The sequence below is a fragment of the Acanthopagrus latus genome, chromosome 1 (genome assembly GCF_904848185.1).
Source record: "Acanthopagrus latus isolate v.2019 chromosome 1, fAcaLat1.1, whole genome shotgun sequence".
Taxonomy (NCBI): domain Eukaryota; kingdom Metazoa; phylum Chordata; class Actinopteri; order Spariformes; family Sparidae; genus Acanthopagrus; species Acanthopagrus latus.
In genome coordinates this window covers 23,716,748-23,860,549 of record NC_051039.1, presented here as the reverse complement: position 1 = coordinate 23,860,549, position 143,802 = coordinate 23,716,748, and the positions used below count along the sequence as shown (strand labels likewise).

Genomic DNA, 143,802 nt, shown 5'->3' with positions numbered 1-143,802 from the left:
CAGCTAATCTAATTCATCATAATCGGGTTAAATAGCCCCAAAACCAGCCTCACACAAGCTCAGACTGAGGTTAAGAAAAGGGCTACGACCTTCCTCTTTGTTCCGGGAGAAACATTTTCCTTCAGTCTGTCTGTCTGCATGTCTGGCTCTGCCGGCTCTGTCTCTGCTATTATTAGCACCAAGGAGAAAAAAAGAAAAAAAAAGCTGTGATGGCTTGGTTAACAGGGACGCAACGTCACGCACAGGGCCTGCCTCAAAATGATTCAGCACTTTCTCCACCAGGCCAGGAACCAGACTGAACATATAATTGAATACTAAATAATCTCTTAAAATCATTCGCGCCTCAAATGAGTCAAATCTGACAAATCTGCTCTCCCTCATGTCTGCTGTCTGTTGTTACTTCATTTGCTGAAGGGGCTTCTGTATCCGTTTATAAGCCTCAGACCTCTTAGTCTGCCTGTCTGGACGACAGCTCAGAGAGGCTCCACTCTCTCCGAGTGGTGATTCCCCGAGGCTGCTGAGGCACAGCAGGATGCTAGCAACAGACTCCAAGGCAACAGCAGCAGCAACTCACAAATCAACGCTTTGTTTACAGCCGCAAAGAGTAAAATATTCACAACCACTAGCCACTGAGTCATACGGTAGAAGGATCCATACTCATGATGGATGCATTGAAAAATTGTTTGCTTGTCTGTGTAATGAAAGGAGTGGGCTGACATATTGGGAAATTAGTCTAAAATCAATATGTTTGTTTATTTCATTTGTGAAAATATATGTGCAGCCTAGCTTAGCATTGCACAGTCTAAGCCTAAGCTGAAGGAAACAGCAGCTAGTTGGTCCTCATGACACAATAATACTTTTGTAATGAGTAGAATAAAAAACAAATGAATTGATCATTTTGTAGAAGTTGTTGTCAGAGATCGATGGGCTTTTTTCACTGTCTCAGTTGATTTTATCTTTCGACAAGCGCCAGCCAAATGCTGCTGAGTATGTTAAAACAATATAGTAGGTAGGTGGACTGCATGCTATCTACGTACTGGTACTGGTACCAGTTCTCAGGTGCCGGTACTGGTACACAAGACAAATACACTTCAGCATGTCCCTTTAAGGAAGGTGCAATTTTCTCCTCACATTATTTCTGTGTAGTCTGTGTTTATTCACCCATTACTATGCATGAGCCAGGGACGGGTGCCAATTTTCTACTGACTTTTCGTGTATTCAGGCTGCATCCAAAGTGTACCACCTCTTCTTCTGTCTGAACACAGCTCAAACCTGAAGTTTACATGAAGATTTAAAAAAGAAGGTAACAGTCTCCCTTATTCAAGCAGTAGCATCTTTCTGCTTCTTCTGATTTCTGATTTTTGGTCTTTGTGTGTGTGTGTGTGTGTGTGTGTGTGTGTAAGTGTAAGGTCACACACACAGTCGCAGTTTAATATGTCTGCAGTGCCAAAACCTCGGTCCAGTGAAGCGTAATGGCTTTGATCCGTGGACGGTGACAAACAGGTTAAATTTACGGCCACCGTGGCCCCCTCGCTCCACCACCTGACTCTCATTCCCACCACCATCACAGCCCCACACAGAAAATTATTACCAGACAGAACATAAAACATGCATCTCCCTCAGCACAGTCCCCCTTTTATCCCAAAGGGGACGACATGAAAAGGAAAGACCGCAGCAGTCAGCAAGGGGTGGGCATGTACAGATGATATTTATTAACCTTTCGGACCTCTCCTGCTCATACTGCGGATCAAAACATTTTTCTGAAATTTGAACGGGGGATCCTAAAATGTTGAAACATGTCCACATCGTATCAGGCTGGATATATTCACCCTTTAGGCTTCTTGAGGGGAAATAAAAAGGGGAAAACCGATATGAATACAGCTGAACCAATTCACACGGCAGCCATTTTCCTATGACATAGTGCTCGGGAGGCAAAGCTTGAGTACTGAATAATGTTATGCTGCTATGCTGAGGATTGTATGAACACAAGGAATCTGACAAATTATTGTCATTTCATCTCTCACAGCTTCATTGGCAACTGAAAAGTTACTGATTAATTACCATTTGTATACATCCAATTCAGAGCTAAAATTGATGCTTCCAAGATATGTGTTGATAATTTAGAACTAATTTATGCATTTGCTATCATATAGCATAATACTGTTAAACAGCGATGTTAGCTAGGAAGGGGTTGACTGCTATCGTTAGCTGATGGGACACTGAATACGCTGTTTAACCCTGAAATATGGCTCCAGGTTTTCATTACCTATTGTCTTTCCTGTTGCTGGCTTCCCATGCTGAGCATGATGTCAACAAAAAATGGCCGCATGTTCAATGAGATGTGAGAAATCAATAGATAAAAGGTGTTAAGTTTCTGTGAACTCGTAGGCTCAGTTTGTTCACGGCTCTTTCTATTACAGCTTAAAAGACTGAGCTTTTACACAACACTGCAAGTATTTTAAGGCAAGCATGTGTGCAATAATCACAGAGTGGCACACTTGAGAAATCAGCCGGCTGCTACATATGCTGATCGGGACTGAAAGCTAAACGCCCACTGATAGCGTTCAACAGCAATAAATTTGAAATTAATCCCAGAGTTTCCTATAGGAGGCAACATGTTTTATGCGTTGGTGCAGTCAGTATAAATTTTCACATGTTTTTATAGCCTCGTAATATTCTCATGTGTTTTTTATGGTTATGGAGAAGGGGCACAGTGGCTGAGGTGAAACTCAGAATAGAAAGTTTAAGCACTCTTCAAGTTTGCGGCGAATGGAGGGAGGGCTGTTTCATAACAGGGCTTTTTACAGTGGCGTATCAGTGGACAGCTCTCACCACACCTTCTACTCAGCAGCATTGCAGGGGTATAAATCTTTGAAGAACTGCAACCTACGTCACAGACGTGCACGCCCGTTCGCTGAGGTTGTCCCACCCGGTTGGTGAGCGAGGAGAGACGGGCTTAACGGAGACAATCTACGAGGCCCAAGGTCCCGAGGTCTAGGTGTGTGTAACAGTGTGGGGCAGCGGACAAAGATCAACGTACAGTACAGCAGCAGGTAATCCATCATATCTCTGTCATGCACATCTGCACTGTGACCCTGAGAAGAAACACATATCTCCAAGGAAGAGGTCAAGGTGACATTGCTCTGCGGCCTGTGTGGGTCAAAAGCAATATTTACTTGCTGATGCTGAGGGAATATTTATGTTACAATTTCTCACACGGTGAATTGAATTTTCTACAGCAACAGAATTTTTCCTGCATTTGCTGCATCATTTCAAGTGTGTAAAAGAAATCAAACTCAGAAATCACTCAGAAATGTACTAAACCAAAGTTAATGTAGTTATGATGGATGTCGTGCTCTTATACCGCTTTATTATTTAGAATTTGAATATTCTCCCATCCATCCTCTTATATATCACAGTGACTCATCACCGGTTACTCGGTTACAAGTTCAAGTACCAACAATAAAAGTTTTGATAAAGCACAATAGCCGATTTCAGAGTAATGTAGGTAATATTATTGAGTTATGCTAACTGATGCATTATAGGTGCTACATGTAAGAAATGGCCAGCTCTTGACGTCATATTGAAAATAGGGGTGAAGCATATAATAGTTTTGAATTCAGTAATCAATGTATGGTAGAGAACATATCAGGATGTGAGGGGAGGGGAGATTCCCCTTCACCTAAGGTGTGGTGGTTTGTTAGTATTAGAACTGGTCAGACGGTCATATAAGAGGCAACTCTATTGGCCGGGGTGTTTGCAGGAGGGTAGATGGGAGGACATTTACATGCCAATGAATCACCAAATGGTGACTGCCCTGGGAGAGGCATGATCAACACAAACATCAGGGGGGTTATCGTTTTGGGAAGAAATGATTAATGACTGTTGTGAAAGTACGCAACCACTGTTCTGTTGTATTTGATTTGAAAAAACATTTGGAAGACTACAGAGAACACTGCGGGTCTTCTCTCCATGCTGCATCTATCAAAGCGATCTGATACTTCACACTGAGCCTGAAATTATTCGGAGGATTAGCAACTCTCTAACTCGACAAGGAGAATTTATATCAAGCGTATCAGCTAACTGCAGCAAACTGTCGCTGCCATGAGCCAGTTAGCACAAATGAACAAACTCTTTGTTTTCACAACTGAATAAACTGAATAAACAAAGTGACCTTAAAAGACAACACGGTTTCATACTGTTTTACTTTGCCTATATGTGGCGGACCCTGCCACCTTTCTAGTTTCACACAGTGTTCTGGGACCTTATTTTCCTCTTAGAACAGCTTGTTCATTTGCTTATGGAAAAATAAATATTTCTGAGTTTGTAATATTACCTCGTTAATATTGTAAATAATACTGAGTTTGAATTCTACAGAAATACACTGTGCCCCTTTGAGTCTTATCTAATCTCCTCTTAACCTGTAAATCATACAGTACGTTTATTTGTTGATTGTATTTTGTATCATAAATCTGAATCTGCAAAGTAAATGATATTTATAGATATTGAATAAATGTAGTAGTGTACATTATTTCCCTCTGTAAAATAATGCAGTCTAAGAATAGAAAACAAACGTTCAAGTGCATATATTTTAAAGCTATATTTAAGTGCAGTATTGACTAAATCTACTACGTTAATTTTCACCGCTATCATTATTCTTCAGTTATCACCCATCAAACCAGTGCAGTAAATGTTGTGGTGAGTTATCAAAACACCATCAATATGATGCTAATGGGATTATGTGTGTTTCGATCGGTTACACAGATCATGTACCAGTGTGTGTGTGTGTGTGTGTGTGTGTGTGTGTGTGTGTGTGTGTGTGTGTGTGTGTGTGTGTGTGTGTGTGTGTGTGTGTGTGTGTGTGTGTGTGTGTGTGTGCGTTCACATGAACACAATGAAGTCATGTGCCTCTGTAATGTCAAGTCTTTATTGATATGGTGTCATACAGCAATACATGAGTAGTAACAAGAGTAAAGAGAATAGCATGTCAACTACATTCAATCCCTATGCTTCTGTAGTCATGGTAGCTCTAATAAACACTAACAAAGAGAGAATAATGATTAAACACCCCACTGAACAGAATCATACACATCACACACATGGCCAGAATAAAAGCTGCTGGTGTTTTAAGGCATTTCACATCCTACAGTATTTGTCCTATGGCTAAATCTTGATTGTTGTTGTTTGGTTTTCTTTTTTTTTTTTGGATTGGTGACGTACTGTATTTGCAGAAAATACTTGATGCTCTTTTTCATGAAGTGGCGTTCAAAAAAGTTTGGCAGTGCTGTAGAAGTTGAAGTAGTGACATTTTGTCCTCAGACACCAATGAAAACTCTTTTGGTTTACAGTGTAAAGATAAAGGCTTGACATTTGCACCCACGAACCATTCATCCATTGTTATAGCTGTATACTATAAATGCTGCTTATATTTATCGTACATCTGAGGTTCTTCCCTGCCCGCTTCACACTTGAATCCATTTATCCATAAAACAAATTGCCTGACATTCCAGATTTCGCTGCCCCTCAAATAATTCCAGATATGATAGGCCACTGTGTAGAGATATAAACACACTCACTACAGTACTGAGATACTTATCACGAGCCTCAAGCTAAACAACCGGAACCCAATCCAGAACAGTCTGCCCGTACAATCAATAGTTTGTTTTTTTTTTGTTTTCTCTGTGAGTGCAGTTTGTCAGGGCGTGCAAACGCCATGAGCAGCAGCAGCAGCAGAACAAGATAGCTGTGTCAAAGTTGGCAGTGCACAAGCAGAAAAACACGCTCATACAGAAGGATTGCTAGTGGTGAGGTTGTACTACAACAGCCATTTTATCCAGTCATGGCCACAGTTATAAAGACAAAGGTCAAGTAGTTTCAAACACATGATGGTCTGGCAGCTTCTGACTGAATCTGTGATGAATGTTGATGGCATTTTATTTTCTTCTGGCTGAGTATCATGGTGCGGATTCTGGGGCTCGAAAGCATCGTCGATGGCACATGGGGAATGGCGTTACATGGATGGACCATACAGAGTCTTTTCTGCTAAAGCGTAATTTACAATTCAGGAGAGGAATCCCCCCCCCCCCCCCACCCTTCCTCATCGTTTTGCCTCCTTTCAAGCATTTTTGCTTCCCTTTTGCCTGCATCTTTCCTAGCACATTGTGAAAACTGCTCATTATTACCAAATTAGGTAGCTTTGACAATCCTATATAAGCGCCTTAAAGAGGATCTTTCCATCTCATCCTCATAGCATCAGCAGCAGAGAAGCCTACCTAAGTCACATCCTACAGAAAGAGCTATAACAAGTAGTCTCCAGATCTAGCCTACAGGCTAACAAGCACATGTCTATTACATTTATCAGCGAGCACTGTGCGTGATGATGCTCAGCATGGCGTTTTAACTCCAAAGGATGAAACGGTGCCAAATGATGGGTTGATGGATTCCATGCATGACATCTACATACACCATGCAAATTATCCTCGATTAATACATTTGTTTTCTTGTTGGCTTCTCATTCTTATAGCTACAACAATCCACTTTTAAGAGTGAAACTTCGCCAGGGAGTTAAAAAAGGAGGACCGAGGACGTTCATCCTCCTCCATACTGCTGTCATGCAGAGCTGACTGGGGCACTGAAGCACCATCGGCTGTGATCAAAACGATTGTGCGAGAGGAGATTTAAGCAGACGTTTTGCTTACGAACTCCATTTTTAGTAAAGAGGCTTAAAATAATGGCTCAGCAAGACACTATCACATATTGGTACTTATTTTTGGCTGTTTTCTTGTAACTGTAGACTGTGTGCTTCTTTATTAAACTGTCCTTATTAGATCAAGAATAATTTTATTTGTATCGCATAAGTGGATGCAGAAAGAGTAACCGACACCAGCTGATGTGTTTGAGTCCTCAGATCGTTAAATGTAACACTTCATACACACACACACACACACGGCTTCCATTGGAATGTGTTCAGAGTATCTCACAGCTTGTGTTAGTGGTGAATGACCAGAGATATTATTATCTACTGTGGTGTTCCTGTATCACATATTGATGCAACATTAGGCCCGTGTGTGAACGACCAGTGGAACTTCTGTTAGAGATGCTACCTAAGTGTTGTCTGATGCTGACTGGGTGAAAGAGAGAGAACAGATGTTCCGTGGTTTGTATAGAGTGATGGTAACAGGAGAGTTATAATGGATTTCCCTTGGGGGACACATGTGGGGGACAAAGGGGGACGAGGAAGATTGAACCCACGTAAAACAAACAGCCAGACCCTGCACTCTGAACGCTTAGGGGCAGCCAACACAGAGACTGAAGCCACGGCATTCTTACCTTACTTAAAAGTTGCAATATGCCCGATTAGGCCACAAATAGGGGGCAGTATATCTCCAAAGTAGCTACTAACCGCAGCTGGCTAGCACTTAGCTCAGTTAACCAGAGCAGTTAGCGGTCAAATTAATTGACCCTGGCTGGACTGGCAGCTCAGAGCACAGGGGGAGTTTTGATGTTGTTAACTATAATTATAATTGTAGCTCATTTTGGGATGTTTGAAACAAAAACTCTTTCATATTGCCCCTTTTAAGGGGCTGAGCGTGGAGCAGCCCATGCCCAGATTGGAAGCTCAGAGGAACGGGGGAGTGATGGTTTTGTTTACTATCTGTGACTGTCACCAACTTCAATAAATGTCTCTGCGACACAGTACAAAGTTGTGTTTGACACAACGTCTGCAGTGTTATTTCCCAATTTTCTCAATTTTTGAATCTTATAGACTACAGTTCTTACATATTACCCCGTTAAAGATAAGAAGGCAAAAGCAGACCTATCTTTTCAGAACAAGTGTTTAAGTGTAAAGGCTCAGGGTTTGTTTTAGGATGGGAAATGAAGAAAGGATTGGGTTTGAAGGGTAAGAGGGAAGCTTCAGGGGTCAGAACCCAGCTTACAGTGGGCTCTTAGTTTTTCTGATTGGTGGGAATATCGCCTCCGTCTTGCTGCTTCTCCATCTTCTTGGTGGTGACCACCGTCTCCTCGTAAACTTCACGCTGGGTCACCTTGGCACCGGACTTGCTCTGCTGCTGCTGCTGCTGCTGCTGCTGGTCCTCGTCCTTGCCCTCCTTCTTGGAGCCCCTGCTGGAGCTGGTGTACATGCGGGACTGGTAGTTGTAGCCTTGCCCGGCACCTACGCCCATGGTGGGGCCAGGATAGGTGATCCCTGTCCCAATGCGGGTCTCCTCGCCTTCAAGGAGTTTCCTGCAGAGAGGAGGATGGTAGTAAGGGGTTAGAGAGGGCGAGGTGAGATCTGATTTGAGACTATGCTCTTTCACTTGAGTTGCTTTTGTGAGAGAGGCCAACCTGTAAGCCGCGATTTCAATATCCAGTGCCATCTTGACGTTCAGCAGATCCTGGTACTCCCTCAGGTGACGAGCCATCTCGCTCTTAGTGGTCCTCAGCTCATTCTCCAGCTCCACCATGCTGTCCTAAAGAACACACAGCAAGAAAACAACTCAGAAACGTTGACAAGGGTTCCATATTTTCAACACAGTAAAACAGGAATAATAATCTGGCCACATTGCTGGCAGAGGAATAATGTTGGTGCCCGAACAAAGACCTGTCAGTCCCTTTGTTAGCCTGCAGATTAAGGTCATTTATGAGCAGCATGCGTTGTAATTTTTTGTCCTGAAAACATATTCTCAATTGTTGAATCCAAAGCAGCGCTTGTGAGGAATCACTCATTCAGGGCTCATGTACGCGCAGTGGGCGTTGTCAGATGCAGCTGTGAGCGCGCTGTCCCAGGGGAGACGGTTTCAGCACCACGGACAGAGCCCGACGCACAGCGGCTGCTCCTGATAGTAATACTGCTCTGACATTCACTCCTCAGACAATTAAAAAAAAAATAAAAAACCCTACACAGCGAATTCGATTCAGTGTACATAAACCTGAGTGACACGATGAGCTTGTATTCACTCATCACCTCTTTGAGAAGCGCCCAACAAGTCATTAAAAAGCGATTACCTGGTAGTTTCCGATCTCCACATGGTGCCTGTCCTCCATCTCCCGCAGCTGCTTTTCCAGAGACTCGTTGGTTCCCCTCAGACTCTCGATCTCGATGGTCTTGGACTGCAGCTGCCTCCTGAACTCATTCATCTCCTCCCTGCTGGCGCGGATGGCCTCGTTGCTCCGGGTGGCCTGCTCGGACAAGTCGGCGAACTTGGTCTTGTACCACTCCTCGGCCGACTGCAGGTTCTTGGACGCCATGGACTCGTACTGGCTTCGAATCTCCTTGAGGGCGGAGGTGAGGTCCGGCTTGGACACCTCCATCTCCACGGACACCTGGGAAGCCTGGATCATGTCCATCAGCTCGGCCACCTCCTCCTCGTGCACCTTCCTGAGGAAGCTGATCTCGTCCAGCAGAGATTCCACCTTCTTCTCCAGGTCCAGGCGCACCATGGTGGCATCATCCACATCCTTCTTGAACACCTTGAGGGTGACCTCCGCCTCCTCCCGGGCACGGAACTCCTCTTCGTATTTGCCCCGGAGCTTCTGCAGCTCGTCTTCAATGCTATCCCTCTCCAGAAAGAGCTGGGACTTCTCTCCGTTCACCTCCTCGAGCTGGGAGCGCAGCTCGCGGATCTCTTGCTGGTAAAGCTCGGCCAGGCGGGACGGCTCGTTGTGCCGCTGACGCAGCGCCGTCAACTCCGTCTCCAGCACTTTGTTGTGCTGCTCCAAGTTGCGCACTTTCTCGATGAACATCGCAAAGCGGTCATTGAGACCCTGCATTTGCTCCTTCTCGTTGGTGCGGACGATTTTGAACTCATTGTTGAGGACGCTGCTCTGTGTCAGGTCGAAGGTCTCCAGCGGCATGGAGGAGAAGGAGCGGCCGGACTTTCTGCTGTACGAGGGCACGGATGAGACGTGGCTCCGGGACAGAGAGGAGGACCGGTACCCTCCCCGGGAGGTCACGCTCCCGGCAGACCGCGAGGGAGAGGACGCATAACGGGGAGAGTCCCCGAAAATCTTCCTGTAGGAGGAGGAGGAGAAGACTTCAGATCCGTAGCTCATCTTGGCTTGACTGGAGACAGAGCAGAGCAGTGGGTGCGTCTCCTTTATATAGGGGGGGCGACCCAATCACTAATTAATGCTCGACGGCAACATCAGGACTCGTTCGTTCCGCATGCGTCAGGTTGCACGATGGACACGAGAATCAGCGCTGAATATTTTGCTGCAGATGTTTGGGTTTTTTTTTTTGTTTTTTTTATTATTATTTTTTTTTATGTTCGCTCACAATTAGTCTGAAAAAAATCCTGACACCAGTCCAGATGTGCGCAGCTGACAGGGTTCTTTGTGTGGAGCAGATGGAACTGTCCGTTTTGGCGCAGTGCTGATGCGTCAGTGTTTCACAGCTTGTTGCACATTAAAAATAATAATAATTTTTTAAAAAAAGAATAAAAGACGAAGAAGAAGAATGTTGGCATGTTATTCCAGACGGAAATCTTTAGTTTTTTATTTTAAGTGACCTCCAGACAACTTTTAGTGTTTCTGTGTCTGTGAATGAAATATTGCCTCCAAGACACCAAGAGCAGGACTGGTAGACAGGATGATGATGGCGCACTTTACTTCAAAACTTTTTCCTGTCGTAAGTAGTCGCAGCTGGCAGCTGACAATTGAAAACCAACAGTATTGCTGTCAGCAACAGTAATAACCATGAACAATATGTCATGTAAGACATTTAGCCTACTGTACTTCCTCCAGTGTCCAGCAACGTTTTATACAAGTGATCATGAGTTACAATTATTAAAATGATGGGATTTTGATAACTCTTCGTCTCAAATATCAGAAGTGAGAACGGGGTTTAAATGGGTGAATGGAGACGTGCTGCAAAGGGAGAGGCTCCATTTTTCCTTTTACGTTCGGATTTGTGCGCCTGCTGTCCAACATCAACAAGGAGTACCTCCTTCACACAGCTGTAAGCCGCAAACTGCATCCTCTGTCCTGCTGTGTGACCATAAGGCTGCTCTTTTAATGGCTGAATCTCCAAGTAAAAAAACAGTCTGAGATCTTAATAAATGTTTGAAGTAACTCTGAAAAGATCTGTTAAGTATGTGTTTTGTTTGCTGTGTATTTGTAGTCTTTCAACATCCCTTGAAGGCAGCCTCCCACTGACAGGCCTGTGCTGCCCTCTGTTGTCAAACCGAAGCACACTGCAAGCAATCATGAACATTTCAAATGCACAGCACTGGAACTGCTTGGTACTAAGGTGTACACGCACTGTGATAGTGAATGCATCGTACTGGCTGCTGGATGCTCTGGTGTACTGATGGTGGATGAGCTGGTGAACTGACAGACACTGATTTTCATTAAAAGGAAGCCATAGATCGAGACAAACCATCAAACCTGAGCCACTCAGAGCGTCCTGGAGGTGCCTTTTTTTCATGAAATCTGTGCTGAGGTCAAATAATAAACTATGTGATACGTGTGGATAAAATGACACCTTGTAAGACATAGTTGATCAGAATCAGAAATCCTTTAATGTCCTGCAGACGGGGAAATTTGCTTGTTGCAGCAGCGTCAGAATGTTACAAGAGCAGAGCAGTAGCAAAATAGACAATATGATTAAAAAGGAAAGAAAATAGAATTGACATTTACACATATTTACATGATATAGTGCAAGAATAAACAGCAAATTTTTATGTATAGATTTTAGATATAGATACTAAATATGGGTGTTGAAATGAGTTTGTAGAGACTTATTGACTTATTGCTGGCCTTCTTGACAAGTTTATCAGTGGAGAAGAGCTCCTCTGATCTCGGGTGGGTCAAACACTATCCAAGCAGGAGGATCTGTTTTTTGCGTGTCCTTGAATTCATCATTGTTGATCGGATCCGATCTTAAGGTAAATGGATGGAAGTAACATACATTTTGTCCCGTTACTGTAACTGACTTTATACTTTGCTTGAAATTTGAGGATTTTTTTCAAAAAGCTTAATTTCTGTAAAAGTGCAGTCAATAAGATACTGGTCTGACACGTTCTCTGTGGTTTTGCATTTGTACTGCAGCAGAATGTATCTGAAATGAAACACACTCACATCCCACTGACACAGTGTTTACTAAATAGAGATGTGAACAGACATGAGTGAAAAAGTCACTTTAACCTCCAATTAATTGTTTCATTTTGGACGCACACCAAACAATGTCCCAGTGTTGACAAACTGATGTACTGTGATATACTTTCATATCATGTTTATATATATTACATAGTTAAAGATAAAACTAAACCTCTTAATAAAACTGCCTCTTGTCATGTTTCAGAAGTCATATGCTTCCAATTAAATCATTTTCTGAGACCCAAGGAGGAAAAAACAAGACACACGTTCTTCTTTTCTGTTATCTCATGTCCTGTCTGATTTATCCTGACGCTTAAATTGGAAACTGTTAAGATAAACCACCTATCTGTCTTTATAGTTGTTAAACTTGCTCCGATTCAGTCACCACCAAACAAACACTAAAAAAAAAATGCTGCTCACATATTTTTTCATCTGTATTAAGTATCTTATTAAGTCATATATGATAATATTAACGTTAAAGTGGATTTTTATTGCTAAATGAATACTTTTCCTTTTGATAAATTTAGGATATTTTGCTGATATCGCTTCAGGTCTGGAAAGTCTGAAGTTTTTTCATCCACAAAAGATTTCTGGATCTTCACAGCAAAACAGCATTGCAGTACTCCATCATACAACTGAAGTACAAGGGGACTTGTAGAAACAGCTAAAAACATTAAAAAAACAAACAAAAAAACCAAACAATGGCTCCATACAGCTCAGATCCAAGACTCTGGAAGCCCAAAGATCCTTGACTGATTTGAAAAAACTTCAGTTCCACCTCTATTTAAAATGAAATCCTCACATTAGCCGCTAAGCTTAAAGTGTTAATGTCCACCCTTTCTGAAGAGGTTGCACTGAAGGTGTAAATACTGACTCTAGAAATCATTTCAAATCAATTACGCTAAACAAGTCCCCATGTACTTTGATTGTTTAGGAGAATGCTGCAACGCTGTTTTTCTGTGAATCTCCATTAATGCTATCAACCCCCCTTTCCATCCACATGGAGGTGAGTAGATAATGAGTGAATATTTGAACTGCACCTATGTGTGAGATTTTAGATTGCGAGACTTTAACAGCGCTGGAGCAGCCTATCTTTACACTGCTGTATGTAAAATATTCTTTCGCAGAGTACAAGTCCTGCTAGATGTTAGATGTATCTGCAACTGAACAGCTGTGAATGCATGTCAGTGATCAGCAGACTTTACTCTGTTTGTGCTCTTAGCATGTTTGTTGTTTTAGTAAAGCTGAATAAATGTCAGTATTGTTAGAGCCTGTGTAGTTCACAGGAGTGTTCCCTCCGCTGCTGCACAGAGCAAATTCAATTATTGCAGCAAGACGAATTGATGCAACCTCCTGGAGTGTGAAGTGTGTCTTGATGCAGTCAGCTGATGACAGATGCAGGACTGCGGGGTCACGTGTCTGTGCCACGACACCATCGAGTCCCGCCTGCTCCTTGACGGACAGGATGAGGCTCCGCCCCCTGAATGTCTCATAATAGCAGCTGGGGGCTCACACAGAGATAGCAGAGAGCAGACTGAGCAGGGACACTCATCTGCTGCCTGGCTGTACAGTAGAGACATCACCGCTTTGCCTGCCGCTTTCTTGTCAGAAAATACACATTAGCGACTTCTCCGACTTTCGCACAGCCGCAGGCGCATGCTCAGACCCACTGACGGTGCAGTTGTTTTATTCAGGAACTCAGAGGTGAGTACAGTAACGACAGTCACAGCTAAACGCAGCCAAATCTGTTACACTTCGTGGCTTTTGTTTTGCGTCCAAGCCAGCTAACGCGTTAGCTCCGCCCGGACCTCTTTCCTGCTGCCCTTCTCCTGTATGTCAGAGTTAAAGCCAGAGGAGAGGAGGACAGGGGCTGCTGCAGCGAGCTGTTAGCTAGCTTTTACAGCAAATAGAAGGACGACTCCCCCCCCCGGGGCTCGGCTTCACTCTGATGTTAGCTTGTGGAGACACTTCAAGCTAACCTCTCGCCGTAGTTTTCGTGCATAGTCCTTTTTTTCCCAGCAGGTAAAGGTGATGGGTACACATAAATGACAGTTGACGTTACGTGTGTTATTATTGAGCTAAACGTCGAGCCAGTGTCTCAACGCTGACAAGAGGAAAGCAAGCCTGTTACAAGTTTCTGTTTAGCCTGGACTCAGTTGTTGTTTGCTGGGCAGTGGTGCAGGTTAGCTCAGGGCTTGTCAGTGAATCTTTTCAAACCAGAGCTCCCCTCAGACCCCAGTGGGCCACCGTATCACAAAGGCATTATCTTAATGATCAAACATGCACTAAAAGGACTGAAAACAGTTCTATAATGCGACAACAAAGGGTGTCTTATATTGTTGCAGGGTTATCAGGGTTTCCTGGTATGATGTCACTGTTTTACACAGTTATTACAGCTATTGAAAACAGAAAGCAGGTGTTTTTATTTGGTTGCTATGTTTTGATTTTAAAAAAATCAAGCACTTTAGTTGTTTTGTTGTTGTGATAACATTAATATGGTAGCATTCAAAGCATTAGAAGGGCTTTGGCTGAACTACTCACAGTGGTTGCACTGGTGCGCCTAACTTTTTCATGTAGGTGCACCAGAACATAGTCAAGGGGGACCCAATAACACATTTCAGCTTAACTCATTTTATGTAAATTGGTAACAGGAATAAAGGCCAGACATGTTTTTCATAATTTAAATTGCATTGCATGCAGCAAGAAAACGAATAACCTCAACCTTGTACTCAGTTTTAAAGCAAATACACATGTACGCCAAACATGCTGTAGGTTTCATTTAATCTCCAGTCCAGCCTCGAAGTCAAATAGGATGTGTTTTGATGTTAGTGGCCCTGTTGACAGTCGTCCTCTGCCTCCACATGCAAGTCTCATTTGCATTTGTGCTGGCACCGAGAACAAGAAAACTGACCTCCTCTGCCTTTTCCTTCCTGCAGCCAAGCCTCTCCAGTGACAGGAGGAGAATGATAGAGTGTCAGCATGAGAGGAAAGAAAACATGCAGCTCTCTGTAGTCATTAAAAAGACGAGGCTATCTGAGGCAGAAGTCCTAGAGGCGTTCCACAGATTGTTGCTTTCCTTTTTCTTGCGTCTCTGCTTTGGTTTGAGTGGTATAACCCATGTTGAATCCTATCTTAGGTCATAGATTCAGTCTCGATCCTTGCTTTATGTTTTGATCTTGCCTTGTGAGTGACGGTTGTTTGTGTGCAAAACTGTATGACATGGTACAATAGACAGACTAGGTTTGATCTTATTAATTTATACAGTGACCCAACTGGTCAGTCATCGTCTGCGTCCCTACCACAACCGCCCTGTGCATTTAGACAACACCGGGGGAAAATCTCACATTTATTGATGATGATTAAACTGTTAAGATCTATTGTGTTGTGATTGATTCAACAGCTCCTTACTGAGCACAGCACACACAATAGGCGTATTATCTTTAAAACGATAAAACAGTCATATCAACACTGTGATTTAAAGTGACCTTGAATGAAACTACATTATCCTTCCACATTAATTTAACCCCTTTTTTACTGTTGTAAATTTGTTTAATGAAGAACACAGGTTAAGTCAAGTCATTTGCTCGTATCCAGTAATACAATTCATCTAAAGGGATCACATTTGTGTTGGAATCAAATATATTTGGTGTCTTCTTGTCAGACACAGCAAAGCTTTCAAGATGACAACTTCATGGAGCGACCGACTGCAAAACTATGCAGACCTGCCTGCCAACATGGATGGTCTGACAATGAAGAAATACAGAAGAGAGCCATACCACAGGTAAGAAACGTGTGGAGTCACTAGGTGCATTTCTGATGATCTGAAACCATGTCCAGATGGGATACCTGAGAAGGTTCTCACATGAATTCAGCAGCAAGACAAAAGAAATTCCCCCTCTGTTATGCCATAAACATCAAATACAGTGAACGTGGTTAGAGGGGTAGGCAAAATAGAGGAAACACCTGGACTTTAACTTCGAAGGAATTTACACTTACAAAGTTACAAGCTTACACGAGGGGGGTTATCTGAAAAAGTGAATGTACAAATATAATTTTGCGGCAATCATAAATTTGAATGCCAGACATGGCTAAAGTGTACCAGCAGCAGGAATAGTTTTGGGAAGTAAAACTTACTTACATGGTCAGTCATGAGACCGCTGTAAGTGAGTGACCCCCTCGCACCACATAAAAAACATTATGATTTAGCATATGCAATGCCTATTCCCTGTAATAAGCATTAATGAATAGGTAATAAGTCCCTAATAACTCCTTCCAAGATACTTATTAACTTAACAAGCCAATAAAACCCATAACGATAGCATCATATACATGCTTACTCATTTGGTAGAAAGAACTGTTAACATTTTAAAGAGTGATTTAGATAGTTATTAACACATTGTGAGATCCTTATAATTCTCAGAACTGAACTGAGAATATATGATAAGGCGTTGTTTTTGCTTTAGAGCTGGTAGTTTACTGTAAGTAAATATATAAAAAAAAGTTTTTTAAACTGTTGGATTATATATAATATATAATATATATAATATATAATAAATCTGCATAGGCCATATTTTTTTTTCTAATTTTGGTCCAATGAATAAGCCAGAGTCTGATTGATCTATATTGTTTGGCCCATCTTATCATCCAATAACAATATTTGCTGATAAGAGATGATGATATAAAAAAAAAACATTTGAGAGATCCCCGTCAAAAAATGTGTGCACAATGGCAAATTAACAGAATTGTTTACTTACTAAGTAATGCCAATGGTCCAACAAAATCCAACACCGCTCAGGCTCTAAAATAATCAATTAACCATGTAAAAAGACAAAACAAGCCATTCTTTGCTTAAACAAAACAATAATGATTGTGGCCATTAATGCTTAAATGGAGTTAGGTCGACTGCTCTCTCAAGTACAAGTCATTGAGTAATAATAAGGACCAAAAGGACGTCACGTAGTTGTTCAATCAGTAGGTCAAATGCAATGCGACCATATTAAAGTGTAACCATCACTGCTTTCTAAGAATAGTTGATCAATACCAGATCTGGCTTGGATAAACGCTGGGTTGCCAAACCAAGCCATTCACTGTTCATTTCACTGAATAATCATCCCAGAAACTCTGAAACACATTGCTTGGCTGTAAAACTACCATGAAGAACTTTTTATTATCTCTACATCAAGGCTCCTCTTTATTGTCATTACAAGTGCAACACCACTGACAAAACAGACATCTTGGCTTTAAATGTAGTATTTACTTTTTCTGGCATTTGCTGGCTTTTACTTGAACAATCTCGATCCAACATCATACACCTTGTCTTTACTTAGACTGTTAAAAATAAGGCAAGGCAATTGCTAATGATGAACTGTGAAGGATTTTTATTACCGTGCAGTTATTGTAATCCATTTATTTGTTACATTGTCTGTCATAAGTGGAGCATAACTCTTACAAGATCATGTCACAGAGATTTCTCAGCATGAATTGGGAAATAAATCAGGTTTTGTAGGTTACAGTTTTCTCATATGCAATCATGTCTTGGGTGCGGTTTTCTCACTGCTATTAAAAATACCTCTCTGTCTCAAAATGTCACCATGCTGTTGAGAGCCTGGGAGTGTGTGCATGAATCCAAAACTTCTAGTTAACTCAAAGGCAAAACTATACCAGCCATGTTTAATTTTAACTGATTCGTGTAGATGTCATGTTAACACACGCACAGTTGGATTGTTGCCATAGAAGGACACTGTTGTGCCTTTACCTGTCAACTGGAAATGCCCTGTCATCACACTGGCAGAAAGGCTGATGTGAGGAGGAAGTTTGTCCTCATCAGAGTAATAAAGCACGTGTTGCTGTTCAATGTTTAACTAAGACATGCTTGTCCACTGGGCACTGCCGTTCTTTCACACCATTATGTAATATGCAGTGCTCACAGGGTTTATGAATCTGTCACTCATCTGTTAGCTCTGTGCTGACATACTGTAATTCACTCTTTCCATTACCCGCCCCCATCCCTTGTCATTCTCCAGGGACCCACACATACAAACAATCACACACATGGTAATAAAGATGATGTTGATCTCAATAGATCAGTAGTTCAGCAGCTCTGTTTGATACAGTTCTCACTGGCTTCTTAATCACTTTAATCATTTTGGTGACCATTTTAGGCAGCTTTTGTTTATCTCACAGACAGACAAAGACCACCACTTCAAAGTGAGAGCTCAGCTGAAACAATGCAGCCCGATAATGAGCAGTGTATCACATAGCAGAGGGCTGACACTGGCCAGCACAGATAAACCTTGTGTCGCAGGGAGTCGAAACGCTGTCTCCAAGAGATTATGGAGCAGTGGAATAAATCTGGCAGATTGTTGCACAGCTGCACTCAGATGGAGTGAAAGTTGTTGAAGAGATCCTGTTGTAGGTGTGGTATGGCCCATGTGGGCTGTTTGAGGTAATAGTTGTGTCAGCAGGAGCAAAGTCAAGCCGCCCGCGCCCATTGTCAGTATACTTTTAAGAGACTTCAATTACCATTGATGGCTATTTTATTGCACTCACAGGAAGAGGACTCTGTTTGCTCAATGCTGATAAAAAACTGACATTAAATTACAAAGTGATATGTATGCCATAGATAAACTGAATATCACAAGCAACTGAATGCATAGTTAATGAATCAGTACAGAATAGTGCATATGGAAATTTAAAGTAGAAATAACGAACATTTCATAAACTTACCCTTTGGGGTAACTTACCCTTTGGGGTAAGTTTAAAGGGGGGAAAAGCTTACCGTTGGCTCCGCTGTAGGTAAACTTAGCATTAGTAGCATGGTAGCATGGCAGAAGGCTACTTGAAAAACTACATTTTAGAAAATTCAAGTGTTGCCCTTCAAAGTTGAGGTTGACCAGTTATTGTTTTGGATGTTTTATAAACTATCAGTGTCTGATACTTGGCTCCAATAGTGGACACCTTCCAGCACTCACTTGTGGACACACTGTCCATCTCCGAATTATATATTTGTTTAAGTATTTATTACTTTGAGTTTTGTGCACAGTTCAACAGTTACCCAGTGTCTAATAAATTGATAAGGTGTTAAATGAGCTGAATATTGTTAGACTGTCTGCGATCGCTCCAAACTATCATCATTATCTCAGCCTTTAAATTCTAGATAACCTCTAGTAAACAGTCACACATCTGAATTTGTATTTCTTGGATCATACAGTCAACAGAACATGAGATTGTTGGAAATTTTGTGCAATTGACCTGACTTCTTGAATCTGAGTAACTGAAACATGTTTTTGTAAAATATAGGACACTTCCATTATAACTTCAGTCTCCCACATTTGTGAAACACCAGTAATAAAGAAAGGATTTACTGTTTCATAATCAGGCTCTGAGTTGCTTGATTTTGCTTCTGTTAAACACATCCATGTATGTCACAAAAGCTTAAGTTGCTCCCTGTGACATTCTTCTATAAAAAGAAGTCAGCTCAGTCTGTAAGTGTTTACATTGAATCAGATCTCAGTATGGTAAGCAGCTGTCGCTCGGGGCCGGGTGCTTGCTTGATTCTACCTGACTTGTGATTGTTCTGGATGTCTTTGAGGGCCCACAAACATCATGCTGTGACAACAACAACCCTGACTGACAGCACACAACAACAACAGAGAATGACGCGGAATAGCCACAATCATTTTTGCAACAAGTCAGAAAATTTCTGAATGGCAAGAAAGCAAAGAGAGAGAGAGGAGGGGAGGGTGGCATTGTTCGTGGACTAGAGCTGCCCTGTGTTGCCGGAGCAGGTCAGACCAACGGAGAGTCAAACTGAGGTTTAATTTCACGCAGAATGCATCGCCAGTCGTCTACTGGACTAAGATCTAAATGGGAACTTGTTCACTATGGATCTGCTGCCAGGTATTTCACTACTGATTCAGAAATTGTTGAGGAGGAGTCGGTCACTGCCACAGATTAATGACAAGATAAATTGCCTTGCAGACAGTTTTGAGCTTGTGTATCAGATTAATGTGCGAGCTAAGAAAGATGTAACCCAGTTTTTATTTCAGTGTTTGATTTTCCTTTAGCTGATTAACATCTTTATTTCTAGCATGACTAAATATTGACTTGGTGTGGAAATATTTGGGCACAGTTACACATTGAGTTCAGTCGCAGATGTTGAAGATAAGTGATGTAGGTCTGTGCCAATGTCGGAGTCAAGCTAGCAGTGTGTGTGACTGTCTTTTCTGTGGAGGCTGTGTCAGCCAGGCTATGTCAACACTGTCTATCGCTGTGGCCGCCGTGGACCCCCGGTATACGAATGATTTATGAGTCAGCACAGTGGACCTGTTTCCTGGAATATTGTCATGCTCAGAACTAAGTCCGTAGGGTTTTATAATCCCCATGTTTAGAGTTTTGTTAAATTCCTATTAAACACACACGTGGCATTTTATTACTAAAGTAGTGCTGCACAGTTGTTTAATTATACGGTGCAATTTTAGTTTGAATTTGTAGTTTCTAATACATCATTAATTTACATCTTACTTACAATGCAGTGATGTAAAATGCCAAAACATAGTTTTTCGGTCAAATATAGAACAGTTACTGTTAATTGTAGTTTTCTTGCAATATGGAGCTACTGCTTATTGAACAGAAACAAATGTTTTTTGTCTCGTAATTGTTCTAAAGAATGAATGTAAAAATAAGTAATGAAGTAATTTATTTGAGACATGGCACCTTGTTCATTTGAGTTCAACCTGTAACACAGTGTGCGGTCAAGCCAGACATTGAATGCCCTTGTTTCTTATTAGCAGAAAGGTGACTAGAAATCATTTTTGATTAAAGCATTTAATATGACCCAGGGCTAAATGCAGTCTTAGAACCTTCTTAGTACAGGCTAAAAAAACGTTCTAGTTGGCACAGTCTTGGCACATTCCAAAGTGTTTTAACCCTGACTTTAGCCCAGGGTCTGTTGGTCCTGCTCCAGAGCAGGGTAGGAAAATTGTTTAAACATGGTGCTAAACGGTGATAGTGTTAAATGGGCCTAAAGTACATATAGTAGTCATGCCTCACTTTGGATTGGAAAAAGTCTTGTGTTCCCTGGTCATTTGGACCGGGATGAGTAGAAATGCAGTGCAAATAGGTCCAAGGTTAACCGTGTGTTAACAATGTGTGTGTGTGTTTGTGTAAAGGTGATAAATTATGCCAGGGTCAACTCTTGGCCAAGAAAATGCAGTGTGAAAAGCCCTGATGATATTTTAACATCTCACAATGGCCACAGTGTGTCCACACGGGAAATAATTTATTTACAATCACAATATATAATGTAATATGTTTCTTTTCTTTTCTTTGTTTTAAACATGCGCACCACTCATTGTGTGTGTAGTTGCCTGACTGAGTAAGTAGTTACTTATTCCTACTGAATGGAGCCACTACAGCATGATCAGGGTTATAGTGGCTCTATTCAGTAAGTGAAACAGCTAAAATTAGTGATATCTCCAGAAAATAGTGTCTCCTTTGACTCTGCCAAAACAAATGCTGATTGTATTGTTGGATATTGCATCACAATTAAAACATTTACCTCATCTTGTCTCCTCTAGAGTGTTTGTCAACAGAAGTTTGGCCATGGAGAAGATTAAGTGCTTTGGCTTTGATATGGATTACACTTTAGCAGGTAAGCTGAACACACATTCACAGAACTGATCAAGACGTGCAATGAAAAAAAACTATATTGTTCATTTGATCTCTCTGTGAAAATTAGGATGGAGGAAAGATACTAATTATTTGATATTTACAATCTTAAAAGGTGACATATATTATTTTATTAACTTCTTATTTAGTAGTCAAAACTAATATTGTTTTAACCTGAAAGATCTTTTATACATTGATTGATAATGAAAGTAGGCATTAGCACTCTCACTATCACATAGTCCACGTTGTCCAGGAGGCTGAACAGCTGATTCTCAGTTTACATGGATTGTCCTTGCTTATTAATGACTGGTCCAAATGAGCATCAACTTAAACCATGTTGATTAAAAGGTTTAGAGTTACAGTAAATATATCCTTGATACTCAATCAAAAAAGATAGAATTGTCAGAAAAAGGGTAACTTTTGATTTTGAGTGAGTACAAAGAATAAAAAAGATGGTGAACGAATCCTGATGTTTGTGAAAATTAAAGTCTACAGTATCCCCTCGTTTCAGCTCTATATTTGGCTACCTTACGATCCCCTCCCAGAAACGCAGTTTGTTGCCCATGAAAGATTATTCAGGCCAATGCCGGTGACACATTGAGCACACTTTAACACCCGGATAACAAAATGTTAAGCATAGCTCCTCACAAAGCCGATTGGAGATGTTCTTTTTCCTACTGACCAGTAACTGGGCCAAAAATATCCTGATTTTTCATGCCACTTTGTTCTGTGACTCAGCTCCAGTTTTTGGTCTCTCCGTCTCTATAAATAAATCCTCTCTGACTTTGAAAAGCAGGTCACGTTTGTTTGTTGAGTTCACCAGCGATGGCTCCCTTGAGAACGGGGATCACACGTAGTCCCCCTCTGGCTCCGTACCCCTATCCCTGTTCAGAGTGCTGGAGATTTTACAGAAGCTCAGCTGTTGACATGACTCTCTTTATGGGAGCCCATAACCAAGTGTTAATGTTTGCTAGAAGCATGGCTATCATGTATCTTTGGAGGGTGTTCAGGCTTTGACCACAGACGTACCTCTGCTACAAAGAACTAGTGGTGTTGCAGAACACCTGCTGCTTGACCACATACAGTATACTTAAGCAGCCCCTATGTGTGTATGTGTGTGTGCCTTTAACAGCCTGTAAAAAAAACAAAAACAACTGTCTTTATTAAATGCTGACAGCTTCCTAAAAGCATGGTTAACTCTTTTGATGATATTATATGTCTGTTGAAGTTGTGTGAGAGAAAAATGATGAAAATGTACCATGGATTCTGAAGTCATGTAGTGGGACAGCTCAAGCATAGTTCCTGTCAACAGTTCAATAACTGCAGTCAGTCAATACTCATGGTATCCTGGCCTATATTAAGCTGCTATTCCACTGTAGTACTTTTGGTATAGTACCCTTTTGAACCTTGCGTAACCCGTGGTAACTGTACCTGAACACCAGATGTGCTGTGCATTTTCACTGCAGACAGTACCGGTCGGCTCTTTCCAGCAGCTGGTTAACAACAGAATTGACTGGTCTGAGCTCTTAATAAACTGCTGCATTTGTGAAGTTGAAATCCTTCTTCAGAGTACGTAGGAAGTGACGACTGTTCGGACTGACCAATCAGTGGTCTGCAGTGTTTTTATAAGTAGCCGGTCAGCCCACATATACTATCCACAACTTTTTTCAATGGAAACACTAAAATAACTGTTACAAGATGTAACAAACTGAGCTAAACCAGACTGTTTGGTGGACGCTTTAGATTATGGGATTAATAAATGGTCATGATAGAAGCATGCAGAGGCATAGGTCCTGAAACATTTTGAGTCACATTTTTTTAAACTCTGTCTAACTCACTACCACCTAGTTCAGATGCTATTGTACAGTCCTGATACACATTTCCTGCAGTTTCATATCACCGTCACACAGTTTTTGACATTTTGCACATCATACTGGTGTTAAAAACAAGCCCAATACACTGTTTAGTTTGCTCTAGCTGTTTCAATGTGCTATGAGGCTCTTTAAATGCTCTTTAACAGTACAAAATATTAGTAATATGGACATTTATAGATCGAACTTTAGTCCAAGTGTTGAATCATTTACAACTGTTGCAGTGCATGCAAAAGCGTCACATGTTTTGTAATATTCTGTATGAAATGACATTGCCTCATCTGTTCTTTTTGCTCCCTTCTGGAGCACGTAGTAGCCTGCAGAAATTGTTGCCCATACACACACATAGGCCCAGATTGCATTGAGAGATACACACAGTTTTGTCCTAGTTTTCCAACAGACTTTTGGCTGGAATGTAGGCCCCCGAGGCTGTACTTAAGTTTTCTAATTTTTCCACAGTATGTTCACTAGTGTCATGAATCTGTGACAAAGACCTACATGTACATATTATTGGCTACAGACAAATTAAGACAGGGTGTTGTAGGACATGGTTCTGATAAAGTGTCTGTGAGGGACACTGTATGATTTGGATTAAGTTGTCTCTTAGTGGAAGGGAGCAGGTTGTTTACCTTCTGTGTATCTGTGGTGTAGATTACATGTAGGCCTGAAGGGACCAGGCCAATAAACTGGGTCTATAAATTGTGAGAGAGAAACCACACACCTCAGTATTTGGAGCAGTAGGAGTATAATTAACTGGCAACAATCTCATCAGAGAGATACAATGTAGAAAACAGATCCCTGAAACTAGGGACACTTCCAGTCTCACTCTAAGTAGATGGGTGTGTGTGTGTGTGTGTGTGTGTGTGCGTGCGTGCACATACTGACAGAGTAAGAAATATGAGAAGAGGCTTGCAGCAGGGGAGAAAGGACCCCTATAAAGCAGAAATGCAAAAGAGTCAAAGACGCTGAAAGCAACAGTAACACAACTTCCGGTCTGGACACAAATGCTGTAAATATGGTTTTTCAGTAACATCTGTTGATTTTATTTTCTCTGCTGCCCCATTTACTGAATATGCAACTTTCCGATGTGGCTTTAATGGAAAAACAGACCTACAAATCACTCCACATGGTACTGCGCAGGCCTTTCAACATGTGAAATAGTGAACGGCGTCTAGGGTTACTTTTGAAAAGGATATTGCGCAGGCTTGTGGGTGTCATGTGTGGGTATGGAGTTACTTAAGGGGGCCTTGTTGTTTGAGTTGTTTAGAGGTGAAATGGTTTTGGTGTCACTAAAGTCAACCGAAGACAAAAGTAAGCACTAAAAACCTAAAGTCATATGCAGTGTTATTAAAGGCCTGTTATTAAAGACATTTGAGTTTGGCTGATTCACTTACATTTGGCATGTAACCCTTAATATTTCAGTAAAATAAATATAAACAAATATAAATAGAATATTAGTAAATGTAGAATAGAAGTTATAATGTTACATTTCCAGTTAAGATTTTTACTGTTTAACTCCTTTTATTCAGTTCTGTTCTGCTGAGTTGTAGCTGTTTTCACTACAATTATGGAGGACTTAGAGGCATGTATTTGGCTATTTCACCTAATTTTGGACCAATATTATGACCACATAAGCGTACAAAAAGCAAATAATATATAAACAAAACCCCTCCCCCAAATAAAAGATAAAGCTTTCTAAGAACTAGATCCTACAACCAGTAGATCTGCTGAAAGTAATTAGTTAATTTTATATTCATCCTACTTTTGTGGTGCACAAAATAGCCTGGGTGCTGTGCCTTAAATGTAGGTAAAACCTTGGTTGTTGTAGTACTTTAGTTAATGTCTATGGCCAATAAATCCTGACAGCAGTCTTGTCTAAGAATTATGTAACAAAACTTCCTCATCGTAAATGACTCGCATGTCTCACTTTTATATAACCTAGACTGAGATGTGATTTTGTTTATCCTAAGTGTCTGTGTAACACACCAGTGGCCCAAGGTCAACATGTGCGAAGTGCCTCTCAGTGAACTAAAGAAAGAGAGAGTGGTGATAGCAAAGGTGACAGAGGTTGACGAGTGAGAGAGAAGGAGGAGGAGAAGGAGGAGGAGGAAAGGCATTTTACTTGGTGTATGCTACTGCTCTGGGCAGAGAGCCCAAACCAAACCCTCTGTTTGTGGGAGACCACGGCGGGTGGTGAGAGGGGAGGGGTTGAACTGCAAGAGGTTACGTGATTATAATGCAGAAACAGGCTCCAGCTTACAGCGCAGGGCTGTCAACAAAAGCACAAAAGCTTTACTGAACCCAAGATTTTCCTGTAACTCAGTGCACGCTCATTATGCTCCTGTGTGTAACCCAGCATTAAAAACACTCACACACACTTTGTGGAGTAGGACACAGATGTTTTCCTGTTTGTCCCCCACTAACTGCCCTCTATCCAACCATCATCAGCCAATATTTCTTCCCCTCCAGAGGCCCCACAACACCCCACTGCGAGTGTCGGCAGCAACAAAAGCACATTCTCTGTTTCGTATTTATAACATCTGACATATTCTTTTCCCGGTGTCAGATAGCATTGTAATCCTCTGCCAGCCTTTACTTAGCCTAGCATCAATCCGTGTTTTTATTTTCGGATCCCTCCTCTGCCTGGGTTTAGGCTTGGCCCCGTGGTAAATATGTGACATGGTTGGTGGGGGAGGCTCTTCGATCTCAGCAGGGCTCATTAGCCGTTGAAAGTTAAGTGATTTTTCACCCTCGCGCCTGATCCTGTTTCTTTGTGGATTTGCGTGCAGAACACCAAGGCCCCTTGTTGATAACAAGGAGAAGGAAGGGCAGTGAGTGTGTGTGAGGGGAGGGGGCTTACTGTTGCGTGAGAACATGCTGTTATCAAAATACTGAGGCAACACCACAGACTTTCAGATGGGCGAGGTAGAAAAGTCACATGTATGTGTTGTGTGACATGAGTGACTTCATGTCACCTCTATTGAACTGTTGTTTGCTCTATAATCTCATCTTCACCCACAGGTCAAGCTCCTCAGCTGAATACATACCAGTGTTTTATGTAAATGTTACATGTGTGCGACACTCTTTACACACTCCCCTGTCAGACCGCAGGTTTATAGCTGATTACGCTGATTCTGCTATCTTCTACAGAGAAAGACAGTGTTACACTGAAGACTTGATTTTATGTCATACTCTCTGTACTAAATCTGGACACATGTTGTTTGTCACATTGCCATGTCTTGATTAGTTTTATTATTTTCATGCATAAAAAGATAATATGTTCTCAAGTTACCAGAGCCAAAAGTCAGACCTCAAAAGATGACCAATATTACAAAAAGTTAAAAGATATTCAGTTCAGTGTTTCAACTAACTCTTTTTTTTTTGATGTATTGTTTTGACCTGTTGGTTATTTTGGTTTTTATTTTTTTAGATTTATCAATTCGTAGTTTTGTCTTTAAAAACTAAAGCAAGAAATGCTCATCACATGTTCCCAGAGCAGAAGCTGAGGTTTACAATTTGATAGTTTTTTTCGACTAACAATCTAAAAGTAAAACATCAAATTACAATGGCCGCAAACAGAAACAGAAAGCAGAAACAAACAGAAACCTTAATTTTGAAAGGCTGAGATCACAGAATGTTTGGCAATTTATCTTAATGTCTTATATGCAAATTATTTGATTACCAAAATGTAGATTACTTGATTGTAGATCAATTGTTTGACAATCAACTAATTGATTTAAATAATGGCTGACATGACTAATGATAAAGCAGTGTCTCAGAATATGTTTTGCATATTCTGTCTATTAACTAATTGATTTGTTGTTTCATCACTTGATAATGAACAAAGATTAACATACCAGGCTCATTAAGACAGGACCTAATGATTGTTGTGGTAACACTGTATGTTTGTGTGTGTGTGTGTGTGTTTCTTTTCTAGTGTACAAGTCACCAGAGTACGAGTCATTAGGTTTTGAGCTCACAGTGGAGCGGCTGGTTTCCATCGGTTATCCTCAGGAGCTGCTCAGCTTTGTCTACGACCCATCCTTTCCCACCAGGTCAGACCAATCACAGCCTGCTGCACACACATGATGATGGTGCCTGTCAGTGTTAATGGCCAAGCGATGCTACTGCTGCCTCATCTCTAAATGTCTTATTGTGTTTTTTCACGCTGAAAACATAGCAAATTTTTAGAAAACAACACACACCATTATCATCTCTGTCCCACTCAATCAATCCTCATAACTTACTATCTAATTTACATCTTATTACAAATGATAGCAGTTAAAATGCCATATCAAGAGATAAGTAAAAAATGTTTTGTTCTCTGTTGTATTTATGTTTATCTCCTCTCATTTTTAGGGGCCTTGTGTTTGACACCATGTATGGAAACCTGTTGAAGGTTGACGCCTATGGTAATATCCTCGTCTGTGTCCATGGATTCAACTTCCTTCGAGGGTGAGTGGTTCCCACATGGATCTCTAAACTCTAACCCTGTTCCTCTGATTGTAAATTATACTGTACGTCAAATTTGTATTATTATATTACACACTGTTTATATATGTGTGAGAGCAAGACAGAAAAAAAGCAAAGATTTAGTCTTGTGTTTTCTCTTCTCTCAGCCCTGAGATCCGCGAACGGTACCCAAACAAGTTTATCCAGAGAGATGATACAGAGCGTTTTTATATCCTCAACACACTCTTCAACCTGCCAGGTAGTTTTTTAACACTTGAACATTGACTGAAGACAAGTTTGATAGCGCCTTCATTTTAATGTACTGACAAGTTCTCCCTATCATTATGTTTTCTTCAGAGACCTACCTCTTTGCCTGCCTTGTGGATTTCTTCTCCAACTGTGACACATACACAAGGTAAGGAAGTTCTAGTAACACTTTCTGTCATGCAACAAGTTTCTGTGCACCGCATGGTGACACAAAGACCGTTGCAAGCCAAACTGGGTCAAGAGCAAGCCCTACAGCATGGGAGGGTCCAGATGTCTCAACTGCTAATCTAAGCTAATTGTTGTACTATGGAAATCAAACAGGTGTTCAGTCAAAGAACCTTCTTTTTCTATGACAGTGACTTAATAATTCCTTAGACTAATTGTAGAGAAGCATGGATTCTTCTCAGAATCAACTAGGAATTAAAAACGTTCTCACTAACTATTTACACAGACTGAATCACGGTATAACAATAAGATAATCTTTTACATGCTACTGTAAGGAGATACAATGGCCTGTAAATTTGTTGAGAATGTAATCTGGAATGGCTGCATGTCCTTTGTCCTCTGAAACCTGGTTGTTGGTCTTTTAGGGGGAGAATGCTTTCCTGTTTGGCTGGGGACCCCTCCAACAAGGGAAGGCTATCCCATTTAAAAGCAAACAAAAAAACAAATGTCACGTTTTTAAAAACCTTCTGTAAAGATGTGGCCTGTCCGACGGCTGTGTACGTGTGTGTCTCTGCTCCTCTCCTCCAGCTGTGAAACTGGCTTCAAAAATGGTGACCTCTTCATGTCCTATAAGAGCATGTTCCAGGATGTCCGCGATGCTGTCGACTGGGTCCACTTCAAGGTAAGACGCCTTTGATTGGTGTGGTATGTCAGTTACTCAGTATGGCCCGAGAGTATCTCGTTCTTTTGTCTGTGCTGATGACAACCTGACCTTTAGACTTTGACATGTCTTAGACAAGCAACAGAGCTGCAACATTCAGTTCATTAATCTTTTGTGATAATCAAAAATATCAAACATTTACTAGTTGCATTTTCTTTAATGTTTGGGCTCTGCTAAATTCTGGTGAGAATATCTCACAATCTTTGACACTTTATAGACTAAACAATTAATTGTGAAAATAATCGTTAGTCTCGGCCCTAACAAGCAGCAAACATAAAGGTGGCTTTCACACCTGTAGTTTGGTTCATTTGGTCTGGGTCAAGGAAAAACGTACATGAGCCAACAGGTAACTCACTGATTGGACAGTTTTGATGATGTCATTCTTCATCATCAGGGCTCGATGGCAGAAATCAGATTCTGCTGTCTGTCAGCAGGTTATGCAGCAGCTAGCAGCAGTTTTTCCTCCCTGGTGTCACAAGGTGCTTCTTAAGAAATAATTGATTGTGAGCATTGTTAATTGAGACTACAGCTGACCTCATATGTCATTCTGTATTACGACACTGATAGTTAATAGCTCTGTTTCACTCATTCTTTACCCTTTTCTGAGATCACTGATAATATACAAACTTAACAGATTACAAACTCATCACACCTCTGGTTCATCTTCTTTTCACTTTCTGATGTGACAGGGAAAATTCCCAGACTCATGCTGATATGCATAAGTGTTACTACAGTTATTATGAAATTATATTGCCTAAATATAAGCTATATAGCTCTATACCACCTACATACTGCAGATCAAGAGACACCTTTTTTAACTGTTTGGTTGTGAAGTTTGCACTAGACTTGAACTTAAAACTTTCATATGACCATGAAACTACACAATTTCATGGAAAAACAAGTCAAGAGTTCAGTGGAACCAAACCACAGGGGTCAAATGTCAACGGACTGTAGGATTTATCTACTGGGACTAAGAAGCATCGTATCACATTCAGTTGCTAACCGGATGGTGGCAATATACCAAATGTCAGGGAGTCATCAAAACCATAAATAGTCTCCCTCCGGGACTCTGAACATCTATGATGCTCAAAACAGCACAGTTAAAAACAACATCTAAAACATCTGTTGTGAACATGCAGTAAGATGATGTTATCAGGCCCATAGAAACACCCCCAGTTTGATTCAGGTTTAAATTGAGGCTGCTTTAAAATCACAATGGAGTAAGTTGAAGACAGTAATATTAAAACGATCTAAAAATGTGAAATACTAAAGAAAGCATTACATAAGTTAAAGGAAAAACAATCTTGTTTTGCTACCAAATCTGTTATCGGTACAGCTCTCTCTCATCCTGTTCAACCCACAGCTAAAGGCCACAGGTCTTCATGTGTTGTGTGTGGGTTGTCTCCTGATGACATAAGGAAGTGATACTTGTGCAGACTGTGTCATTATTACATTGTGTATTTTGATTCTGTTTAGTCTGACTCCCATCTCTCACAATGCAGGGTACTCTGAAGGAGAAGACGGTTGAGAACCTGGAGAAGTATGTAGTGAAAGATGTAAGTAGTTTGTATTCATCAAGGGTGCTACGAGTTTTCTATGTTAGAGAACACATACACACACTGCACACACACAGTCTGTGGTTTGTAAAGATTCTGAGAGCTTCAGTCTTTTCCTTTCTTTGGTTCTTCTCTGTTCCCACCAGGGGAAGCTGCCTCTTCTCCTCAGCCGAATGAATGAAGTTGCCAAGGTTTTCTTGGCTACTAACAGTGACTACAAATACACTGATGTGAGTACAGGCATGTGAGTTATGGTGGAAAGTTCACTTCTTAGGGGGAAACAGTAACAAGGGCATTTAAACATTGCAGTGGTGAGACAGAGGTTCATTTCTTCTGTTGGCAGCAGTAGCGGCTGTATTAACTCGAAACACTGCTGCGTTTGGGTTGACTGTTATTCTGTGTTGTGTTCTCACAGAAAATCATGACCTACCTGTTTGACTTCCCCCATGGCCCGAAGGTAAAGTATAGATTTTCTTCACCTCCCTTTTGATCACTCAGAGCTGTATTAAATATGCAGTTGAAGGCTGAAGAAACATTTTTATATCTGTATGTGTGGTTTTTAACTTGTGCCTGGTTTGTATTGACCACAGGCTGGTACCTCCCACCGGCCCTGGCAGTCCTACTTTGATCTGATCCTGGTGGACGCCAGGAAGCCGCTGTTTTTCGGGGAGGGCACAGTGCTCAGACAAGTAGACACGGTGAGCACACACACACAGCACACAGCTGGCGCAGAGAAGACATTGCTAGCGGCTGCACCAACACTGACGTATCAGGACATGTTGCAGCCCAGTGGTATGTCAGCTTTGTAAGCTGTGGGCAGATACATGCATACATATTGATATAAAAGAACCAGTTGTTTCGTGACTGAAACATTCACGTGTCACACCACTCCACATTTTCTTGCCTCAGCTTTTTTTCTTATGTTGTGAGATTGTTTATCCTGGCTGCACACCTGACACTACTTCTTGAAAAGCCTGAATTCAAGACGGGATTTCACATTTGTTTGTCTTTATACATTGTTCAAATCACAGCTGCATAGAAAGACAAAAGAAGAGGGCTTATAGATTTACGCAAGTTTTTACTATGATTTATCGTCACTTGTGAGGCTGAATTGATGTAAAAAGACACAAATTGTTTGTCCCAAAATCCCTTGTGACTCATTATGGGCTCTATTTGTTTGCTGGCTCTGCACATATTTTTAGCTGAATGGTATTTTTCATATTCAATTCGCATTTAGTTTATTTTTGCTCATTTCATAATTAGTCACACATGCCTAATAACATTTTCAAATCGACTAAATCTTTGAATTTCAACACAAGACTTCATATTTGTTGTTCTCTTACATCTGACTTGTTTACAAATCATATTGCTCTTTTCTGTAACAAATGCAAAAGATGTGTATTAGTCATACACGTGCTGCCCACACGTTTACATACATTTACACACGTTTATCTTTTGCAGTAAGTTTGTCACCTATTAGGACTCCCAAGAATTCAGATTCAAACACTGTGAAGATATGATCTATAAACATTTTGATCTGATCATCCTTCTTTTGACAGGAAAATGTAAATTAAGTTTAATTCAGGGATAATTATTCATACATATACAATATTTCAGTTTGACTCCTACATTAGCAATTTGAAAAAGAGAAAAGTTCACATTGTTGACGCTGCTGACAAAGTTTTAACAGACATCTTTCATGTAAAAATGTGTTTTAACATATGGCTTCACACGGCTAACTCTGTTAGTAGTTTAAATGTGTGTTTGTGCCAAGGTTCCTCTCATTAGTCTGATGTGTTTTGTAATTTTTTGTTTTTTTAATTGCAGACAACAGGACGTTTAAAGATAGGAACATACACAGGACCTCTGCAGCATGGAATAGTTTATTCTGGAGGTGAGACTTGTTTCCTTCAGTGATTCATTCTTTGTCGTAGATTAGTTGTGTGTTGTAGTTGTGATTGATAGGATTTTAATGTCTTTCTCTTTTAGGTTCCTCAGACATTGTGTGTGACCTGCTGGGGGCCAAGGGGAAGGACATAGTGTACATTGGGGACCACATCTTTGGAGACATCCTCAAGTCCAAGAAGCGTCAAGGCTGGAGGACGTTCCTGGTTATACCTGAGTTGGCCCAGGAGCTGCACGTGTGGACCGACAAGAGCTGTGAGACAAACAAATAATCACAGGCCACACACTCAGTGACATGTATAATGTCCGTATTGTTTGAAGCTATGTTTCCAAGTACTGCACGAAGCGTCAGTGTCCATATAACGTTAAATTCAGAGAAGAGCTGGGTTGAAGTACCTGTGCTGTCAGTAGCTAACACTGTGGTAACACAGAGTTGACTGGCAGCTAACAACAAGCTTGCAATTATGATAAAAGCACAGCACTCACCAGCAGCATTCACTGTACAGACAATCTGCTCCATGTCTGTCAGGATGGACGGACAAGGTTCTTCTCCATTTTCAGGGTAACGGATTACAAATCCCACCCCATATAATATATAATTGGTTGCCTGAAAAAGACACCAAAACCTTTGTGAAAAGTTCAGATATCATCAACTATAAGCACTCGAAAGAGGGAAGAAATTAAGCTGGGTGCAGTACTTTTTCTCCAGGTGGAAGGAATAATGAAACAAACACAATGGCATTCAGAAAAAAAGCAATATGTGGTCACAGGTTTAAATGCTTGCATTAGAAAACAGTTAAACGGAGACCAGTCCTATGACAGCAGATCTGTGCTGTTTGTGCACATTAATTCTTGCAACAACGTACGCATTAGCAGCAAGGACTCACAATCTACTCCTGTCTTCCAGCATTATTCGAGGAGCTGCAGGGCCTGGACATCTTCTTAGCAGAACTCTACAAGTAAGACCTTAAGCCTCCCTCCTCCCTTCACCATATCCCACCTCCCTGTCCATCACTGTCTCCTGCAGCAGCTCTGCTGCTCTTTGCCCTCTGCAGTTGCAGTGTCTGTTTGCATGCATGTGAGCGTGTCAATGAGGGCGAACAAACAGGGTCAGCGGGGTAAAGTCTGAAGGGGTCAGCTCTCACAGGCCCTGATAACAGCGCATCCCTGACGTTATTTATAGCCCTGGCACGACTCGCTGCTGCAACCACCTCTTTGACACATTACCTTTCAGCAGACTGATATCAGTATCTTCCCCTCCCCCACCCGCTCTTGTCCTCATCGTCTTTCTCTCCCCGTCCTTCCTCAGACATCTGGACAGCAGCAGCAACGAGAGGCCAGACATCAGCACTATTCAGAGAAGAGTCAAGGTACAGCCTTAATCACCTCTGTTTCCATGACAGTACGAGACTGGTCCACAAGGAGCGCCTCGTTACCAAAGCCCATGTTTACTGTATGTTTGATACAGGATCTACGTTAGTGTAATTATTAACAAAAATACACTTCCTCATTGTTCGCTCAGTTCCTGAGGAGGTAATTGCTAATTCAGTTGTATCAATGAACAACTCGCCAACGCCCCTCATAAAGATACTATACTGGCCGTGTTAAGGGCAGTAAATCCTGTTGTAAGTGGATAAATCTTCACGTTCGACATGAATTTGCAGGCTCACCAGTGTCCTCTCTTCTCCCTTTTGCTCTCAGAAAGTGACACACGACATGGACATGTGCTACGGCATGATGGGTAGCCTTTTCCGCAGCGGCTCCAGACAGACCTTGTTCGCCTCGCAAGTGATGCGTTACGCTGACTTGTACGCAGCCTCCTTCATAAACCTGCTGTACTATCCCTTCAGCTACCTCTTCAGGGCTGCACACGTACTGGTGAGTGTCTGGATGTACACATGGGTTTCTACAAAGTCTTTGGAAAAGGATTCATTTTAGCTGTTGTGTTTTCAAGATTTGGAAGACACTCAAATTTGAGTATACTTGAAAAATGTTTTGATTTTGAACATCATCAAACCAAACACTTGTACAAAGCTCTTACGTGTGTGGAGGTGTGGGTTTATAGTGGGAAAAACTACTCTGAGGGATATGAAGGGGGGGTGCCCAATCTTTAAGAACTTTAAAAAAAGCTACAATTAATTATAATTAAGTGTTTTTAATGCATATTATTTTAAATTAAAATCGGAGATTGACTACTTTTCCCAGGAAAGATGGTTCCCCCTCTCCCCCCTATAATTTCTGCCTAGGACTTCTAGAACACAGCTGGACTCATTATGGGCCACTTAAAAACAGAGATATCACCTTTTTCATGCGTACTTCTTCCTTTTTAAAATCTGGCATCTACATTACCCACAATGTTAGTTTATAACACTACTTGCAGCGCCCTCTTGCCCTCTGGGGAGTACCCAAGTGTCTGCCCTTTAAATCGACAGCAGACTTCCAGTTAGTTAATTTGTTTTCTCACATTTTGTCCCTCCTCCTCCCCAGATGCCCCACGAGTCGACGGTCGAACACGCACACGTGGACATCGACATGGAGTCACCGCTGGCCACTCGCAACCGCACCCACTGCAGCGACTGCAAGGACCTGGAGTGCAAACGCAACCAACTGACCCGCTCCTTCAGCGAGATCAAACCACCCAACCTGTTCCCCCAGACTCCCCAGGAGATCACTCACTGCCACGATGAGGACGATGATGAAGAGGAGGAGGAAGAGGAGGAATAAGCTTGTATTGAGAAAAAATACGTTCCTGTTTTCCTGTTCCTGCCTTCTTTGTTTCCCAGTAGAGTCAGATAGTTCTCTCTCTCAAATTGCAGGAAGGAAAAGCATCTCCAGTATGTGTGTGTGTGTGTGTGTGTCTATATGCCAATACTGTATGCACACAAGCACACACACACACGCACACACACACTGGGGAGTTCTGAGGAAAGTAAAAAGGACCAGTAGCGAGACAGATCAAAAGACTGTATGCATGCTTGGTCCTCAGAAACCCAACTGTTCCTAGCTTCATTTAAAAAGGGAAAAAGAAAAAAACAAAACAAAAAAAAAAAGGTTAATGGTTAATGGTTTTAATCGATCTAATTTGATTTCTGTATAATTTTTCCCATCAGACAGACAGAACATCAGACTCTGTGAGTTTTATAAGCTGACTTCAGAGCAATCTATCAGATGTGGTTCGTAAACTGTAGTTTAATCCTGACTGCCACAGTTTGCATATTATAATCGAAAGTAACAGTTTGCAGTCACAGTGTCATAAAAAAGATCCACATACTGTATCACAACACTTTTTTTTATGCAACATGGGAACAACATGCAGTTTTTCGTCTGTTTAGTTGTGTCCATTTTCTTGTCATTATACAGGACTATTCTCTTGTAACGTGTGTGTAAGGGTGTGTGTGTTTCTGTGTGTCTGTCTGCCAAAGTAGACTCACTCAGATGGCAGCAGCATCCCGAGGGATGGTAAACTAAGCGTCCATTGTACTAAACTGAAGCACAGGAGCACTGAAGCACAAGCTGGCGTTAAAACCAATCCACAACCAGATGCATTTTATTTGAACGGCACTTGAACTGATGTTTTGTTACCAAGCAACAATGAGGACAGCTCTGTAAACGTATTTTCTGCCCATAGACTCTATGACAACCCTGGACTACAGTAGTGTTACTGTAAATAGCTATCAGGTGGATGGTTTGATGCCATGAGCAGCTAACATGCAGTATTTCTTCCACTTGGTTATTTAGAAAGATGAAACTTGAGAATTGCATTCAGCTATTTCAGAGAGATGCATGACGTGAGCTTTGTCAAAGTGTATATCAGTGGCCTCAGTATGCAGGGAAACGAGGCCTTTTAGGATGCACAGTATAGAGCTAAGTGCAGTAGGTTGACCTGCTTTGTTTATCTTCTTGGCTTTGGGGCGTTGTTGGGCGTTTTTTGTGTATCAGCTGACTTTAAATCGTTTACGTCATCATCTGGGAGATTCATGTCGACAGAGCGTGTGTGGTTGAGTGTGAACAGTATTCTTCTGTCAGGCCTCTAAACACTGTGAAGTGACCCTTTCATGATAGGGTTGGTTTGAGCTGTCATGACTAGTTCAGAACTGGATGAATATCTCTGAGTTTAAGCATTTGACTCTGCATTTGCTTTGAATGTGTCGGGTCAACAAAAGACACCATTGTTGGGTAACACTTTTTCTTTTATAACCATCATTAATAAATGGTACATTTACATTTAATTAAACTTAAGTTAATAGTTTTTTGGCTGTTAACAAACATGAAATGCTTTGTAAACTATTTATTAGGCAATTGTTTATTTTTATTTATTACGTTTGGAACTGATTTTTATAAAGATTTATAACGGCATAGTAAGTGGTTTATAAAGCACATCATCTTTGGTTAACAGTGGAATAACTATTAACGAAACACATGCAAAAAAAGAACCTGAGTAGGAATGCAAGAAATAAAAATGTTAAAAAAAAAATAAAAATAAAAAAAAAGTTTAAAAAAAAACCCTAACCTGCTTAAGAAAAAAAAGGATTTTAGAATTTGCCTAAGGCTGAAAGTTGTACAAACAGGTAGTGGGAATAAATCACATCGAATATGAAGCATGTGACTTAAAGGTGCAATATGTAAGAATTTTAGTTTGAAACATGCAAAAATTGACCAAAGTTACCAACAGTGTGAACAATTAAATACATGAATAACAGTGCTGACGTTATGTCAAAGACATCTATGTCTTGTGTCCCAGAAATATCTACTGAAGTTAGCATGCTAACCAGCTAGCCCAGGATCATTCTACCACTTTGTATCTCAAGAAAGGACAGTCTGTTTAGCCCAGGCCTCTGCAGGTTGGTGCTGACTCTTTCCTGCGAGTCAGAAGCCTAGCTGGAGCAGCTGTAAATCGCCTTTGTGCCAACAATTACGGGGTGCTGTGAGTTTCCAGTCCAGGCATATTCAGCTAATGAGACCTCTAGCTGCAAGGCTAATTGAGCCAAATAGTTAACTGCAGTCAGCGGTTACTTTGCTGACGTGCTGTTCCCTTTTCGTCTGAATTCCACAGGAAACCAATTCTTACATATTGCTCATTTAAAAATCCACTGAGGCTTCAACTGGAGAGATGAAAAATGTGTGAGACAAACATCAGATCTGAGGCATGAGGAGACCGTGTAGGTGAAACAAATGTAAATGTCAATTTTTTTGTGCTAGATTGGGATGGAGATTTGGCTAGTGACCAAATTACCCACCAACCGTCACCAGACTTTGATTCAATTGTTGCTAAAACCTGATTGGTTGATGGAAGTATGTGACATCCATCAGCTTTTTCCAGCAGAGCTCAAAAGTGTAACGCAGATCTGTTTAACATGTGTCCAAATGCAACATTGTTAGCATGTGCGACACCATGAAAGCTGCCTGAATGTCAAACATGGTCTTTCCTGTATGTTTTAACTTTCCTCGCCTTTATATTCAGTCTCGACATGTTGTGTGGGTCCTGTGTGTTGGATCGGCCTGTTGATTTAGGCCACAAAAGGGAAAAAACAAGCCGTCTACTTTTTGCATTTTTTTAGGTTTTGGCCTGATGTGGTGTGGAGAGAGGTGAATGTGTTAAGCTGTGTGATAATTCAATGGATGAAACCTTAGAACTATATTACAACTGTTTGTTATCCTTTATTCTTTTTTCTATCCTTTTTTTCCTTCATTTTTTTTTACAAATGAAATATTTGTATTCTCAAATTTGCATTGGTTTGTTGAACAGATAGTGACTGGATATGCTACATGAGGCAGCTGCGTTGCTAATAGTAAATAGCTGACTGTCTTTTCTTTGCATAATTTGCATATGCATGTGAAAATACTAAGCATATCCGTTGTGGCAGGGGGTTTATGGTAGCATTGGTTTGACTTCTACGTGGACTGCATCACTTTAGGATAAAAAGCTTTTTTGACTTTTGTCATTGTAGTTTACATGGGGACAGAAAAAATATATAAAAAAAACTGTAAACCTATAAAAAAGAAAAACGTTAGAATGAAGGGCATGTGAAGTACCGTAACAAAAAATGTTCCTTGTGTTCAACACCATGGGGTTGTTTTTATTTTTCTAAGCTAGTGTTTTAAAATTGTCTTGGTTTACAGAAGTGTAAATAGACATTTCCTTTTCTTCTTCTTACCATTTTCCCCCAACTATTATTATTCTTTTTTTGGTTAACTTTTATACAGTACAGTTTAAAATAACTACAGCCTGGCGAACAGGTTTGAAGTGCTTTAGATAATTTTTATCTGTTGTTGTGATGCAGCCACATTAACCGCAGGTGCCAAACAGTCACCTTTCATTTTCTAAACTATCTTTTGTTTTTATGCATATCATTTCCTGTTCTCCCAAGCAGTGTTTTGTTTGTTTGTTTCCAGAAATTACCATACAGACTGTAATTACATAAAAATGTAGAATAAAGATAGTTTTTCATAATTTTCGTGCTGTTTTCTTGCTACTATTCAAGGCTGGAATATCAGCTGAGCTCCTGGTCTACTTCACTGAAATTAGTTTGTGGCAACATAAAGGTCCAGTGTGTGGGATTCAGTGGCATCTAGCTGTTAGGTTGCAAATTGCAGCCAACTGAACCCCCCTTTGTCCCTCCCTCCACAGTGGCCTCTAAAAATGTGAACAACGCTAAAAGCCCTCTCTCGGGTCAGTGTTTGGTTTGTCCATTCTTCATAATTACATAATTCTACTCATGAATGTGTGCTTAATTAATCAAGAGATCACAAACAAAAATTGCTACGTTCTAACACACAACTCGTGGACATTTCGAGAAACTGGTGGTCAACGGGGGCACACGGCTCATTTCTGCCCCGAGGTTTAGCCGATCCTGCGGCCATGGATCAAGAAATATGTGTAGCGGGGTAAAGCGGTTGCACAAAATGTGAAGACAAGGGGGGGCAGAGGCTGTTGATGGTGGTAGAAGCTTCTGTTTTCAATGTCCCTAAGAATTACGTAATGACAGTAATGATGGTAGACATGCATCTCATGGTGGTCACGCAAGCTAAGTTCAAGGACAGTAGTAACACGCTGCTCAGACCGAGAGACCTTCTTCTTTATTTTCTGTCCAGTAGTATGGAATGAGATGATGAATGCAGCTGTAAAGTTTCTGCATTTCAGTGGAAACTGTCTGCAGATGCTGAAGAGGAACTAAGTAACTTGTTGTTGAACTGACTCACTTCAGTAGAAATTCTCAGGAAAGCTGAAATGCTAAAATGGGGCTTTAAAGTAAGACGAGCAGCTAAAAGTCTGTCATATCGCCTGTTGTGGCATAATGTGAGTTTTATATCTATTTGCATACAGTGTTAATATTTAAAGTTTCTGTTAGCCACTGCAAGCTACTGGTGTGTTGAACACCTTGTTTTCCCTACTGACAGAATTAACTTGCACCTTTCCAATCATATCGTGTCACACCACCAAACAACAACGTTTGCTCGGGAGTGGATGGATGGATGCTATCACTAGCTGCTGTGTAGCTCAAGGTTATCAGATAAGCGGACCAACATCTCTCCAGATTTTCGCCATCCACTGTCTATACACTTGCTGATCAATCAGAAGGCAGTGAAATGAAATGAAAGGTTTATAAGACTCGCGACCTGGAACACAGAAGTGCAACATTTGAGTTCACCACCCCAAACATGACTGCAGAGGAAAATGGCTGCCGTGTCACTGTGGTCCATTTCTTAAAACTTGTGAAGGAGAATGTGTTTGCCCTTCTTTTGTAAAAAGTTACACATTGTCACTGTAGGGTCTAAGTGCTACGTCAGTGCTGATCCGAGCGCTGGGAGCAAGCAAGCAAAGTAAACAGTCTGCCCGGGTCGACGTTTTGGGCCTGTGAACTTCAGCGGGGTTCATTAACTCGCTGCCATCAGAGTCACAGGCAGAAGGTGTAGTGGTCTGTCACGCTTTACACCCGGGGTCATGTTTACACATCACATCTGCAGCCTTTCCTGACTCAGCAATTTTCGCCGTCTTTTGCAGCTTCATGTTGCACAGGCCCACACGTTTGTCGGAGTAAATGTTACTGCGCAGTGTTCTAAGGAAATTACTTTCCTTTGACAGCAGCTTGTTTATGGGAAAAATACATATTTATGAGTCTGTATTATTGCCTCATTAATATTCTGAGTTTTAATTTCTTTTCCAAAACTACATTGCACAGTGCACATTTAAGAACACAACTTTCAATGAATAGGATAATGTTAAATTATTAAAGAAATTGCATAGTCTCAATTCTACTGCTCTGGTGTGAGCGTCAATAAAAAGCCTGAATATATTATTCAGTAGAATCTCATACGCAGCAACTGGCTGTTGTTACTGCTGAAGTGTTCCATACGCCTCCTGAGAAAACATTCAGAAGCAGCACATTGAGCACATTGAGCCACCAACTGTCTGTCTGTTAATCATTCACTTTTTTATTAAACCACCAGCTGGTGGAGGCAATGGGAATGTTCATCTTCAGGTAGAAGAAGCAGTATGGACAGCATGTGGGTACAGTAGCAGCATTGGGATGGACAGAAGACCGGCTAAACACAGGCCTGCAAAGCATTCACATAATGGAAGGATGTATAATCTGTGTTCAGCGGAGGATGGAGTGTGTGAGAAAGAAAAAAAAAAACGATAGCATGTGTGCGGCGTGTGACCGAACATTGAAATAAACCCAGTCCCAGCTGACGCTTCCCACCAGTGTTTCCTGTTCTGCTGCTCGTTCTCCTGTCAGGCACTGAGATCCGCCGGCTTTGTGAGAAAGCAAAGCGGAGCATGAATGTCACAAGCACAGTCTTACAATCTGATCATCATTCATTGCTTTATGCATGGAGTGATTGTCCCTGCAGTGCAGAGCGGGCCTGCTGCATAGGAGCACTTTCAAGTAAACAATAAAACAACAGCGAGCACAGCTGCAAACAACGCAGACGTCCTCTGTGTCCGGTTATACAACCGAGACGCCCCTCCTGGCTGAACAGATGGAGGAGCTGTTTGTGCATGTGTGCTGTTTTTTTCAGAGGCTGTTAACATGTGGAAACAGTGACCACCAGTGGGTACAAATGGCAACTGAACACCAAAAAAAGACAGGCACTCAGCTGTGGGACGCTGACGCTGCCTGCAAGGTGGCACACGGTACATATAAAGTTAATGAACAGGCCTGGAAGTAAAATTAAAGTCATTGCGTAAAGAGTTAAAACCTACGCCCCTACAGATGAAGTAAACAGAATTATTCTACACTTAGGAAGTGAAACATTTCAAGCACATGTACAGTAACTTAAAACTCATTCCTGTCTTCATGAGGTAAAACAATAAGGGCAAGAGACTACTAAAGCAAAGAAGCAAAACAATAAAATGATTCAAGGAATAGTTCGACATTTACACCCATTTGCTTTCTTGCCAAGAGAAGATTGATAGGCCCAAAGTGTGTATGCTTAGGATAAAGCTGGAGTCAGGAGGCGTTGGCTTAGCTTAGCTTAGCATAAGGGCTGACTGACTAGCATAAAAACAGCACGTGACAGCTGGCAAAAGTTGAAAAAAATAAAATTAAGTTTGCTAAATGCCCATGAAATGGTCACATCTGTGGACATTTAACCTTTAACATTTAATCTTTTCAGTATGAATTTAACATAGAAGTAACAACATGCTAATAAGTGTAATGTTAAGTGTAAAAATGTCAAATTGTGGTTGTGTGTAGGACTGTTTCTTGGTCATGAATCTTCCAGGATTAATTCATGAGCTTTAGAGGTGGTGGCAGATTTTTTTTTATTTTTTTTTTTTAATTTTGCCAGTGTGAACACAATGAGGCTAGCTAGCCATTTTCCCATTGTTTTTATGCTAGGCTAAGCTAACCAGCTGCTGGCTCTTACCTCACAATGAGCACAGAGGTATGTTAGTGGTATCAATGTCTGTTGTCTAACTTTCAGCAAGAATACTAATTATTTTAGCCAGTGTGAACAGAGCCAGTCTAGTTAGTTTTCCAGTTACTATGCTAGGCTAAGCTAACCAGCTGCTGACCGTAGCTTCATATTTAGCACTGACAGAGGTATCAATCTTCTTGTCTAACCTTTGGCGAGAACACAGATCAGTGTATTTCCCAAAATGTCGAACTACTCTTTAATTGTGTGTCCTTGAAATTGTGAGAGAAACAAACAAACACGGCTACAGTGCTTCTAAGATAAAATAAAAATCAATATAAATATCTCTCTTTAATAGCAGCCAACATTTTGTGAAGAGTAGTTTAGATTTTGATCTGAATTAACACAAGGATGATAAAAACATGGTTTATACTCTAACATCGTGTGGGAAGTCTAGTCTCTCTCACATTCACCGCTGTCAAGACAATAGCCTTCATGAACTCGACTGCCGGGCTGAGCTTTTTGGAGACACAAACATGCAGGTACAACACGTGCACAAAAAAAAGGAAGAAAAGAAAAATGAAAACATTCATGCGCACACACATAAACAGTGGGAAAGCATAGGTGTGTATCATTCATGGACACGTTTAATGTCGAGGTTACTTTTTGACGTTGATGATGCTCAACATGTTAGATGAGGTCATTAATACTGTGCAATTATCAAGTTTGATTATGCATAAAATTGGCCAAAAAAAAAAAAACTAAACATATATATATATATATATATATATATATATATATATATATATATATATATATATATATATATATATAGACACAGCCTCCACAGGCTGAGCTGTTTTGGCACTTTTCATACAGCCAGCTACCCATTTAACCCCCATCCACCCCCCAAACTGTGGTGGTGGTAATAGTTTAGGCATCATGACTGAAAGTATAGTCGATGTGTTTGAGGTCAAAGGACGTGAAAAACATGAACGAGACAAAGCGAAAGAGAGAGTGACTAAAGGACCAATTTTGCTTATGGATGGCTGCAGTTGAGCTTTTTTCCAAAAAGAAAAACAAATATACATATACATACAGTACATACATACAAATATATCTGTCAATTTATAATACAGTGATTTCTTTTTTAAATTCATAATCATCTCTTAAATAAATTGCAGTTCATTGCACTTTGTTAAAATAATTAATTATATGATTTCTCTTAAAGGCAATAGTGTGATTTTTTTTTAAAGGTGAAAAAGATAGTGTACCATAAGCCTGATTTAGGATAATAGTAAAAATAACAAGATCTGTAATATACATACTGTATCTGTAAAAGACCCTCACCTCCTCATATACATGAATGGATGTTCGTCTCCATATATGTAGCATGTCCTTGTTGATATGACACGTGTGCCCCATGCACACCTCTGTGTACATGCTTGTGCATGCTCGTATGCCCGTTTATGTCATATCATGTCTCCACGCATACATATATACATACAATATTATAAAATAAATAAATACAGGAAAACATTCTTGGTTCGTGGTTTAACGGTTTCTTTCAAAGCGGTTTTTGGTGCAGTCTTTGACCAACCGTTGCTCTCTGCTTGTTTGGGTTTTTGAGTCCTCGCTGATGGGATCAACAGTCGACTGAGCCTCCCTGAAAGATGCACGAGTGGGGGAGTTGCATTTGTGTGTGTGTGTGTGTGTGTGTGTGTGTGCGTGTGTGGGAGTGTGGCTGCGTTTGAGTGTGTGTTTGTGTGTGTGTGTGTGTGTGTGTGTGTGTGTGTGTGTGTGGGTGTGCAAAAATAGTCTGTGTCCAGTGTAAGAAGTGGGGACCAAAGTCTTTGGCCTGAGAACAAAATACAGTGGGTGTTGTAAGTGTGTGTGTTTACGTGTGTGTGTGTGTATGTGTGTGTAGGGGAAAGGAGGACAGGGTTTGCATGCACTCTGTCTTCCTCTGGTCCAGGTCACCGCTATGAAAGTGTCAGATTGTCCCGAAAAAGAAGCTCAGTCACAGGTACTGTCCGAGTGCACCCTCTGTCAGAGGGTGTAGTACAGCAGGGATTCTGACAGCGTTCAGGTGGGGGTGTTCAGGGTGACGCAGCACCCATCTTCCCCACTGCCCCTCCATGAAAGGGTCACACTGACTGACTGACTGACTGACTGACTGGGGGCTACTGGTTGGAGCAGAACCCTCACTCCACCCGCCTCCGCTTCCCCAATTTCCCTCATCTCCATCTACGCCACCGCTCCGTGTGTGTCCGCTAGACAGGGTGGAGGGTCCGGGTCTCCACCGGGCTCGGCGGGGGCTAGATGGGTCCCTCGTTGTGGGTGCTGTGGTTGCTCCTGCTGAGGCCCACACAGTTCTGCTGCTGGTTGAGCAGGTGGGACGTCTCGTTGGCCACGACTACGGACACGGCAGGGGTGGTGCTCGTGGTGCTGGCTGTGGAGGTGACGACAGTGGGTGTCTCCACCACGTCATGGAGCTCCGTCAACGTGAGCTCGATCTTCGTGAACTCACTGTCCGTCGACTGGGGCGTTTTGTCCATGCGCGACGCCATCACGGCATTCTGGTACTGTTGCCGCGTTACCTAGGAAACAGAGAGGATGGAGCCACGATGAGGTCGAGACGACACAGCTCTGCCCACACATTCAGTGTGCATCAGACACATCGTGCTGAACCTTAATATCTTAGTTGGTTAGTTTCAAAATTGACTTTGCTCTCTCTGGTTTCTCCAATCTTTCAAGCCCCCCACTTTAATAGAGTCAGCGGCGTAGCCCTGTGTGTGTTCTCACCTTTATAAACTGCAGGTCTGAGCGCGCTCTGACTGAGTAGTCAGGTACGTAGATCTGCAGGAAGGAGTTGAGCTGGTTGTTGCTGCTGCCCAGAGTCGGGGTGATGGCGTCTATACGATCACTCCTGTTCAGGGAGTCTGAGTGGTTGAGTCCAAACGGCCGCGGAGGAGATTTATTTTCTGTAAGGAGGTATGGGGAGAAAACATTTAATTCATCAGGTGGTCAGTTTGACACAATATCTTTACTTTTACTCAAGTCTGAATTTTTAGCTACTTTTTACAACACTGGATGTTAGCAGAGTCTGAGCACAGCCTAACAGATGTGCTTGTGTCCTCTTAAACAGAGGTGACAGATTTCAGTCACTTAACAATCTCTCACATCCCTCCAGCTCTAATACACCTGTAAATGTATCTGACAGCGGCAGTTTATCCATATTGTTGTTTACCTGGTTATGGGCTCTCGTAGCCTAAACCTGTTAATCATCAGTTAAAAGTACAAGACGTTTTTTTTAGTTAAATGTGAGAGTTGCCACAACTCTTAAATGTGCCTCCTCTAACTAATAATGTTCTCTGAAACTACTTAAGCTGCTTCATAACTCTATCAGCGCTCAAGATCCTGCGTACAGGTGACTTTTTTCCAGGTCAAGTGTCGGATATCAGCAGGGATGCTTGCTGCGATGTATGGAAATCTAATTTCTACATAAGTCTTTAGGTGAGGGGAGCAGGTATTGAGTCGGTGGTCCCCAGTGTTGCTGCTTCCTACTATGTGCTACCGCATAGACTACTTGTTCTGGTTTTCTTTTCTGTTTTTTTCTTTTTTTTTTTCTTTTTTAATTTTTAATTAAAGCCAGATTATGTTTTCCACTTCTTAAAGAAGCCTAGTGAAAATCACACACAACAAAGTGGAAACGGCTTGGCCAACGCTAATGCTACTACGCTGACTGGAATGTATGTAATCCCATGTAGGAATATGTGTGTGTGAGTGTGTGTGTGCAGACCGAGCACAGTGGGCCAAAGACCTGGCATGTGAACTCTTGCGGATTAGTACTCCACTTTCTAGGGGCTGCAAGGGCCGGGTCAACACAGAAAAGAATACACACTTAATGCATTTAAGTACGCGCAGACACACACTCAAACGTGTGCGCGGCGGGGCGTCAGACTGCGTCTGCTAAAGAGGGAAAGAGGGTGTATTTTTTCAACTGCATTTCCGGGTACATGTGGGTGTGTTTGCGCTTCATGGCAGCGTGTAGTTGTATGTGTGGAGCGCGCGCACTCTCTGTACGTGTGCCCGTGCATGTGCATGTGAACATGTGTGTGCGTGCGTGTCCTTGTATGTGGGCTCAGTGGTGTCCGGCAGGGGGTTGTAGCTGTAGGTCTTGTTTATGTAGTCGGAGGGTTAAAGGTTAGGGGAGAGCGGGGCGGAGCCTGGGTCCGCTCTGGGGCCTCCAGTCTCCAACACCATTCAGCCACTTGACTAATGGCTCAGGGGACGAGGGTGTTAACTCTCAATCCGAATCTGTTTTCCTCTCTCGCTCTTTGTCTTTCACTTCCACACGCATGAATGTACAGTACATGTTGCATTCAGGTACAAACAGACTTTCAAAGATCAGTCAGTAAAGTCATACAAAACCAAAAAGAGAGTCTCGATGAGCATTTAAGTTTACACAAAGACTGCAGGCATGAAACATTATATCACGTTTTACTCTTAATTAGGCGATGGGATGACATTAGCGTGGTGAAGATGGGTCTATGTATCGACGGGAAAGGCCACTGTACCTGGAGATCCTGCGAGGGATTCAGCCCGACTGACCACAAATGTACGAGACAGGGACAGAGGCACTTGGAGGAGAGAGGGAGGACCAAAGTAAAAGAAAAGACAGAGTCTGTTAAATGCATAAAAAAGGAAACATGGATCAATTCTGATCGAGAAGCATCGGCAACACTTCTTTTTTGCCATTCTTCTTGGCACAACAGGAGCAAATTAGCTTCACTGCTAACATGCAGCTTAAGATGAATTCAAAGAAAATACAATTCAGGGCTAATCATCAAGTATCTGCTCAGTGTCAAACATCCCAGAAAGGTCATTCTGCTTTTCCACCAGTAGGTGTCTCTCAGATCCTACCACCCATGTGCATCAGCATAATTGACTAAAGCTGAGAATAGTGCTGTAGTTTATGAATGAACTGAGGGATCAGTAGGTGACCAGCTCTCATGATGTCACTCACAATCACTGTGCAAAACATTCATCAAAGACAGTGCCGGCCTCTAATCACAGTAGATCCTACGCTGATCTGCACTTTGCTGGCTTGGTGACACAACCTGGTTACTTGACACAGGTCATGGAGAGGACACTGACTTCAGATTATTTTACACCAAAACATTGCCAGTGAGTTTAATTCACAAGGCAGATTTTATGTTAATTGCTGCTAAAGTCTTGTTTTTTAACATCAAGCAATGTGTAATGCTCTGGATGATAAAACAAACAAGTATGTCACAAATATACAGCTCTCTACGTGTTTGTGACTGCAGCTGGATATCAATTTTTAGATTTTTTGTTTTTATACTAGTGTTACTGCAAAACCAAAACAACACTTTTTATGATAAACATGTTTTACTATAAAAGCCTTTGAACACAAAGAGCCACAGCTCTCAATGGTAGATGTTCTGAGCACAAACACAAGCAACAAAATACAGTCGGACATTGTGATTTAGTAAAAAGTTCTCTTTATGAATCTCAGCAAGCGTTCAAAGGAAGCTCTGAGAATTTGCTTTTATGGACACATTTCACTCTGTAAAGTTTAGTGCCTAGACCAGTTGGTCACTTACAGTATTTTCATTAGACATAAGATACAGCAGATCTTACAGTAGTTTACTCAAAAATAAGTAACAATGTCTCAATGAAACAGTAGCTCAGCGGGTAGAGCAGGTTGACTAGTGATCAGAAGGTCATTGGTTCAAATCCCAGCTCTGAGCAAGATACTCAACCCCACATTGCTCACTAGTGAGGGCCCTGCGATGAGCTGGCGACTTATCCAGGGAGTACCCTGCCCTCGCCCTGGGACAAGGCTGGGATTGGCTCCAGCAGCAACACCCCGCAACCCCATGGAAAGGGATAAGCGGTTCGGACAATGACATGACATGACATGTCTCAATGAAACAGAGATTTTCTGAATGTTAAACCTGACAAAAATGTATGGCCAAACACTTGACAGAGACCAGGTGTGTCACTCAGAGATCTTACCTGGCGAGGCTGTCAGAGCCATCATGCCGTAGAAGGAGAATGGTCCTGCTTCAAACTTCATCCCCTCCTTTCCAGCCTCCACCTCCACTTTCCCCTGTGATTGGAAGATTCAGGGGCGACAAGGAACAAAGTGTTCATAAACAAACTATGTTCTGTACAACACATTCACTTCCCAATACAACTGTGTCCACATATCAAAGGTCACACACGCTCATTTTTAGGTTTGTACTTGTATTATGGGAGTCTACTAGAAAATGTTTCACATTCTTTTTCTCATACTGTCTATTTCTGCAGCACCACTATTCACCCTCTGATGGAATGCTCCATTTTAGTGCCAATTATCCTAGCCTACTCTGATTGGTCAGGTTTCGCAGGCCTGAGCAGGCATCCTCCACTGAGCCTCCGCAGCAGCTCTGCCAGTGCCTTCGCAGTCACAGACAGGAGGTGTGAACAACGCAGCGTGAATGTTGTAAATATGCAAAATTGGCAACGTTAGTTTATTTGTGTGAGTTGAAAATATCCAACTTTCAGCAAAAAAATGCTCAGAGCTGGTGAGCTCTGGGGGAGAGAGTCAGGTGCAGAGCCAATTCTTCTGGAGGAACAAACACCTGGAGTGACATCGAATTCTGCTCGGATCCAAAGCAGTTGACCAGCAGGAGGAGACCTTAGGTATTACTGTTTACCTTTTGTTATCTAAAACTGGATTTACTTTCCCTCCCATCAATCAACCAGACTGCAGCAGCTAACCACATAAAAATAGCCATTGTTGACTGTTGACTGGAGCTGGAGGGAGAATGCACTTTATTTTAGTCTCTGATGAGTACTGAGTTCATTGAGAACAGAACAGACACGCCCTCCATGTGTGCCAGGGCTCACCAGCTAATGGATAATGCACAGTCAAGTATTGGTTAAGTAACAATCATAGTAAACAAATCATTTTAAACAAACTCACATGAGCAACATTAGCCAAAAATTTTGCTTTGGATTTGTTGTGAACGCACCATCAGGAGGTGTCAGTATAGCTGGAACATCACCGAAGACCTGATGGGTTGTTTGAAAGGCACAGTTTCTGAATAAAGGCCGTGTGCGTTTCTCTGTGGATTAAGTGTTTTGATACATTCACAGTATATACAGAACACCCCGTAATGCTTTCTAACAGAAAAAAAGACATGATTATCTAACTTTCTACATTGTGGGACCTAAAGCAACAATAACAAGTCAATCTGCTGATATTACAGACTGTTTGAATTTTCTGTATCTTAATCAAACCTTTCAGACTGGACACTGTTAATACTCTTATTTCATTTCTAATTTGCTCTGAATTGCACATTTTCTACATGAAACATTACTGCAGTCCTGATTCCCCCTGTTCAAAATCTGCCACTTTCCTACTCAAATATATTTATTCACGCTCCCTGTGAGTTTGGAACAAATCCACCCTCCTCCCTCCCTTTCACTTCTTTTTTCTGCTTTACTACTTCTAAAATCTCTTTAATAGCTCCCAATCGGCTCCTAAAACCCGGTCTCAGGGCAGTGACCCCAGACTTGTCCTACCTGGACCTCATTTGATTCTGGACTATTACACATATTGACTATGTGGATGTTTATATATATATATATATATATATATATATATATATATATATATATATATATATATAAATTTTTTGCAGGCGGCTGTAAGCTCAGCGGGTAGAGCAAGTCGACTATTGAAGGTCGCTGGTTCAAATCCCAGCTCTGGGCAGGGCTGGGCTGCATGTCGAAGTGTCTTTGAGTGAGATACTGATTCCCACATTGCTCATCAGTGAGGGCCCTGCGATGAGCTGGCGACTTGTCCAGCGAGTACCCTGCCCTCGCCATGTGACAACGCTGGGACTGGCTCCAGCAGCAACAACCCGCGACCCCATGGAAAGGGATATGCGGTTACGGACAATGACATGACATGACATATACATTTTTTTAAAAGATGTGTAGTTTCAACTGCTTTTGGGTGGTACTTCCCTTGATCCTGAGCCTTTTGAAAGACCTCCCTAACACCAAAGAGGAGGACTTTGTGTTGACACCAGCAACATATTCAGGGACAGAGCAGACATTCAGACCAGTTTTCAAATGGTTAGGCAACGTGAAGGTCAGCTGCTTGTTTTGAGCTGCTTTTGAATAAATAATTGTAACTCTATAGGAGGATTTCTTTTAGGTGTTTGCAGAGAGGAGGGATGGGGACACTGAGGTGATTAAAAAACTGAAATACATACAGAATATTGTCTCTATCTGTGCTGGTAAAAAAAACTGGCCATAGTGTTCAATCAGTGCAGTATATTGTCTTCTTTATACTGACCACATTCCTTAGTATATATTTGTGGAAATCTGTATGTCCTGGACCAGACATTTTTACTACTAATGAGCTTTTTATCTGTGGTATTGTTGCTTACTTTAATCCACACCGCCTTGCAGTACAATCATACCATGCATACCTTTCTAGGATGCTAGCCCCTGTGGGAACAAACCTGCAGCACAGCTCCGTTAGATGGATGACTATACTGTGAAAAACTGCAGGATCAAGGAAAACAATAGCTCGACATACTAACAGCACCATGTTCCTTCTCTAATATTTCCAGTGAAATGTAAAGCGTACTTCGGTTGGGGCATAAATACTTGTATTCTTCAGTGAGTGACATAAACCTTGTGCCTTGTTTTAAATGTCAGGAGTAGAATCAGTAGTTGCTTGGCTGTTGAACATTAGACTTGTGATATGTTCTTCACTTTGTACCTGACTGTGTCCACACACCTGCAGTATGAGGATGAAATAATCCACAGGCTTGTTCCTGTGGAAGAGGTAGTGCTCCGCCGCCCGCTTGTTCTTCTCGTCGTATTTAAGCTCCTGGATGACGTTGGGGTGCTTCAACAAGCGCAGCAGAATCTTTTCTGACATTTGCACCGGTGCAAACGGCTCGACCTCTGAAAAACAAAACACAGAGGGACAGAGAGGGAGACGTGAATGGTAGCCCAACAGACACTGGTCTTTGGAGCTGATTAATGCGGAAATATACTTAAATTATCATTTCTATGACCACGTTATGATTTTAATCTTTCTGGGTTTTAGTAATTAGGTGATGTACGACATTGTATAGACTCAACATCTAATCAACAAAACAGATCTCATGCATTCTTAGAAACACTCTGTTTTGTGGCATTCATACATTTTCTGGTACTTGAGGTACTGGTACTGTCGAACGAGGCATGTACACAAAGCAAAGGATCAAGTGACCTCAGAATGATAGTGCCACAATCTGAATGCCTGTGGAGTTTAAATATGAAAATAAATCACCTAAAATACAAGTTAGTTCAAAATACAAAGTACCTCTAACGCCTCATATTCTGCTCATCATGTCATCATCATAGTTTACTGGGGTGTCTGACAACAATACAATGTTCAGCCTTTTTCATTTTCTGATTTTACTTCAGTATTTTGGACTGACAAGTTACTACAGTGCTACAGGTCAGTAGTCGTTCTTATCCAGGTGAACGTCTTCTGTTGCACTTGACAGCTTAACAGTGTCCACTTGAGTTTCTCCCATCCAAGTCATGAACTACTTTAATTTCCTTTACATGTTTAACAGCATCTAACTTTGTTAGTGCTGATGATAGAATTCTGGCAGATGTAGCCGTCTATTAATGTTTTGTGATTCAGTTCCCCTCTGCAGACCAGCAGGACTTTAATTTTGAATTTCAATGTAAGACAGCCGTAAACAGGCAACACACTGAAAGCTGAACAGTTGCAGAGTTAAAATGTTTCCAGGAAGGATACGACGACGGCTCACTAAAGTTTACACCACAACAAGTCACAAAGTACTGACTCTAATAGGTCAAATTGTCAGGGGAATCTGTGTAGAGCACCTGCATGTTTTAATTAAAATACAGATATTTTGCGGCAGTGTATCAATGATTGTATCGCTGTATGATTGTATATTGCTGCATTAATATTTTGTCCCATCCCTAGAAAACGATTACGTTCATAGGCCAAGTGGGGCATTGATTATGCTAATGATGAAATCTCATTAACATTCTCATGACCAGGGGACTTTCATTCCCATTCATTTATTCAACCAAGTTTGTGCAATAAAGAGAGTCCAACTTGGAACAACTGCTACTGGGAACCTTTTGCTTGAGGCCCAACATTTTTCTCCATATTGTAATTTCCCTATCTGTATTGCTATTGAGGGTTCTGGAAGATGGATCTCTTCTCTGCTGCTCATTCTCAGGCTTCTGTTCCTTAAAAACGTTTTACCTTAAAAGTATAGTGGGTCTTGTGTGTTGTATTGATTGTAAAGCCGGAGTGACCAATTATTAAAATATTCTGTACAGCCTTAGTTTGAAGCAGTTACTGCGTCCGCCTGAATGAACTTAACACACATACCGGACCAAAAACTCACGCATAACTTTTAAACACTGTATCAAGATTGTGACTGGCCTGCTTCGGCCGTCTAATCAGCCAATCAGCTCCTTTAACTCAGTGGCGGTGATATGTGTCAGCTGGCTGCTGGCTCCACCACCAGGAACTAAACTCCCTAATAGCCTTTAGAGGAACTTAATCAATGCTTAGCTGCTAGGTCAAAGTTCTAAAGCAAATCCATCTGCGATGAGGCTGCTGCTGCTCCCGCTGCTGTAGTAGTACTTGGATATTTTGCAGCCTGTTCAGAAATCCATTTCCCAAGGGAAAGCGGGTAAAATATTTCACATTTTACACTAAGTATGCCGACTTGTGTGAGAACCCCGACCATAGGCCAAAAATGCTGGACGTGATGTCACCGAGGAACGAGTGTAAGCAAACAGGGTGGTGTTTTTAAAGCTGTGAGCTAAGATCCCAACATGTAACCTTCAGTGCATGACACGCAAGCAAATAGACGCCTGCCCCCCACCCCCTTTTTTTTGGGATCCATGCGCAGTCTGCACAGACATCCCGTGCCGCGCTCCCGAGAGGCCTTCCACCTCTTCACAAACACACACATACACACACACACATGCACACCAACACCCTTGTTGTGAGTCCTCACACAACTCATTCCCTCACACACACAAACAACAGATACTCATTCTACACACATACTCACTCCTCCCTACACCCTCTTGCCCAAACTCAAAGGCCGCACGGGCACATGCACACACAAACAGCTCTCACTCTCACCCCCACACACACAGACACACACACACACACACACACACACACACACACACACACACACACACACACACACACACACACACACACACACACACTCTTTCCCCACAGTGAGGGCACACTGGGGGAAGTCAAGCAGCAACGCAGCCCACTTGCCTGTTGCTAGGAAACGCAGGGTAGCCAGCAGAAGCTGAGGTGATATTTTAACCTTCATTTCATTGTCGGTCGGCTTGAAGGCTGAGAAATCCTGCTTCCTTTCCCGATGGGTGATTTTCTTCTTCGTCTTGTTGTCAGCTGAGGAGGGAAAATGAAAAGTCGAGCGTAAGACACAAACTGAAACTTTCTGTGCCACAGGACGAGGACGATCCTCGCCACTCCACAGTTATTGAGTGAGTCCTCCCGGGTCACAGGGTGACTAAACTTGAGTTACCCAAAGCTTATTGCTTTTTCCTGAAATGTAGCTGTGGCGTCCTTCTCAGAACTAAAAGTGAGCTATAGGGGGCTACATTGTTAGCTTACCACATTCTTAGCATTACTTAAAGCCATATGTATAAGAGCAATAAATAGACTAGCACGTAGTCCCTGTCTGCAGGGCATTACTGATACCATGGGAGGTGTAACAGTACAGGCAGATCACAGTTGGATATGATACATGAAAAATGGTTTGAAAACGGCGTAAAATGAATGGTTTACACCCCTCTGGGAGTAAAATCTGAACAAAAACTTACACCACTGTTACTTTTTAAAAACTGATTTATTTTATAGGATTTGGTGCACAACGCAAATAAGAATCTGTTGAAATAGTTCTTTATGTCAAACTGAAGGATAACATCATGATAATATCAGTCACATCAATTGATTTGAACTTGAAACAAGCCACTTTCAATGCTGCTATAATCATTTTTTTATATAAATAATTATCTTAATCCTAATGTGAAAGCGGTCACCCGTAGCAATTCAATATTCCTGTCAGATTGTCCCCCTTTTAGCAACTTTCAGCTCATTGTTTTGGTTATCCTGCCCTGCAACTCGATTGCTGAGCTCACAGTAGCAAGCAAAGATAAAGCAGGCAGTTGTTTTCAGCAACAAGTCTATAAAAAACAACTGTATGCTACCTGCTCAGCCAGCACCAGCAGACGAAGTCGGTGAGCATTTAAGTGCTAAAGGGGCAGATATTTTCTCAGGAGTTGGTGGAGAGCAGACGAGAGCTACAGAGAGAGATAATCTTGGATTACATTTGTCGATACAAACACAACTCCTCGAGAATGCTAATGTCTGACAGGTCAATGTTAATGGAAGTCAATTCAAAGCATTTAGTGATCGTTGATTTTGTCTACTTGGGACAACTGAACAAGCTGCAAATGCCACACAGACATGTGTCATGTATTCTAATTTGTCTGGCTGGACTTTTGTTGATGATGTGGCAAGGAGCTGCTGCTTACTGATGGCACAGAGATGTTAGTGTATAGCAGGTTTATCAGCGCTTTTTTACTGGACACAGCTGCCTGATGCAAAGGGTTATGATGTTAAGGAAAGCAGAATTTAAACGCTGTTAAACCAAAACAATGCCCTGAAAGAAGGTAACACACTCCACAGAGCTGAGGGAAACTACATGGTCAGGGCATAACTCTGTGTGAGTTGATCATTACGAGTAACAGCTTTCACGATGTCATGATGTTGATAACAGCTGATCAAATTGAGCCACAATGTTAATACATTTTCCGCTCCGTGCTGTCTTTTTCATGTTTGTATAATGACATGTTGTGCCATGACGTACTGTTATACCCTTAGCTACCATGAAACTAATCTGAAAGCCCCTGCAAAAAAGTATATTTAGTCAGTAGATTATTCTGTCAACATGACTGCATTTCATGATATCATCCCAACAATCCGCCGATAGGACTTTTAGTTAAAAACAATCAAACTTAAAGAAGTAATTATGATTCATAAGATCTTTCTGCACACATAAAGGATAAAAATGGTGGAATCCATAGTATCTGATTCAACTTGTTTTTGTGGGCGATACAATGTGAAAACCACACTTTCAGCCAAGGTGACAGGCTTAGACACTTCAAAATGAATCAGGATATCAATATAAGGCTGTACATAAGCGAGGTAGACAGCTTTATCAAGTCATTCATGTGAGGATATTCACAATTATTTAACTGTAAGGGTGTTTTAATGTGATCTGCAATGAAATACTTTATTGCTACATTCATTAGACTGATATTAACTTGATTTCAATGGTCAAAATGAAATACAGCTCAGTGGCTTGGATCAATTTCTGGTCACAGATTTTCAGGGTGTCTGCGGGTATCAAACTTTAATTCAATTTCAAGATAACATTATTTAGTATTTTGGTGGACTTTTTTTCATGGCTTTATCGACAGGACAGCTTGAGAGATGACAGGAAATGGAATTAGAGCGGTATGACATGCAGCAAAGGGCCACAGGCTGCACTTGAACCCTGGTCCACTGCAGTGAGGACCGGGCTTCTGTACAGAGCTCGCACACACTACCAACTGAGCTACTGGGGCGCCCCATTTTCAAGACAAATTTGTAAATGATTTTTGGACAAATCATCTTTTTTTCTTATTCAAGCATTGAGGGAATTTATAAAGTTATGAGTATGATTGAGTTAGGTAGGTTATATAACGTATCAGATCTGATTGTAGGGAAATGGTTATTGGAGTGAATTGGGTGAATAAACATTATGCCAACAGGTTAGAGCGAGTATGAAGGAAAGAAACAATATTAGTTCCGGTGTTAGGTTTGAAGGGGTTCTGTAGTTCTGAAGAGACTCAGAATTGTTATATTCACAGCTTAATGAGGTAATAATACAAACAAATCTTAATTTTTTTCCTTGACTGAATAACCAAGTTGTTCTCAGAGGACAACAGAACACTGTTTGAAGAGAGAAATGTGGCAGGGTCCGCGACATGTAAACAAAGTAAAACAGTATGAAATTGTGTTGTCCGTAAAGGTCAGTTTGTTTATTCAGTTTGCTTGGACATAAAAAAGTCAGTCAATGAAGATCTCTGTCTTCTGATAAAAAAATGTCTTCCACAAACATGCGTAGTGCACCTTTAAAGATTTGTAACATCAGTGGACTTTCACAGTGTTGTGCGTAACTCTGACAAAAACCAAAAACATTTATAGTGGCAATGATGACTTCACAGATTAAAATTTAACAATGTCATGACCAAATATTTATAATATTGAGTTGAAGGCTCTACAAAGACCCAGTAGCTCTCACTGTGATAGTATGGAGACACCTTGAGGTCCTACAGGGTTATGGGTTTTGAGAGGGGAACCTACTGTACAGGTCTGTCTCGTCCAGGATCTCTGACTTGATGATTTCTTCGATCACGTCCTCCAGGGTGACAATACCCAGAACCTCGTAGAAAGGGTCTCCCTCTCCCTCATTGTTCACCCTCTGAACTATGGCCAGGTGGGATTTTCCTAGCAAAACATACATGCACAAAGACAGGTTATAAAGTTAGGGTCATATAATGATAAAGAGAGGTAAATATAGGTGAGGCGGCGATGGGGGTACAAGGGACCCAACAGGCAGGGACACACACAGGTATTTCCAATTTGATCCACATCAATTTATCACAGGAAAAATAACTGTATAGATGGTATTTTATGCTGCAAAAGGAACAATACATCACTTAAGTAAGACAGTTTTGTGGCTGTTGTAACACTGATGTTGCAGTCTGAATCACACAGAGCAGGGGACACCAAGAGCAGGTGATCTGAAGGGCTAACTGTTCTTTAAAAAAACAGGGATACAGCACATGGTAGTTCAATTGTTAGAGACTCAGACAGCCAGAGAGACAGACAGACTGACAGTCAAACACTTCTAAATTTCATCACACGGTTCCCCGCAGCCCTCCCTCCCTCCACATCTGCGTTCCCAGGACCCTCCTGTGAGCTGTACCATCTGAAAAAAAAAAAAAAAAAAAGAGAAAGAAACAAACTGCCGTGTATGCAGAGAATACTGTCAAGCAAAACGCTAAACAAATTCTTTGCCTTTTCTCAGCTTGTGATCATTTAAAAGGAATTTTCCAGAGGCCCAGGCTAATATTAGCCCCTGCAAAATGAAGTTTCCATTCCGCCCCGGCGATATTCTCACCGAGCGAAGGAACAGACCGGGCGAAGCCTCCGCTGTGTGATCAGATTGTCTCGAAATGGGCCGTTTGCATGCAGATACACCTGGGTGTAAATAATGGAGGACGTCAGTGTGCTCGTGTGCATGCACGCGTGTCAGAGTGCATGAGTGTATGGGTGCAGGTGCGCGTGTGTGCGTTTATTTTTGGAGAACACTGGTACATCACTGAGTCAGTGCTCGGATGCTGTTTCAGCTAATGTTGGCCGCTTTGGTGCAGGCTGAAAGGACCAAGGGCTGATCACCCCGAGTGTTTTATTGCACTGCAGCTCACTGCCTCCTCGCAGCACTATGACAGCGCGCTGATGTGCAGGGTACAGAGCCAGAGAGTCTGAACGTGAGAATGTTGTGAGCATCAGACGCAGAAGTGATGCTTTCAAGAAACATACTCAGGTTACACCTACATGTTTGGCAGGGTGAGATCCCCAAAGTGAGGTATGAATAATGTACACAGCAGGAATCCACCATCACAAAGAGGCTACAAATGTCCGGTCATATTCAAGTCACATTTTCATTGTGCCCAAGCCCAGTGTGTGTTAAGGTTTCTCTTCAGACGTCGGTGACATCTTAAGCATGTCTCCTTATCACTGATGGTTGGGTTTAACTAGGACAAACACAAACGGAGCCTCAGTGGGTTACGGCAATCAGGCCTCAGAAGTCCTTGAGCAAGCAATTACTATAAACTGCCCAGAGAGGGAAAAGGCAAATGGAGCGGCCAGCACAGCACAGCGAAACAGATCAATGCTCACTTCCTTCTCTTTAATGGCATCCACTCCACTCGCACGCAGGGTTTACAAACAAAGCGTCCAAATTTAGGTTTCTAGGAAAAGACTGTTGTTCCTGATGTCACCTAAATATCATAGAATTAAGTGCGACTTGAATTGAACGTCAATTAATCATGAGTATCATGACACCCTGATGTATTTGTCTTCTTATTTAAAGGAATAGTACATCTATTTGGGAAATACACAACTTCTCTCTCTCAGATTTATTTACTTATCCTTTATTTTAGCAGGTAAACTGACCAACAAAAAGAACATATATATATATATATATAGTTTGAAGAATTAGTCCACGTGAAGGGTGCAGCGATACTGAAGACAGCATTGCCCCGTTCAGACCTACACTGTGGTGTTTTTGACATGAGAGTTTAAACAGAGGGACACTGTTAGCTTGGTTTTATCCCCTATAGCTCACTAATTACGTCAACATTATGTCAGCGTAGAAAAAGGTATAAAAAGAACATGTTGTGAGAAATACAGCAATTAGCATTCAAGGGATATTCTCAAATCAATGTAAAATACAATTTACATAATGGACAAAACAACAGGAACATTTACTGTATAAGACAATTTAACCCAACAACACCACAGCCTCTACAATTTACAGTTAAATCAACAACTGTTTGATGTAGTCTGAACAAAAACTGAGCATTGCGATGATTAAATCTTTTGCAAAGATGTAGTATTCAACTATTTTTATTACTGTGTCCACGCCGCATGAATGGGAAAGACAGGTTCAGCTTTATCAGAGGAAAAGGACCAACCAATGGGAACCTGTGTCAACATATCCTCACCTTTCTGACACAAAATGAGGAGCGACCTCCGACCTTTGTGTGAGCCAACTGATTAGAGGTGGAGGACACCGCCGAGATCAACACACTATCTGCTCTGCTCTTGGAGCGGCCATGTGCTCACACACACTAAACACACAAGTGTTACAGCACAGCTCACTTGTTTGACAAGTTAACCTAATCCCATCGGGATGTTTGTCCACTTTCCATCACCTCTATCTACAGAGTGTACTCAGGGTTAACTATTAGAGATGACCCCCTGTAGGAGCTTTAACAGAGGCCACACGGGTCAACAGTTTAATAATGAGAGAGAAGAGCATGTTTAGTTAAGTTTAGTAGTGTTTCTGTAGAGTCTAAAGTGATTTGTTTCATCACTTCCAGAGAAAAGACGTCACAGGGGAAATCACACACCCACTGTTCCCTTTATACTATTCTGTAGATTTTCTATGGAAGTCACTTTGGTTATATTTAACTTGTGGCTGTTGATGTTTTGAGTAAATATGATGCTCATGGTTGTACTGCGGCTGAAATGGCAATGTTGGTCACTTGGTCGGTTGAATGAGCACTTAATCATCCAAACTTCATTTTCAAACATCCTGGAAAGTGACAAAGTTACATTTTTTAAACTGGAAGCTGTCTGACTCCCTCACCCATGGGGATGGAGGCTGTTTTCCAGGGGAAAGTTCACTGAAGTCTCGGTCCGAAGGGCTGACGGTCGCGGTGATTTATTTTCAACACAAACACTCGGTGAGTTAAAGATTTTTGCAAGTGACAGATGCTGTTTTTTGGGCAGAAATGTAACAAAGAGTTGGTAGGATGGACAGGACGACAGACAGGAGGACAGACGCTTCTCCACGTACAGCTGTGGTATTTTTTTCCACATATGAGTTGACAAAGACAGTCACAATTACTACGTTAATGTTGTTTGGTCATGTAATGTTGCATGTTGTATCAGACTGTACAATCAATACGCCCCCGCTCCGCGCCGTTGGCTTATCCATTCACACTGGTTTGGTTCGCCAATAATACGGCCCCGATACTACCTCAAGAGGTGGATCAGCGCTGGAGTGAAATTTTACCCCTCGCTGCATCTTTCACACAGAGGAGGAGGCAGAGAACTGGCACAGGATCCCTACATGCAAACGGCAGTGTGAATGGGACTACTGTTTAATGTATCAATTATCAGGTGGACTAAATTTTGTACACACATAAGGCTGCAAGTTGATGAAACCTATTAACTATGCTGATCCCCTGACTTTTTGACTGTTACCTCAAATGGATTACTTATAATGTGAAATATATTCACTTCATGGATTGCTACAAAGTTTGGGACAGATGTTCATGGCTACCACATGATGAGTCTGAATTACTACCAAGGGGTTAATTATGTTCCCAATAGGTTAGACTGTAATAACGATACTGATCAACAAAGATTGGAAGTAAAATTTATAGAGACATTCATGGTTCCCAGAGGAGGAATCCCAACAAGTAATTTCAAATAATTGCAGAGGACATCTTAACCACTATCCCTGAGAGAATGAGCAGGAAACACCATCGTTTTTTATGGTGCCATGTCCATAATTTGTAAAGTAAAAATTCCACCGTATAGTTCCTTCCATTATTCACCAAACACAGAGGTCATGTGATAATATTAGTCCTGCGAGAATCAGGAAGTCAGTGACTGAGGGTTGTATTTCTTTTTTAAGGCAACATTTTGTAACTTTTCAACCTTAAAATATCAGCTTCAGAATCACGTTGATGGTACAGTGTCATTACATACAGGTAACAGCAGGAAATGATAATTTATACATAATGTTGCGTTAAACATCTTTTAGACATCTGTTCAGACAACTGAACTAGTAAGAATTTGATTTGATTGTGACATTGGTTACACTATGTTGGCGGTTAAAATGTGTGATGACAGAGAAGGTTAGGAGCAACAAAAGACTGTTGTACTCCAGTACAGTGACAGACCATCTTTTCAGTGTATCTAAATGAGCTGCAAATGTGTGTTCATGCTTGTAACACTTAACAAAAGTTAATAAAAAAAACTTTTAAAGTCCATGAGAAATACCAGTCCTGTTGGACATGCAATCTCCGGATTTTTCTTCTCGTGCAACTCCTAACGTCAGTTCCATCAGCTTCAGCTTCACTTCAGTTCTAACTGTCAAATGTTTGCATGCTAGCATGCTAAACAAAGATGATGGACAAGGTCAATATGATCGCCTAAACATCAGCATATTAGAAACCTTGTCATTATGAGCATGCCATGTTAGCATTTAGCTCAAAGCATCACCGATCACCATCTCACAGTCACTAGCATGGCTAAACATTCTACAGCAGGATTTTGGGCAATGTTGTGTTTAGTCTAACATATGTCAGGGGTTCTAGCAATCTGACAATCTGTTAACTTTAGATCACATTTCAGACTATAGCAGATATTATGTATATTACTCATCATAGTGAGAGGAACAGACATCAGAGCTCAGAATCATTCAGTAAAAGCTAACTGTCGACCTCTCAAAACCTCACAGGGTAATACAGCATATGTTCTTACTCTAGATGCTTTAATATTTATTTGCAAATGTCTGAAGCAACGTACAAAAAGTGGACTGAAACAAAATCACACTCTCCACAGTCTGCTTGGTCAGCCGAGCAAATGATCTATAAGGTGTCAATTTACAAGTGCTGTACCCATGTTCTCCTCTTCTAGTACCATCTACAGTCTATCAAAAGTCTATTTCTGTCTCTCTCCATGTTACACACAAACACAGACACGCACACACACGTCGTCTTTCACACAGTAGCTCGACTCCACATCGTTTTGTCTCGCTGTCCCACAAGATGGGTGCATACTTTCCAGTTTCCCACAAAGACAAAATACCACGCAAGCGGCAGAAAAAATGCAGCTTCTGTCTTCCGTAAATATATTACCAGACAATGACAGCCTGTTTATTCATAGCTCCTTAGCTGCTGTTATGGCAGTGGGTTTTGTGAGGGGGGGGGTGCAGGGGGATGGAGGTAGAGCGGGAAGGCTGACCCTCTGGACCCAGTGGAGCCTGGAACTTGGAAGCAGGCCACGGGGAGAGCGTGTCCTTGCAAAGACCAGTCGTCTGGGGTCCTATAAGCCACCACTGCTGCCTGACATCTGGGGCCGTCTAGCTGGGCTGAGGCTGAATGCATGCTGGGTAGTCCAGCACACAGGCACACTGCACACATCGGGGTCGGAGGTCAATTCACTTTCAATTTCATCCATTAAGGAATCATGTTTTTTTCTCTGGCCAGAAAAGTGAAATGGTTCAGTCACTGAAAAGCTGTTTGAGTTTACATTTGTAATAGGGTGAAGTAAAGACAACACACACACACACACACACACACACACACACACACACACACACACACACACACGGACGGAGGATTATTATGTTTCCCTTAACAACAAAGCAGCCGATGACTAAGGTACCAGGAAGTGCTTAATCTCACTGAGGAGAGAGTCAGGGGCACAACATATTTGTTCACTTGTGAGCAAAATGATGAGAATGTCACAGCTCCACATCCCTGCTGATCTGAGTATGCTTTCATTTGTTTAGCTGGTTTATTATTTCTGCATTTTGTTCATTTCCTTTGAAGTGAATTCTAAAGCACATATTTGTAAAATTGATGTATTCTTTAAAAATGTTCTTAGCCTGAAAAGATCAAAATCAATATGTGCCAATAAGACAACAAATCTACAGATGCTGCTCTGTGAGGCTTCACATAGCGGTCTGAGCTAAATGCTAAACACAACATGCTCTCTGTGACGATGCCAACATGCTGGCATTAGGCAGGTACATTGTTTAACATGTTCATCATATTTGAAGCGTTAGTATGCTAATTAGCAATAAAAAGTACAGCTGAGGTTGAATGGAAGACCTTTAATTGTAAAATAAGCGACAATGTAAAATTTTGCCCTAAATTTGGCATTAGACGACATTTCACTTAACTTGAATTTCGGCCTCATGATTGTATACATACACTCAGACTTCAAGTTACTGTTCGTGAGCTCTGGTGTTGAATAATGGCCAGAATTTTTTTTGCAGAATCTTATAATGTCACCATGACCTTTGACCTTTTGGATATAAAATGTAATATCATCATCATTTCATCTTACAAGAAATGTGTGTAAAAATGTTGTAATTATCTTATAAAATTGTTGAGTGATGGCCAAAATGTGTTTTCTGAGGTCACAGTGATCTCGAAACAGTGAACAACTAAATCTAATCCGCGTCCCTTGTGTCAATGTGGAACTCTTTTGCCAGGTTTAAAGAAATTCCCTCAATGTGATCGGAGATGTTTTGTTTACAAGAATGGGATGCCATGAGGTCACTGTGACCTTGACCTTTGACCAGCAAAGCCTAATAGATGTATCCTTGAGTACTGGTGGACATTTGTGCCAAATTATGAGAAATTCCAAGTTGTTCCTGAGATATCACGTTTATAAAAATGGAACGGACAACCTGAAATCATAATGCCTCAAGACAAGGCTATTTGGTCGGAGCGGAGACATAAAAACAATGTTAGTCTGTTAGCACTACGTGCAAAGTCAGGGGATATCCAACATCAGTACGTGTCATCGTCTGGGGACCATGAATGTCTGTACAAGCTTTCATGGAATGCCCTCCAAGCACTCCAAGGTCATACTTGAGTAAAAGTAAAGACGGTGCTTTAAGTATTACTTTGATAGAATTGAAATCACCCATGTGAGTACTATAGTACTCCGTACCCATATAGTACTTGAGTCTTATCTGATGTACAAGTTAAAGTAAATGCATGTGCATATGCACATGTGCATATAGTTACATGTAAGTATATACTGTATATTATGCGTCGACCAATTACTGACCTGGCTGATATTCAACATTTTTCTGAAACAAATACATTTAAAAATGTTCAATGCAGTCTGCAATCTGCAAAATAACTAGTAACTAATCTCAAATAAGTGTAGCAGAGTAAAAGTACAATATGGAGGTATAAAGTAGCAGTATGGAAATATTCAAGTATTGCTGCTAGTGTGACTGTAAGTACAGGTCAAATCCTTAAGCATGTATAACTTTAAATGAGTAAATGTAAACTAGACTTCAGGTCCCATAATTCAGAAAGTGGCCTGTTCTCCCAGTGGTAGCTAAAGGCCTGGTTGGCAACGATTTAAAATGTGGGAAAATAATCCTTAAAAGCATAAGTCAACACAACTTTTAATGACCAGTCTGCCAAGTGTCCCCACAGCAATAAAAAACTGCGGAAAAAAATAGACTGAGGATACACCAATATTTTCAATGAGCTCATTTTTCTCAGCAAATTGACAAGTAGCACACTAAAAACACTCAAGCTCTTGATAGCAGCACTGGGGCCAAACCAACAATCATCCATCTATCTGTCTGTCTGTCTATCCATCCATCCATTCATCCGTAATCCAAAGCCAAGCCTGAGAACCTCCACTCAGGCCTTCAGAGACCGAGCCGTGTGCTCTTTTCCACCATTCCCAGCTTATTTATGGAATGCAGCTTTGTCATATTTTTCCATAGCGCAATTTTCCCCTATAAATAGGCACGTAAGGCTCGGAGAGTTGGGGTGGGAGTATGAGGGGTCAGTATCTGTTGTAGACACTCATCATTGCCCCCCTCCCTGTCCAGCTCTCCCCCTATTTTTCCAAATATTTGAGCACTGACAAATATAGTGCAATGTTAGGGTGATGGGAACCCATTGGAGAGTCTTTCTTCTAAATCTACCTCCAGTGAAAGTTTCCAGCCATTCTGACCCATTTTTCCACTGACATGGGCAAAAACCCCGATGCTGGTAACAAGTCGACTATTTAGAGCTTCATTTACATAAACATTTAGTCTGAACACATGCAGGAAAATCACATCATCATACTGTGTCTCAGACTGTATTATCAGGAGACAGAAGTGGAATGTGCTTCAGTCTGTATGTTTGTGTGTGTGAGTGTCACAAGTATTACAGATAACTAAGATAAATGAAATGCCTTGCGAGGCATTCATAATATGAATATAAACGAGGAAACATATCAATCTTGATAAGGCACTTAAAAAGGAAGCGAGGCAGCTGCTCCAGAGTGGTCTGGTAAAATTCTGAGGAAATCCTGCGAGTGACGTCACTGGAACAATTAAAGGGGTTTAAGGGATTCTTTGATTTCCTCTTAGTTGCTATTTTTTGATCTTACGCACCTGCCAATAAGCCTTTACTGTGTGCAAGACACTGTGTGGAAATTGTCCCCACTGAGGATTACAGGCCTACATTTCCCTTCAGAACTCAAACACTATATGGCACGCGTTGCATGTAGCATCAGACTTCATTAATGGGATGGCTCTTCCACATAAGAGGAGATCAGGTACCTTCTCTCTAGATGCTTTTGAAAGTATACAAAGACTAACTTTATGGAACAACTTGACTCTGAGATATCAGAATATTTAAAGAATTTTAAGAATATTAAAAACTTGAGCGAGGCAGAGTGTTCCATAACTATGCTTTCATTAATAATAGCCATAATGTTCATCAACTTTGAAACACAGGAGTTCCATGTAGTCTTTCTGAATACTGAAAGTGTTGCCGGAGCTTTGATAATTCAAGACCCCCTTGCTTCATTGGTGAAGTAGTGAGAAACTTTCTTTTCCATCGCTTTAGCCCAGGGCGGGTCTCTTCATAACAAATTCATTTGGGCCAGATTTTAAAAGCAGATACTGGAGATGGGTACATTTTTTCCAGCAGCCTATTAAAAACCCGTCTTCATTGTCAATTATATGTTTTAGGGAGTGAAAGAGACATATTTTTAGGAGAGCCGACTTGTGACTGTCTAGCCAGATGTTCTCAAAAGGTACAGTCAGAATCACAACACTTGATAAAGATTTGTGAAAGATGCCTGATCAGTACATCCTGCCTGATCGATGTTGAAGAGGAACTCTTGCAAGTTGTAATCCCTTTATGCTACATAAGAAAAGGTTTTTTCTGTGGTGGACTGATGAATTGAGGAGTCTCACACAGACTGAGGAATGAAGCTGCTCTGTAGTCTGGTGGTACGACAGCACATACTTCTGCATGTTTTGCCAGATGGCAGCAGGATGAACAGACTGTGGCTGGGGTGGGTGTTGTCTTTTAGTGTCCTTTGGGCTGTGTGCAGACATCTCACTTCAGAGATATCACTAATGCTCTGTGGATGGGTAGCAATGATGTTTTGGGTGGTTTGACTCACCCACTGCAGAGCCTTTCTGTGTCTATACAGTGCCACTTGGAGGTTGCTTCTGGGCCAGATGGGCCAACTGAATAGGTATAGGGAATAGGACAAAATTGGTCTATTGTGCCTAAAAAAGGCTGGCATGGCAACATTTGTGTCACAATGTTTGTGCTCTCCCCTTCACAACATTCTCACCAACCGCTTTAAAGCTCTGATTGTCGTTGTAGTCATTCTCTCCCAATCTATGCAGAGCAATGCTCAACCCGATGAAGAAAGAGATCCTTATGTCTTACGTCACAGCACTTAATTTCTTTGTTGACACGCAGTATAGATGTAAACAAACAGTGTTTCATAGTCTCAGGGTAGAGAGGGATGCTGGCAATTACTTTGAGTTACAGGGATGGTCTGTTACTCACGGGCGATCTAGCAAGACAGCTGGGAAACAGACACACACAGACACACAGGACACGCACACATACACAGCTCAGGCAGAGTAAAGAAGATAAAGCAAGCCAAACAGTCTTTGACAAGCAGACACACCTAATTACAGATGACAGACCGGATGCCTATTCATATTCACCATGTTCACATCTCATCCTGGCAACATTACATCTAATTTCACTGCTACCGTTTCAGTGGAGACATAAAACGGGTACACCATTTACTGCTGACACCAAATGCAAATACAAATGTATGTGAAGATACAGCGTGGAGACTAAAATGACTCCAACATGCCTTAGAGAGCCTGTTTTTAATTGTTCTGAAATCTTTGATGGATTGAGAAGTGGTAAATCATAAGCACATTGACTTTAGCACATCCAATAATCAAAATGATATTATATAATTATACATTGCAGCTTAACAGCACAAACGGAGAATGCCTTATGGCACATAAGTAAGCATTGTACTATAAAGGAGGTTATGGGAAATGTAGTCACCTGCATACAGTGAAACACACCATAAAGAAGATGAATTTCTCTGCGATTGTGGTTTCAGTTCAGTCACTGATGCTTTGGTCCTTTACCCTTGCTTGGCCTTTGGGTCAAACAATACAGTTAGCGCAATATGGACTAAACAGGGTAATGCAGAGAAATTAAGTCTGCTCACAGCTCCTAACCGTCATTAAGGGGCCTTGGTCACAAGATCACTCTGCTGCTACTAGCCAGTGGTGTTTCACTACACACACACATATACAGTACAGCCACACACACACACGCACACTGCTGGAATGACATTGTTGTTCATTCAGAGAAGCAGCTTGCTGTCGTAGCTGGCTGCGTTTGTTGTTGAAAGGTCCCCTGGGTGGAGATTCCTTTGGGCCTCAGTCATAAGGAGAGGCATCAATGGGAAACCAGTGGGGATAAATGAATGGGCCTGTGGTCAGGTGCTGCTCTGTTATGCGAGTGTTGCAACTGCTGAATGGTCAGCACATCACACAACGATGACAAGAACTGTGGGTGTTTTAAAGTAGCAAAACCCATGAAAGCAGAACTTTGTCTATTATACTCTTTAACTTTAAAGGTGCACTGTGTAGTTCTGGGGACAACATTTCTGATTTTTTTATGCCTGAATAAACTGAACAAACAAATTGTCTTTGTTTTCAAGACTGAATAAACTAACACACCTTTAAGGACACACAATTCCACATTGTTTTACTTTGCTAATATGTGGCAGACCCTGCCACCTTTCTAGCTTCAAACAGTGTTCTGGGACTATATTTTCCTCTAAGAACAGCTAGTTTATTCAGTTATGAAAAAAAATAATGTTTCTGAGTTATTATTACCTTATTAATACTGTAAATATCAAAATTCTCAGTATGAATTTCTTCTCTGAAACCACATAGTGCCCCTTTAAGATTTTGAGTCAAACAAAACTATGTTGTTGTACTTTTGATACTTGTCTGCCAGTGATCATCATTCTCCCGGAAAACATTAAATCATTTTCCATGACTCATCTTAAGCTTGGCGGCTATATGTATACACTGATTAAATAAGTTATAACTTGGGTGACTACCCAGTCTCACCCGTTCAAATGTGTTCCTCGGCCTCCTGATGTGTGGGTGGAGGCAAATGGTATCTGTGTTGCTCTTATTTGCTGAGCCACGTCTGCCTTTGAGCCAACCAGTCAAATTGGAGGGATTGATTTGAAGCCTTCATGTTTTGCTGGAAAATGCTTCACAATCTGGGAGCTAAAGAATTTCAATGTGCTTTGTTTAAAAGTGCAAGGATAATATAAATACATTTGTGAAGACACAAGTAATTTATGATACTATATGGGAAACAGTACAATAAATATCTGTTACAAATGTTTTTAAAAATACCTCAAACAACAAACTTGGCAGTGAATATCAACATGAAACAGCAATAATGTGTCACATAGAGGCGTCAATGCTGCAACCGAATCACTTGACGCACTTGTGACACAGAACGAGCGAGCTAATTAAACACCTGAAAACACACATTTTTGGCACGCAGTACTTGGAGCTTTAAAACTCATAATTAATACCTCAATAAAAACAATTAGCCGGGGCTGAAATCCTTAAAGCTAGAATGAGCTAAGTAGTCCATTAAAAAGCTCCGGTGCTTTGTGCAATAAGCTTTGAGAATGCGGGTTGTTGAGGAAAACATGAAACCTACAAGAACGTCCCGCTTCCAGTGTGGTTTTCATAAAATTAGCCATCTACACAGAATCATCAGTCTGCTGCCAATACTGATCACTGATATTATGGTAACCTGGCTGCATGAAACCTCAGAATAAGAAGAATATGAGCTTGTTTTTGCATTCCATTCCAGTCCAACTATTCAACTCTTGATATGAGTTTTAGTTACATCTCATGCACTCCCTGTATAATGGTGACTTAGTTACAGCGTTTTATTGTATATGACTGGCTGTCACCTCCATGAGCTGTGGCTCAAAGCCACATATATTGATATATTGGCATTTTAAAGGAGCAGTACCAATCAGCACTGAGAAAGAAGTCAATCTATTTGTCCATAATTTGTACTGCATAAAGTTTGTGCTAATGAAAATTCTGCAGAGTTACTGAGTGTGAATCAATAATAGATGCACTTGATGCATTTACAAGAAATGGTGTGAAATAATTCTGCGCAAACAATTCAAATCTTGACCCTACAACTCTCAAATGGCCATAAACATCAACTCCTAAGATTACTAATTAACTCACTTCCTCAAACGTGTTACGATTATTATCCTCAAAGGAAAAAAACACCCTAGAATAGAATTGCTATTCCTATGATTTTGGAAAACTGAATTTCTACCACTACTAACACAGATCGACTTAATCACGCCAAAGTATTACATGAGCACAGCAAAATCACACAATAAAACCACCATCTGCAATGGTGGCAGACTGGAGAGGAATAATAATTGGAGCTGCAGGGTCAGCTGCGGATGGGGTTATAGCTTGGAGCTTCGATCTTGGTCTGGAGGGTCAGCTGGAGCAGTGGCAGGGGCCTGCAGACCATAGTGGGGCAATACTAGCAGTCCCCCCCCCCCTTGCTGTTCACTGGGAGACACCAGAGGGAAAAGAGCAGGAATACTAAGAGAACTGAATGACCTGAAAATGCATCTGTGCATTTAAAACAAAGCTGCACAGGCCTATATCCGGTTTCTCTCTTATTGAGTGAGAGATGGAGTGCTAAAACAATGTATTCCCACTGCTTTTCCCCAGTTTATGTTTGACCGTGTACTTTTTTGTGACCGACTGAGTCACAGTTGTCATGTGGTTGTCATACAACCACACGCGCTTTATGTAAAAGTAGAGACAATAATGACCCCAAAACTACCAGAGAGAAAGTTTCAGCATTAACAAGTGATTACAGTACCTGTTGTGTGAGAGGGTTGGTATCATAAATACCTCTGATAATGCCTAACTGCACTACTTCCCAGAAGCATCTTGAACACCTGTATGTAGCCTAAAAGATTTTCTTAGGTAGCCAATATTCATAACCAGCAAGCGACATAAAATAACATCGATACAAAGTTTAGAATTTTAAAAACTAATTTATTGGGCTATATATCTGTGCCGTGACCCATGCCCCTCCTAAGTTTTGTGGAAATCTGTTCTGTAGTTTTTGTGTAATCCTGCTGACCCACCAACCATAAAACAACAGGACAAAGGGTGAAAACATAACCTCCTTGGCGTAAATAATAATATATATGGTACAGCAACCATGTTGACATGAAAGAAAAGGTAAACGCAAGTTTAATTAACAACAATTAATTAAGGATCCGTTCCATTTAGTGTAGCGGGGACTTTCTAGCTTTCTAACATGTACAATAGCCGCACCTTGACCTGAGTGGAACAGAATCATAATCAGTATCACTGGTGTGTTTACCCTACTGTTTGGTGTCAAAATGGCTGCTGTAAAAAAGAACACAAAGTTAAGATACCAGAAAAAGCGGTACAGGACATGGGTCATTCAAATGGGAGAAAAATTAATCAAATGAAGACCCTTTTGTAACGCCTGTAACGTCAGTTATTTGCAGGAAAGTAGAAAGTGTTACTTTACATTCAAACACTACTACATGATAAATATATGTATATATAATATATATCATGTAATATATATATATTACATATATCATGTAATATAGAGATGTTTACGTTATCACTTGAGCTCTGTTTAGGTGGATTACTTCCTTTAAAGCAGCATTATGTAGAAACAGGAATTTTGTGTGGTTTGGTGCCCCCTACAGTTTCTGAGTGCAACACCACTGTCCTAAAAACAAATCCCAGGTCTGTAACAAAGTCCTAGATGTAATGTAAGTGCTGAATACAAACAAAACTCGTTGCGTCATAACAATGTTATGTGTTGAAAACTTGTATGTTGAAATAAACATGTATGTAACGCTGTGATCTGACCCTCTCACTGAGGTCACACAGTGCAGAAACAAGTGATAGGAGGGAGGAGAGGCTGAGAGAGAGACACCGTCCACCCTGTTACAAGACACTGTGCCATCAACGTGTTTCTGAAGCTGTTAGTTTGAGGTCAAAAAGTTAGAGTTGCTTTAATATTACATGTGAAGTGTGGGGAAATGAAATGATCACCAGCACTTCAGGGCCCATTGGCTTTTGCATACAAGTGACTCATGCCAATTTCTCAGAAACTTTAAAGCGGTGTGAGCATTTTCCAAATGTCCCCCAAAATGACTGATTCATTGACCACAGACATCTAAAACCCACAAATACCTGATTCATGAAGACTCATGTAAGAATAAGTATTACATGTGGAATCTCAATCATTTTTGTTGTTCTATTCATTAGCATTGATGAGTTTTACATGAGCTGCTGAAGTCTCAGAGAAGTAGGCTCCATCAGCTGATTGTAAAAAGCGCCGGTGTCTTTCGGGCCTGTGAAGGGCCCGTCTTGGGCTTTTCCTCCTGCCAGCAAATGGAGAGACGGACAGTGTGCCTGGTGTTATCAATGAAGCCAGCCTCTTGGCTCTCCAAAAAGTGCAGCTTGGAAGGCGTCCATGGCAGGGCATTAGGCCTGGAGGTTTGTGTCGTTTGTAATTTATAACACTGAGGGAAATGGGCAAGAGGACAATATGGAGAGAAGAGGGAGAGAGGGAATGTGGGAGGAGGGGGATGGGACTTGAGGCACAAGCAAGTGGCTCTGCTTCCCTGAGTGTGCTGCACAGAGCCTGGTTACTAGGCTGACCAAGCTGGAGGGCTTTCTGTCCCTCTCTGAGGCACAGCTCTGAATGGGCCTTATTTTCCCCTTTACTCAAGTCAAAGTTAGACTGAGACGACATAAAGATATAGGCGTGCATACATACGTATGCATAACTGCAAATGCAGGGAGAATTAACTGTGGGAGGGAAAGATTTGGTTTGGTTTGAGCTTGGTTTGAAAAATAAATGACATATGGACAGACCCTTCACTGTACGAAGCCCGATAGTGTTCATCAGAGACACAGGGAATGTCAAAGAGAAACCAGTAAATCAAAACGGACGACTTTCATGAAGTGAAGTTATTACTGCTGCACTGTACCTCTGGAGCTTGATAGCTTAACCGACGTGACAGACTGCTACAGTGAGGGAAATGAGCTCAGCATTTTCAGAGAGCGAGAGAGAGAGGGAGAGATGTACGGATCTGCACATTTTTTTTTTTTAGCTTCTGGTAATAAGACAAGACGATCACTGCAGCACATCATCATCATCATCTTCCTCCAAATCAGCACACAGCAGCACTAATAGCAGCAATTTCCCTTCATTTTATAAGAATGACATAACGCACAACACCCAAATTACCTCGATCATATCTTTAAGACATAACTGTGGTCAAAGCAAACATCTCAGTGACGTTTTCCTCTTATCAGAGACCGAAAGAACATGGCTTTTTACAAGCCTGAATACAAATACAGAATGTGATCATTGCTCATCTTTTTTATTTTTTCGAATTATTTTTAAATATCCTTAATTGAATGTAGAAAACAAAGAGAACATACGTTTAATGTTTGACTTCATTAACTTTAGTAACACATTTAAAAGAAGTCAGGACAGGGGCAACAAAAGACTGGGAAAGTTGAGGAACATTCCACAGGTAAACAGGTTGATTGGTAGCAGGTGATAGTATCATGAATGGGTTTGAAAGGAACATCTTTGAGAGACTCAGTCTTTCATAAGCAAGGATGGTGCGAGGTTCCCCACTTTGATTGTACGTATCTGATGGCCAGACTGGGTTCTAACAAAAAAATTAGAAATGGTGCCCAGGTCAGGAGGAGGTTTGGTCACATTGATTGACAAGTTGTTTAAGACAGTGTAAAAATAAGTGATATTAAGTGATGACTGATAAAATCTGATGGGCCTATACATCCTGTTAAGTGCTGCTGTTTGTTGTTTATGTGTAAACGCTTTAAACACAATTTGTTACTTCCAAGGCGGCAAACATTCGTGCTCTTTTAGCTAGCTAACAACGGAGGACGTAATGCAAACTTGACATCAGGGAAGTTAAAAAACGATGCATTACCCTGCAGGGAAATCAAAGGAATGGCGGCATTTTGATTTAGTCGTCGATGCAGTGAATAACAAAGCAGTTGGTTATGTGAAGCGTAAATCTTGTGGGAACTGGCAATTCAGCCTTGCAGCGACATGTGGGCAGAGGATGCAGGATGCTCCAGAATGCGGCCCGAGCCACACGCCCTATCTTGGGAGCGCTTTGTAAACACTTGTCCGTAAAACACAGCTTCTTTACAAATTATTGCATTCTATTTTTGATAACGTTTCACACAACAGCCCAACTTTTTTGACGGCAGAGCTCATCACTCTGAATGGGCGTGTAATTAAGAATGCAGTAAAAGCTAAAAAAGCACAAAAACATGAATGTAGTCTTGAATCGGATGGACCCAAGACAGCCGCTCATCTTGCCTTCAGGGGCAGATCTCTCGCTAGCAAATTAAAACTAGATTTCAGACAGATTTAACTTTGAACTAAAATTGCAGCTTCTCGCGATGTGGATATTGCACCAGGCCAGATTGCAAATTCCATTACATTCCTAATGACTCCCAAAACAGTTTGGATGCTGTACAAAAACAGAATGCAATAATTTGGGAAGAATTTGTAAAGAATTGTCTCAATCCCATTCAAAACAACATTCATGTTTTGGGCTTTTTGGCTTTGGGAGAAGGTTTTTGACATTCACAGTCGATTGATTGACCTTTAATTTTCCTTTTATTGCATTCTTCACAACATTTTCATTCAAAGTCATGCAATATGCCATCAAACTCTTGATTGCCTTGGACCATTCAAGTAACACTTCAGATAGCAACAAGTGTCCCAAACCAAGAGCTAAAGGTGTAATGTGATGATCGACATGGACAACTCAGAGATCTTTCACTTTAAAATGTTAAAAGAATGCAGTTGATGAAGAATGCAATGAAGCATTAACCTTCTCCACTACAAGCATATAAGGTTTTCCTCAGTCTCAGTCGGATGTTTTGGTGACAGCTTTCCTATCATGTCAATTATGAGGTCTAAATAATGTGCACCAAACACCTTGGCCCTTCCAAAAGAATACAAAACACACACACACAGGTCTCTGTTTTGGGAAACAGCTTATTAAAAGGAACGTGGGGGTGTTTGCATTCTGGATTGCGTAATAACAAATTTTCCTCAGTAGTGCATGGCTACAGATCCTTGGCAACATGTGCTGGAAGCAGACTCAGCTCCTTAACTACATCCACAACACAAAACTCAAAGCCTTTCTCTAGAAAACAGCCACCATCAGAGGCCAATGAGTGAAGTTATGAAGTAGAAATGATGGGCACTGACATCTACCACTATAATGTAAAACAAATAACTACAAGCCTTTGAAATCTGCACTATATAAGTAGATATTTTGAGACAATACATTACAGTGTTAGCACTTCTGTGGAAGAAAAACTGATCAAAACAGACCTTAGCAATACAGAAAGACCACTTCATCTGTTAAGTGCCTCCTACTCACGTCCTTGGTACAACACGTGACCCATTCTTCACAGGCTCTATCATAGTAGATATTCATAGCAGCCCATTGTCCCTCTACATCACATAAATGTGCCAGACAGACGCGACGAGGCAAGATCACAGAGAATCAGATCAAAAGTCTTCTATGAAAGACCTTCACACCATTTGCTTTTCAAAGTGAGGTTTCACAACATGACATCTTCAAGGCAACAGGGACCTTGTCATGATTTTGTTTGTTTTTTTTTTTTTTAGCACATTCTATTTTCTATCGCACCTTCTGTTGGTTGCAGACAGGTTTGCCAACTGGGGTGAATTTGCAGGCTAAAGCATTTTCTAACTAATGCCAAATATACAAGAGCAGGCTAACACCCACACAGGTGTTTGTTTGGTGAACAACCAAAGCAGGATTTGTAGCACAGATAATGGCAGAGCCTATCTGAAGACATAACCTCACGCAAAAACAAAACACTTTACCTCCTCACCTTAGGATATCCACCTCTGAGCAGCAAATCCGAAGCGGTGCAGACACACTGTGCCGGTGTTTTTGTGTTAAATACGTAGTAGCAAATAAATGTAAAGTTAAAGTCATAATGCCAGATCAGACAGGCTTTGGGAATGCACTGCGCCTGGATTCACACTCCTCAACTGTTGTACTAATCGGGTCTTAAAAGCCTACACTCCATGTTGTACCAGAATCTGAAGAATGTAGGCCAATTCAAACGCCAGTCTTTTAACACAACAAACCCGAGAGTTCAATCCAGACAGTATCCAAATCACCAAAAGTCAATCATGTGTTCATTCATTTACATAATACATTGTGATTAACCCCGCGACCCTCACGGAATAAGCGGAAGAAAATGACATGACATTGTGATTAACAACTGGCATTTGTGGATAAATATCACATCACAAGTGGAATATCGACAGTGTTGCTATCAGGATTGGCAACGTGGCTGAAAACTGATATTACGATCTATTTCATCAAAATTATGGTCCACAATCTAAATAGCCACACTTGAAACAGTCTACAAATGTTTCTTTTTGCGCCATTTAGCCACAATATTGCATCCAAGATTGTTCTTTTTTGGCACGTGCCCCTATAGTGGCTAGCTATAACTCGCGTTGCATCATTGCAATTCATCATCCGAGCAAGAACCAAGTGATTCGTCCGGTCAGCACAACCATTTCTTTGGCTATATCATTAAATTGATATGTTCCTGTAACTTTAATCTCCTAATCAAAGAGGTTATGTGAAGTTTGGGAACAGAGGTAAGTGGATACTAAATACCGGAATCACTGTCATTACCACCATTCACAAGCTGGGATGTCCCGATCCAATCTGCACGATCAAGATTGGCCAATTTTTCACCGATCGGGGATCGGCAATTTTGAACGTGGACCCAAGGCCGATTTTTTTTTTTATGTCACAGCATAATTTGTGGCAGAACGCAGATGCGTATGTAACATTACGATGGCAAACCTGTGGATAACATGTCTGCAGTGTGGAAATATTTTAAATTAGAAAGCGAAAGCAGTCTAACAGCAACATGTAACATCTGCAATATGACCATTTCGCGAGGGGGTAACAAAGGAGCTGCATTTAATACTACTAATTTGGTACAGTAAAATATAACAAGGAAGTTAATTAAATTAATTGCTCTTGATAACAAGCTTATCTCTGTGGTAGAGGATCAGTGTTTTCTTCATCACCTGGAGTTTTTGAATCCCTGGTGTGCCCTACCATCTCGGCATTACATTACATTGACTCAACTTTCGAGTTACAATGCTGGTATACGCACTAGTTTCGTGGGTCTCATACAGCATGAAAAACAGGAATTCGAGGGGGTGGTGAACACATGTGAAATAGACAAGCAACGCGTCCACGTCATTTTATGTGACAACGTAAGCAATATGAAAAAAGCAGTGGATGACTTCTCGCACACACTTCAGCTGACTGTACACGAGGGTCTGCTGTCACAGCGCAACATCACAGACTCACCTGCCAGGGCAAGGAAGGTGGGATGTCAATGTTGCAATAACATATGCAGAACAAGAAAGAGCCATATGAAAGTATACACTTTGTTTCGCCAAATAAATAAACCTAGCAGAGGAACGGCTTGGATGCAGGTACTTTTTTTCTTAATGCAGCTGTATTATCCAGGAAAATATTAGTTAAGGCTAAGTATTGGATCGGGACTTGGTATCAGTAGATATCAAATATTAAAGGACATGGATCGGGTTTGGGGTAAAAAAAAAAAAAAAAAACCTGATCGGGACATCCCTGTTCACAAGTAGACTGTGGATATCTTCAAGATCGAGCATATTCTAAAATCCCACTCCAATTTTGCAATGTTCAACGTATCCTAAATTCAAGCAATATTAATGGGATTAACTGATTAAACATCACTGACTACAAACAGCACATAATTACACTAACAATTTCCTAAAGCGTGCTAAACAATATTTTGGATTCTACAAATCCATCACCTTAAAAAAATCCATGACCTTTCAGAGACATTAAACTCATAAACAAAATCCACCACAGTGAACATTTGATCAACCCGTTGTTCTGTTACAATAACGTTACTGTGGGGTGCTGATAAACTCCGAAACTCGGACAAGGACACTCTGATATCCTGAGGCATGTTTTTGTAAAACTCCAAGCCCAGAAGACAAAGAATGAGCTAACATGTTGTGAACAGATCATGACCTTACGGGTGGTTGTTTTTTAAGTGCAATTTGCAAAGAAGTCTGAAATCTTGGAAATTACAGAACTTGCTTAAAGCTGCACTTATATTATATTCATACTCATATAAATGATCAATCAATAGACCACGTTTGATGTGGAGGAGTCGCTCATAGTGACAAACCCACTTCTAGCATTTTACTAAGTCTTTTCACATCTTTGAGCCCAGTGTTTCAGTTTACCAGGTCACAAACGCTGCACCTATCAGTTTTGTTTCCAACAGAAGACGAGTGCTAGCAGTGAAAAGGCTTGATAAAACTTGCATTTCTTTTCCACCACACTATCAAGATATGTTGCCCATGAATGATGGTAGAACAATCCAGTAAATATGCAGTTCTTGATATGCGTTGGCCAAGGAGGTTGTGTTTTCTGTTGTTGGATGTTGGTCAGCTATAAAACAAACAAACAAAAAAAACCGACTTGCTCAATTTTTTCGTGGCATTTGGCCTCCGAGGAATAAATGCCATACATCTTCAAACCCAGGAGATGGTAGTGAGGTTCAACAGCAACAAAGTGTAACAAATTATAGAAATATCCACATTCTAATGTACCAGTCATCATCTGTGATCTGCCAACACACATAGCTGCTCAAACCTCGACCAGAAAGTGATGGTTACGGAGCAGGCACAACTGTAACAACGCAGGTGTGGCTATGGAAACGTCAAAACACACATCTATGCCAGTAATTATACTCATACACCCATCCAAATGTAAATTGTCTCTAGTAAACTCCAACGTTTGAACTTTGCTGAGATGATGAGGCTTCAGTTCCACACAACCCATAGTTCTGGAAACATATGCAATCACAATGTTTGCGTTTTCGGACTTGCACATCACAGGGTGTATTACTGGAATCAGCGGAGGTCAGAGTTTTCCCTGTGCCTTTCTCGTTTTTAGCTGGTTCCAGTGCTGCCAAGTGGCAAAATACATTAACAGAGGACGTTAGCCTAACTGTGACAAAGAGTGAAGACAATGAAATCTTAACTGTGATGGATCACCGGCAAGTCTCTGCAAAACTCTGCTTTGGAAAAACGGTTGGCAGTAATGTAAAGTATTCATGATCTGCAGAAGAAAACAAGCAACACAGCTCGCAGTCCCATAAATTGAGATTCAAGAGTACAACAGAAGAGAAGTAACCATTCAGCAGGTTTCTACAACAGCAGCTTTTCTCATTTCTAAGCTGCCATTAGTGGATACGAAAGCACTAGACACTTAAATGATCAACAGGTGCTAATTATCAAGTCGAAAATGCAGTTTTGGAGAAGAAATTCAAGCTCAGAATTGTAATATTTACAATATTAATGAGGTAATAATACAAACTCAGAAATACCTCCTTAGTTTAGGTAGTTTATTTAGTTGGTTTAGGAAATTAAAATCAGTTGGAGAAGATCTTTCTCTTCTGATTAAAATTTCTTGCACAAAACTACACCGTGCTCCTTTAATGATGAGGCGAGGCTTACATCATAAAAGGCAGCACATGTAGGAAAAAGTACAGTATTCATCTCAAAATAAGATCGCAGCATGCGGTGCTGTGTTAACATGCTACGCTGATTGTAACATGGACTCAGTTTGTACCGAAATTGCATTCCATACAAGAAGAAAAAAAACAGAAACTACTATTAATGCCGTCTCCAGTAACACAAAGTATAGTGAGCTGCAGACAACCTATAATTCGAGGTAATTAGTTCTGATGAAGTGAGCGGCTGGCAGGAGGAGTCCTGCTGAGTTCAAAGGGGTGTCCCTCATCAGGAAACATTAAGTGTTCTTACCAACATGATGCCATTTAATCCCAACACTTGTTGCAGTGCTAACACCAAGGGTTACCAGGCAAACACACACTTTTTCCCCCCCGACATTTGCTATGATACGCTCCGCACACAAACACCCAGAAAAGAATAAAAAGCATGCGAAAGCAAAACCACAAAACTCCTGTCAGTATTGCAACAAGACCCACAGAGAGAGAGAGAGAGAAAGAGAGAGAGAGGAAAAAAAGAGTTTCACTTTAAGACAAAGTACTGAGCAAAGAGAGCGTGAAGGCTGTTGAATCTGAATTAAGCATAGATTGGCCTATATTGCAGCGATCGGGGAACTAGTTCAAGACGTGCCAGGCCTCATGTAGGCTCTGTCACACTGGGGACCTTACTCTCAAACTGTGAAGCATATACACCCTGAGCTATGAAACACTAGCTGAACATGAGATAACAAAGCAAACAGTGGGATGAATTTTGGGGTCATTCATCATTCGGATATTCACTGACAGGTTTCTCAAATGAAGTGAGAACATGAACGAGAATATGTGTAAGATTGGTAGCTTTAAAAAAAAAAATGCCATGGGAAATTTTCAAATGTAATCAATGGCTCACAGGGGAATAACTCCATCAGTACACACACCAAGTTCACAAGTCAGATTTAAAGCAGCACTATGTAGTTTTGGAGGTAATGACGTAATAATACAAACTCTATATGTATTTTTTCCATCACTGATTAAACAAGCTGTTCTCAGAGAAAAATAAGGACCTCAGAACACTGTTTGGAGCCATAAAGGTGACAGAGTCCACCACATGTAATTGTGTTCTCCTTTAAAGTCAGTTTGTTTTTTTAGTTTATACAGCCATGAAAACAAAGAAAGTCTGATCATTTGGTTTGTTTAGGCATACAAAATCAGTGACGATCTTCAAATTAAAATTTCTACACCACAACAACATAGAGCACCTTCAAGAGGAACTGAGAGTGTGTCTGTTGTTAGTAAGGCAGAGAGATAATTGGGGGGGAAAAAGTCCTCATCCTCTCTGTTGGGTCAGGTCCCAGTACCCCTATGGACTCCTTTATTCAAGTTAGGCAAGTGTCCTGCCTTCCCCAGGGGCAGATAGCACAGCCAGCTGGAGAAGAATACCTGTGCATAACCTGAATTGATCTCTCCAAACATCCATACAGCAGATTCCTCCTCTCACAAGGCCGGTTGCGCTGCATGTGAGTAAGTGAGTGAATAACTCGTAGGAATGACTCAAAGTCAGAAAGGGGCAGCTAAATTCCTGTTCCTGACTCAACTCCTTGGTTTGGTCCCAAATGGCACACGCTGACCCACTCATTAACCGGTAAACCTGCGGCTTGACAAGCAGCCCCCTGGATGACAGTAATTGTTGCAATCGCAGACGGAGAGCAATTAATGAAGGGGGTCAGAAGTTTCCAGAAGGGGTGTCTGCCTGAATTAAAAAGCTCCAGCATGAATCTGACCGTAACCTCTAACCTAAAGGGGCCTGGAGTTTATTTTTATTGCCCAGAAATTCAATATATAAATGCACAGATTTGCTATTTTTACTCTGCAGGTTTCCATCACGTTTTCCTCTCTTTGACGCAAAAGTAAAACAGTTTGATTTCTGAATAGATTGTAAGAAAAATTAGCATTACAGTTAAAATGCAATTCTATCTATCAGAAAGTTTGCATCCAATGCTGCAACACTGTAAGTCTGTAACACAAGCGTGTTATGGGTTCTCTGTAACAGACTTCAGACGACTATGCAGCTCCGCAAGCGGCATCAAATTAATTAACAGTGACTTACAATACAAAGCACTTTGAACTGAGTGTGCGCTGCGAACACAGCCAGATTGACGGGAAACTTTGACCCCACAGCCCTGCCTACAACTGTTGCTTATGACTTCCAAGAGAGGCTGAAGGCGAATCCCCTCTGGCACAGGGCCAGACACAGAAACACTCAGACCTCGCACACCAGAACTGGACCTATATGATGAACTATGTTGGCAACATAATGTGAACATGTCAAGTCTTGAATTTCAGTGGGTGGAAGTGACTGAAATTCAGAAAATAGTCCTAGTAAACAGATATGACTGAGCCCACAACAGAAGCTGCAAAATACATGATAAGTGTCTGAGCTGTCAGTTGATTTTAACTTCTGTAGGTTTTATATCAAATTCATGCAGGATTATAATTCATGCTATTATTCAACAGGTGTCAGGCAAGTACTGGAGCTAAATTATTTGGTCAAAACTGATATGATGAGGTCAATATGTTGATATCACTACGTAACAATTTACTGAATGTCACGGTCAAAATGACGCTAAACCCCAGAATCCAGTGTTAAGAATTTCAATTTAGACACATAACACACATCTACGTGAGAGTTCACTTCATCCTGCCGACTTAAGTGAATATCATTATCAGGTTCAGAGCGAGCAAGATGGGATGGGACCTGAACGCACTGGCGCACGAGGGGAGGGTAGCGGGAGCACACACGCTACAACAACAAAGGCAAACTAAGGACTGTGCCTAAAAATAGTAATATTATGAATGAGGTTTAATTTATGCTAGATTTAATTCCAAACTACATTACTCCACTTTGTTTAATAGATCATTTAAGCTTTATGAATTGAGACAAGTGGTCCACAAAGTGGGTTCTGGGAGCCCTCAGGGGTCCTATAGGGGGTCCAGGGGGTTACCAAAGAGAAGGGGCGTCATTAATTTCCACTCTAATTCCATCCGTATATAAAACACATATCATATGATTATGTCAGCAGTTTTGGTCAAGTGTTTAATATACTTTCTGTACTGACACAAAATTCTTGTCAGATGGTGGACTGTGGGTTTCTATCTTCAAACAGTGTTCTGGGGACCTTATTTTCCTCTGAGAACAGTTTGTTTATTCAGTTATGATAAAAAAATGATATTCCTGAGTTTGTATTATCACTTTATTAATACTGCAATTATCAAAACTGAGTTTGATTTTTTTTCTCCCAAACCACATGGTTTTGCTCACGGGTCAATTACAGTCATAATACTTTCAAAGAGCATCTCACCCATCAGACGCTGACAGTCCACTTGGTCTGGTGTAACAAGTGAGGTGAGAGACACCACAAGGGTTAATAATGTTACTGTAATAATGTGACATTACACAATGCTGTGCTGTAACACTTGCATTCTGTTTGAACCTAGTTTGACGAATGATCAATGCGGCGAAAGGGAAGTGATGTTTTCTGCTGCTAGCGTACGTCTGTCAGCAGTCCACTGTGACGAAAACAAACAAACACCCCCAACTAGTATATTATGCAATGCTAATTTGGCATGGAGGGCTACACCTAATTTCTGGTAATGGAGCTGAATGATTAGTTCTGTTTTCCTCCCGATTAATCCTCTTAAAGCCAAGTGAATACTCTAATGAGCACGCGATTCATCAATCAGGCTTCCCCCCGCCCCAACCCAACATTTGAAGTATTGATAAATCAGCTGATGAACAGGTGTATCTATGAATCACTGGGTCACTCCTGTGGCTGTGGATTAGACCATAAAAGCAAGAACAGATTTGTACCGAATCTACAAACAGTGCCAGGAATAACTTAGTCAGAGGCATCAACAGAGAGGGGGTGGCTATGCAAAACGTCAGGTAAACCGTGGGTGAGGTAAACATCTCTCTCAAAACACCATGCGCATACACACACACACAACACATGGGGGGCTCGAGGGTGTTAGAGGCTGTTATTCATTATCCACACGACTGCATTCCAGGGCTGGACAAAAGGAGTTATCGCCACCATCATTCAGAGGCAAGCACACGAGAGGTACAGAGGGATTTAAGCAGGTTCTCAAACAAGATGCCCCCACCTGATAACCTTAGCACTGCCGTTGCACCATTCCCACATGTCCTAATGCATTCACAAATCAGAGAGAGAGGAGGGAGGGAGGGGGAGAGCGGGAGAGAGTGAAAAAGACTGAATGAGAAGGCAAGGTGGAGGAGAGCAAGACAAAGAGAAGGAGGAGAGAGAGAGAGAGGGACCGTGTGAACATTAACAGTGAATGGAAGCGATGGAGAAAGATAACAACACCTCCTCCTCCTCCTCCTCCCCTTTACAGGAAGTGACCAGTGAGCCTGTGGCAAGTGCACCTCACTATCGATGTGGCCGCTGCAGGACTTTCTGAGAAATGCAAAAACATCACTATCCTCAATCCTTCACCTCTTAACCTTCACTACCTGGAAGTTCTTGCAAAACCTTCAAAGGGGGGGCTGACAAGAATTCTCCCCCTACTTCAATTCCTGTAAATCAGGTTTTTGACATTGAGATTCACTCACATACCTTGATACCTTTCGATGGACCAGAGCGGCAGGAGGCCCTAAATGTGCTATTACATAACTCACCTGTCCATGAACAGGAGGGTGAACAGGTGAAAGGTCAGCCCGCTTGTGCAGTGACCTTTGACACTTGAGGGTGGTGGAGAGAGGAAGTGAAGAGCCCCTCTCACACCTCTCATCAAGTGAGCCCTACCCTTGGCATCAGGGCCACACATCAGTAATACAGTTCATCTATGCAGCTGTCTCACCTTTCTTAAACTCCTCCAGCATCGCGTCCAGCTTGGTGTCATTGAACACAAAGTGCAGCGGGTGGCTGTAAAACTTGGTGATGGTTTTGAGCGGGGTGCAATCATCCGGGTCCACGAACGCCAGGTCCTTGACAAAGAGCAGATCCACTATGTTGGACCTCTCGCCCTCGTAGACCGGGATGCGCGTGTAGCCGCTCTTCATGATCTCGGACATGGTGTTGAAGTCCAGGGTGGCGTCCCCGGGGATCATGAAGCAGTCCCTCAGCGGCGTCATCACGTCCTCCACGGTTTTAGTCCTGAGCTCCAGCGCGCCCTGGATGATGTTCAGCTCCTCCTTCACCAGGTCGTTGTAGGGGTCCGTGACGCGCAGCATCTCCAGCAGCTTCTCCCGGTTGTACACGGTTCCTATCTCCTGTCCCAGAAGGTAGTCCAGCAGCTTGCTCACCGGGTAGGACGCGGGGAAGGTGAGCAGCATGAAGAACTTGGTGAGGAAGATGGTGTTGGCGCCCACAGCGAGGCCGTGTCTGGAGCAGATGGCCTGGGGCACGATCTCCCCGAAAATCACTATTCCAATGGTGGACATGACCACGGCGATCAACCCCGAGCCGGCGATATCATCCAGCAGGATGGTCAGAGTGGTGTTCACCAGCACGTTCCCGAGCAGAAGCGAGCAAAGCAGGTAATTCCCTTGACTCCTGACCGGCTCGATTTTTTTGGCATAATTCTTCTCCTTCTCCGTGCCGCAGTTCTGGACTATCTGGAGCTCCATGGGGTCCAGAGCCATGAGCCCCAGGTTCAACCCGCTGAACATACCCGACAGGCAAAGCAACATGGAGATGAAGATGACCTGGAGCCAGAAAGGCAGCAGAAACTTTTTCTCCTCCACCACTATCACTTTGGTGTCGTCCCCGTCGTGGTAGATCCAGGTGTTCTCCGTCCACGGGTCGTGCATCCCGGGCACGGCCGGCGTCGCGGTGGCGATGCAAAGGTAATACGCTTTACTCCTCTCCGTCTTTCGCAGAGGTTTGACCTCAATTTCAACTATTCCGGACGTCTTTCGATTCAGGATGATGTTGGGTAATATAATTATATCCGAAGTCCTAATACCGCAGGGATGCAAGCCGGACGAGTCCTCCTGGCTCTGGTTATCCCCCGAGGAGCTGTCAAGGCTCCCTACCGTCCGGCTGCGCTCATGTTCCGTGAAAGCAATTTTGGACCAGGTCTCGTTGTTGATGTTCTGCCCGTACACCCTTAATTTCACCCGAGAGCGCTCACTCACCCGCAGGTAGCCCTTATCCATGAAGGAAATGTCGTCCGTGTCCTCCAATCGGAGCCCTATGATGACGGTCTCCTCGGACCCTTCCTTGCCACTTGTCGGGGTGACACAACAGCCAGTGACAGTTAAGAAAATCATCGCCAAAGCTCGGACCCGGTTAAGTGACGCCATTTTTGCAGCGGTGGGTCCTTGGGATAACGGCTCTGCCATATTGATAACCATTGGCAACCAACCTCCTGAATGAAAAGGGCTTTTAAAAATCAGAGCCAGTCGGAGTCCGCCTTCATCTCCGCCGAGGGTTGCCGTGGCTTGTGCATCGGGACCTGCTCGTTCCCACTACGTGTCCGACACTGATGACTCGCGAGCGCAGGCTTATGGGCCAACTCGTGCCTCCCCTGATGTCCCCGAGACAGGCGACGGCGGCGGCCAATCAGGAGAGCCCGCTGGCCGGTGGGCGGGGTACCCGCAGCCTCCTTGGCGAATCAAATTCCAAAACAAGTGCACCTCATGTTAAGAGACAGACAGAACTCTACTCGTGACTTTTTTTTTTAACATATATCCTACTGCAGGAGACAACATGTGCACATGATTACAGTGTTTTTGTGACATATCAATAAAAACATGACCACCTGCGAAACGTAATGCAATACAATACAAGTGGTATAAATGCTTTACCATGATAACACTGCATTGATACTCTCAGAGGTGTTCAATCAACTACATGGTACAAGAAATTTATTTGGCTTGCATTGCAATATTGTGAATGCTAATGAACTTAAGTGCTGCAAAACTGTCTTCTACAGTAGTGGCAACCAAACTTTTAACAAGTGATCACTTAAAATGAAGTACCATCTACCTCTGGCCTCTCATCACTGTTTGGGGCTTTAATGAGGATGTCAGTTACATGCAGATCATCCAAGAATAATGTTTTCTTCATTACAAAAATTGAAAGAAATAATGTTTTCGTTTACTCTCTATCATTTGATCCCTCAGATTTAAGAGTGGATACCTGTCCTTCACTGACTAAAGGCCTATTTCAAAGCAATTATATAACATCAATTGTTCTGATGTTCTTGTGTTAAAAGCACCTCATGCAATACTGATGTGAAGAACCCACAATATATGAGCATAAATGAAAGTAGAATTCCAAAGAAAGAAAAAAAAGAAAGCCTAGCACATACTGTACTTACCACCTCTGCGTTGATATATTTTCAAAACAAATTGACATTGTGGTCACACGAACTGTCTCAAGACAGCCCATAACTGTGTGACAATTCACAGCTGTGTTGGAAGTGTGTGCTCACAGCAGCTTATTCATTTGTACAGCCCAAGCAGTAAATGTCCCATGTCATGGGGTCCTAGAACTTTAAATCCATCCATGTCCATATAGACCAAATATATATGAAACAACACAAATTACAAAAAATAAAATTGACAAGGGACAATCAATTGATGCCAATATTTTTGTGTAATAACAGAAGTAACACATCATAATGAACATTATAATGATGATACTGAAAATCTGTCAATATTCTGCTTAAACAAATCAATACAATTAGAGGTATTACAACACAAGTAGGGTCACTTGTTCAAGCAAAGGTGGAAGGAAAAGTCTTGCTAAAAATTTGAAAGGCGTTGATATGAAATCAAGATTTAGAAAAATAGGGGGAAAACTATCTGCATAGGTTGTTTTACATTTTGCCTTGATACAAAGCCAACATCAGTATTTGAACTGATTAAATTCATATAGTCATTTCTGTTTTTCTAGTGGAGCGGATTAAGTGGAATAAGTTTGGTCAGGTAACATCAATAATACACATGTCTATGTGTAAGGAAGGATTCATTTAAACAGCTGAAATCTCATTTGACATGTTAGTAAGAAACAAACAATGACATTACATAAGCCATAATTAAAGTCAGTGAATTTGAACTACTGTTACAATGCATACACAGTATGATGCTAGGCCTGTATTGCACAGGCTCTTCACATCATCATTTGCAACAGGCAGAGGAGTTAGTGCTGCAGCATCCCCCTGTGGCCGAACCTGGAACTTGTTTCTCCAGCTGAAGGGCCAGCTCGAAAGGATCCACAATGCCTGCCTGTATCAACAGTACAACATGGGAGAAACCCTTAGGAGTGTACATCCTACCAATTCAAGCATTACATACTTACTGTTTCATCCAGAACAAAAGTAAGAAATGGTAAAAAGGGAGTTTTTCTTTATTTTCAAGCACTAAACACTAATTAATATACTGAACATTCTATACAATAGAATTAAAAGGTTATACACTGAGCTTTGAAATGTTTACCCTACATGTATGGTCAGTGTCTCTTTTATCAGACACCAGTTGTTCATTAAATGAGCATTTCACAGTAGCTGTGCTTTGAAGAACAAGACCAAAGGCTTTTTATTACTATTATCACTAGCCAGCTGTGTTGATTAGAGAAAAGTATCTTGGATCTGATTTCACTTCAGAGCAGCAGTCCGAAGGTTAAGCCAAGAGAAACAATATGATAAATTCATTAAGTTTTTATATTTATCTCTTTGCTGCTCATAATAACTGAAAAGGAACTCCCTCAACAGCAAAATAAAATGTGTGAAATGAGTGATTAAAGGATCAGGGTAGTCAGTGAAAAATGTATAGTGGTGTTTGTAGATGTGTGTGTGTTCACACAACGACCATGAGCACTGATAAGATGGTATTCCATTAGCTGAGAAGAGAACATTCCTTCCTGTTCAAGGTTCCCCAGCATGACTCCACAGTCTGGTTATGACTCCAAGACAGCTGCTTGACCTTGTGCGTGTGGACGTGTGCGTATGTATGTTTGAGTGGGTATGTGAGTGCGTGTGGAAGAACTTGCAGCATGCGTCCTGGTGTACACGTGTGTGTGCGACTGTGTGTACAGTTAGACAGTGGGGCTCTCTGGGCGTGTCACACTCTGGAAACTGATAGCACAAACATACTGACCTCTAGTGCTCAAACACACATCAGACAAAAAGACATTTCCACATCCTGGAATTTAGTTGGGACACTGACCTGAGGTTTGACTCCACAGGGCGCAGAAGGGCCTCCCAGTGGCTGGCAAGTGAAGTCCTCCTTAAATCTGGTACTGGTCAGGATGGTGGCCAACTCTCCATCAACCTCCACAGGTTTATTAGCCTGAAATACACCCACATATGACATACTTTGCATATAGGACATGAGCAGGAGACATCAAGCTGTTATTGCATTGCTGTATTGCTACGAACCTTGAATGTGTAGTGACAGTCAAACAGGAAGCTTTCCTCTACTCCTGTAATGTTCCCGTTGTATATGACCTGACAGGTCTTGGTGTTGCCTTTCGGGACCTTGAACAGGCGGTATGTAGCAGAGACAAACTTGAAGTCACCTGTAGTGCCAGAACAGGTCATAGAGAATCAATAAATTCATCAGAGTCAATCTGGAATTAAACAATCATATCAGTCATAACAGGAAATAACATTTTCAAAATCTAAAAACCACAGGTAATCAGTGCAGTGAGGCAAGGAAATGTGCTCATATCATCACCCAGACACTGAGGGTCAGAATTCTGACTTTTTTCTCAGAATTCTGACTTTGATCTAAGAATTCTCTCTCTCCTTTTTTGCCATGGTGTATTGTCTGTATGTTTTTTTATAAAACTTGCCTTAGGACGAGAGATGAAATTTAGCAATTATGCAAACTCCGGCATATTTACACTGATGCTCTTTGATATGTTAATTAATGTGCATTGTCCTAATCAAACAAATAGATAAATTCTGACTTTAATCTCAGAATTTTCATGTCTGACTTTAATGTCAAAATTCTGACTTTTTCCTCAGAATTCTGACTTTAATGTCAGAATTGACTTTAATGTCAGAATTCTGGCTTTATTCTCAGAATTCTGACTTTAATGTCATGTTTTTTATGTCTGACTCAGAATTCTGACTTTTTTCTCAGAATTCTGGCTTTATTCTCAGAATTCTGACTTTAATGTCATAATTTTTATGTCTGAATTTTTTCTCAGAATTCTGACTTTTTTCTCAGAATTCTGACTTTAAATAAACAAATAAATACATTTTGACTTTAATCTCAGAATTTTTATGTCTGACTTCAATGTCCGAATTCTGACTTTTTCCCTTAGAATTCTGACCTTAATGTCACAATGTCATAATTCTGACTCTATTCTAAGAATTCTGACTTTAATCTCAGAATTCTGACCTTTTCCTAAGAATTCTGACTTTAATATCAGAATTCGGACTTTAATGTCAGAATATTCATGTCTGACTTTAATCTCAGAATTCTGACTTTTTTTCTTAGAAATCTGACCCTGATGTCAGAATGTCAGAATTCGGACTTTAAAGTCAAAAAAAAAAATGTGTGGCCCTAATCCTCTTCCGTAAAGCACTTTGTAAACTTCCATTTTATTATTATTAAATATTTACTGAAAAATCAACAACTGAGATGGACCAACACTATTAGTAGTAAAATATAGCTCTCAACAACATTTTGGGATACTAACTAGTAGTGGTCCACTGTAAACATTAATGCATAGTGTGTATGATCTGTATATTTCATTAGCATGAAACTCTTCTGGGAAAGGCTGTGGGCCAGTGGATAATTGGTGACATGAAAACGTTGCTATCAAGAATGTAAATGGAGCCACACTGACTGAATGAGTAAACCAGTAGTAACTGATTAAGTTCAACTCCATGACCTGACAGGTGTTCACACAGGTGTTTTCGCTTATTAATTACACTTCCTTGTGGGCATGTGCAAAATGTGTTTGATTGACATCTCTCCCACTCTCCTGTTAGCTTTATTACACCCGTCAGGGGGGTCAACACTCACTCCTATTGTTTTTAGTTTGGTGAACTCATGTAATTCCCCACCCTCTTTGACCTTGGCAGTAGCCTAATTAGCAAGAATAAGGATCAGAAGAAAAGCTATTGGATCAATCTAGGCTGAAATAAATCAAAAATGCATTCTTTATAGTGTAACAGGATTATTTTCATTCAGTTTCAAAAATAAATGTCCATTAATGCAACCCACCCAGAGCTATTTTTTAGAAACAGGCAGATGAGGCAGTACACAAAAAGCAATGAATAAGTAGCAAATAAGGAAAAAAATCAAACCTAGAACGGCTTGCAGTTCTTTGTTTTCAATAGTGATGATCTTGGATGTAACCAGGCGTGGTGGGCTGAAGCCCACCTCGTCAGCCAACTGCAGCAGATCCTTCCACCAGAGTGCTCCACCAAGACACTCACCTGCCAAGATAAACAACATTATGATATTTATATATATTATACATGTCTGTGAGCTTTTTTGGCAGTGATAATCAATTTGACTCACCCCATAAGACCTTGTGGTTTTTAATTTCCTCTGTGAGTCTTCCACTGCTGTAGACGTCACTGAAGTACAGCTCACCACCATCCTAAAGATCAGTCTTCAAACAATTAATGATTCGTGATTCAAAAAGTTTTTGATTCATGTCCAAGAATTCTTCTCTTGTTTTTACTTGAATTTCCTCCGGGATCAATAAAGTATCTATCTATCTATCTATCTATCTATCTATCTATCTATCTATGATTCTAAAGCAAGAACCAAGTCAAAAACAGTGTACCTTGAGCACACTGTAGGCTTCAGCCAGCACTCTCTTCTTGTCTGGAGAGAGATTCACCACACAGTTGGAACTATGGCAGAAATAACAACATTTGAATACAATTTATCTCAATTACACATGAATCAAATAGAAATCATGAAGAGAAAGAGACATAAAAGACTTCTTACATGATGATATCAAATGAATTATTTTCCAGACCAGCTTCTGTCAGTCCCTCAATTAAGCCCTGGACAAAGTTGACATTGGTCTCCTTGAAGCCAAATTCTTTCATGTGATAGTCCACATGTTTCCTGGCTACTTCAAGCTAGAGGAGAAAAAATACTTGAGTGAAGGCTCACTGCTAGGGGTACATTTATATTGGGCAGTCACTTGTCTAAAGTCTTATCCCTTTCCTGAATGTGGTTAGCCCTGGACTATTAGTAAGCCACATTGAAAAATACAGTACCTCTGATATATTCTGATAAAAACATAAATAGTAACAGATAATTGCCCAATTCTAACAGGGAATTTTTGGTAAAATGTATCATATTTTCTCTTACTGCATACCAAAACAGATTATTCTGCTGTCAGTATTAATAATTGAATCAACTTGAAAAAAATAATTGCATTGTAATATAATTGACCAAGCGTGTGTGTAAGGCTTGATTTAAAGTTATGACATAACCCTTACAAACTTCTTACAAATTTATATAATCCAAAGAAGAAAAAAAATCTAGGTGAAAATAGGACAATGACCCTAAGCACAAAGCCAAGACAATGCAGGAGTGGCCCTAACCCTAACCCTGCCCCAGCCAGAGCCCTGACTTGAACCCAACCCAAAAATGGCTGTCCACTGACAGTCCCCATCCAACCTGACAGAGCTTGAGAGGATCTGCAGAGAAGACTGACCAAAAAATACCCAAATCCAGGCATAAAGTTTGCTGCCTCATACCCAAGAAAGCTTGATGCTGTAAACACTGCCAACGGTGCTTCAATGAAGTACTGAGTGAAGGGGCTGAATACTTAGGTCAATGTGATATTTCAGTTTTTCCTCTTTAAGAAAGGTGCTAACAATTATAAAATTCTGTGTCCTCTTTGTCATTATGGTGTATTGAGTCAACCACGATTTTAGCATGAGGCTGCAACATAACAATATGTGAAAAAAGACAAATGGTCTGAATACTTTCTGAATGCACTGTGTATCACTGATGGGTCACCGTGATGCAAAATGTACAGTACCTGGTCCTCAGTCATGTCAATGCCAGTGACATGACCCTTCTCTCCCACCAGCTGACTCAGCATGTAGCAGTCTCTCCCACTTCCACTGCCCAGGTCCAAAATCCTGCAGCCCTCCAAGCACTCTGGCACCACCAGACCACAGCCATAGTACCTGAGGAGGCAAGAACACACACAATATGAGTATCTCTGAATCAGTATAAACTGAACTTAAGTAGGGCTGAGCAATATATCATGATCATATCACTATTGTAGTATGAGACTATTGTTTGAGATTTTGGATATCATGGTATTAAAGGTTGCATAGAAGCAAGTAGAACAGTGTGTGTGTGTGTGTGTGTGTGTGTACACACACACACACACACACACATTACTGATGAGAATTTCAGTGTGTCATTATTTTGTTAAAGCACCAGTTGTCATCCCATTCCACCATCCCATCCCAATATCGTTTTTGAGGTACTTGATGTGATATTTGACTTTGATCACATTGCCCAGCCCTAGCAGAGAGTTTGACAAAAGCCCAGTGACCTGTCACTGACTTCAGGGTGCACTCTCTTCAGCGCCTGGCGGATAAAGGCAGGGATGGGCTGGGCTGGAGTCACACACACATTGGTCTTCAGGTCCGAGGAGCTCTTCAGCACCTTGCTGTAATAATCCTGTTGACATGCAATACAGCAGCTTGTTATCAGCTGTTACAAGGCAGGCAACGTGAGATGACAATAATAGATGATTAATATTAACAGGCCTTGTAACTGCTGGAGTTTCGTTGGTGGATCAAGGGTGGAGCGTGACGCATTATCTAAACAACGCACTTATGCTATGCTAGCGACCACCCCATACGTAGCTAGACTATATGATAACAAAAGGTGCGTCATTCACTTACCTTGACGTCCACGTGAATGCCGCTGTCACCGCAGCCTTTTCCACAACCACTGTGAAGAGTAAGTTAACTTTAAATTAACACTGACGTCACAGTTTCCTCAAATAGCTGGTTCGCTAATGTGACTGCAAATTCAGTTGTGCTACACAAATTAACCGTTATTTTAAAACGAGAGTTCACTGAAGTTACTATAAGACGACAGCTAAAGTCTCGCCTTAACTTTACAACCGACGTAAACTGTCACACGCCACACGCTCTATTTATTTATAATGCAAGCTTAATTCAGTTCCCTTGAATGTGAGACAAGATAGGTGGCTTGTATTACCTTCTCTCTGCAGCCATTGTCTCAGTTACTAACAGTTCAGAGGTCCAACCTTTGTAAAGGGAAACTTAGGGCAGTCTCCCAACAAAAGTCAATAGTACAGCGTGTGTAGAGGTGACTTCCGGCTCAACAGCCCCCCCTTCCTTCAGTGACCGAAACCTCAGCTGAATCCTTGGAAAGTCAAGGTCCAAAGAATATACTGTTTGTTTTATGTATGTATTCATTTATTTATTCAAAGTCTTGAGATATGTAAGTCCTGTTTTTCCACGAAAAAAAACACTCCACTCAGTTTTCAATTTCAAAGGGCATGTTTATTGAACATACATCCATGTTGGTTGTTGTAATAAATGGCTTATGATCAGAACATTCAAAGGATATGTGCAAATCCACCTTACACGCACACTGGTGATAAAAGTCTTTGGCGAGAGGCCCCTGATATTGTTAACAAGTCATCTACTGTTATTGTTAGTCAAACGTACCCTTCCAACAACATCAGGTTAAGTCTCAAAAAAAGTTATATGTTTTCTTAACAGAAACAACTAATAATATCCATAATGAGAGAGAGAAAAATAAATCTGTCCAAGACAATAAAGCTAATGATTGAATAAAAATTATGAAAGCAACTATTTGGTTCACAAACATGTTACAGAATTTTATACACAATCTGCAAATATAAAGTGGTTCTGACATTTTATACAGTTCCAATAATCTTTTTAAGGTTTCAGGCGATATGAAAAATAGCTCATTTTGGTACTACGTGTACCACAATTGACACGTTATCTAGCTCAAAAAAAGAATGAACACGTAAAGCACTTCAGAGTGTCTTCAGGCATTGACGGGTAAAGTTCAGTCATTGACAGAAAGTTGATAAGACAGAAAGTTCGGGTCAAAATTTAAACTTGTGCTAGACATTTGAGAGACATCTTCTGTTGGATTGTTTTCCTGGGCCCTTATAAACCCATAAGACCAATGGCGGAAACATTTGTGCTTTGCAGACATTGCTATGTGTGTGAAAAAAAAAAGTACAATTTGCATGATATGATGGCATGTAGCATCAGTTCCAGTTAATTTCAGATAATGGGCAACATTTTTTTTTTAATAAAAATCTGGAAAGGGTTCACACAGCATGTTCATTTTATTATCAGTCGCATTTTGAACGGCACATTCATCGTCAATCGACAGCTACTGCGTCACAGGTCCTGTAAGATTTGGATTAACAGGTTACATTTAAAACATTCAGGCTCTTTAAAGGCAGTTCAGACTGATAACTCTTACAGAGAAGATACATTAATGGAACCGATAACGTTTATTTTTTGGATGCTTCCAGTTTGTTTTCTGCAGCATTTTAAATATTGCTTGTTAACTTGTACTTAAACACATGCATCTTTATAGTACTAATATTCAGATATAGAAAAAATATATATAAACTATCAACCTATTATTATACTACCACATATCATTCTTTATGTTTGTTTTGGTTTTCTTTCCATCTAGATGGCAGCAATGTGTAATGGCATTTTCGTTTTAAAATGGTTGTGTCAAATACTTCTATTACAAATAATCTGTGTACATATTACCATTTGCTCCACAACTATGGCTATTGTGGGATTAATTACCTACCTATAAAGTTGGGTAAGGGATAAATATCCCTTAAATGATGGAAGACATATGCAAATATACTAAAAGAAGCATTTCCTCTCAGACCCAACAGCACAAAGGCAGGCATAAGTAAAAAGTCAGTTAACAAGCCATATTTTGAAAAGCTGTTAAACATGTTCAAATGAAGAATACCACAATAAAAGCATGGTAAAATAGTTCTGATATGTAAATCCAATACAAAGAGAGTGAATGTTTATTTTCTACTGTACAGCTGGTGAAGGTGGTGATCTGTTGTACTGACTGACACAAAAGTTTGAGGTCTGACGTTGCCCGACTCATTTGTAATCTCTTAAAGAAGCTTAATAATCTTTTCTTGTTTTTTTGGTACCTGCTTTCCTCATGGTCTCCCAGCTTCACTGAAGCCCATCATTGTTCATCATGATTCTGCATTTCTTGGGTAGGCACATACTATAAACATTCATTAAAAACAATTCTAAGAAAAAATGACTGTAAGAAGTGAATCTGTTACATTCCCTACTAACAACTCACAGAGGTCGATTTCTTACAGATGTTGCTAGAGATTAATCACGTACTGTAATTTAAGACTGACTAATGAACGTAAGCATTTTGTGTTTTGATTTATAAAGATAAATATAATTTGTGCAAAAAAGGAACTGCTCACACAAAGATTTGTTAATGCACTTATACTCCTCTATCGCTAGTGAGGCAGATAGAGAGCAACAAAAACAGACACAAGTCAGAGCGTTTTTTAATCGCTGAAAAAGCACTTCAGAAGCATAAGTCTAACGGGACGTCCCACGCAGTCTTGTTCTAGTGTCCCTGTACAGTATCAGTTTGCATAAGCACACACTGTGATAATCGCACTCTTCCAAAAAGTTCCTGCTGTGTGTATTTTTTTTTTTTTTTTTTTTTTACTACATGGTTTCCTGCCTACAAAGAACAGCTCTGCAGAACTTTTGCAAGCACCTGATGAGGAGAGCTGCATTCATCCTGGGCAGTGATTGTCCTGTCCTAAAACACAGCTTCAGCTATCAAGTCTTTGACTGTGTATCAGTAGCTTCTGTTGCACGAGAAGGTCAACTGAAGGACTGCGTGTGTGTGAGTGTTTGTGCAGTGTGAGAAGTCTCAATTACCACAGGCTGTTAACAGGGCTTGTACTGCCCAAATATAACCCAAAATACACAGGTTAAGGCCACTGTTCCAGTGTGGGGAGGAGCACGCTTCTCAACCTTTGGATCTTTATCATTTTTGTTGAGATTCAACTTCCTGCTCCCACACCTGTTTTATGTAAGATGCACACATTCGTAAAAATACTCACCTAGAAAGTATTTAGACATAAAACACCTGCTCAGATACAAAAGCCTCCACGCTCTGTGCCAAGTACTCTCTCCTTCCCTCTCTGATCTGAATCAAAAGTGCATCTCAGCCCTGCGGCTCAGTGCTGGTGCTGTGGTGTGGACCCTCCTGCTCGTTGATGGTGTGTAGGAGAAGGCACACTGGAGGGTGGAGCGAAGCGCTGCTGTTTTGGTGAGCTGGCTGGGGGGGTCCTGACGGCCCACGTGCAGCCCGCCTCTCCATCCCGCCCAGCGCCTGCTCCTCCTCCACACTGAAGGAAGCTCGATGACCGCAGCTGTCGCAGAAGTCGCCCACCTCCTCATCGGCCTCGTCCTCCTCCTCATCTCCCCCGCGCCCCAACAGGCTCTCAAGCTCCCTCAACTCCTTGCCTGTCCCTCCAGCGCCACTGAAACCGCTGCTCCCACGCGTGCCGCACACGCACACCTCAATCCCAGAGTCCCCTGTGAATCGCCTTCTCCTTCCATTGGGGAGTCGGTCTTTGTCCTCAGCACAACCCTCTGACATGTCCTTCAGCAGGGGGTCCTTGCAGGACTCGTCCCCACTCCCACTTCTTTTTTCCTGGCTGGTGAGTCCCTCCCTGTTGAGCCCATCTGACAGCAGTATCACACCTGGATCTTGTGCTGTCTGCGTGGGCTTGTTGTCAGGCTTTGGCCTAAAGTCTAAGGTGGGAGGTTGCGGTTCCTCCATGCTGGATCTACAGCACAGACCGTCAGAGGCCGGAGGCACCGGAGTGGGCTGGATGGCCGGACAGTGTCCCTCCTGCTGCTCAGGAGCCAGTGGACTCGAGGCCACTGAGGTTGGGCCTGTGTGTAAGGCACTATAGGGAGGGGGAGGAGTCGGTGGCCGGTTGACCACTTCTTCATAATCAGGCAGGAGGTAGTTTGGCAGAAACCCTGACAAGATAAAGTTAAAAAAAAAGAAAAAAAAAAATCAGCTATGAGGGGAAAAACAGTACAATTTTGCTTACTACAAGAAAACACAGGGTACAAAACATTTACAGTATTAGTGATGTTTTTCCTGTGCGGCCTCTAAAAATTTCACTGTGACCTTACTGAACTTCCCAGTCCACTGTTCAAGCATTCCAAAAGCAACAAGGGGAGAAATGTCACAAAACAAGCTAATTTCTGGGTCAATTCTGTGCCGAGGGCTGTTGCAGCACTGGGATAGTGTTGCAACACTGGCAAGGTACCAAGAGAGCAATGGTGGCCATTTCCTGAAAACTGGGGCATGCAAACAGGGAAGGTTCTGAAGCTGTGTGAAACCAGGGATACTTCTCAATGCAAACATTACAGTTGAGCCAGGCACCACTGCTTTGCTTGTCACTTGTCTGAGATGCCTTAGATTTATGTAAACGGCAAGTACAACTGACCTGACACAAATATATGTTGTACACTACAGCTGGCAGGCCTGGTTATGAGGTCACAAATATGTATACAAACAGATTTAAGGACCTGACAATTAACATTTCCACTTAACAATTACACTGATATTACAGAACAAACAAAACCGTGTGATTCCTTTTTTTCACTGAAAAAAACTGCCAGCTCTTCTAAGGGCCTCGCTCGAACGAAGTGGCCAATCAACATGGATTTAATCCATCTGACCAGGAGGCCTTTTTTACTCACTAAAGCTGATTTGAAAATGATAAGCAAACCAACACGAAAAAATTGAATCCAAACAATTATTACACCTGGCTTGATTTATAGTTTATCACCAACATTATGAGGATTTCTTTTTTTGTTTTTGTTAATATTTATTTTCTATATATAAAATGAACTTGCTTCTGTCATTACAAAGCTACCACTAGTTGGTGTGACTGGATGCTCACTGAGTTATCCTTCATCTGTTTTAAGAAACTATTTTTTGCCACTTGGTGGCAGCAGCTCGCAGCTGGAAAAACAACAACAAGGATATTGCTTAATATAGCTATTGTAGCAAACTTGTTAGCAAACAGTTGTCTCTCTACACACTCAGCTGACACAGAACAACATTAGGATTCATCTGGGGATGCCTCCACCTGTGTAATATTGACTCTACTTTTAGCTCTGATTTGGTCTCCACCAACTCATGAGAAAAATACAGACTATTTTGGTGCTTGATTCTGCGCTTTGTTCATGAGCTTGTTGATAACTTGGGACAGGTAGCGTACAGTAGGTTGATCAGAACTTTTTGGTGGCTTTGAGACTGAACCCAAACATAAAGCTGTAGGCTAGAAAACCAAAAATAGTGAGCTGAAAAACATTAACGGAGCAGAACTTCAGAGTCAGGTGATATACCTCTGAGGTGTGTCACTGCAAAGAACACATGCCACACCATACAGAATATGACAGACAGAATTCCAAATCTTTTGAAATGTGAACACCACAAAAAAAGCCTAATAATTCAATCACTGCGTTGTGTGTGTTTGAGTGGGAGCTCTCACTGAAGTAGAAGGGCACAGAGGGGTAGTTGTGTGCTTCCCGGTAAGCGATGAGGTTGATCTCGTGCTGCCGTTGCTGCTGCTGCAGCCGGTGTTTGGTGCGGCGGTGGTGACACACGCAGCAGCAGCTCAATATGAAGATGATCGCCCAAACCAGCCAAAACCCTACAGTGAGTGAAGGATCAAAATGGAAATGAAAAAAAAAAATGATTGTTTGCTTGTTATTGTAAAATTAAGTCAAAAGGTGACGAACTGACCCAAAAGGGAAAAAATGTTTTACTGTACAAGTTTGTGGCTTAAATTACATAAAATGCCTGCTGCCAGCACCAACACTGGAGATCACATACTGCCAACATCTGGTTCTGACAAAGTGAAACATTCACATGCGTGTATACTGTCTGCATGCATGTGCTGCATTATGAATTTTATAGAACAGTATCAATTCAGTCATCACTGGCAGGTCCAAAGCTGTTCATATCTCTTAGACAAATCGACGACAGATTTATAGTCTCTCCAGGTTCTTTCTCTCTGGAGCATCCCATTATTTGACACCACAGCTGTATCACATGCTGAGCTTCCTCACTTTGGGAGGCATATTTAGCAAAAGTCTCAAATATTCTGCTCCAACCTAGCAGCAAAATAAATAGCAGAGAATAAGGGAAGACTTCAGTTAACACAGTGACAAAAAACAACTTAACACAGTAGGATTGCTTAACAACAATTTTCTTATTTTCTACTAAAGGAATTACTTGAGAAACTGTCCCATCTAGAATCCAGTCCGAACAGCCACACTGGATAAAACTGAGTGAGGCTTCAAAAGCATCCAAGTTTGTGTTTACTGAGTGGGACGCCGTTATGTCGACACAAAGAAATGTGGGAACTTTTCTTCAAGGACTACAGGGAATAACAGTGTAAACTGTTCAATATGGCACTCAGTACAATGCATCCCTGCCGCTGCTGATGTCAAGATTAACTTCAGCTTAGATTGATATTCTCTTGCATGTTACACCACCGTTGTTGTTTTATTTTTATTTTTTTTTCACAACCAACAAATGCCTTCAAATATATTCATGACTCCACATGGATTTTGAGGTTAAAGATGTCTCATGTTCTAGCCACTTAATCGTCATGGTTGATTATTACACTTAACATTTATTGGCCACATGCCTGCCATTCAAACACTGCATATATTTAACAAAGGATGAGTTATATTCAAACCAGGAAACAGGAGTGCCATGTTCTTTAGCTCATTAATACATTACATGATGTATGTCATAACTACCATAATGCACATACTGTCACATCTCATTCAAGTACAGTTTTTACATCCTGTTGTCAAGCCCAAACACAACCTTTCCTGCACATTAGCCAACAATTCATTTTTAGATATCCTAACATCCAAACTATTAACAGAAGCCCAGTCCAGTGATGTTGGTCAAAGATGGATAAATCTGCCCATACTAGCTCACTGCAGATCAACCAGCCGATAAGTAACAAGAAAGTGCAACACAGAAATACTTAACCAGGTTTGAAGAAACTGAGAAACATGTCACCATTACGCAGTCTGTATATCAAAGTGCACTGACAAAGTCCTGCTCAGTGTGTATCTTGGTAATTTATTTTATGCATGTCCTGTGTTTCTGCATTCCACTTCCTCTGCACACCAGTATTCCTTCCCCCATCTGAGTGAATTCTCAGCCTACATTCAGCAACTGTCAGTAATAAACTACACTCACTAGCTGTATGTAATATGCACTGACAAAGATTGCATGCGGCGGAACCAGAAATAAAGCCATAATCAGAAAAGAAGCCCTTCCACACACACAGCACACCCTGGTGATGAGGCTAATAATGAGAATAATAAGCTTCGGAGCTTTTCAGATTGTTCATCACCTCAGCGTCTGTAGCAACAGAATAAATTAAGGTGCTAAATATGCTACAGTACATTATTCGATGCCACTGTCCTCCCCCCCACAGTAAAAAAGCAGAGCTATGTGACCAAATCCTGTTAAAGGTGTGACAAGAGTCATTTATTTTGAAAAAGAGAGAAAATAGAATAAAACTATCGTATAATATTGTGGATACGGGGGAAGACAGAGTAGAGGGGGGTGAAGAAAAGAAGACAAATTTGGTAAAAGCAGGATACATACACCAGAGCTCATAATAGTAGCTGCAGCACTGAAGCTCCCCGCAGCAGTGTCCGGACTCACAGATGTAGCTCTGGTTGTTGGCGCCTTCACAGTGCAGTAGGCTCTGCAAGAGATGAGCAGGGACACTTTAATAAGAATGTTTTATCAACATCTCAGCTTTCCAAAAATATAAAACACCAGTTTGAGGGATCTGGTTACGGTGTGCAGCGCCGACAAAAGAGTAAACGGGACACCCCCCCCCCCCTCGTGTTTCATGTTTTTTCATTTTTTGACAACACAGGATGAAATTACATTTGTCCAGTGCTTTACACCGAAGAGAAATGCTTGGTATTGCACTGCATGTACAGCTACCTAACAAGTTCCTGTACAGAACATTGGGGTTGCCTAAGTGTGAGTGTGGAAAAGTGGTTTTAGGTTGAATCATATTACTTCCAGCCAGTAAATATGCAGCCTAGCTGAGTGTTCTCAAAGCTCGGTAGAGAGAAAAAAGAAAAGAAAAGAAAAAAAAGAAAAACTAGGCCATAAGACTTTTGTAATTTTGGAGAGCTGATCACAGCTGCCCATTAGAATTTTAAAAATTACAGTTTGTCTTATTTTCTGTACTAGTTTGTACCTGTCCAGATATATTTCGGTCCTCTCCTCTTCCTTTTCACTCCCCTTAGATTTCATTATATCTTTATTTTGATTTTCATTTAGATTTCATGGTCCACTATAGCAAGTTAAAAACATGCCCCTGCTAAAAACCCTCCTCACTCCTTACAGCAGACACTACCAAAGTGGTCTGCACTGTCATTGTTGTAGCACCATGTTCTTACTAGAGGCTAGAGCTGGCACTTTTCAAGGATTTTCCAGGCCCAATTTCCTAAAAAGTCAAGGACCAGACATGGCATAGTTCAAGACACAGTTAAAGGTTAATCAGAAAACTGAGAATTTAATTATGAGCACTAGCTTTAGGGTTGGCTCAGGTTAGCTTTCTCGCTTGCCATAACTGAATGATTTGACTTCAAGAACTCATGCATGCACGTGGCTGTCACACTTTTGGGGCAGGTGGTGCATGTGTAACTGCTTTGTAAATGCAAAAAAATTGCAAAAGGCAGGCTTTTTACTAATGCTAAGTTAGAAAAATATAAGAATTTCAATTCCTATCATTGCACAAAGTGTTACTTCTCTGTTTTAAAAAGAAGACTTTCAAATGCCTTTATTTTTTTCCCCTTAAAACTGCAAAGGATTCCAGTGGCTTCCCTTCTTGCTCTTGCATTTTGTCTGACTATGGTAGAAAAGGCACAGGTGTTCTAATGACACTGACAATGTCTCTGTTCTGTTCAGGGTACCCGGTGAGCCCATGATAGTGTGACTGTGTCGTGCAGCAAAACATTCAGCCATTGTTAACAACATTATTTGCATCTGTGCTTCTCCTACAGTGACATACCAAAATGTTGTCTGTTTGTTACTTAAATTGTTCCGGGGTTATCATGTCCCTGTATCTTCAGTTTGCTGAGACATGCACCGTGTCCTAGTTCCATATATCAACACATACTTCAGAACAGGTTTTAAGTCACACGACATGTTCATGCACACACTTGGGAAAAAAAGCGAAATCACACTGCAAAAAAAAGTTAGGATGAATACTTCATTTCTGTTGATGTAACAGTTACGGTTGACTGAGTCATAAAAGTCCTATTGTATGATTACTTTTGACAGATTGCGATCTGATTCAGGATTAGTGTGACTGATCATCATTGCACTACAATTTCTAACTTTTAGAATCATGATGGTTGTGCAGCCCTGTACACTGCTGTTCCACATGGCAATGTATGTTAAATGGGAGTCATATTTGATGTCTCACAGCACAGGTATTGCAGTATTTCCCTTTGTAAAATGTCGACATTTATGCTATAAAAAAGTCAAGTTGATTTCTTGCATACTAACTACAAACAAAACGGTATCCTTTAATCATTTCAGTGCACAGTACATGTTTTGTACAGTTAGTATGCTGTACAAAATTGGTGAGCAGCTATTTTTGATCTTCACTTTTGTATAATAATATCACTGCATACTTCAAGTAGCCAACATTTATACTTAGCTATGAATCTGGAGTAAACAAGTCCCAGCCACTTGTGCTGGTAAGCTGCTGGAATTACATCAGTGTTCAAGGCCCGTATCAAGTGCCAATTTTTGAATGGCAGCCAGTGCAAAAACCAGTCAGTATTCTGCCCAAGACCTAAAACACTATTTCAACCTTAAACATCAGCATTGGTAGCCTGTTCTGTCGGGGACTGATACAACAGCCCACTTTCATCCAAAATCAATGAGGCATTTGTCTCCACTCCAAAAGCCTGTTATATGTTTCAACTGTCAATAACACTGCCTGATCAAAATTTACCTGACTAAGTATGTCCATCACACCAGAGAAAAGGTTAAGCTGTGAGAGGTCACAGGCGATGATAACCATATCAGACAGATCTGCATAGTCCCTAAAGGCTAGAGGAGGGAGCTCTGTAATCGCAATCCTCTCATGAGAAATGTCTACGGATTTTTCCAGGAATGATCCCTCAGATGTTTTCTTCTAGATTGGCTTAATGATTAGCTAGCCAAAAGATAGTTTTGCTCTCGACAGATTACCGGTGCAGGTCCCAGATTGTGAGGCATGGTGATCCAGGGTCCAAAAATCCCAGACAAGTCTCTCCACCTCATGGGTCATTATCCCACAGAAGAAAAAATAGTCAAACAGTTCCCAGACATACACTCTCTCTCTCTCTCTCTCTCTCTCTCTCTTTCTCTCTCCCCCCCCCCCTCCCGACTCTCTCTCTCTCTCACGCTTTCTCTGTCCACCACACACACACACACACACACACACACACACACACACACACACCACACTTCAATTCAGGCCCAAACAGTGGACAAGGATTGCTCTACGGAAATTTCCAAGCAGCAGTGGAGAGCGGGTTCCTAGCTGGGTCGTTGCATGATAATAAGGCATACAGGGTGGTGAGGTGTGTGTGTGTGCTGCGCGAGGCTGGAAGAGAATGGCAGGAAAAGCTCAGAGAAAGCCAGACACAGAGCGGTAACACAGGAATGATTTGTCACACCGGATCAGCACAAACCAAACTGCTGACATTAACTGTGACCTCAAATCTGAGAAGATGAGTCACTTCTCAGCAGCTGTTTCTACCTCATCAACATGAATTCTTTTTTCTTTCTTTTTTTTAAAAGCCCATCAAAACATGGAGGGGGGTTAATTCTCTGTGTAATAAACACATGATGTTCTGTTCCACCACTTTGTCTCTGATAACTTCAGCTGTTTTCACTGACTCACCAACTCCTCACGTACAACCATATGCTGCACGCCTGGCAGGCTGAGCACTTTTTGCAACTCGATACCGATAAGCATCTAGTTTGTTTGGGTCTTCAGCCTGTGCTGCATAAAGATAGCAGAGTACTAAGGGGGTCAGGATTTCACAAACAGGCCTTCGGAAAAAGAAAATAAAAAAGGCTACAGCTAATCTTTGACATGCACGGGACTCAACAAAGTAAAACTAACTTGAGAGGCAAAAAAATACATTTTAAAAAATAAGCCAATGAGGTCAATCAAATGGCTTAGCCTGACTACGTCAAGGTCCATTCCTGAGTTAACTGGTATTTTTTTTTTTACTGAACCTGTGAGACAGACAGTGCCCGAGAGAAGAATCTGGACAAACTAGATTCCTTTGTCCCCCGTCCAAACAGGCAGCAATATAACAATCCAGCCCTCTTATGCTGTATCCCCAGATTAAAGGCGGATTTGGTTACCTTCCCAGAAATTATTGCGGCGTTAGAAAATAATCAACCTCAGTAATGAGAAGCTGTTGAAATGAGCAGACAATGGGAACAGTTAAAAAAAAAAAAAATCCCCTGGCCACTACTGAATGCAGCTCCCGGAGATAAGTGGCTACGGTTCTTAGTTAATTCTTGACCGCACAGTCAGAGTTGATCCACTTAGCACGGGCCTGTAGGACTTGGCAGGTTAACTGATGCACGTAAGGACCTCAGTGACCCCTTATTTATTATTCTGTCCCGCAACAAAGAAAGGTGCTCTTTCATAATCATCAAGGTTGCGCAGAACTTAAGACTGCAGATGCATTTCTAGTTAATGAAGGACGTTCCCCTGGAGAATTTCTTCCAAATTTCAACAGCTCAAGAACTTTTACAAACAAAAGGTTACGGTTTATCATAACCATCATTAAGAAAGGGTGGTAACAGTAAATTAAAATTGGGCTGATAGTTATGTTACTGTAAAACAATAACATGCTTTAGAAACCATTTATCAAACACTGTAGTTTATCTATAAAAAAAAACATTTGGATGTCTGGTATAAAAGCTGCTTCTCTTTATACACCTTTACAATTGCTTAATAAAGGGCTTGTAAAGAATTTCACAATCTCAACAACTAAATAACCCAAGTTGAATTAACATAAATTTTCCATTCATTAATGATGGCTATTGCCACAGGATGTGGACTTACTTTTACAATCTGAATGGTGTAATATGAAAGAATTGGCCACCTGTGAAATTCAAACTCAAATAAGAGGCAGCATATCACCAGAGTAACCGCTAACTGCTGCTAACTTCAGCTGTTATTAGCCGTTTAGCTTTGACATGCAGCTGGCGGTCTAGACTGTAGCTCAGAGCAGTGGGGGATTATTAGCGTTTACACAGCTAGCGCAAAAGCTTTGGAACATGACGATATCTCAGCAAGACTGCACAGACATAACATCAAAAATTCTTCAGATGTGTTGGGAATTTGGGTTCTTTTGAATGTTTTTAACTAAAAGTTTTACACATGGCACCTTTAAAGACAGTCAAGTTTGACAGAGAACTGTTGGTGCTTCAAGAAAGTAAAAGCAGAACATTCATGGTGGACTATCAGTACTTACAGTTAACACATTTAAATACTTTTTTGTCTGTAATGTATATCATAAAGTATTTTTGATGCATCCAAGATGCTAATTGTTTCTTTTGTGAAGGTTTCTACGATGATGTAGAGCTGCAACAATTAGCTGATTACTTAAAAATTAATCACAAATTCAGCCAATAACTATTTTGATCATTATTTCATTATTTCAGTAATCTTTTAAGCAAACTTTGGGGTTTTTGATTGTTGGTTAGACAAAAGAAGCTATTTCAAAATGTCATTTTGGGCTCTGGGGAAGATGTAGTGAGCGTTTTTTGCACTTTGATAGACTAAACGATTAATTGTGATAATAATTGTCAAAAGACACTGAAAATTTCTAGTTGTATCCTATAGTTAAATGAGACCGTATCCTTTTTTAAAGACAGGTGATTCTGCACAAAAGGAACAGATGTACAAACATGAAATTTAAAAATTGTTTAGAAATGATGGTCCTAATTTTCCTCAGAAATAACAACAGCCTTAAGCATTTATGGCCTGTGAGTGTGTGTGTGTGTGTGTGTGTGTGTGTGTGTGTGTGTGTGTGTGTGTGTGTGTGTGTGTGTGTGTGTGTGTGTGTGGAGGGTGTCTATGGTCCCTGGCTTCTCGGTCGGCTTGATCTTACCTCATGATGTCATGTGACTGAAGTAGTTAACTCAGCTTTGCAAGCTCTCAGTCAAAACACGAAGCATTTCCCTTTATAGTCCTTGGTTTCCTACAGTTAATGTAACTGGGTTAAGTTTGTGCCCCTGAACACACCACCGTGACCAAATATAAGACTGTATAATAGAGTGGAAAATGTGCTGTGCCAATGAGAAAAGAGCTACTGAGAAATGTGGATCATTATGTCTGACATAAACATGTGATCACTGGTTACGGTAATGCTGTGACTTGTTAGAATATAGATGACTTTGTGTTGGATGGAGTGTTTGAAAGATGAACGCATCAGATAAAGATCACGGCTATGTCATGCCACATTTGTCTTCCAGAGGCATATATCTAATCTAATCTAATCTAATCTAATCTAATCTAATCATGTTTACATAAACATTTTACTGCTCCAACATATAATTTTACTACTTAAAAGTTAAATACATGAGATTGTTAACATGAATAAGACAGCAAACAAATATTTGCCATGTAAAGATAAATTGGAGTAATGACATCATGACATGTGTTGTGATCGGAGTTTCTTTCCTCTTTGTTGTATGACATCCATTTTCAACAAAGCGCTTTGGTAAGAAACTTTATCGCTCTAAGGCGAAAGAGAGAACTAAAATATACATGTTTAAAACATGTAAGACAAGAAAATAGGTAGTGTGGTGACAGAATCTTGATTCATATTTGTGAGCAGTGTGTTCAGACGCTCAATTATTTTTCCCCTCAACTTTATTGCGTGATATCTCATAGCAAAGAATGTGTGTATTTTCACCTTTCGCCAAGTTCTTCTCGAAATAATGTTAAATAACTGCCGGTATGTGTTGTTTTATACTGCATGCATGCACTGATAACAGACACTGCACATGTTACCGCGTGTGTAATGGGATGTTTTTAGCACAGAAAAAGCAGCAATCCAAATAAGACCATTAGCCCATACATATCTTGTGTTAAAGGACTGTTCAAGTCCTGGAATGGGTACTAACAGATAAGTTTTCCCTGCTTTCTCACAAAGATTTAGATCACAAATTGCTAATATTAACAGCAATAACAAAAAAAGGTCCATAGCCCATCAGTCATTGATTTGCATATGTAGCCTACTTCTTTCAAAATCAAAGAAAAACAACAGTAATGTGGGTGCCAATGAGGAGCAAAATATGAATTATTATGGTGAATTTCTTCCTAGGATGATAATTTCTATTCAGTCTAGTTCATGAAGAAGTAGCTCTGAAACGTGTGTGGGTCTGTAGTAATGCTAATGTCAAGTCAAAAATGTACAAAAAAAATACATCATACTTACTTAATGGTTTACAAGTTTATAGATGTATCTCTGCCATACTAATAAAGTCACTCACTGCTTTGTCTTTATGATTTTCAATAGATGGTTCAAGCATCATTAACACATTAAAAAAGCATCCTACATACAGGTATATGTCAGTTTTAGCGCATTTCAGAACACTGTTATTTTCTATGGAGGCCCTGAGGGCCAAAACACAACATTTTTACAAAACACAAAAACAAAACACCCTCCAATAACAACTTTCCAGAAGAGTAATTGTGTTTTGACCCTTAGGGCCACCGTGCATACCTCTTAAAGCTTTAACTTAAAAGTCATATGATCAAGAGTAATAGCTTACTAAATATACCCTCTACTACATGACATTCAAATAATGATAAGGAACAGTGCTGGATGCTGACTAATTAAATCAACCCACCCACCAGTAAACATGCTTAAGTGTAGCCGTAACAGGCACACCGATATGTAATATGGCAGCTGCTGCATGTCTCCGAAACATGTAGGATCAGAATGTAACACTGCTCAGAATGAGTATTTGATGATATGCCTCTTTGAAAGTGCAACTGCTCTGGGAGAAAAGACAAATTACTTAAAGCAGATTCCTTATATTTAGCCCCGCAAAGATGACAATGGGAATTCACTGACTGAAACTAAAACGTGACAGGGGGACTCTTGGCTGTATTGTGGACTTAGTTCAGCCCCATCATTTCAGAGATAAGATTTGAATTCTGATCCTGTACATATCACCATTCCTGCTATTACAGTCACCCCATAATCTGCGGAGGCGTACATCAAGACTCAAAAGAGAAATTTAATAAGATGGACACGTCAGTTTGCGTACTAAATGAGAGGACTTCCCACTTACACTTAATACAGTAACATTTTCTTTACATAGTAAAGGATCAGCTCACCTACAAATACAAATTTTGTCATTGTGCATTCACCCCCATGCTGATGGAAAGTCAGATGAAGTTTCATAATCCACAAAACTTTGTTTATATATTGTTTCGGCTCCAGGGATGTTTTGTGAACTTAAAACACTTCACCCAACGTTCAATCTGCATATGGGTGAGCAGACAATGTCTAAATTTCTTAACTTTGGGATGAACTTGTCCTTTTTTTTCTACTGATTGTGAATTGGATAAAGGTGGCAGGAGACCGGATGACTGGGTCTACAGGTAGGAGAATGTTATAACGAGGTCACTCTGACGAGAACATCTAACACAATATTGACATAGGTTAGCGAGCAAAGAGTTTTCTTCTTTGTTGCTGGTAAACATGACCACAAAACTAAGGTAGCAATAAGTGCTTGTCAGCTGTCGTATGTACCTGTGAGGCTGCATCCATACCTGAAGAACTGCTTTTGTTATGCGACTCAATCCCAACCCAAATGTCAAATCCTCTACCATAAACACAACAGAGCAAGGCCCTGACTCATGAGTGCCCCTTTACTTCAACGGTGCTAGGCAAGTTAGCTATCGCAGCTAGCATCCCAACTTAGCAAGCATGCTAACATCTTTCTTGACAGCACAGTGCGAGTTAAAACTAGACAGTACCGGGCGACAACAGGTAAAGGGTGTCGTGGTAATGACCGGGCCTGTTGTTTCAATAAGTCAATTTGCGTTTAGCTGTGCGGTTTGCTCTCCTAGCCGGGTAGCTCGCTCGGGCTAACAGCCCTGTGAGAGCGAGCCGTGTTGTTGACTGCTTCAACCTTAACTTACCTCTGCGGACTCGGTGGGGGTGACAGAGCCAACAGCGTGCAAAAACAATCCCATTTTAAGAGCCGAGCATGCGCCTCTCATTCCTCCAAAAAAGTGGCCACGGCTACGGCAAAAACATACGCGGCGTGAACACTGTCGTTCACAAACTGTGACCGAATATCCCTCAACTATTTCTCGGCCCCTGTCGCGCTGAGAGGCCGCTGCATGCGCCGCCTCCTCTGCGTACTGGACATTTCAACAAGGCACGGTGCTGGCGCAACTGGCTGCCGTCGGTGCCACTGGCTGATACAGCTGTTACACAAGCCGCTCCTCCAGCACAGGCACGCTGCCTCGGTCTGATGGGTGTGGCGTGGTCACCTCGACCCGATCCATGTGCGCAACGTGATGGGCGTTCGGCAGAGTGCAACGCAACTGGTTTTGCGGACTGAACTGCGATTGGGCGGCCAGGGCCAGCTGGCAAGAGGCTGGCCAATCACTGATCGGTGCGTCTCCGCTGCATGGCCTTGTTATCTTCCTGGGTTCCTCTTCTGTGGTTTATGGGAGCACGTGTTCGCAGGACGGTCCTCTTCCCCCAAGATCCAATTTCGAAAAAAGCATAACAAGTAATGGGAGAGCGGATCTCCATTGTACCAGGGGCCAGTCAACGCCTGCTCTGAGAAATAGAGTTAGATACACGAGAGAGAGCTGCCACCGCCATTTAGCATGTTTTATTATCATTACTCATCTTCCAGCAAACATAGTGTCAAGCATTTCCCATATTAAGACGTCTTTAAAGGGCTAGTTCACCCAGCTTGCAAAATCCCATATTTTTGCACTTACCCTGGTGGTGCCTAAACATGCGATAGTTTTGGATTTATCTACTGAAGCTTGAGACGTTTGCCATTTAAACCTTTGCGGCCAGCCCAGCACAATGGAGGCGTACGGAGCATATGCATGAGGATGTACTAGTGACCACATGATCGACAATAAGGAATACCGATTCTGATCCTGATAATACACATTCCTGCTGCCAGTTTCACATTGTTCACACAATTATTATTATTTTCTACATTTATCATCTGAAGGGATTCTAGGGAAGAGAACTACTAGCTAGTAAAAATGTGTGTTAACAATGTGTGTTAACAATTATATATAAACAATTGTCTTAGCAAATATTTTGTGAGGAAGGAGATGCATTCAACACATTTGACTGTCCTTAAGGATCCTCACAATGTGCCACTGTGAGTAAAAGTGATTGTAAACATTAAAAATTTTGTCTACAAGAGAACTCCACAGGGCACCTTGTATCTATCAGCAAGGCTGTCTCTAAAAGTAATATTGTTTGAGGGCTGTGGAGCTACAACAACATTCAATTCATTGTACTGGTTTGGCAGCAGAGCTTTCAGTGGTGGATGCCAAAACATCTTGGCACATATATCACTTAACAACCTGGGGGGGGACAGATAAGATAAAAATAAGATGTGAGTGAACTCAACCCTTTAGTTTGTACATTAAAAATGAGCATTCAAGTCAAAGAGGGGCTCTTGCATGATCTGCGGAGCAGTAAAACATCCTTAAAATCTGCTGTTTGAGCATAATTGCAGTCTCAATCGTCATCATTCATCATCATCATTCTCTATAAAAACAGCAAATGCATCGTGTTGGGCAGTTCATCACCAGTCCCTTTCATGAGGCTTCCTGTATGGTATGCCTAAAACACGAAAAACATCCTTCTCTGTCGGTGTGGCAAGTGGAGTGCCGCCATACACCTTCAAGCTACCCTGCCGCACCACGTTTTCATTGAGCGAATGCTCCGACAAGCTCATGTTTCTTGTCTTTGCCATAGCCCTCATCGAGCGGTTGAAGTGTGCCGACCCGGTGAAGTACATGAGCGCGCAGGCGAACTCGCTGTAGGGCACCACTATGATGTCAAGCCTGCGGTGGCGCTGGCCGGGTCCTGGCAAACGGCACACGCCCATGTATTTCTTCTGCTCTCCATTCTCCTCGTGGCTAACAAGGTCATCTGTCAAAAAACCTGAGAAATAAACAGTTTTTTGAAAGTTTCTCTCAAGAAAAACAAGCTTTTAAGTGCAACGTGAGAACACCCCCATAAAAGATAGAGCTTACCACTGTCATGGAGGCTCTGTAACACTTTGCTGAAAACGCCCTTGTGGGACTTGCCATCGGGATGAGAGATAAGCACGTCAACGTCGCCACATGTGGCCTTTCCGCGGCGGTAGGAGCCACATGCCATCGCCACCAGGTGTGGGTCTATGGCCTGGACAGCATCCCTCACCTGCACAACACAGAAGCTATCATCCATCCTGAAGTGATGCTTTTTAAAAAAAACTGGCAAACAAGCAAGCTTTTACCTGATCCCAGCCAAATACTGGGAGGTAAGCTCGCTAAAGCATCACATATTATTCTGACAAGCCTGGGGGAGTACACATGCTTTAGTCATCTATCTCATGTGCACTTTCTATCTGGCAGCTTCGGAGGAAAAAAAGAAAATCTAAGTAATACAATATGAAAACAACTAGCGTTGTGCTCAACGCTCTGGAGTGAACAGGTATCTGGATAACTTAAGATGCAGCAACTTTCAAGAGTAAGTTTTCCCCTTTGGGACGCTCCACTTTGTGAGCACACAGTCTGGTTTTCACATTATCAGGCAGTAAAGGAACGCTGACTCAGACTGTTTCCTGCTTTAAGCCTTCAGATTCCAAATTTCAGTCAGTTAGGGAAGCAAAATTTTTCAGATATCTCACCTCTATGTTAACTTGTCTAAACCTACAGAAGTGGTGAAAGGTGCAAACATATTTCAGGCGTCGTTGCAGAATGGTACATGTAGATAATACATACAGGACAAATGAAGGTGCGTTACCACGGTCTCTATTGCTGCTGCTTCTTCTCGAGGCATTCGGTCTAGAAAGTCATCGTAGTGCTTCAGTCCTATTTTCTGAGTATTGCTTAGGTGGGCTTTTGTGCGGATGTCATCCAATGTGCGAAATCCCTACAAGACAAATAACATTTTTAGAAACATGTTCAAAGAATAGAGAATATATTTCCTTCTTGCCTTAGGTATTAGCTTAAAGTGAAAACAGAAAACTTTATTCTTTGTAGCATTTCCAGCTGCTATTATTGTTATCACTATTCATGCCAGATGGCAAACAAAATACCAAAGTTAAAGTGAGGCTATGGGAAACTAATGTAAACACAGATGTTGTCATTATTGTGCAATCAACATTTACTTTATAATGACACGTTGGAGCAGAATTCTTGTTTATTGCCATTTTGAATAGGATTAAATGTCATTTCCAACCCACCACTTACTCCTCCTTAAGGATTGTGATGAAGGCCACACACTTTAAAAAGAAGCCTCTGATGAAAGAGCTCCTGATTAATTAGGATCCACTACCTGACAGACACTATGTATTTCTTAATGTATAATATAAACAAACACTCTAGATGATGATCTGTTCAATTTGTTTTTAAGTAGCTTTTTGACAAGATCAGTGCTCTGTGGTGGACACGTCATATAATAGTGACGCTGCTTCTTAGTGACCTCAAACATAACAAATTAGAGGAAGAAAATATCAAAAAATGGCTCCTTTATTCTGTGGGGGATCTTTTGCTGTCATGGTTTGGGTCCACTCAGTACAAAGTTGTTCTGAGTGATATATAAATATTGTCACTGTGTTGAAAATTGTACTTGGATGTGAATACCCTTGTTCCAAAAGAGAAAGTGCGAAGCTGAAGTCCTTCAACTGCAAACTGTCACATTGAGATTATTAGTAACAGACTACAGACCAGCTTCATTCCTCAGGATGTGATTCTCCTAACTTCATCTTCACATGCCACTCTTTAAAATAGTTTGTTTTGTTTTCTTTGTGCCTGTGATGTGATGCAGCATCAAAGGACCAAATTCAGTTTCATTTTGCAACTATGGTGCTGTTAAATGATAAGTAAATGAGGCTTGAAATGTGTGTGTTTACATGTACTTTACCTGTTGGTACCACAGCTGTGCAGTCTTAGTTCCTGCACCCCAGATGTTAGTAAAAAGCTCCAGTACTGGCACAGACTCCCCAATGTGATCTAGCTTCCGCAAGTGACCGCTCTCCATGATCTCATCAATTTTGTCAGCCATGCGTTTCCCAATTCCTGGTATCTGACAAGCCTCCTAAAACAAATGAAAGGAAAGGTTGTGATTAATTAGCAATATCCCCCCAAAAATAATCACTGTATTGTAGACTAAAATTGGTCTGTAATTGAACAAAAAGTACTTATTACAGTGTATCCAACAACTACACACGTTACTGTCCTTACCAACAAAATAATGTAGAAAACATCTGTGTTCATTTACCTGATACGATGTAACAGGCTTGTGGTAACTCTTCAGAGCGTTGACAGCCTTGGAGTAGCTCAGCGCCCTCCACTTGTCCCCCTGGTGTGTGTAGGCCTTGGCCAGCACTTCTAGTTTGTCTGTGATGTGCTTGTTGAAGTTATTAGTTTTGGACTGAGAGGACTGGGCACAGACCCACTTCCCCGAGACCACCTTCTGAGCAGCGGAGTCCGGACCGGGGTCGAGGCTGGGGCCAGGACTCTCCTCTTTGGGGTGCTGGCCGGTGATGAGAGCTTCCAGGTCACTCTGAGAAACCCCGTCTTCCTCTCCTCGTGCTTCCTCTTTGGTGTCTGGGACGGTCTGGGATTGAGGGGTAATGTAAAACCATAATAACAAGCCAACAGACACATTCTTGTTGTTTTTGTGTGTTCTTGGACACCTACCGCGTTTATGGCCTCCTTTGGCTTGGTTTGATCAGACACTGGCTCTAAAATAGTTGCTGCAGCAGGCTTGACATCCGGCAACTCTTCCTTAATAGTTTCATGCACTGTTTCAGATTCCCTGAGTGGAGAGAAGTTAGAGTTTTGTAAATACTTAAATTTTAAGTGAATACATTTTCACCATCGCCTGCGCAAGTGTTTGTATAAGTGTTAAAGTGGAAACACCATGAGATACAAATACAGATAACAGCTTTATTGACTTCTATAACAGTATTAGCTCATTAACCTCTGCGGTATAAGCAGGCTGTAGCTGGCAACATCCAACAGCTGTTTCTCACTGATGCACAGGCTCAGCCATGTGCATTTCACCAGTTGGACTCCAGAGGGCATACAAGCCACTTTGAGTAAGCGCAGAGCCCTGTCCATGTCCATGTTGTCATCTACAACAACATGAGTGACACTGGGACAGAGTGAACTCTCTGTCCGTCCTCCATTCTGCTGAATTTGTCTTTGAAATATCTGGGATCTGGCGTTTCCTATTCCAGCAGGCAGGATGTACACTGTGATCCCACTGAATGTGTTCCCTAGGACAGAAGACAGAAATGCGTTACCATTATGCATTTTCAAGACTCTATTTTGGTGTTGTCAGTATTTTCTTCTTCTTAATACATCTCTTGTGACCGGCTTTGCGTATTAATTTCATGCCATATTTTCATATTTATTTGCAGTCACTCTCTCTCACACGAAGGCAGGCACACAAAAACAGTACCAACCTGTGATGTCACATTCATCAGGTTTCTTCTTTACTGGGGGTGCGTCTTTTCCAGGTAACACCTTGGCGCGTTTAACTTTGGGAAAGGCTTTCAGAATCCCATGACGAGGCTCCATCTTGTGTCTTGAAGGGGGACGCCGCTGGCCTGTGACATGAAGCACAATTGTGAAGTTAAAGACTAAAACACAACCACATATGTGGAACACAAGCTACTAATTATCCACAATACCAATACCATAGTATGTGGTGGGTTCACAATGGAAAATAGACTTAATTATGTATTCAACTCTTGAAAATAATATCTGCCGTTTGTTGGGTTTTATCATTTTGAACCCTTTAATATCAATCATTAAGACACACATTCCGAGGACAGGATGCCCCCTTTTACTGCCATATTTACCAGCCATGACAGCGTCAGCTGTGTGTGAGACACTGATAGTGTCAAAACCATGGAAGATACAGTCCTGAGACATAGAGGTATGTAGCTGAGATCAAAATGAAGGCCATATTCAAACGTGGATGCGCCCTGACCTATAAGCACGAAGTACTTCTGTAATAACGCAGTAATGACTCATGAGTCAGGGGTCTGAATCTGGTGTGACCCCATCTAAAGATGGTTTCAAGTTATGATTATTATAATACTGGCTTATCATTACTTGCTTTCATGTGTCAGTTGCATTAAAATGTTGTGTCTGGTCAAGTTGGAGCTAATTTTAACTACTCCAACTATTGGATGTTTCATCTGTATTTACATTATATATGATAGCATTATCATTAAGGCTAAAAGTAAAGTATTAATCTATAAAATAACTAGTAACTACAGCTGTCATTTAACCCCCACAAAGACTAAATCCCTCCCTCTTTGGAGTCTAGTGGAACTGTCAGTATAAAGTAACAGGCAGCGATCTGGGAAAGTTCCAGGTACTTCACTTAGCACTGCACTTTGATTGAGGTCTGTCATCTCGAATAGCTCACATTTAGTACAAAACAGCCACACACAGTGCTCGTACAGTTGCTCTGCACTGACAAATTAGTGTTTACTTTATAGTATGAGTAAATATATTATTTTGTAAACAGAGAAGTCGACCTTTGTTTTCACAATACTGTGTTGGCTAACTACCTTTAGCTTAATATGCTAACGTTGGAAACACCAAGCAGTCGGTCTTTGAATTAGCTTTTTCACTCAACATTAAAAGTGCACTTTAATTCACTCCTAAATATCTAAACGCAATTGTGCATTGGCGGCAGAAAACTCTTTAAACTGTAATGTTTTGGCTCTTACCCCTGTTCAGATGGAACCATTCGTACTGATACCAGGAGGAACGGACAGAATTCCATTCAAATGTTTCACTTCCGGGTCAATTATTTAGTTAAGGGGTTGTTTTTTCTGTTTTATAATTATATCCAAGTCATACTCTAATATATACATATAGTGTGGTATTTTGTAGAGCTTTGATCATGACAAATTTTAATTATTTAATTAATATTTTTCTATTTAGTTTGCGTAGTCACCTCGGTTGCTGTGGATACCGTTGAGTCCGGAAGTGGCCGGGTGGGCAACATCTTCTAGGAACATGGCTGTGCAGAGCTGGATTGATACCCTAAAATCATCTAAGAAAACAGCATTAATACACGACGGTGAGTAACTTACAAAGGAGGGGAAAATATTTTAGAATGTAAAGATTTGGCCGTGTCAACTCGCCATTTTCAGTGTCGTTTTGCCAAGCGTTTATTATTTTTTTTTTTAAATGTTAAATCAGACTAGCTATCAGACTTAGCTAGCTAGCTTTACAGCTAACATTACTGTTAGGTGATCAACAAGCAGGTGGCACAACTGACCCTGCGGTATATCAAAACGCGTTGTTTAAACGTTGTAGACAGTAAAAAAAAATCACTAAAAGAGATAATTATTAACAACCCGTCGCAAATGTAGCTCAGTTTCCAGTGTGTCCAATATAAGAGGCACAATATTTACAGAAGCATCTCATCTAATTAGCAAGTCTGTTGGCATCTCTGCTTACCTTACAGCGATCCGTGATGAATAACTACACTTTATCCGTCAATTCTATGTCTATTTACTGCAGTAACATCAGTTTAATTTGAACACAACTCAATTAACCACAATATTTGTGTGTTTCTGGAGTGAAATCCATGTTTAATATATTGCTTACTTTCCTCGGACTGATCACATGTAATGCTGATTTATTTTTTAGTTTGTATGATAAATCTTAACAGTGTCCCATTCCAGGAAAAAGGAAGATCCACTACCTTTTCACAGATGGAAAAGAAATGGCAGAAGAGTATGACTTGCAAACAGATGAGCTCATCGGTAAGCAACAGGTGGTCAGCTGCACACAGCAGTCATTCTCAATTCCAATGACATTTATGTATCTTAGAAAACCTTATACTTCACAGTCCGAAAGTGGCGAAATAAAAGCACACTTGGAGCCCAGGGCACATGGCAGGTGGAGGTTGGGGAGCCACTTGCAGGCCCTGTAACTTCTTTGGATTCGGAGGTGATCAAGGAGAATTGCTCCAACGTGGGTATTCCTCTATGTTATCTAACACTTTGACTTGAATCACTTTATTTATTTGTTTTAGTTCAGTTTGATGCCTTTAATGTCTGTAAAATGCATTTGAATGAAAAGCCATAGCATGCTCATCAGTAGAGCCAGCGTCTTGTTATTGGAAGGCCGCTGGTTCGAGTCCCCTAGTCTGCATGTCGAAGTGTCCTAGGGCAAGATACTGAACCCCAAACTGCTCCTGATGTGCTGGTCGGCACCTTGCAAGGCAGCCACCACCATCAGTTTATGAATATATGAATTGTTGTAAGTAGCTTCTGCTAAAATTCACATGATTTCTGTTTCCACAGCCTCTGTTCATGCGTAAAGACACAAAGACCAGCTTTCAGTGGAGAATACGCAACCTTCCCTACCCCAAAGATGTCTTCAGTGTTTCGGTGGAGCCATCTGAGCGATGCATCATCATAAAAACCTCAAACAAAAAGTAAAATTGCACGAGAGCACTGTTTTTGTTTTCTTTTTCATTCCTGCGGTTTTGTACACTTGTTGCATGTAATCCTCGTGCCCACCCTATAGATGGCACTGTTTACAATACATTAGTCTATTCAGTGGCATGAAGACCTATGACATTCTCTCCATGTCTTCACAGGTATTATAAGAAGTTCCCTGTTGTTGATTTAGATCGCAGTCAGCTCCCATTGGACGGCTCTGCCCTCAGCTTCACTCACGCCAACAACACTTTAATTGTCAGCGTAAGTCCTACAATTCTATGTTAAGTTAATGATTCAATACCTTTAATATTATAATACATAATGCTTTAAATATACAGCTGAAAGCATCAAAGGCAGATTCTTGGATATGTGTTCATCATCTCAGTGGAATAATAATGAGAATATCTGGAAAACACTTCTTTTTTTTGCTTTCTTTTTTTTACAAATCCAAAGAAAAATATCCCAGAATTTGTCAATGTTGACAATGTTTGTGTCCATAAAAGTTTAATTTTGTTCATTAAAGCAGTTTATGCTAATTACAAGGAAGAGATGAAGATGTTTTGTACTCCTTGGTAGTTTTTCCCCCTGTGCACCTGTCACTCCTGAGTGTTCCCATTTTTTGTTATGCCTACAATAATTCCTCTTTCATGATACTTGTTGTCTATTTTATACTCTTTCAACTTCATTATACTGAGGGATTTGCAGGAGGAAATTTGAGTGGAATTTTGAAGAAACAGCCTTTTCCTCTCTCCTGTCCAGTACAAGAAACCCAAGGAGATCTTAACCCTTGAACAGGAGCTAATGAAGGAGCTGAAGAAACTGAAGGGGACGGGTGACGGGGACGTCGACTGCAAAACTCAATGAATTCTGACTGTGGGAGCGAGGGAATCATTCTGTGTTGCATTTAAAGCAGAGCCTCGCTGCTCGGAGCGTTCATGCATTTTTCTTCAGTGGATCCCATCATTGAGAAGACCTTTGCACAGTGCCTTGTTAATGGTTTAACGCTTCTACATGTGTCTACTAATTGGGCTCCATTTATTAGAGTTGCTATTGTTGTAATTTGTCTCGACATTTATATTTGATACAGACAAATATATTGTTCTGCAGTCTCACAATAAGATTGATTTACTTACTGCGTTTTCCTAAATGATTTATTTCACAGAAATATTATTTAACAATTCACATAAAGATCTTTTGTAGGGAAATTTCAACTTGTATCACAACAGACTCTATTTGTGCAAACCTACTAGGGAGCCGTTTTGATGGGGGTCACATAACCTACAACCCTTCCTTTCATTGATGTCCTTGTAAAACACTCAAAACACACAATGCCTCATCCCTGTTCGTTCCGGGGTCACTGTTACGAGCACATCCCATTTGTGTTAACTGAATACCCTCATGTTCCTTGTATGTAGTGGGCCACCCTGAAAGCCATTACTGAAACCCTGGTCAGCGAGCAGGCTAGTGTTACTGTTACCCTTTGCAACAGGGGGTCGCTCTGACCCTGAGGTCTCAAGACAGAACTCCATTGACACATGCAAGTAATGGGTGCAAATGTTGGAGGGATTTATTTTTCTTCTTCTTATTATTATTGATAATATATTTTAACTAAGACAGCATTTCATGCTTTTGGATTTTTGAAGTCAATGATCTGTATGTGTGATATGTACAGAAGAAAAAATAATTGTATAGATCGATGCTTCTGGATGGGATATTTGTCTACTTTTTCACCAAGTTCAATTAAATAAAAACACTCTCCAACCAGAAATACTTAGACAGTGGATAAAAAAAGAACAGTGCCGTTTAAAAGAGACAATGACATTTAAATATAGATTGTTTCAACCTTATGATTCCTTGCATTTTTTAACCACTTGTCCAAACCCAGAGAGCAAGTGCAAAAGGCAGAGACAAAACCACAGGTCTCTCTCACTATTGTGCTTTGTCCTCTTCCAGATGGGAAGAATAGGAATACAAGAAAACATTTTGAACCCAGTCGCTTGGGTTGTTTTGCAAATTCCTGTGAGGGACTTGATTTTTTTTTTTTTTTTTTTAAAGAAAGGCTTTTGACAAAAACGCATTCATACGTACTTGATTAGGTGGTGTCTAGTTTTTGAAGTAGACTTAATGCGTCCCTAAAAAAAATGTCATGTAAGAAGTTCATGATGCCTTAAACCCCAAGCATCCATTCTGAGGTCTTAATTGTCCTTATTTATTTTAATGCTTTACAATCTTCAGGGCTCGAGCTGCTGTCAAAACAAATTCCTGCTGCAGCAAACACCAACTAACAAATTGGACATCCAGCTCATGCACTGTGAGAGCAGCCGAGTCCCCTCTGTTCAGGGTCTTCTTCCTCCCCTGTCGTTTGGCCTCTGACGGTCATGCTCAACTGCCTCTGGGAAGAGGGTTTCTTTTCTGCCTCCCTTTCATTCCCGAATGCCTCTTCCCAGCCATTCCCCCTCTTTCAGCCGATGCCACATTTTGCCACACAGGCCCTGATGCTTTTTCTGCTACCCCTCTCCCTCCCAGCCCCTTACCCCTCCCTGTGTGACTGGCTTCTTTTTGATAACTGACCCCTCCTCGTGTTATTATTCGAACCCACTATTGTATAACATGCCCTTTTATATGAGGTTTCACAAAGGGCCCATTTGATCAGAGGGTTACGGTGTGCGATCGTGAGAAATGCAACTACATGGTGGTAACCTTTGTTTGGGCCAAAATGGTGGGCTGACCTCATCGCTTTTAATGCATAGCTTGGGCCATTCAGGCCCAAGTCTCACTTGCTGAGCACATTGAATTCAGTAGCCTGTCACAGATATTGCCCCTCAGTTATCTGGGTCTCCAGCTTGAAGAAGAAGAAACAACAGATTTTGGGGGCAACCAACAATGTATGCTGGCTTTCAATCCCAAAACAACCGCACAAGAGAAAAGCCAAGCAGCCTGTGAACGGATTCTTTAGTGGTTTTAATATACACTCTACAATAAATATTTCCATCATTTGACATCATTTACATTTTTACAGTAAAAATATATTCATATATGTAGAAAAAAAAAACAGGTTAAAAATCCTCCATAATGGCCTCCTAAAGGCAAGATAGCATGTCAACTGAGACTCAAATGCTGTAACCACAAGAAAATCCACATATAGCTGCCGTGTCTAGCTTCATTGTACTCACTTCTCTTTTTAAACATTCTTTGTTGCTGAGCTGATTAACTTCTAACCAAAGGTTTTCACTCATGACAATATTGTTGAACACTTCTGCGCTTCAATTCCCCCTGATTTAATAAGTAAAAATCTGTCCTAAAGTCTGTCTGAATTGGAAATAACTAGCAGATTAGATAGTCAATGTTTACATACAATCCAGTACAAAGAATTACATAAGTCCACAAAATGAGGCAAAAAGTGTATGGGCACTTGACTGTAAAAGTTAATTTCTCGGGGAGCACTTCATTTCTCTTGTAGTGGTTCTCCTGTGGCTGGTCTGTCCACAGTTCTCCCTCAGTGGTTTCAGTCCTCAGCGGCCCCCTGAGCGCTGGTGATGGGAATGTTTAGTCCGCTTGCTCACAGGGTGTACGGGGACGGCGAGAGGAAGGACATCAAACGGTCTCCTCTCGCTCAGCAAGTGCCCCCTGGGTAGGCGCTTCATGAAGTGGGCCTCCCTCTGGTGCTGCTTGGTCTTGGAGGCCTTCCTCGGGCGCCCCTTGCGTGTGAAAGCCATGTACCAGCCCTCGTACTTGGCGTTCTGGAGCGCAGTGTAGTTGTTTTCCAGAACAATCTCCGTGAAGATGCAGTCTTTGCCTCGTCCTTTCCGCTGGGGAAAGAAAAAAAAAAAGGGAGGGAGAAGCTGAGGTATTTTGGACAATTTCCAGGAAGTGGAAAGAGGATCGTCTTTATTTTCCAGACAATCAAATACCCTTTGAAACCTTAAGAGGTCTGCTCAGACAAATCTGAAAATCAAATTTGCTCTGGCTTCGAATGTGTCTCAACAATGTGTCCCCATAAGCTGCAAATCTGTAAAAACATTTCCGAGAGACAAACAAACTTCAAGATGTTGCTTTGGTCATATGCAGCCACAAAACTATGAATTCCAGATTACCTTGCCGATCAGCTTCCCCCGCTTGTTCATACATATGTAGTATCCTGTCTTCACCCCTTTAATACGGATACGACTTCCAAAAGAGTCTGTCTCCACCTCCAGTTTAGCTGCACAGACAAAACAGAGCACAGATAATGAGATGACAGGCATGCAGATTATGATGTTAGCGAACGAGACAAATGCCCTCAGCATGTCTTACCACAGAATGTATTAGTGGACGCTGTAATAAATTTGAATTAGATCATGAAATGGCATTCAATTGTTTTTGAAACAGCCGGTGAACCAGAACCGTGGAGGTAACATATAGATCCCCTCTTAACCCTTTTATGATCCGGTGGCCGTCTTTAACAATGGCACGCAAGCCTTCCAAAAGAGCACCGAATGATAGTGATTTTGCACGGCATGATTGTTGTCGAAATGTCTGTAAAGGCTGTGCTGTGATGCAGTTCAGACTGGGGATAAAGGAGAGTGAGAATACTGCGGTCAGGGACACAGCCACAAGCACAGAGCAGCGGTCAGATTTGGGCCGGTTACAAGAGTGACACCCACTTAGGACGCGTAGCCAATGTGTGCATGACTGACTCTCCCTCTGTGCGAGTGTGTGTGTGTGTAGACCTGAGAAATGTAAAAGACAAAAGAGCACACAGGAGAGGCAAGGAGAGGAAAAGGTATAAAGTGAAGATGCTGACTTCACCGTGCCTTATAAATTGAGTCATACATTGAGTTGTAATGCAATGAAAATTCCTCATAAAATGGGCCTCCAAAAAGGCAGGCAGCAGGCACAGAGGACGGATGGTGGTGGCTGTGGTGGAAAGATGGCTAGACACACCAAAAAAAATCCTTTGGTGACAGGAATTCTGCTCCCTTTAAGTTAAGTTAAAGACAGTTTTCCCCCTGAAACAAAGTGTCTCTCTGAAGTCCATCATGGCAGGTGTCAAGGACTTGCTAGACAAGCAGCGCGTGACATAAATAAATCATCTTCCTAAGGCCGTAAAGGGCGGCCATATTGATGCCACTAACGATGTTTACAATCGCTGCTACTGTTTCTCCTGGCTCAAGCGTTTCCCTTCAGCCTGCCAAAGACGACATCATTTACACTGCCTTTCAACAGCACCCCGTGCGCCATTGAATTTAAACAATTCCCGCTAACATGTTTCCTATTTTATTGTTTTCATGGGGTCTGAACGCATTTAAATGTGAGAGACGACGGCCTCTGGCTGTCATCGCTTTTGATTCATCTCGTCTTAAAAGGGCTTCAAGAAAAGTTTCTTCATCATTTCAGAGACGATAAAAAAAAACTGAACGGATTAGCATGTGGGCCTGTCTTAAACTATTTGTTTTATGGCTATCTGTGAGTGTGTAATTCAATAGGTCACTTAGAGGGAGTTTTTAGCTAGGCTATTAGCAAAATGTTTAAATGGGTACAAATAAGATGACGTGTTCTCGCGATATTTTGCACATTTGACTCATTAATTGACTTGACTGTGTATGTCTGCCTTTTACTGTCAAGATCAGCGGTTACATGAACTCTGAATTAGTTTTTCGTAATTATAAATTGCGTTGAAAGCTCTTTAAATCACTGCTAACTGTATTTTCTCTTTTCTAGCCCCGCACTCCGGTCGTTATTTCACTCACCATGCACCGCGCCGTCGTCCCCATTGGCGTTGACCCTCTTGTTGGCCAGGACCTGGACGTGTTTCCCGCTGGTTCTGCTGTACAGCTGGTAGGTTCGCGTCAACCTGCGGCTCATCCGGTCCGACAGCCGGCTCTGCTCGGTGACATGGTGCTTGAAGTTAGGAGGAGACTGCACAGTGTTCTGTCGGACAATAGGAAACACATGTCGTGAAAAATACGAAATTACTTTTTAATGTCGCAGATATTTTTTTTTCTTAGCATCTCTGGAAAGCTTGAAAAATGTTAACTGTGAGGAGACTGAAGCTTGCCAGTCAAACAGCCGAGGCCTGGGCCCACAGTTCATTATGTCATTCATCACGTTTAAACAGCTCGTCCTGCCTCTTCTTAGCTCATTTATTTGTACATGTACTGTATCTTCTTGGAGATGCTTTCAGGGACCCTCGGGGATGACATTTCCCTTTAGTTTGTTTTTACCACCGATGATCTTTCACCCCTTCTTGACTTCTTTTTTTCTCATTTCAGCCGTTCTCCATCCACATGTGTTTTAACCATCACTTTTTAGGCCGGAGCGTACCTCTTTTCAAGATGTTTGAATTGTTGCCAATTGCCATAGCGCTCATAATAAAATGTTTTCATTGTTATTGCAGCCTATTGCAGATGTACAGACGCTGAACTATACGCCGCTGAGCGCGGCGCCTGCATACCTGTTAACTTTAACTCACTTAATTACAGAACTTTACGCGTCATTAATGCTTTTTATTGAAGTGAAAATGTGAGTTACCTGTGCGTAAAAGCAAAGCGCCGTGAACTGGATTAACCTGCGGGGGGGGGGACAGAAAAATATAAATTAAAACGTCCAACCCGTTGCTCGAATTCAGCGAGATAAAAATATATAATCTTGCCACCTCTTTACTTACAGATAACCTAACCTCGATGTTCTCAGCCTCATCTTGTAATAGTTCAAATATTGCTTCATGAATACTCCACTGGTGCGGTGCTGGAAGCTCTAGGAAATAAAGTTCCTCCTGGTGGGGATTTCAGCTCGGTTTTTATCCTCGTCTTGTTGCACACAGAAAGCGATAGCCGTGAGAATTAAGAGATCCAAAAACTGTCAGTCTCGTGCGGGTAGAGGATCCACTCTTCACTGTACTGTAGGAAGTCCAGACGTTTGAATGCGCCGCGGTGCCAATCCAGACTGAAAGTCGGGAGAAAGTGTTGCTGTCACCGAACGACCTCCATCAGATCCCCCTCGTGTCAATCACTCTCTCAAGTGAGGAAGCTCTTGATTGAGGTTTCGAGTCGCAATAAATCCTGTGACGGATTATTTTAGGATTTACGCACGGGTCTTTGCGCACCAGCGCTTAGATGCGCCCCGTGAATTTCCTGAAAATGAGAGATTGAATAATAAAAATAAAAAAAAAGGAAAACAAAAAAACAATAACAACAACTGAATGAATCCCACCGGCAGCAACGCGGCTTTACTCGTCTTGTGCGCAGTTACAGCCCCGCTGCCACAGCCGTCCTTCTATAAGATGCACAGATAGTAAAACTCCAACGTCAACCATCCTCCCACACGTGTGTTTCTTGTGGTCGCCTCCAGTCCGCATACAGCATCTGTCTCCCTCTACATTTAAATACTTTAACTTGCGGGAAAGTCAATATCCTCGACGAGAGCAGGCGGAGCGTTCAAGCTGGAGCCAATTTGAAACTGAATACTTATTAAAACGCTTTGCCTGCACCTCTTTGCTTACAGGTCCTTAAACGCAGCATTCATTAACAAGTTGAGTGCGTCTAATTAAACCGCCTCAGAGATTAAGGATTAAAAATGTGAAGTCTGTCATGAAGAGAGGAGCTTATTTGTGCGTTAACATGCACCTAAGACCCTCACACAAAATATCTGATATCAGCAGGTCGTTTATGTTCAGTGTTTTTAACCAAGCATTCATTCCCATGTCAGGATATTTCTGTGTCTTCATCCCTGTAAAATCACAGTGGTTTTCTATAGGCACAAATGTCCACATGGAAAATTCCCTGGCATGTACTTAAGAAAATCTACAGTTACATTAACTTATTCCCTGGCTGCAGGTTAGAGGTTGTTTGGTGGTCCCTCCAGACAGACCTTGATGTACTTTTTCATCCTACATATGTAAGTAATATGTATTCCATGTGAACACATGACACAGAATGGTTTTCACATAACATCTAAAGCCTTCACCTTGGATACAAATGCTCTCTCTCGCTCACAACCATTCCTCCATAACTTTTTCACAATCCTGGTTTGATTTTCAAGAGTCTGCAACCGGGGCCCTGGTCTGCTCCTCTCACAGCATGCTTTCATGCAACTACATCATGCAATTACATTGTAATTATTCTTTGTGACAACAAAGTGGCAGGTTTTTTCTTCACGGGGACGTGAGCGTTTCACATTCGTCTGGTGGGGAAGAAAGGGGGCGGGAGGGAGGAAAGTTTAAACTTTATCACTTGGGACAGATGCCTTGTTCAGTCCAACACAACCAGAAAATGGCTGTGAATAAAGATTTTGCAGTAGCTTTTTAATCTTTGAATCAAGTATATTTTTGAAAAATAGCCAATGTCACAGCTAATAAGTGAGGTGAAGTATTGCATTTAATATATTGTTAGCATCTATATAATCCAGATTCTGTCCACCCCCAAGATGTGACATTTTATTCCACCTGTGTTAAAATGTTAACATTTCCCTCTTGACTTTGAGATAGAACAACTGTCTTTCTATTTGGTTTTGAGTGGCGTAAGAAATTCACAACAGATTTTAAATGTTAATTAAACTCCAGTGCTTTAAACAAATAAAATCGATGGAATTGTGAAACAAATGTGACATTTGATTCCCTCTCTCCACTGTTCCTGTGTGTACAGATGACTGAATTCACAAGTTCTGGAAAACTATGACTAAAGGTAACAGCGCATAAACATCAGGCAACTCTTCCTATGATAAATCACTTTTGTATCCTCAGGATACCACGAGTGAAACAAATTTTATGTGACATCAGTTTCTAAACATATGCTTTAAATCAGAACAGAAGTGTTAATCTACAGTATCGGTTTACTGACTTCAAGACTCAAATCGGATTATCGTCCTAATGAGCCAACACCAACTCTTGGACATCGACTCTTACCTGTGGGTGCTCTGTGTGTGAACGTTAGGGGAAACTTTGGCACCCCTCACACACAACAGCTGTACAAGACTATAATATATATCTATATAATTATGTGAGTTTGGTCAATGTCTTAGCTGTAAATCAGTCATTTCAGCCAATGCAGGGGATTTAGTGGGTGAAAATGGACCTGCCTTATTAGTTCCAGCGGGACGCAGCAACCAGTGATTTTGCCACCTGGAACAATTCAGCTTTGTTCTTTTGTATTTGACCCCTTATGAAGCAGTGAACGCACATCCAAATATGAAATCCACATGCATGATAATTATAGAGTTTTATGAAGACCACACAATGATGCATCAAAAGTGCACATGAACCTGCAGAGATCAGTCCTGTCACGAGTCACTGAAAGAAAATTTGATTAAGAAGAGGAAAGCTGGAGTCCTCTACATGTTGGGTCTCTGTTTATTTTAAACCCACTCTAACTCACTCTGAAGTTAAATCCACACATTATTCTCAGGCAGAAACATTTCTTTTTAGTCAAGTTCCACTGCATACTGTAGCTCATGTCAAATTCAGATTGGATGAATGAATTTTCATGTGGTTTCACAGACTAGAGTAGGTCATCATTGCAGTGGTTTAATGTAAATAATAGTAATTTCTGTTGTTCATCTTTTAAAGAACGTGAATGTCATCAGTCGGAAATTTCTGCTCTCTGAAACCCCCTTCAGTGTGCCTGTGTTTCATTATCCAGATTAATTAAACAATTTTAAGTTTTTCACATCCCCTCTTCAAACAGGCAGCTGAGTCTCATATGCTGGAAAAATTCAGCACTACTTCATTGCAAGATGGCTTTTGTTCTCTGTAAGATACTTGCCAGCTTGCTTCCTTGTTTACTCCTGTCATGGCCTTGGGTTAGCCAAGACCAGACAATGACACAAGTCCTGCGTCCTGATTGCTAGGAAAGCTGTCTATTTTCCCACATTCTCAGTGATAGCTGACAATAACAGCCGGTGGGAAGAATTCAAATACATGGAAAAAAAATACTTAAGATGTTATTGTGATGGCTTTCAAATATGTGTGATGGTGAAAAAAATATATAGGTCATACATTAGGCTTTTTCATGTAGTTCTTTATTCAAACTGCACAAGATGGACAGAGTGTATGAGCATGCTGAAGAAACTACAAGATCAGTGTTTCGTTTGTTTCTCATTTAATCGTTACATATCATAGTCAATCGTATGAAGTGAGTGAAGAGCTTGTTTATTGTTTATTGTTTATTCGTTATTAAGTTATTATTTGTTCTGATGTTAAAAAATCACTTGTACCGATATGGAAAATCCACATGTTCTTAAAGAAATAGTTTGACCTTTTGGAAAATGTGCCTCCTTGCTTTCTTGCTGAGCGTTAGATGAGAAGATTGATCCCACTCTCATACTTGTACTCTTGATATAAGTCTACACTTGCTGCCTGGCAACGTCACAGCGACTCCAGGAACTCACTGCACCGGGCCAAGAAATAGTCCCACACATAACCCCCAGTAAAACCACAGTATGATGTTCTCACACCTTGGCTTAAAGAATCAAGATGCAACGTGTTAATTAGTGAGTAGCAGAGGTGCTAGCAGGCCTAATTGTTTTGTGAATGTTTCCCTTTTGTTTCCCAGCCCAATTATCAGAACAGGATGTTGGTATTGAAGATTTCTGCAAACCATGGCTACGTTAAATTAGTCAGTGTCAGGCAGATCATATCTACATTTTTACATGTCAAGTTGAGATTCCACGTATATAAGCTGACTTTCATGTCATGAGGAGAAGGGGTGGTGGTTGTAACACATATACCATATTTGCAGTAAAAATGAAAATGTTAGTGTCAAAGTTGAGAATAAGCAGCGATAGAATGTAACTACAATTTACTCAAGTACTGTACTGAAGTACAGTTCTGCTACTTAAAACTTCCACTCCTCAAGATTTATTTGATTACCTATGGTTTTTTTTGTTTTTTGTTTTTTTAGTCACTTTGCAGATTCTGATTATTCGGTGCTAATAAGCTATTACTTTTGATGGGTAACCAATCAGATAGTGTTGTGGGTGGGACATTGAGTGAGACCACAGAGTGGTGACTACAGACAGAGAACAAACGCTGCTGCATCAGAGCCAAAGTAGTGCACTTTAAATAAATGATTTCGATCTGCTATTGGAAACAAAAAACGATTATCGGAAAAATGAATAGCGGTCCCAATAATCAGCCAGGCCAACAATTGTGCTATCCTTAGTCACAACATGAAACTTAAAATTGAACACACAGTAATGTTAAGTTTCAACATATGTGTGGTTTGCAGCAGCGTGCATTTCCAACATTTATTTTTTGATTGGGTTTGGCAAGTGTATTTCCCAAAATGTTGGACTTCTCCTTTAATATTCAAAGTATGTAAGTCATGGCTAGTTATTCTCACACACAGTATTTGCCCCCCAGTCCTAACTGATTTTAAAAAAAAAATAAAAACTTCACTGAGAGCATTTGTTACGGCACTGTGCAGTCGATTCATCTATTTCACTTCCCTCCAGTCTACAGCAGCCACTTACAATTTAGAAACAACTCCGTCTCTGCAAATGTAAATGACACTTTGTTAAGGTGGCCTGTCAGACAGGTTTGGCTAAAATTCTCCAGACTGCACATGAAAGGTTTCTGTGAAACACGATCAAAAGCTATCATTTTTTATTCTCGTGTTTTACATACCTAACTGTCTGCTGCCTCACTCCTGAGATTCTCTAGTGACCAGCTTTTCTGGCCTCTTAATGAGTTTGAGAAAGAGTTGATGCGGGTCCAAGTTTTGCCCCAGATCCTGATTCTTTTGCCTTTTCTCTTCAGCCTCCCAATGCTGCTATTCTCATTTGGATCACAGTTTGCTAACTAAAGCAAGGCCCCGGTATCAGCGAATGAGGTACAAAAACAGCAATCATTGAGGGCTGTGAAAAAGAAATCACAGAGAGGAACTTTTTGGCAAACATGCACATTGGTTATTCTTAGAAGAGGAGTGACTGAATGTCTGAAAAGGCCCCAGAGCAGACTACCATTCAGTGAGAGGTATTATTCCCCCTAGCTAATGCGAGACATAAAAATACACACTCTTGCATAAGGCAGAGCCAATGGAAAGGTAGACACCATAGAGGAAGAGAAAAAACAGAGCCAGAGAGGAAGACGAACAGAATATGTGAGAGTGTGTGTGTGTGTGTGTGTGTGTGAGTGTGTGAGCGACTTTGGTCGGAAAGAATATGTGGGATGTTGTGATTCTCGGTGTCATCTGGTAGCACTGTCGCTCACCGCCCAAACCTCAGTGGCTTTTTAGAAGACAAACTCCTCAATCAACCTGTTGTAATTATGCACTGCTGCTTTGTTGCGACAACGTGAACCACATAATGTGCCTGTGACCACACACACCAGTAACTTACCTTGAACTGGCTCGAGAGCATGCCGGCTCACACGTTCAACATCGCTGAAAGTGACAGTGTGTTCCTGGTGCAGCAGGACATGTTGGATGGATGACAAATGTGGTATTAGTGGACTTGGAATGCAAATTTAGTAGAAAATATGAATGACAATGACAACTGATAAAAATGGATACTTGGCTTTGTAAGTAACCCTTATTTATGTAAGATCAATTATTAATGAATGCTTTATAATAAGAACAACGTTTTGGTTGCCGGGTTGTGGTTGATATTTGTCCTCCTCCGACACCTGCTTTGTCATTTTATCCTCCAGTGGTTCAACTGGCTGCTGATCTTTGGGAGAATGGTTCTGGATCTGTACCAAAATGTCTTTGTTTACAACTTATTAGCATTCACAACTACAGGCTTCATATCTTAACTAAAGATGTATCAATGACTTTTTACATTTACAGCTGCTAACTTTGTAGTTTATTACCATCTCTGGTGATTACTGACTCACTAACATGGCTGTAATTAAGTTCTTAGGGGCCATGGCACGAAAATTTAGCAAGTCATTTGCATTTTTTTTTTACTTATTTGTAGAAAATCTCTTAACATCCTGACAACAATCAATTAATCAAATGCTTCTCAAATAAAAGAAAAACACTGAGCAACTAGCGCCCACTTTTGTTGTTTACCTTCATATGACCAGAGTATATGTGGATGTGCTGCTAAAGCTATTAGCAGGTTAAGAGAGCGCAATGTTTGTAGCAAACCAGCCACTAAACTAGCTGATAAAATTATATTAGTGAAGATATTTGTTGCGCCTTATGAGCCTCCTTTTTATGTAGACATGTTCTTAGTTCCATGTATCGCATTCAGAGCTGTACACAACATTTTTCTGGAAAACACATCAAGCCCATTTTGTTTTTGCACTAATGAGACTGGACAAAAAGATGCCGCCTATCAACCAATGAAAAAACTTTTTTCTAAGTCGGTGCCTTGATGAATTCCCTTCCCTACACTGAAAAATTCTTCTAGAGTTTCTTTTTTTTTTCCTTTTTTTATTGTCATCTTAAAAATGAATTTGGACTGATGGAAAGACAGCGTGAGAGGGACAGTAATTCTCCTGTTCGGTGCCATTAAAATGAGGTAATCATTAGGGGGGCGGGGGTTGCCTGTCTACCTTTCAGTCACTCGGAGCAGCTCAGTCACACAGTGATGATTTGCTGAGTGTGTCGCCTGTATGAGCGAGTGTGTATGTGGCGGTGTCACAATGCCAGTGCCTGAGAAAATTGTTACTGTGGGAAAATTTGGAAAATCAAGTCAAAGTTCTCGCCACCGAATGACGTTTGAAGTACTTACTCGTGTTTGAGCGGCGCGGAGAGCTTGAATGACTTTTTAACTGGATGAAACGACTGTCTGGGAATGACCCCGGTGTGTAGAAGTGATTAAGGGACCCAATTTTGCCATAACCCGAATGTGTTTGCATAACGACTTTGAGTGGTGCTCCCAGTGATATTAAATGAGGCTCTCTGTTGAAGCCTTTAACAACTGTTGAGTGAAGCGCCGTTCTGTTTGGCCATTTCTTTCTGTTTTTAAGTCTTAAATTACTCATTTTGCTCGTGTCACAACAGATGAAAAGCAGAGCAATGAAGACAAACCGGCCCACAGTGGCATCCCCGTCGGTTCCCCCGGGGGAAAGGTGCGTGGCAGTGAGCTAGAAAGCTGCAGAGTTGTCGTTGGCTCCGCTGCAGTGATCTTCCTTCCCAGCGACTTGGATGTTTCCCCCCGTATTTCACCCCATAACCCCCCACCCCGAATGGACCGTGATTTACTGTCTTGTAAACACATAGGAAGTAGCATTGAAAATGGTTTAACAAAGTCAATAAAAGCAGACATCATTCCTGGTATCGGGGGGTGGTGAGGAGGAGGAGGTGGTGGTGGTGGTGGTGGAGGTCTGGGGTGGCTGAGGGCAGGTATCCTCCCCTCCCTCTCTGGTTTCTCCCTCACTCCTCCATCTCCATCTTCATCTCTTCTCCTTGTCTGTCATCTCTGTCCTCTGTTCCTTTTCTCCCTCTTCTTTGAGTTTCTCCTCATCCCTGTTTTTACATCCTCTGTTTTCCCCCCTCTCCCTCTTCTATGCCCCCCCCCCCGCGCCTTTTTTTATTTCATGTGCTAGGCAGTGGACAGCCAGAGCAATGGCTTTAACAGACCTACCTGCAGGGCTGCTTAGGGCGGCTCTTTCATCTGGGCTCTGGAGAAAGAAGTCCCCGGCCCTGAAACAGCTGTGCAGACCTGGGAGTGAGAGGACCATGAAAAACGCAGAGAAGAAAGAAACGAAAATTCAATGGTCCTCTGGGAATCATACCTCCCCCTGCCTCTCTCTCTCTCTCTCTCTCTCTCTCTCTCTCTCTCGCTCTTTTTCTCCACTCCCTTTCTCTCTCTGCCTTTATCGCCCTCTGTTTTTCTTTATCTCTCTTTCTCGTTTGCTTGTTATCATACTAAGTTTTCCTCCATTCAAATTAGATTATGTTGATTCTTCTTCCACCTTTACTTTTCTTCTTTATCTCTCTCCATAAAGTTTACTTGCGGTTACAGCTTGTCCATCTGAAACTTGAAACACCTCTGGTTTAGACTATATCCATCTGCAACAGGATTCACCTGCTCCCTTTCCCCGTTCCAAATTGCACAAAAACAAATTGAGAACTGGGTGTCAGGGATGGTCACTTCTGGGTCGAACTCAGCTATGAGATATGTAATTCAGGAAATTAAACCTGACCTGACAAAAAAAAAAAAAAAAAACATGTACGTGTGGAGTAGGCCAATGTCATAATTTCTTATTTTCTCTGTTGATTTCATCCTTCAAAGCTTTGGATTGGTTGTAGCTCTGCCAGATTTCCATGTAGGAGGTTAACATTTCACAGAGTTATAGATGAAATGTCAAAAACTTCAGAGTTTGAGACATTAATCAGCATCATCCTCCAGTGCATTATATGCAGTATATATATAGTCCATCAGGAACCTGCTTCTCATTAACTCAGAAGATAGACATCACATAAAATGGAATCCATCATGCATTTTGTTCCTTAAAAAAACAACAGTCAAACATTTAAATTATAGCTCAACAATAAACAATTTAAAACAATACGTCTTTCAAATTGGCTGCTTTGTGATCATTATTAATAATTGTCAGTTCATTTCAATGTGTATTTTTAAGCATTCATGCCAGAATTGCAAAAACAAGAAAAGGGGTACATAACAAATGTGACAATCCATTGTCATCTTATTTTGGTCCCCTGCTCGAGATCTGTGCAAGGGAGTGTGTTTGTGTTCAGCTCAGTCTTTGACCAAACTCAGCACTCACCAAGAACTTCCCAGATCTTTCTGTCGTTTTCCTTCAGTCTCACCTCTTCTATCATCGCTCTGCACTTATGGACTGTCACGTCATGTCTTTTAATTGACTTTGTTTGCAACTGCACAGCGTCTACAGTTCGACACATGTACTGTCGAAACACACCTTTGGTCTGAGATAAAACTCTTCAGACTATTTCAGTTGTTTAGGAGAATGCTGCAATGTTGTTTTGCTGTGAAGCTCCAGAAATGTTTTGTGGACAACGAAACATGACTTCCCATCAGCATGGGGTGAGTAGATATTAACTCAATGTTCATTTCACCGCCAAACAGCATGAATCGAAGACTAATGGACACATTTCTGATCTCTGGCATTACGGACAGTACTTCTGCCTCAGCTTCTGAAAAATAAGAAAGAGGAACTGGAGTTTTGAAGCTGAACGTAATGTCCCTCATGCATCATCACCATCAGTCCACTCTGTGGTGAGATCACCGTCCTGGTTTTAAAATTCCTCACACTCCTCCAAGAGGTGGATATAATAAAAAAAAATGAGCAATTGGTGACAATCCATACCATCCCCATGGGTACGGCTCGAATAGCTTCTCTGTTTTATAACTGCTCTGTTTTAGGCTTTCTAATCCTATTGTTGCCACTCTGTACATACCAGCCACACTGTGCACTGTCTCTATTAGCTGATTTGTTTGTGTTGGACAGGGTTGTACTTTCTGTAGTGACTTGGTTTCATGATTGCTATAGATTGCCATAAGTGTGCACTTATGGCAATCTTATGTGTGTATCTTTGGCCAGGGCGTGTGTGTGGGACTGTCAATTTGATGTAATTGACTTTCTTTGGTGTGCTGAACCTTCTAGCTATCATGTGCCATGTGTGATTTTTACATGACTTAATCCCAATTAGTGACAGCCATGTCTGTTTTCTGTTAGCTTAGCTGAAAGACTGGTAGCTGCAGGAAAAAGCAAACAAGTAATCAGATAAAATGTGTCATCTTATTTAAAGGGAACAGAGTGTAGTATTAACTCCTAAAACCCAGAAATCACTTTGCGTTTTTGCACTTCCTGTTCCTTCGTCTCTGTGTCAATGTTTTTTTTTTTTAATGAGTTTTCAGTTTAATACCTGAAATAAGGTCTGTGGTTACCACAGATATTTACAGGGTTTTTTTTATACGGCATAATAAAAACGGCGGTTGCTAACAAGTGGAAAGGGGGACTACAGAAGTTGTTGGGGACATTAAACGTCATCATGCCAAACACAGAGACTCATTAATTTACGCTTTGAAAATCGTGTGTGTTCATCTGTGAAGATTATATTGCTTGTGTGAGTATCATAATAATAATAGCAGTAACCCAAAATCCGATTCAATAGTCCAGTAGGCTTTTGTCGAGGGAACCAGGACAATGCTAACTTTCGCTGTTAGCCATCATCCCTACACCACTGTATGGATGACATTTTGTGAAGGACCCTTATTCTCTCTCTTGCCGAGATATAACTGAGAAGATTGATAGCACACTCATGTCTGTATGCTAAATAGCTGAGCTAGCAGCCACTTAGTTTAGCATAAATACCGGAAAATCGGGGAAACAGCTAGCCAGACTTCATCCAAACTTTTTTTTTTTTTAAATAAGGCCTACAAGCACCACTTAATCTATTTAGTTAACACTATATCTTGTTTGTTTAAAGGTCTCGCCTGCAAAGTTTTTGAATGGATTTAACAAATATATTAGAAACACTATAAACCTATATATAAAATAGGTGCATGCTTAATGTGTATTCATTGAGATGCTGCTGCTAATACTACTGTTCATGGTACCGTGTATCAGACAACACACCGTATCTTAAATATATAAAGGCATGAGTGTACAGTAGCAATATTCAGCTTCTCCATGCATAAAATAAAAATAATAAAAACTACAACAACACACTTACTGAAGTTCCCACTCGTGTTTAACATCATTAGAACCTATAATACCAAGAAGAATCAGATCACACGTTTTCCATTCCCTTATTGTCAAGTGTTTTAAAGGGCTACTTAACAGAGGGGACTTTAATAGTATCATAACACTTATGGATTACTAGTTAAGTATTCCAGCAGCTCAGTTTCCCTCCTCACTTTAAAGCCAACTTTGGAAGATGTAAAAACCTGACCTGTGAATCACCTGGCCCTCCTCTCCCTCTCTCCACCCTTCCTCCCCAGGAGAATCTGCACGGAGAGCGCGACTGCAAAATGTGAACAAAAAAAGGAAGATGAAGGGACGAGAAATATGGGTGGGAGGGCAGCTGGTATACGCGAGTATGGCAGGTAACAGAGTGAGAAAGCAGAGAAGGAAAGTCTACTTTAAAGCAGGGAGGAAGAAAGTATAGAGCGTGGACGGGGTGGTGTTGAGTGCTGTTGTGTTTGTTTAGTCCCCTTCAAAGGCAAGCTTAATTATTTTACCATGCTGTGCCTGCAGAGACTCCAGGATTCATGGGCTGCTCTCAGCCCCTATCTCCTCCGTCCAACTGAGGGCTTAACCCTTGAAACACTTCAAACATTCACGTCCGAGAGAATATCAGACTCAAATGTTCAGATGGTTCCTCTCTAAGAACAGAGATTATCATGAAATACACAATTAAATTATACATTTTTGTTAATTTGGCTTGTTTTTCATCACTGGAATCCACTTATGATTGATAAAATGTCTCACAGCGTCACACTGAGCCAATTGATGACTATGCATGGCCGACATTTCCTGTTCAAACCAGCGAAGCATCCTCACAAAGATGAATCACTCTCTAATGTTGGACTGGTGCTCACTGCCTGCAGAACAGTTTCCTTTTAATCAGTGGGTGCAACAAATTTGAACTTTAAACAGGACAGTAGCAGTGTCAGGTAGTCAGTGGTGCTTTTGAAAGGATTTTCGGTTGAATGCCAGAAATAAGGCCTGTCTAAACAAAAGCTGAAGCGTTTTTCATGTTTTCTTCCACAACACAAACTAAGACAGTAAATACCCCAGTCGTGCGTATATATGTCACCATAAAGGCAGTTGCTAACAACTCAACTCACTAGTCCATCTTTATAGGTTGACTTAACATGTGGACTTCTCTCTTACTTCACAGCTTGTAGATCGATCACTTAATAGAAAATGTATACACTGATGGTGACTTTGACCGCAGTGTAGCTCCTTCAGAGCCTAACATCATCTTTTAAATATAATTCCTCCTTTCTATCATGTTTTTTTAATGAACCAGTGTGATGCTCTTTTCTGGGTTAACTCTATGTTAGATACACATACGGATACAGATGGGGCCTTTTGTTCAGTTTCATTCAAAGGTTCAAGCAAAACAAGACTGCAGGAAAATAGGAAGACATTTTAGAAATGGCTGAATATAAACGAAGCGCACATTAGACTTTAGCCTAGAAAAATACATTATTACTGCAGCGCCCAGTGCAGATGTTAAAGGAAGAGGCCTTTTGTTAAAAAAAACGTGTTTGATACCATTCTGAGCTGGTTAGCTTAGCCTCTAGCCTACAGACAGCCAACAGGGGTAAACAACTTGCCTGGCTGTGTCCAAACATAAAGCTGCTGTAAGCGTTGTTGTTATTTTAGTCAACTTCCTGTCTGTTTTGCAGCTAGTAACATCCTCCCTCTGGCCTGTTTGGTAGTTCAAGCTGTCACCGGGAACACTGAAATTGGCAGCTTACTCTGTTCCACCATTGCCAATTGCTATACGGAGTTCTCTGTTCTGTCCTTATGCTAAGCTAGGCTAACCGGCTGTTGCTTCATATTTTTTGTTTTGTCAATATGAGAGTGGTTTCCTTCTTCTCATCTAGCATTCAGCACATATTCACAAGTGCACTGCAGGAGTGTAGAGGTACACGGCATTGTAACTAAATGGACAGACCGTCTTCTGTGAGCGATTAACGTTGTTTCTGTTAAAGCTAACTGTCACAGTAGTTAGCCAGCTGTCCTGCTAGCGCGCCTGGTTGCAGTGCTGCTCTCATTACTTTTGTCTCGTCGCTCGGTGGGTTCGGGCTCTATAAATGTGTCGGGGGTAGAGTCCAATAACCCGTTTTAAAGTCCTGACACATAGTTGAGAAACCAGATTTTTACATTATTTCAAGTTCTTTTTAATTTAAAAGATGTGGTAAAGGCTTACATTTACTAGATATTTGACACATTCATAACACATCCACAACTCCACCATTTCACATCTGTCGTACATACTTTTCAATACATCTGGACCCTAATTGTTTATCCATGACATTACTTGACTGCAGCTGTAACTTGGCTGAAGGTGTGCTTGCTCGGAAAATGACCAGTTTCTCAGCTTTAGAGATAATAAATAAATTGTATAATAAATATATTTATTTTTTGGATGGAGATTGGATTTTTAAAGCTGGGAATGAGGAGCTTCATATATGCTATCAAGTTTAAATGACATACTCTCCCTCCACTTTTACAGCTGCAGTATCATCCATGAAAACACAAGGATTTCCAGCCCTGGAACTAAGTGACTCCTTTATATAAAGTGTATAACAGGAACAGTGATCTTGTTCACTCAGTCCTGGCCAGCACACAACAGATCGCTTTACATCAAATGGGAATGCCAGTCACTTCAGGAATTTATACGTGTTATTACTATGGTCTAGACAGTCTAGGACAGATGTCACGGCGATGTAAAATTGGACCTGCTCCATAAAAGTATACTATACAAGACGGTGGAGGTGTCACAACAAGAAAATCATACCCCCTCTTAAAACATGTGCCATATAAAATAAGGTTATTCCACTCAGATATGACAGAACAAGTCAGGTTGTACCAGTGTTATCATAGAAACGTTCATTTAAGAAAAATCGTCAACAAATTTGAAGTGTTTTCTGTTTGTATTTTCACTTGCGAGTATGTTAAATTACTTCTCCCTACTGGCAGACCTTTCTTTTTCAGAAAAATAATATTTTAAGAGCCCTAACTAGATTAAATGACTTGTAAGATTTCCTGCGGTGTGACAGCACCCAGGGTGATTTTTCTGGGAATACCATTTTCTGCTCCATAACTACCAATAATACCGACTAAAGCTCGTTGGGGTATAAAAAGAAATAAATACTCTGAGGACCCACAAAGTCACTCCTTCATCTGCTGAGCAGTTCCAGATTTTGCTTCTCGATGGCATCACAGCTCTCAGGCTTTGGGCTGTGGTTCTCTGGCCATTGAATAGACTTGTTCATTGTCACACGGACTGAGGATTAGCAGAAAAGAGATGTGACAACTGAAATACCAGATAATATGCTGAATACATGCCTTGGAGACTGTTTGCTCTAACAGCTTTGTTTCTCCACACAGATAAAAGAAAACATACTTGATGTCTTGGATTTGGAATGCCAGATTTATTTATCCAAAGTGTTTTCTGTTATGGGGTGCTGTGTAACATTTTGATTACAGGTCCAAGTCTAATTAGGCAAAACAAAAAAAAAAAAAGATTTTCTGACAGTGTTACCTTCATCCAGAGGCCCATGTTCAAGCCACCGTGAATGACAACAAGTTGCTTCCCTGCTGAGGGGCTGTTCGCTGCGGGGTTAGCGCTCTGTTTCTGACCCCCTGCTCTCTGACCTCCAGGTGGAGGAGAGCAAGTTAAAAAAACAGTTTTCCCTTTTGGGATTGACATGAGATCACTAAAAACCTCATTAGTTCAACTAGACAACATACAAGTCTGCAGGACAAGGAGCATGAAAGCATTACATGTTGTGTAGAGTACACAACATGTTTCAGTTACCTCATTGCGAGTAAATCGTTCCAATATCTGGCACAAAAATGGCCTGTTCCACATTTGTACGCTCTTTTACTACGCGTGACCCTACAAATGGCAGTACCCATGTGTCACTCCAATGGGCGGTCCACCGCTTTGGTACCGACTTCAATATCTCAACAACAACTGTCTGGATCGCTATGAATCTTATTTTGTAATATGAATACACATTAATACCCAGAGGATGATGCCTAATGACTTTTCCTCTTGTGCCACCATGTATTTATCTTTTTTGTTTTTTTTTAGTAAGATCTCTCGACAACAGTGTGTGCACGACTTGAAATTCTGATTCTATCTAAAGCGTTGTGTCATGTGATCAGTCTTTTAGCGATGCACCAGGGATCGAAAGCTGCCATCTTCATCCAGCTCTCTCCGACCAAACCGCTCTCACTACTGCAGTAAAAGTCACTGTAAAACCTGACTGTTGCATCATGGAAACAGGACCCCTCCACTCCTCTCCCTGTCTTCCTAGTTCACCTCTCCATCTCTCCCTTCTTTCCCCATCTCTCCCTACCCCTGCTCTCTTTGTCTCCTCTCTGTCTTTTCCATCTATCTGATCTCGTTTTATATCTCTGTCTTCTTCAGCCCCCCCCAGTCTGCTCGATCCCTCCTTCCTGCACCCTCATCTATCCCTCACTCTCTCTCCTCCTACCATTTATCTGTCTCTCGCTCCCTGCTGCTACTCTCCCCTTTCACCCTCCTCTTCTTCCCCGTTCCCCTCTTTCCTCTGTAGTCTGCAACCTGTGGAACCAATTAGACCTTGTAAGCGGGGGCCTTTTGCCACTGTCGTGTGGTCGGTTTAACCTGCTGCTCCAAGAGGACCTCGACTCATATAGCGCGACCACCACCACCTCGCATGCCTCGGTGGGTGGGTTTGGGACTGTAGGGTGGGGGAGTATGTGACCGCAGGAGCTCGGGGACCACCAGGCCTCTTGTGAACCCCTGTCCTCAGTAAAATCCCAAATGTGGGACTAACGTTCTTTTACAGAGAACAGATGAGTGGCAGAGACAACATTTCTGAAGTGAAAAGCCAAAAAAATGATCATAAAACTCATCCTTTCCCTGTTCTCCATCTTTATCCCCTTTGTGTTCTTGTGTTACAGCCATGTGGATACGGTTCATCCTCTTTAGGGGTAAACAAACTCCTCTTTTAGCACCAGACCGTCTCCTTTCAGCCTCCTTTCAGCCTCACCCCAACTACCAGGAATGCTTTTAACAATTCACAGTTGGGACGCGGAGCAACACGGGACGCTGGGAGATTGTCGCATTCCAAAGGGGAGCATTTTTTAGTCGCTCTTCACGTGTCAATCAGCGACACTATCTCCTTGTCACCCCTTTAAACCCCCTCCGTCTAAGACACACAAACACACATACACCAACTCCGCGAGCCTGCAGCCCGCTTTGCAGCATCTCAGTTTGAGGATGCAGTCGTCGATGTGTTAAGTACCTAAGAATGCGGGCCTTAAGGCGGGTGGAGGACACACAAACACAGTTTTCTCAGACTTCACACAAAGGACTCTTCCACCTCCAACATCTGTGATGTGGGTCACTGAGGAGCACCTCTCCTCTGGTGAAATGCAGAGAGGAGCAGGTCTCTTTTAACAAGGAGTCCCCTGAAAAAAAACAACCAAAAAAAACTCAAAGTATTGGTTTCCAGCCTCATAACTCATCTCAACTAGTTCTTTTTTTTTTTTTTTCCCACATATGATGATTTCTTGCAGGTTCGGACCCAGACTCTGAACTTTCTGGGCGCTGTTGTCTACAAAAAAACATATGAAATACTGTGAAATCAATCAATACATGAAATCTGATACTTTTGTAGCTTGATATGAAAGGATAAACTTAAAAATCAGGTCAGGGAGGTCACTCAGATACACACACACTAACATAATACAGGCCAACTTTCAACAGCTCACACACACACACAGACTCTCCCCCATACAGTTTGGATAACAGTCCTGGTGAAATTCCTTGGCACATTATCAGTGCGTTGAAAGCACCTGACTGGTATGTGACAGTGGCAGTTAGTGACACTTCTCCTTTAAAGTGGGGGGTGGGTGGTGGCGGCGAGGGGGGGGGGGGGGGGGGGGGGCTAAAGGGTTGATCCATTTGATAGGAGCCCTGCTGGATACTTGACAGGAGCTGTCAGTGAGCCGAGGGGAGGGTGGTGCTTATCGATCAAACACCCCTCCTATCTGCCACTCTGACCTTCATGTCTCGAGGAGGGCTGTTTGGGTGGGGAGGCTGTAATGGGAGACACGGGGTAGGTGCGTAGGGTGCTGTCTCGTGATTGTGAAGGTGAATTCATTACAATATCAGAGTTGAGGTGCACAGAAATCAGTCATCGGTGTATTTTGTTCCTTCATGCACAGCAACAAAAATGCAATGCAGTGAAAATAAACGATCCATCCACGTAACAATTTGTAAGCTGGCATTTTTATCAAGACATGCAAACACATGCAGTAACAATTCCCAGACGCTGACACGATGTGAGATCCGTTCAGTCCACACTGGGAATCAGTGCTTCAGGGCATCAGTTTCATGATGAGTATTGCTGTCAATTAATTGTCCTTTATGAGAGACATATCTAATAACTGGGCCCCATTTTATAATTTAATAAAATTATATTTTTTGATTAGACCCTTTACATAGATCCTAGAATTGTTACATTTATTGAATCAATTATTGATGGCAGACACTAAAATTTCAATTCCAATTTCCAATGTGTCTTTATCTGCACAAAAAAAACAACCTGTTAAGTGTCTTATTGAGCAAAATGAAGTGAAACAAAGTTTCTGACTTGAAGCATTAGAATAAACACTTATAAAACAGGATTTGTTTTGTATCTATATCAAGTTATTTAATATGTCTGTTCATGCAAAGTAAGAAGACGACTGCAGGACAAAATCAACAGATCCTCCTCACATTTGAGAAGCAACATTCTTGCCAATTTCAGCTTTAAGAATGGTGTAAAGAACCAGATCAGTTTGGGATCTTGGAGCTTTTGGAGACTTGGATTTCACCTGGCGAGCTGTATGCAGCTTTGTTATTATTCTTTTTCCTTAGTTTTTTTGTCCCCATCATTGTCAGCTCTTTGGGAGAATGATGCAGCATCTTTCCGCTGACATAATTGTGTGTAAATGAAGTTTAATTTTGGGATGAACTCATACTTTAAAGCAGCTGCAATTAACTTTTTATGTTCGCGTGTGTGTTGATTTTGGCGGCCCCTGTGGACAAACATAGTACGAGCACAACCGCCTTGTGCCTTAAAGATCTGCCAGCATGTCCATTTGGTTATGGAGACAGGTGACAGAAAGACAAAAGTTTTAATACCGCTTTCCGTCCTTAAAAAAAGCTGTTTGCAGGGTGCATAGTGATCGGGTAATTAATCTATTTGTAGCTCTGTAATATTGATAATTTTAATATGATAATGTTGAATAAAGTCAACTTTTAATTTTTAGTAATATTGCCATTCATACAAAGGTTACATACACAACCATTAACAAACAAATAACAATATTCCTGAGAAACGTTATGGCTTCATGTTAATAAGCCAACAGAGAAATACAATATATCTCGTAATCAAGGCCAAAGTGTTATGTGATTAGCCAGTTTTATTATAGTAATATCCACCGTGACCTATGCCAACATAAACGATGTGTAATGTATTACAGAAATAGATTTACACATTTTAAACCACGGTAGGTTTTAGATCCAGCCTTCAGTTCTCTCCATCTGTTGAATGGTTGGGCAAAGGTTGACTCGTTTTTACGCTCACTGTCCTTTTAGCAGTTTTTTGTTCTTCTTCAATCAGTTCTTTTCTGTTACTTTTGCTGATTCTGCCCAAGTACCAGTGATAACCACAACATATAAAGTCGAAAATAAAATTCTCCAAAGCAAAATCTCCCGCTTTCTTTTAAGTGGATAACGTACAACTCTTCCCGTGAAGCGTTGCCAAAGAAAATCTAAACATGGGACCTTCTGCTCTGTGGGCCATAAATCATTTCATCTGATTTCATGGGGAATTGGACCATCAGTACTAAACTGAGACTGTT

General features: G+C 41.3%; 8 protein-coding genes across 10 annotated transcripts; 2 read left to right on the top strand and 6 right to left on the bottom strand.

Annotated features, from left to right (window-relative positions):
• Positions 1-4,900: 4,900 nt before the first annotated feature.
• On the bottom strand, positions 4,901-10,272 carry inab (internexin neuronal intermediate filament protein, alpha b). Its single transcript, XM_037116786.1, has 3 exons — positions 9,007-10,272; positions 8,347-8,471; positions 4,901-8,244 (listed from the first exon to the last, which is right to left on the bottom strand). Exons 1-3 carry the CDS (start codon positions 10,051-10,053, stop codon positions 7,947-7,949), a joined length of 1,470 nt encoding a protein of 489 aa, XP_036972681.1. The 5' UTR covers positions 10,054-10,272; the 3' UTR covers positions 4,901-7,946.
• A 3,298-nt stretch (positions 10,273-13,570) lies between these two features.
• On the top strand, positions 13,571-39,155 carry nt5c2b (5'-nucleotidase, cytosolic IIb). Of its 2 annotated transcripts, XM_037101759.1 has the most exons (18): positions 13,571-13,800; positions 15,758-15,877; positions 21,675-21,748; positions 27,574-27,691; positions 27,996-28,091; positions 28,256-28,347; positions 28,446-28,503; positions 29,109-29,202; positions 30,744-30,797; positions 30,944-31,027; positions 31,213-31,254; positions 31,388-31,495; positions 32,625-32,691; positions 32,787-32,957; positions 33,610-33,661; positions 34,012-34,072; positions 34,404-34,580; positions 35,190-39,155. In XM_037101759.1, the coding sequence occupies exons 2-18, from the start codon at positions 15,777-15,779 to the stop codon at positions 35,424-35,426; spliced, it is 1,686 nt and encodes a 561-aa protein (XP_036957654.1). In that variant the 5' UTR covers positions 13,571-13,800; positions 15,758-15,776; the 3' UTR covers positions 35,427-39,155. The 2 variants fall into 2 exon arrangements, with proteins under 2 accessions (XP_036957654.1, XP_036957655.1); XM_037101760.1 differs by lacking the exons at positions 13,571-13,800; positions 15,758-15,877; positions 21,675-21,748; ... (1 more) ...; positions 27,996-28,091; positions 28,256-28,347 and having other exon boundaries at positions 28,946-29,202.
• A 4,269-nt stretch (positions 39,156-43,424) lies between these two features.
• Positions 43,425-86,671, bottom strand: cnnm2b (cyclin and CBS domain divalent metal cation transport mediator 2b). The gene is made up of 8 exons (XM_037114930.1): positions 84,293-86,671; positions 57,100-57,243; positions 53,938-54,075; positions 51,391-51,560; positions 48,606-48,699; positions 47,141-47,203; positions 45,366-45,544; positions 43,425-45,160 (listed from the first exon to the last, which is right to left on the bottom strand). Exons 1-8 carry the CDS (start codon positions 85,788-85,790, stop codon positions 44,879-44,881), a joined length of 2,568 nt encoding a protein of 855 aa, XP_036970825.1. The 5' UTR covers positions 85,791-86,671; the 3' UTR covers positions 43,425-44,878.
• Positions 86,672-87,017: 346 nt separating this feature from the next.
• as3mt (arsenite methyltransferase) lies at positions 87,018-93,758 on the bottom strand. Its single transcript, XM_037114971.1, has 11 exons — positions 93,615-93,758; positions 93,293-93,341; positions 92,938-93,065; positions 92,410-92,560; positions 91,359-91,495; positions 91,192-91,261; positions 90,921-91,002; positions 90,704-90,835; positions 88,820-88,959; positions 88,608-88,730; positions 87,018-87,668 (listed from the first exon to the last, which is right to left on the bottom strand). Exons 1-11 carry the CDS (start codon positions 93,629-93,631, stop codon positions 87,561-87,563), a joined length of 1,137 nt encoding a protein of 378 aa, XP_036970866.1. The 5' UTR covers positions 93,632-93,758; the 3' UTR covers positions 87,018-87,560.
• Positions 93,759-94,395: 637 nt separating this feature from the next.
• On the bottom strand, positions 94,396-110,239 carry wbp1lb (WW domain binding protein 1-like b). Of its 2 annotated transcripts, none has more exons than XM_037114952.1 (4): positions 109,762-110,239; positions 101,157-101,259; positions 99,010-99,171; positions 94,396-97,480 (listed from the first exon to the last, which is right to left on the bottom strand). In XM_037114952.1, exons 1-4 carry the CDS (start codon positions 109,840-109,842, stop codon positions 96,654-96,656), a joined length of 1,173 nt encoding a protein of 390 aa, XP_036970847.1. In that variant the 5' UTR covers positions 109,843-110,239; the 3' UTR covers positions 94,396-96,653. The 2 variants fall into 2 exon arrangements, with proteins under 2 accessions (XP_036970847.1, XP_036970855.1); XM_037114960.1 differs by lacking the exon at positions 109,762-110,239 and adding an exon at positions 103,779-103,884.
• A 207-nt stretch (positions 110,240-110,446) lies between these two features.
• poll (polymerase (DNA directed), lambda) lies at positions 110,447-116,725 on the bottom strand. The gene is made up of 9 exons (XM_037114942.1): positions 116,574-116,725; positions 115,293-115,436; positions 114,806-115,103; positions 114,523-114,640; positions 114,101-114,439; positions 113,744-113,917; positions 112,622-112,750; positions 111,868-112,036; positions 110,447-111,775 (listed from the first exon to the last, which is right to left on the bottom strand). Exons 2-9 carry the CDS (start codon positions 115,405-115,407, stop codon positions 111,414-111,416), a joined length of 1,704 nt encoding a protein of 567 aa, XP_036970837.1. The 5' UTR covers positions 115,408-115,436; positions 116,574-116,725; the 3' UTR covers positions 110,447-111,413.
• Positions 116,726-116,790: 65 nt separating this feature from the next.
• On the top strand, positions 116,791-120,072 carry dpcd (deleted in primary ciliary dyskinesia homolog (mouse)). The gene is made up of 6 exons (XM_037114991.1): positions 116,791-116,929; positions 117,540-117,620; positions 117,707-117,831; positions 118,164-118,297; positions 118,463-118,565; positions 119,064-120,072. The coding sequence occupies exons 1-6, from the start codon at positions 116,866-116,868 to the stop codon at positions 119,166-119,168; spliced, it is 612 nt and encodes a 203-aa protein (XP_036970886.1). The 5' UTR covers positions 116,791-116,865; the 3' UTR covers positions 119,169-120,072.
• Positions 120,073-121,246: 1,174 nt separating this feature from the next.
• Positions 121,247-126,060, bottom strand: fgf8b (fibroblast growth factor 8 b). Its single transcript, XM_037114984.1, has 6 exons — positions 125,496-126,060; positions 124,951-125,416; positions 124,815-124,851; positions 124,034-124,214; positions 122,399-122,505; positions 121,247-122,113 (listed from the first exon to the last, which is right to left on the bottom strand). Exons 2-6 carry the CDS (start codon positions 125,007-125,009, stop codon positions 121,817-121,819), a joined length of 681 nt encoding a protein of 226 aa, XP_036970879.1. The 5' UTR covers positions 125,010-125,416; positions 125,496-126,060; the 3' UTR covers positions 121,247-121,816.
• Between the last annotated feature and the right edge of the window lie 17,742 nt (positions 126,061-143,802).

Coding starts and splice junctions, on each gene's coding strand:
- inab (XM_037116786.1), bottom strand. CDS start 10,053: ATGAGCTACGGATCTGAAGTCTTCTCCTCCTCCTCCTACAGGAAGATT. Junction 8,472..9,006: donor TGGAGATCGGAAACTACCAG/GTAATCGCTTTT, acceptor TGTGTTCTTTAG/GACAGCATGGTGGAGCTGGA. Junction 8,245..8,346: donor ATTGAAATCGCGGCTTACAG/GTTGGCCTCTCT, acceptor TCCTCTCTGCAG/GAAACTCCTTGAAGGCGAGG.
- nt5c2b (XM_037101759.1), top strand. CDS start 15,777: ATGACAACTTCATGGAGCGACCGACTGCAAAACTATGCAGACCTGCCT. Junction 31,255..31,387: donor ACTTCCCCCATGGCCCGAAG/GTAAAGTATAGA, acceptor TATTGACCACAG/GCTGGTACCTCCCACCGGCC. Junction 32,692..32,786: donor TGGAATAGTTTATTCTGGAG/GTGAGACTTGTT, acceptor TTTCTCTTTTAG/GTTCCTCAGACATTGTGTGT.
- cnnm2b (XM_037114930.1), bottom strand. CDS start 85,790: ATGGTTATCAATATGGCAGAGCCGTTATCCCAAGGACCCACCGCTGCA. Junction 51,561..53,937: donor CCTGCGTTTCCTAGCAACAG/GCAAGTGGGCTG, acceptor TTTGTTTTTCAG/AGGTCGAGCCGTTTGCACCG. Junction 45,545..47,140: donor ATCCCTCGCAGGATCTCCAG/GTACAGTGGCCT, acceptor ACCTCCTTACAG/AAAATAAATCTCCTCCGCGG.
- as3mt (XM_037114971.1), bottom strand. Junction 91,496..92,409: donor TTGACATGACTGAGGACCAG/GTACTGTACATT, acceptor TTTCTCCTCTAG/CTTGAAGTAGCCAGGAAACA. Junction 90,836..90,920: donor AAACCACAAGGTCTTATGGG/GTGAGTCAAATT, acceptor TTATCTTGGCAG/GTGAGTGTCTTGGTGGAGCA.
- wbp1lb (XM_037114952.1), bottom strand. CDS start 109,842: ATGAGAGGCGCATGCTCGGCTCTTAAAATGGGATTGTTTTTGCACGCT. Junction 99,172..101,156: donor CTACTATTATGAGCTCTGGT/GTATGTATCCTG, acceptor CACTCACTGTAG/GGTTTTGGCTGGTTTGGGCG. Junction 97,481..99,009: donor CTCTGTGCCCTTCTACTTCA/GTGAGAGCTCCC, acceptor TTATCTTGTCAG/GGTTTCTGCCAAACTACCTC.
- poll (XM_037114942.1), bottom strand. CDS start 115,407: ATGGAGCCTCGTCATGGGATTCTGAAAGCCTTTCCCAAAGTTAAACGC. Junction 114,641..114,805: donor AGCCTGCTTATACCGCAGAG/GTTAATGAGCTA, acceptor CTCTCCACTCAG/GGAATCTGAAACAGTGCATG. Junction 112,751..113,743: donor CACAGCTGTGGTACCAACAG/GTAAAGTACATG, acceptor TTTGTCTTGTAG/GGATTTCGCACATTGGATGA.
- dpcd (XM_037114991.1), top strand. CDS start 116,866: ATGGCTGTGCAGAGCTGGATTGATACCCTAAAATCATCTAAGAAAACA. Junction 117,621..117,706: donor GCAAACAGATGAGCTCATCG/GTAAGCAACAGG, acceptor TATACTTCACAG/TCCGAAAGTGGCGAAATAAA. Junction 118,566..119,063: donor ACAACACTTTAATTGTCAGC/GTAAGTCCTACA, acceptor TCTCCTGTCCAG/TACAAGAAACCCAAGGAGAT.
- fgf8b (XM_037114984.1), bottom strand. CDS start 125,009: ATGAAGCAATATTTGAACTATTACAAGATGAGGCTGAGAACATCGAGG. Junction 124,215..124,814: donor CGCTTTGCTTTTACGCACAG/GTAACTCACATT, acceptor ATTGTCCGACAG/AACACTGTGCAGTCTCCTCC. Junction 122,506..124,033: donor GGACGACGGCGCGGTGCATG/GTGAGTGAAATA, acceptor TTGTCTGTGCAG/CTAAACTGGAGGTGGAGACA.